Raw genomic sequence first — 111744 nt, forward strand, 5'->3', positions numbered from 1 at the left:
TATTACAAACTGATAGTTACTATAGTATTGAAAAAACGAACATGGAATATTGAACGAAAAGGAGAACAGTTAAAAACAAAAGAATAACTACAAATCTATCTAAATTATAGTTAAGGTCCTAAAAGTATTTAAAAACATTAATTTAAAATGTTTTGAAAAAAATTAAAATATTAAGTAGAGAATACTAATCAACTACAATAATGCTAACTAACTACAATTGTGTCGATATAAATTTAACATCATTTTTAATCTTCCACACGTGTATTTATGTACTTATTGCTTATTTATTTGTTTTAGAGGTTATTTAAGTGTAGTCTGAAGAAGGCCTAAAATCGAGACGTGTCTGTAAAATACAATGTTAAAAAATAGTTTATGGTATTAATTACATATTTAAATTATATCTCAACTATAACCAGTTTAATACATCTTTATTAAAGTGCAGAATTTAGCTCCAGATCACCTTCCCTTTATTGCAGCGTCTGGTATATGACACTGTTTCAGATTTGACTCGTGGAAGAAGTTCAAAACGATCCTTTACATCGTTTCGACATCAGAAACACCTGCTAGATACAACTATTTAGTGTAATCTAGTTGAAGTGGAATTCTGATTGTCTCATCAGGTGCACAATTGAGTGCACTACGATATTTCTGACACGATCTCCATGCACGGCGGAGCAACCAAGTTTTCTACGTATAACGTAGATATAGTAGGAATGTTTGATCCGATTTGATGTTTCGGATGCATAATTTTAACATGAGGCATCTGGTGCACTTGCTGATAAAACTTTCGTTAAATTCTATCAGGTCCTTCGATACTCTGTTGTATCGGTATACAGTATTTAGGACAACTACAGATGTTTCGTATGTCCCAAGTTATCATTTTAAATAATTTTACACGTTTTTTTTAATCTATTAAAACACAAGTACACATTTTTAGTAAAATCAAAATATGATAATGAGTCTGTGTGAATGTAAGAAAAATCATTGACAGTTTAGTTTATTAAAAAAAGTTTTAATCGTTTGTTTTATTAATTTCGTAATTTCTGCATTTTGAGTGTCGTGTTTAGTAATTGTTTTACATAGTATCATGAGTATTATATTTGAGTATTATATTATACAAACTTACTATTTTATAAACAATTGTCTAAATAACACTTATTTCACTGAAAATTAACACAAAGTTGTTACTTTATAAGTAGTTATAAGTAGTTATAAGTAGACCAAACTAGTTTTATAACAGATATATTTACTTCTATATTGCAATAAATTACAGATTCAATAGTGTGAACCTTATCGTTACATGTCCTTGTGAATTTTCTTCAAACAAGTAATTACAATCTGCGAACCGAGTATACTTGCATCAGCGATACCAAGCAACTGAGTAGCAACTAACCACTGAAATTGTTGGCAGAAAAAGTTTCCTGTATTTTAAGGGTGTAAACCTAGAAACATTGCACTCGGATGAGTGCGTGTGTTTTATACATAGAAATAATGTTATATTATTTCATTTATATCCAGTTCTGAACTATATATAGAATAGAATATGATTTATTTTTGAAAATATTACAATAACACATTATATACAATGGTATACACAATGTAATAAATCAATAAAGTAACCTAAACAACCAAATGTATACACAATGTACAAACCTAATGAGCAAACTTAAATAAAAATTTAACATTCTTGTAAATAAAATTAAAACAAAAACACTCGTAAATTTAAATGAAATATTTTCAAAAATAACTAGGGCCTCTAGAGGCAAGTGCCTGTGGAGAGGTTCCTTTTATAACAAAAATCTTTTTCAGCTCAAAGAAAATTTCAACAAAACTTTGATTTTTTTATAAGCTCCTAAAAAAATGATTAAAAGTGTGCTGCTGCAGTTACAAAGCAAATGAAAATCCACTTAAATAAATTCAAACTAAAATTTACTGTTACCTTCTTTAATTAACTAGAAATCTATGCAGAGAAGAAAATCTAATTTATCAAAACCCAATAACCACTTCTTTAATGTTTTTGAAAATAACTTTATATTCTCACAACTAATAATTGAAGAAATTATACTAAACATTTTAGGTCCCAAAAAACAATAACTATTTGAAAAAATGTTAAGTTAGGCTTTGGAACTGGTATTGGTTCCTGCTTTCTTAATTTGTTTTTGTACCTATTTTTTAATTCTGGTAAATTGCCACTTGTGACTTAAATATTTTTAAAACTTTGTAAACAAACATATATTTAAGGGGAGGAATATTTAAATTAACAGAAAGAGGAAAAGATTTCTCCATTATTCGTTTATGTTTAATCAACCTTATGAATTTCTTTTGTTGAGTTAGAAGTAGCTTTAGATTTGTTTCATAGGCTATTTAATGAAATGGCTACTAGATCTTAACTGAGTCAGCTTAAAATTTATTTGAACCATTAATTTAACATTTCTTGTCTACCTATCAAGTACAATATACTTGAAAGGGAAACAAGAATTAAGTTGAAAATATTTAACTTTAGAGTTAGACCTCAGTGGGATACATGTTTCGATCATACAATTTTTTATAATCAATTTAGAAAGATATCTCGATAACGAATAGACGTAGACTTGAACTGCGCAAGAAACTTGAGCAAAACCTGTTATGAACACGTGGGGGTACAGATTCTGCGGTTCACATCTGTTAAATGGATTAATGTACGCAAGTAATCCAGTCCCGATAAAGTAGTGGAGGGCCTCTGTTCATGGCTTGTAGCCTAATGAAGACAACATTGTAGGTTAAGTTAAAAATGATCACCAAACTATAAAACGAAGTACCTTCATCACAAGTGTTTAGAGACTTCGTGATTTACTGATAAATTTCATTATCAACCAACCTTTCCAGAATGATCTGATTCTCAGTTTTCCTCTTTGCCAACACGGTTACCCATGAGACGAATGTAACAATTTTAGAATTTTTTATTCTTACTATGGTAAAGAATAATTATTATCATATGATAATAATAATAATGATGATGGTAATAATAATAATCATCATTATTATTATCATTGCGTTGTCATGTAATTCGAAGCTGTGTTAAACTTCGCTTATCTTAAACTGTTCGCAATGATGGTTTAAAATAGATTTCATAATTTGTATATAACTATTTATAAAGCGAACTAATAAAATAGTTTTAGTTAATAATAATAAAAACGATCTATTCCGTCTGCGTGGAATGAACGGTAGTGGACTATTGCATTGTAAATAAACTACATAAATATACATTGAAATTATATCTGCTTCGCAATAGTTTGTTTCGACAACCATTGAATTTGTCGTATTTTCTCTACAACATTTAAGGTCTTAAAGGTCAGTATTTTTACACCATTTCTCGTATCGTGACTGGAGGAAAGCAATGGCAGTAGTCAAGGTGGAGAATGGTAACTGTTATCAATGATGTTGACTAGGTAGATAATATCAGTCAATACTGGCACACAGTGCCACTATGTGCAACATCGCCATGTAAGTACCTCATCCCAAGTATTCATTAACTCATTAATTCTTTGCACTATTCATTATACAAGGTTACCATGAGTGGTGTTGGATAAAAGTAACATATTATTTACTATTTTTTACTAATTACTGTTTCAAGGCTGTCACAAACATTATTTTAACTACCAAAGTGTGCTCAAGGTAATCAGAATATATACACGAATTTATCGTGTATATTCTGACAAGCTGCTTTATTTAATTTTGAGATGAAAACCGTGTTTGAAATGAAAGGTAATGCCAAATGTTTGATCATTGCCGCAATAAGAGAATTACATGTTTGTGCCACACGTGTCACCTAAAATCAAGCTTTCACCTGTAAGCTTGATTTTAGGTGACACGTGTGGCCTAAGTGAAGGTCCCCTGAGGCCTAGGCCTCCTTTATTGGCTCTCTCAGGGGACTTGAACATTTTCTCTTCTGTGCGCCTCTCTCTGCACAATATCTCGATATCGAATAGAAAATTTGCATAAAAATACATACAGAGTTCGATGATGCTGCATGTTAGTCCATGGGATTTGGATGAATGCTACGAAGCCCAACTGCCTACTTCGAGAACGAATATCCCTTAGAACTGTTTGTATAGAAGAATAGAATAGAAATAAAACGAATTAAACGATAATATATAGACGAGCTTTGCATAACACTTAATTTTCACATAGTAAAGAGAGTTCGATGATGGTGCTTGTTACTCCATGGAATAGAATAGAAATAGAATAGAAATAAAACGAATTAAACGATAATATATAGACTTGAGCTTTGCATAACACTTAATTTTCACATAGTAAAGAGAGTTCGATGATGGTGCTTGTTACTCCATGGAATAGAAATAGAATAGAAATAAAACGAATTAAACGATAATATATAGACTTGAGCTTTGCATAACACTTAATTTTCACATAGTAAAGAGAGTTCGATGATGGTGCTTGTTACTCCATGGAATAGAAATAGAATAGAAATAAAACGAATTAAACGATAATATATAGACTTGAGCTTTGCATAACACTTAATTTTCACATAGTAAAGAGAGTTCGATGATGGTGCTTGTTACTCCATGGAATAGAAATAGAATAGAAATAAAACTAATTAAACGATAATATATAGACTTGAGCTTTGCATAACACTTAATTTTCACATAGTAAAGAGAGTTCGATGATGATGCCTGTTACTCCATGGAATAGAAATAGAATAGAAATAAAACGAATTAAACGATAATATATAGACTTGAGCTTTCCATAACACTTAATATTCACATAGTAAAGAGAGTTCGATGATGGTGCTTGTTACTCCATGGAATAGAAATAGAATAGAAATAAAACGAATTAAACGATAATATATAGACTTGAGCTTTGCATAACACTTAATTTTCACATTAATTACCATTTAAAGAGAGTTTACCATAAAGACTAAAGAGAGTTCGATGATGATGCCTGTTACTCCATCGATGCCTGTTACTTCGCTAAGCGTCAGCAAAGCTTAATTTTCGAAAATATATATCGAAACGAATAGACGTGCAGACTTGAAACTGCACAAGAAACTTCTGGAGAACCTGTTATGCACCACTTACACCCACGTGGGGTTGCAGATTCTATGGTTCAAATCTGTGAAAACGCCAGATTCTACACATTGCACTAAGAGGAAGGTGAACTGGAGCTAAACTTGGTTTGATCATTGCCTCAATTACAGAATAACATTTGCCACAAACAAGTGTCACCTAAAACGAAGCTCTTGTTAGACCTCCTTTGTTGGCTGAGCGTTAGCGAAGCCCATCACTTCAGGGGAAAAATCTCTTCTGTCTGTCTCTCTCTCCGCAAAATATCTCGATATCGAAGATATCCTTTCCATACCTTTCCATAATCTACAAGAGCTATTGTAGTGTATTGGTTATTTGTTAACCAACAAGATATTGCCAAAGCAACAAAAAATTGTTGAAACCTGAAATTTGTTTTCGTTTATTCAAAATAATATCTGAGACGCAATATTTATTTTAACGTTAATCATTTTAATTATGTGGTTATAAATAATAAAATTGGAATCCTGTAAAATTTTCTGTAATTGTACTATTTTCAATAATCTTAATTGTTCTTTTTGTGAATGTAATCACAAATAAATGTGGTAAATAATTTTCTGCTGAAGAAAGTCTATTACAAAAATTAACTATATAAAGGGAATTAGGAAATAAACATGTTTACTATTTGTATTTAATTATTTTGGTGTATGTTTTTATATTTGATTCTTAAATACTATTTGCTTTTCTTATATTAAACAAATATTATTTATTTCCTTAAAGATTTGCAAAGGATAACGAATATTTTATTGGTTGCCTGTCTATTTTTCCTTCCTAGGAGTTTTGCTGTTGTGATAAGACATTATCTGTGACAATAGCCCCAGGTATTTGAACAATTAGATAACTACCACATTAGTATGATACGTACTTAATGATTGTTTAATTAAGAATCACAATCAGCATTAATTTCTTTTCTTCTATCCATAATTTAACGGATAAATATCATTACTCCATTCAAAATGTGTTGAAAATACAGGTATGTACGCACGTATATTAGGTATTATGGAAAGTGAAAAACATGCTATAACAGCGTGCTTGTCTAGTTCTTAGATGCTATCTTCAAAGTATAAGTTTAAGTTAAGCAATGGTTAAAAAGCCTGCCTTTAACACCTTTGGTGAGTTTCGCAAGGTTTTCCAACGACTTCGTTTGAAATTTTAAATAAGCAATTAGTTTGTAATAAAATTGTTATAATTATGTTCAGTCTTTATTGAATTTATTGTTAGTTAGTCCATTGCTGACTTAAATTGTTTTGAAAAACAGTAAATATACTGAAAAAAACTTTTTTAAATTTATAATATCCAAGTATTCATTTTTGAAGGTCTTTATCGTTCTTTTCCTATAGAGAGACACAAGAACTTAGATAAACCAGCGAAGATCATAAAAATAGGCAATTTAGTTTAAATAAATCTTGAATCTTAAATGCATTAAATTCATCGTGGTTCTCGGTCCCTTGGTTCTCGTAATTGTTCTGCAGATGTTAAATGCGTATATGGCTGACAATGTTTTCACAGAATTTACGACCTGATAATGGTAGGCATTGATTTTATCTATTTGAAAATGACGATTGTAAAAGTCAACAATTTGTACAACAGTCTACCAATTGTATTCATTGTTCAGAATGAATACAATTAATTGGTAGACGAATAAATCTGTCTAATAAAATGGCCAACATTAACAAATTAATGTTTATCGACTCTCCTTAAAATACGATGTTCCAGAATGTTTTTTAGTGAAGAATATCAAACCTAACTGGATATCGTGTGCAGATGTACGCACGTATGTTGCCATTTACTAATTACAGCCAACTAATTAGGAAATGCCAAGTTACATCAAACACCATGTCTCTATAAGAACACAGCTTGAACAAAAGAATACATAGTTGCATTTTAAAACATGCAACAATGTATTCTTACAACACATTTGAAGAATACATTGTTGTAAATCAATTCCTGATACGCCTGGATATATTTCGAATATTCGAGATATCGCTGTACAATCTTCACTATACTTCTTAAAAACGCTTTTTTTAAATTTCCCCTCCCTTTCAAAAGGGTAGAAGGGGGTAACTTTAAATTTTAAAATTGTAACCATTTTCTAGAGTCATTTAATTTTAAAGGTCTATTAAGCAGAAAAACAATGCCATAAATAAAACATCTCTATGACGTTCCTAGCAAAAGTTATGGACAAATAACCCCTTACATTGAAATGCCACCTATAAAAAGACACCTCTTACCAAAACTATGTACACCACAAAAATTATATACTACGTAAAGGTATAAGCTGGGCAGCTTAAAGTCTTACTGAAAGATATCACGCGTACATTGCGTTGGTCTGCGCAAGACATTGGAAATGTTCTTACGGATTATTATTTTTTTGCATTGTTTTCCCATAACTTTTGCTAGAGACGTTTTCTTAGTATCATTGTCTTTCTTTTTAATTTACATTTAAAAGGACATGTCACAACGTAATTGCAATTTGAAAATTTATATTTACCTCGTTCTACCCCCCTTTGAAAAGGGGAACATGTTTTTTACTCTCCACAAAGATCCACAAAAGTATTTTAATAAGAATGGTGAAGGTTTTACATCAATATATCAATCCGTTTAGAATACATCCAGACGTGTCATGAATTAATTTACACCGTAAAATGTAAGGGATTATTTCCCTATAACTTTAGCTAAGAACGTTGTAGCAAGGTTTTACTTATGCCATTGTGTTTCTATTAAATATACCTTTAAAATGACATGTCACAACACAGGGTTTGCGATAGAAAAACCCTACTACCTTCTAACCCCCTTTTAAAAAAGGGGGGCTTTATCCACCAAACAATCCAAAATGGTCTCAGAGTGTTTAGAAGAACAAGAAGAAGAAGAAGAAAAAGTAATTTATTTAAAATAAAACAGTGACAATCAGGTACCAGACATAAACAAACACTTAACAGCGAGACCGTCTGCTGGATTGGCTAAAAAACCTTAGACTAATCAGTCACGAGAAAAATACGTGAATTTTGTTTTTAGTAACCAGACATTAACTTGCGTGTCTTTTTGCAGGTCTTCGATATTCATACTGTTCATGTGTTTAGCGGCGAGTTCCGCCTTCCACGCAAAAATGAGAGATCCTACTGTAAGTTTGCTTAATATTTAAAACATGTCAAATTAATATTTTATTATTTTTGGTCAAGATATAAGTAGTAAAAGTTTTGGTAAGCTGTAAAATACATAATACTGTACCGTTGTAATGTGTAGATATATTTCCTGTTATCAAATCCGTACTCTTTTTTACAAATTTGAATACAGTGGCGTATATATAAAAATAATCCGGGAGGGCTGACACATTGAGTCGTTTAAAAAGTATAAAATAACCTCCAAAATTAGGGGCTGAAGAATATTCTCTCAAGAGATTGTCGAACTTTATTTATTGACGTTGAACTTACCCCATGCCCCATTTGTTTCTTGTAATTCAAAATTTACAAAAATACAGGAAATAACGTTTTATGAAAAATTAAAATTAATAAGAGAACATTTTTTTAAGTACGATAAAAGTAAGATAGGATTTTTATGTAGAAAACTTAAAATGTATTTATATACATTAGGTTCGATTAATTAGGTTCGGCATTAGGAAAGCAAATGTGGGATGTGTATAATATAATATAACTAAAAAATATCAAACGATCAGAGCGTTAATCTAATGTGGAGCGAAAATATACTAGAAAAAGTGAAAAATCGCTTAAAATCTATTTTACATTTGTAGGTATTCTCTAAACGATTAAAGATATGAATAAAAAACACGATTAAAAAAATAAACCGATTTCTTATCCGGCAATAAAACATTGATTATACTTACTAGATCTTTCAACCAAGGTTTCTTTATGGCGGAGTTTATCTTTAACACTTACTAGTTTATTTCCATCTCTAAAATAGTATGTAAAACACATCTAAATTTGTTATTAATGTTTAACAAAAAAATGTATACAGGTTTAATTAAAAGAAAAATTTTTGGATTATCGAAAACGTAAAACCCCCAAGTTTTGAGTCGTAGTGAAGAGAAAGATACATTTTGGATTATTCAGTAGGTATTCATTGCAACCAACTAAAATATATTCCTGTTGAGATAAAAAGGGTTATCCTTTATTACTCTTAGATATTAGATAGTTGTATATATTATAAACAACAGGATTAACCTTTTTGAGAGTTGGGGCCGGTTCCCGATGTTTCAGGCGGTGAAGCTGTCTATCTATTACGAAGCTGAGTGTCCCCAGTCAAGGGATTTCTTTAACAAAACTCTGGCCGCACTGGGCGGTTCTGGAGTAAGGTGTCAAGCTTGAACTTGTTCCCGATGTTTCAGGCGGTGAAGCTGTCCATCTATTACGAAGCTGAGTGTCCCCAGTCAAGGGATTTCTTTAACAAAACTCAAGGCCGCACTGGGCGGTTCTGGAGTAAGGTGTCAAGCTTGAACTTGTTCCCGATGTTTCAGGCGGTGAAGCTGTCTATCTACTACGAAGCTGAGTGTCCCCAGTCAAGGGATTTCTTTAACAAAACTCTGGTAGCACTGGGCGGTTCTGGAGTAAGGTGTCAAGCTTGAACTTGTTCCCGATGTTTCAGGCGGTGAAGCTGTCCATCTATTACGAAGCTGAATGTCACCAGTCAAGGGATTTCTTTAACAAAACTCAAGGCCGCACTGGGCGGTTCTGGAGTAAGGTGTCAAGCTTGAACTTGTTCCCGATGTTTCAGGCGGTGAAGCTGTCTATCTACTACGAAGCTGAGTGTCCCCAGTCAAGGGATTTCTTTAAAAAACTCTGGTCGCACTGGGCGGTTCTGGAGTAAGGTGTCAAAGCTTGAACTTGTTCCCGATGTTTCAGGCGGTGAAGCTGTCCATCTATTACGAAGCTGAGTGTCCCCAGTCAAGGGATTTCTTTAACAAAACTCAAGGCCGCACTGGGCGGTTCTGGAGTAAGGTGTCAAGCTTGAACTTGTTCCCGATGTTTCAGGCGGTGAAGCTGCCCATCTATTACGAAGCTGAGTGTCACCAGTCAAGGGATTTCTTTAACAAAACTCTGGCCCCACTGGGCGGTTCTGGAGTAAGGTGTCAAGCTTGAACTTGTTCCCGATGTTTCAGGCGGTGAAGCTGCCCATCTATTACGAAGCTGAGTGTCACCAGTCAAGGGATTTCTTTAACAAAACTCTGGCCGCACTGGGCGGTTCTGGAGTAAGGTGTCAAGCTTGAACTTGTTCCCGATGTTTCAGGCGGTGAAGCTGCCCATCTATTACGAAGCTGAGTGTCACCAGTCAAGGGATTTCTTTAACAAACAACTCTGGCCGCACTGGGCGGTTCTGGAGTAAGGTGTCAAGCTTGAACTTGTTCCCGATGTTTCAGGCGGTGAAGCTGCCCATCTATTACGAAGCTGAGTGTCACCAGTCAAGGGATTTCTTTAACAACAACTCTGGCCGCACTGGGCGGTTCTGGAGTAAGGTGTCAAGCTTGAACTTGTTCCCGATGTTTCAGGCGGTGAAGCTGCCCATCTATTACGAAGCTGAGTGTCACCAGTCAAGGGATTTCTTTAACAAAACTCTGGCCGCACTGGGCGGTTCTGGAGTAAGGTGTCAAGCTTGAACTTGTTCCCGATGTTTCAGGCGGTGAAGCTGCCCATCTATTACGAAGCTGAGTGTCACCAGTCAAGGGATTTCTTTAACAAAACTCTGGCCCCACTGGGCGGTTCTGGAGTAAGGTGTCAAGCTTGAACTTGTTCCCGATGTTTCAGGCGGTGAAGCTGCCCATCTATTACGAAGCTGAGTGTCACCAGTCAAGGGATTTCTTTAACAAACAACTCTGGCCGCACTGGGCGGTTCTGGAGTAAGGTGTCAGGCTTGAACTTGTTCCCGATGTTTCAGGCGGTGAAGCTGTCCATCTATTACGAAGCTGAGTGTCCCCAGTCAAGGGATTTCTTTAACAAAACTCAAGGCCGCACTGGGCGGTTCTGGAGTAAGGTGTCAAGCTTGAACTTGTTCCCGATGTTTCAGGCGGTGAAGCTGTCCATCTATTACGAAGCTGAGTGTCACCAGTCAAGGGATTTCTTTAACAAAACTCAAGGCCGCACTGGGCGGTTCTGGAGTAAGGTGTCAAGCTTGAACTTGTTCCCGATGTTTCAGGCGGTGAAGCTGCTATTACGAAGCTGTCCCCAGTCAAGGATTTCTTTAACAAAACTCAAGGCCGCACTGGGCGGTTCTGGAGTAAGGTGTCAAGCTTGAACTTGTTCCCGATGTTTCAGGCGGTGAAGCTGTCCATCTATTACGAAGCTGAGTGTCACCAGTCAAGGGATTTCTTTAACAAACAACTCTGGCCGCACTGGGCGGATCTGGAGTAAGGTGTCAAGCTTGAACTTGTTCCCGATGTTTCAGGCGGTGAAGCTGTCCATCTATTACGAAGCTGAGTGTCACCAGTCAAGGGATTTCTTTAACAAACAACTCTGGCCGCACTGGGCGGATCTGGAAGAAGGTGTCAAGCTTGAACTGGTTCCTTACGGAAAGGCAAATGTAAGTATGGTTATCATAGTGGCTCCTACTATAGATGAGACAATTTTATTATAGAATTTCCCACTTGGAGATGATTAATTTTTTATCTAAATATATAGTATATGTTATTGCGTTTTAACAAAAAACAATAGGTATAAAGGTTATGACTTTTATTTTAAAATAAACCAAAATTAAAAGGCTTACACTTTTTGATTTAATATCTTACAAGTTTTAAATTAGCCACGATTAAAATTTGTTCTTTTTAAACCGCAAAATAGTTTAGAAACAGTTGCTAACACGGTCGAACTTGGAAATATTACACTGATTGTTATATGGTTGTGATATGGTTTACAAAAAGGTAAAAATAAAAAATGTACATTTTAAGCTTAAAGTCTCATATGGTAAATGTGTGAAACGTTTTCCTACACACACTTTATATACGAGTATGTGTGTTACTGCGTATCTATTCTACCTTAAAAAAGTGCACTTTTAGATCCCAAATGTAACACAATTTTTTTCCCTTAAACGAAATTAAATTAACATGTTTATTAGTTTCACGAAAAACTGAGTACTTTATTAGACCTCTTAGACCAGTCTATATATATATTCCTGTCTGTATGTATTCAAGTCTGTATGTAACGCCTCTCTAAAAATTTCTTAAAGTTATCGAAGAAAATATATATATATATATATATATATATATATATATATATATATATATATATATATATTCGATAACAGTCTTAAATTGGAATTCAAAATGTCATACAACGTTTATTGAATAATGCCTAAACTGAATACTACACAAAATACACTGTAGCAGCACTGCACACAAGGTGCACGCCCTTTACAGTCATTAAGAACCCACCGCAACACAAGGTGTTCTGTGATTGCAGCACACTGAATACGACGGGCAGTGGCTGTTCCAGTGTGACCATGGCGAGTCAGAGTGTCTGGCCAACAAGCTGCACGCCCTTTACAGTCATTAAGAACCCACCGCAACACAAGGTGTTCTGTGATTGCAGCACACTGAATACGACGGGCAGTGGCTGTTCCAGTGTGACCATGGTGAGTCAGAGTGTCTGGCCAACAAGCTGCACGCCCTTTACAGTCATTAAGAACCCACCGCAACACAAGGTGTTCTGTGATTGCAGCACACTGAATACGACGGGCAGTGGCTGTTCCAGTGTGACCATGGCGAGTCAGAGTGTCTGGCCAACAAGCTGCACGCCCTTTACAGTCATTAAGAACCCACCGCAACACAAGGTGTTCTGTGATTGCAGCACACTGAATACGACGGGCAGTGGCTGTTCCAGTGTGACCATGGCGAGTCAGAGTGTCTGGCCAACAAGCTGCACGCCCTTTACAGTCATTAAGAACCCACCGCAACACAAGGTGTTCTGTGATTGCAGCACACTGAATACGACGGGCAGTGGCTGTTCCAGTGTGACCATGGCGAGTCAGAGTGTCTGGCCAACAAGCTGCACGCCCTTTACAGTCATTAAGAACCCACCGCAACACAAGGTGTTCTGTGATTGCAGCACACTGAATACGACGGGCAGTGGCTGTTCCAGTGTGACCATGGCGAGTCAGAGTGTCTGGCCAACAAGCTGCACGCCCTTTACAGTCATTAAGAACCCACCGCAACACAAGGTGTTCTGTGATTGCAGCACACTGAATACGACGGGCAGTGGCTGTTCCAGTGTGACCATGGCGAGTCAGAGTGTCTGGCCAACAAGCTGCACGCCCTTTACAGTCATTAAGAACCCACCGCAACACAAGGTGTTCTGTGATTGCAGCACACTGAATACGACGGGCAGTGGCTGTTCCAGTGTGACCATGGCGAGTCAGAGTGTCTGGCCAACAAGCTGCACGCCCTTTACAGTCATTAAGAACCCACCGCAACACAAGGTGTTCTGTGATTGCAGCACACTGAATACGACGGGCAGTGGCTGTTCCAGTGTGACCATGGCGAGTCAGAGTGTCTGGCCAACAAGCTGCACGCCCTTTACAGTCATTAAGAACCCACCGCAACACAAGGTGTTCTGTGATTGCAGCACACTGAATACGACGGGCAGTGGCTGTTCCAGTGTGACCATGGCGAGTCAGAGTGTCTGGCCAACAAGGTGCACGCCCTTTACAGTCATTAAGAACCCACCGCAACACAAGGTGTTCTGTGATTGCAGCACACTGAATACGACGGGCAGTGGCTGTTCCAGTGTGACCATGGCGAGTCAGAGTGTCTGGCCAACAAGCTGCACGCCTGCGTCATCAAGAAACTGCAAACTCACCCGACCAAAATGATAAAGTGTATCAAATGTTTGATGACTAAGAAAGACCAGCTCAGCAGCCTCTCTGATGTAAGTTGTAGCAACTTTCTAGGTTACAACAGTTTCCACAGGTTTGTAATCACAAACACTGGTCATATACAACTTCACAAGATAGAAGTTACTTCCAGTGTTACAAAGACATAAAGTAAATACGATAAATCTATTCTTTCATTTGGTAACTAACATTCTAAATGTATTCACCTGATCAGATATAACCAAACCATTTCAATTTTGGCACTTGATCAACAAGTCTGATTAAGGTTAGTACTTTTTATAGGACTTTGAATGATATTGAATAAACTTTGGCTATTATCTATATTGGTGATCAGGTTTTGTTAGGTTTGATACATTTAATCAAGTGTGATATTTGTATGTAACGCCTCTCTAAAAATTTCTTAAAGTTATCGAAGAAAATAAAAAACCCAACCGAAATACTGGAAAATGTTTGGCCACATATATTTACAATTATTTTTGTTATTAAAAATTATATACTGTACTATTATATACCGTACTGTACTATGTTATACCGTACTGTACTATGTTATACCGTACTGTACTATGTTATACCGTACTGTACTATGTTATACCGCACTGTACTATGTTATACCGTACTGTACTATGTTATACCGTACTGTACTTTATAACTAAGTTGCATTAAGTCGCACCAATATGTCTTCTTCATCTTGACCGATCTTCTGTATCTTTCTCTGTAGCTCCAGTTACACCCAAATCAGATTTTACTTGGTCCCACCATCTCTGCCTTGGCCTTCCTCCAGGGTTTCTTTTACTAAGCTGTTTTAGTCGACATTTCTCTTCTATTCTGAGTACGTTTCCAGCCCACTTGAGTCATCTGCACTTTATCTTGCTCACTACGTCACTACTCTGGTATAGAAAACCCTGATTTTCCTTTCTCTTCCTTTCACTTTGTTCACACGTTGGTCCATATACTTCCGCGTACTTTATTCTCAAAGACTATTCATTTTGTTCCTCTTTCTTGTGTACTTTCCAACTTTAACACCCAAAAAGGAAAACTTGGTATATAATTGGTTTATGCAGTCTTATTTTGTTTTTCTTGACAGGATGTTAAACATTATCTTGTTACAGGCGTATTTACATCTACTAGCAATATTTACCCGGTTTTGTATTTCTGGTCCATTTGTATTGTTAATTAATATTACTATCCACAATTATTTAAAACTATTTGCTTTTATAAACTCGTGTCTATATATCTCTAATTCAATTTGGATTTCTCGTAAAGTACTGTATACTGTTTTTCAACATTCATTCATCATTCAATGCAATTTTTTCTGTATATCCTCCATGTATAAACACAAAGAATATTTGTATAGCTTTACTTTACTATGTTTACTTTGTTTTAGTGCTTAAATGAGATATTTCTAAAAGCAGAAACTGATAAGTACTGGGAGTGCTTATTGTCGCCTGAAACAGACGAGCTACTTGTAAAGCATGGAGATCGCACGCATAAAATGTTTACACACTTGGACAGTACGCCGAAAATCGTATTTAACGACGTAAGTATTTTATCTTTATTTTCTATGATTGAAATTAAAGATACATTTTTAATTGGCAATTTATCGAGTTAATTTCTCTGCTGCTTTTTTTTAAAGAAGCTAAGTATAAATAACATTTCAAAAATTACTCTCCCCATAAATTCCAACTGCTACATTTGGTACATACAAAATACAGTGTCTGCAACAACCCGTTCTAATCGTGACAATAATGAATTACTTAAAAGATAATCAGAAAAGGTAACAGTAGTTTGCAGACGATTGTTTTTAACATTTTTTCTTACTGACTCAGTTAAATAATTGTTAACGCTAGGTCTGTGTTTAGAAACATTTGATAAATGTTTGTAAAACATTTGTAAAAACACAAAGGCACTAATGTTCCTTTGTTACACAATGCTCATTTTATTGCTGATAATTATTTAAAACCACCAGTTTGATGGATAACGAATAATCGATACTCTGATTCTTTCCAAATTTAAATGGTTTCGTTATTGTCTAATGTTCTGCTGTCGAATCATTAATTAGTGCATACATTCAAATTAACAAAAGTTTTGAAAATTGAAAACAGCACATAGTAGACATATACGTGTTTGTTAGAGAAGTGCATGAATATGTGTGTACATATTTACTATTTTCCCTACTGATTACACCAAAGAACTGTTAAAACTCACTTTTTTCATCTTGTATTGTTGTTAATATTTTACTAACTAATTACTGTTGTGTTTAAATACTAAGTACAACGATCTCATGAAAATGCAATACATTACAATGTTTTTGTTCACATGGGTTATTAATCACATAGGTACCATACATTTATATTTTATAACCAGGCATCCTATATATTCCACGTATATATATATTGCACTTTTATAATCACTATAAATCTAGTCAATAGAAAATAAGCAATCTAAATGTATGGCAATTTACATAGAAAGTATACGACAAATGTAATGACAATAATCACACATGAAATTTATAACAATCTAAATGTGTGCCAATGAACATACAACGTATACGACAAATGTAATGACAATAATCACACATGAAATTTATAACAATCTAAATGTGTGCCAATGAACATACAACGTATACGACCAAATGTAATGACAATAATCACACATGAAATTTATAACAATCTAAATGTGTGCCAATGAACATACAACGTATACGACAAATGTAATGACAATAATCACACATGAAATTTATAACAATCTAAATGTGTGCCAATGAACATACAACGTATACGACAAATGTAATGACAATAATCACACATGAAATTTATAACAATCTAAATGTATGCCAATGTACATACAACGTATACGACAAATGTAATGACAATAATCACACATGAAATTTATAACAATATAAATGTATGCCAATGAACATACAACGTATACGATAAATGTAATGACAATAATCACACATGTAATTTATAACAATATAAATGTATGCCAATGAACATACAACGTATACGACAAAAATGTAATGACAATAATCACACATGAAATTTATAACAATATAAATGTATGCCAATGAACATACAACATATACGACAAATGTAATGACAATAATCACACATGAAATTTATAACAATCTAAATGTATGCCAATGAACATACAACGTATACGACAAATGTAATGACAATAATCACACATGAAATTTATAACAATCTAAATGTGTGCCAATGAACATACAACGTATACGACAAATGTAATGACAATAATCACACATGAAATTTATAACAATCTACATGTGTGCCAATGAACATACAACGTATACGACAAATGTAATGACAATAATCACACATGAAATTTATAACAATCTAAATGTATGCCAATGAACATACAACGTATACGACAAATGTAATGACAATAATCACACATGAAATTTATAACAATCTAAATGTGTGCCAATGAACATACAACGTATACGACAAATGTAATGACAATAATCACACATGAAATTTATAACAATCTAAATGTATGCCAATGAACATACAACGTATACGACAAATGTAATGACAATAATCACACATGAAATTTATAACAATCTAAATGTGTGCCAATGAACATACAACGTATACGACAAATGTAATGGCAATAATCACACATGAAATTTATAACAATATAAATGTGTGCCAATGAACATACAACGTATACAACAAATGTAATGACAATATTCACACATGTAATTTATAACAATCTAAATGTATGCCAATGAACATACAACGTATACGACAAATGTAATGACAATAATCACACATGAAATTTATAACAATCTAAATGTATGTCAATGAACATACGACGTATACGACAAATGTAATGGCAATAATCACACATGAAATTTATAACAATCTAAATGTATGCCAATGAACATAAAACGTATACGACAAATGTAATGGCAATAATCACACATGAAATTTATAACAATATAAATGTCTGCCAATGAACATACAACGTATACGACCAAATGTAATGGCAATAATCACACATGAAATTTATAACAATCTAAATGTGTGCCAATGAACATACAACGTATACGACAAATGTAATGACAATAATCACACATGAAATTTATAACAATCTACATGTGTGCCAATGAACATACAACGTATACGACAAATGTAATGACAATAATCACACATGAAATTTATAACAATCTAAATGTATGGCAATGAACATACAACGTATACGACAAATGTAATGACAATAATCACACATGAAATTTATAACAATATAAATGTATGCCAATGAACATACAACGTATACGACAAATGTAATGACAATAATCACACATGAAATTTATAACAATCTAAATGTATGCCAATGAACATACAACGTATACGACAAAAATGTAATGACAATAATCACACATGAAATTTATAACAATATAAATGTATGCCAATGAACATACAACATATACGACAAATGTAATGACAATAATCACACATGAAATTTATAACAATATAAATGTATGCCAATGAACATACAACATATACGATAAATGTAATGACAATAATCACACATGTAATTTATAAGAATATAAATGTATGACAATGTAAACTCATTGTATATGACAATCATCATATGTATGTGCATACATGTATAAGCATACATGTGTAATTTACAACAATCTAAATGCACATACAATCTGGAGTTCTGAAAAACTTCTTTTAAAAAGAAAGATGTAAAGCATTTTTGAAATCCCTGACCCATATAGACTAGTAATTTTTATATCATACTATATACTGAATAATTTTAAATTTATAAAGTAATGGGCTTAAAGTTCTTGCAAAAATATTCTTTCTATTTCAGAAATTTAGACCTCGGGAAAGCTACGAAGCTCAGAAGGACTTCACTAAGCCCATCTGTCAATATATGAAAGAAATATGCAAGAAAAAGTAATTACCATTAGGCTTACATCTATTCGATAAGACCATCACGAAGTTCTTGCCAAAGGATATTGTATAATCTAACTTTACTTTTAAGCCAACCAAGTGTCATTTTACCAGACAGAACACATTTAACTTAGTTTTGCTTTAGGTACAGTACATTTAAAACAAAGTTACTTGATCAATGCATATATCAGAGCACTCCAGAACCTATTAAATGTAAATGATACTGCAGTTTAAAGTTTCAATCGGTAAAATATTTATTTTGTAATTATGAAATTGTGTTATACATACATTTCTCTTATACGACTAACACAAGATTCCAGAAACCCCATTCATACGTTACCTCAATAAAAATAGTTCTTTTGAGCTGTAATACCACAAAACGTTGGGTGGCTGTGAACGTTTTATATGTGCTTAGAGGTTGGAACAGAGGTTAAAAGTCCAAATTTTCGACTTCCGTGAATGATTACTTGTTTTACTCATATCCTATTTTACTCATCTCCAAGTCACGGAAAGTTCAGGATAACGTTCTTTTACATTGCAAAATAAGCTCCAAGTGTTCGTTTACTACGAGAAACCAATTTATTGGCTTGGATCGAGATGTTACGACCAAACTAACAAAAAGCTCCGTGCTCTAAGACTAGCAAATCTTCTTCCAGGTGATTGTGTATGACGAGGATACAAAATGTTGGCTTGGATCGAGATGTTAGGCCCAAACTAACCGAAAATTCCGTGCTCTGAGACAATCAAATGTCCTTCTAAGTGATTGTGCATGACGAGGATAAAATATATTGGCTTGGATCGAGATGTTACGACCAAACTAACAAAAAGCTCCGTGCTCTGAGACAACCAAATCTCCTTCCAAGTGATTATGCATGACGAGAATACATACAATATATTAGCTTGGATCGAGATGTTAGGCCCAAACTAACAAAAAACCGTGCTCTGAGACAATCAAATGTCCTTCTAAGTGATTGTGCATGACAAGGATAAAATATATTGGCTTGAATCGAGATGTTAGGCCCAAACTAACTAAAAACTCCGTGCTCTGAGACTAGCAAATCTCCTTCCAAGTGATTGTGCATTACGAGCATACAATTTATTGGCTTGGATTGAGAAGTAAGGGCGAACCAATAACCAATAACTTTGTTAAAAGTGTTATTGATGATATATAGTTTAAAAGGTTAATAGAATTTTGGAAATTTGCCATTTGTATGTGTTACAAAAATTATAATACTACTTTAGAGGATTGAAATCAACTTTCATTCTTTAAACTTAGAAACTCCTTATATATACATTGTGTTCTGAGACAATCTAATATCAATCCAATCATCGTACACGACGAGGAAATACTATAATTGGCCTAGACATATTACTTCTGAGATAGAGTCAACCTCATTGACATTATCGTTATACTTAACAATTTCTGTAACACACAAAACTCTGAACCAAAGAGATTTCACTTATTACCTAAGAGTTGACCTCAAATCTCACCATTACTCCGAATAGGCCACAGTTTTTTTTATTTTCCCAAAATATATAGTTTTGGTATTCTAACCGAAAGAAAATAATACAAAATTATACTTTATTTTTGCTGTCCCTTCTTAGGTTGAAAACTTAAATGTTTTGTCTCTGTTCCAACCTTATACCACAAATAACAAATTCATAACAGCACAACATTTTGCAAGGTAGATTACTGTTTCCTGTAAGATTGGCCGTCCTACATAACTCAATGTGTCTTAACTATGATAAAAATAAATCTTCATAGACGATCTGATAATGCATTTGTCAGTCTTTGGTTGGTAAGAATACTTCTATTTCTGTATGTACTTATAAATACTGGCTTGAGCACTCCAAACTATTCTTCTGTATTGATTGTATTTCAGACATTTAGAAAGAGAGATCAAGACGCAGCTTTAAAGGAATTCAGAAAGCCTATTTGTCAATATATCCCAGACGTGTGCGAAGCCAAGTAATTATTAGTAATAACCTCAAGACGTTAGAATTATGTTTTAATAGCATTTAATAAACGTCTAGGTGTAATTTTATTATAATGATATTAAGGAGTGCTTTGTATGTGAGTACTATACAAATGCAGGTAATTTATGTAGGGATTTAAATACAATTTTCCAAGCACTGGAATTTAATTTTATGTGACCTCTTGAAAATATATTAGAAACATTTAAGTGCACAGCTTAATTTAACTTTGGCATGAGCGAACATTGAAGTAATTCCAAAATAAGTAATCACATAATTTAACTTCAATAAGCACGACAAAATAAAGTAAGGCATAAAGGAAAATAACTTTTTTTATTAAATGGTTCAACAGAATTATTTTCAAAAAGTTTATAAACAACAACAAAAATGAATGATTATACTGGCCAAAGTCTGATCAGCTGACCAGTTGACCAATGTATTGGGTGTACATCATCCCGTTTTCATTGTTTATGGAGACGCTTGGTTCAGCCTGTACAGTAAATAATCATAAAATCGTCTGGGAAGAGTAACTTCTCTCCGGGTCGCTCTGATCTGATGTCTTCATCTTCATGTACTGCCGAAGAAACTTGGCTAGAACAGGACTTGTCCACTTGATTCAGCAGTCTGTGGTACTAAGTCATTGTCATCTAATCTGGCTGGCTTCATTTGGCATAGCTGGTTCTGGAACACAAGGTATCATGAATCTCATTCCTGACATACACAGCTTCATGTTCACCATCCTCCATTCCATATGAACGATTTCCTCGACTATTGACCACTTCACCCCTTTTTCATGAGTCATCTTCAAGCTTCTTCCTGTCAAAAAAACCTCTTCACCAACAGCTAAATCTCTTCTTTGAACCACATTCTTGTAGTATATTTCTGCTGATCGGGTCCTGTTTTTTAGGTAAACTTGTTCGGTTTCTTTCTTTGCAGCAGTAACATGTTGTAGAAGTCCGTTTTTTCTTCTATTGTCTTATTTATCGTGTCCTTTGTTAGTCTGACAGAAATCTCAGCCTTTCCGTTGCTCCACGGATAGTGAGGACTACTTGTAGTATGTTCAAAGTCACAGTCTTGAGCAAATTGTTTGAACTACCGTGCTGAAAAGTTGGTTGCGCTATTTGTGTGCACTGTCACAGAGATTCCATGGCGGCTGGAGTTTGTATGCCAAAATGGTTGATTTAGTTTTATTCTGGAATGGTTGAAATGGTGTCAATTCACCAATTTCAAACAAATCCGAGTAGTGGCTGACTGTTATCAGAAAGCGGCGAAGTCTGTCATAGATCTTGATCTCAAAAAAATCCATGCTGATTCTTTCAAAAGGGTGAGTAGGCAGCTCATGACATCTCATTTCTATAGATAGTTGATTGATAGCAAACAGCACAAACTTTGCAACTTCTTACCACACTTCAATTCCAGATAACATGTTTGGCCAAAACACTGCTTCTTTAGCAAGCATATATGACCGCTATGAATTTTCCTCACCAACTCTTTTCTTAACATTTTGGAAATCAAAATTTGGTTGCCTTTCAGAACCACTTTTTCTTCAAGTGCTGTAATTCCAAGAACACGATAAACTTGGTGGAACCTTCTTCTTATCCTGGGGTCAGCTATCTCAGATCTGTTTGATATACGTTCTTTCCTTGCTTGTGCTTTACCATGATGTAAATTTCGGTTTATTAAAAATGCTGACCAATGGACTGTGGTCGATTTCCAAAATTATCCCGAATCTAATACTGAATGAATATTTCTCCAAACAAAAGGTTCATTTTGATGAGCGAGCTTCCTAAACGGTTGGTTCCCTCAAAGTAGAGAAGTAGAGAAGTGTACCTGGAAAGATAGGTAACAATACCCAAGAAACACAATACATCCTCTCTGGTATCTGGTCGAGGCATGTGTTGAATTACAGATATCTTTGAAAGATCCGGTTTCACCCCCCCCCCTGCAGTTAGCATGTGACCGAAGAACTTGACTTTAGATTTTAACAGGTTGGTTATTTCTTTGTTAAACCCCACATTTCCTTGATCAAGCCTTTTCATTAAATTTGCCATACGGTCTACTTGCGTTTCTTCAACAGATTCGCTAGAACTCACTAGGAGGATGTTGTCTACCAGAACATGAACTCCTCGGAGACCATTGGTAATTTAAAGCATCTTTTTCTGAAAAATCTCCATAGATTTTTTTTATGCCAAAATCAAGTCTTAAATACCTACACTTATCACATGGACTTTCAAAAGGTGTCAGCTTGCTGCTCTCTTCAGACAGATGTAACATCCAAAAACCCTTCTTGGACCATAGTTGAAAACACGTTTATCTTGGTAAATTCTGGTAAGATTTCATCTAATGTTGGTAACTGTTGTTTTGTGTCTTTCAGTGTCTTGTTAATTATACTATTGGATGGGACTAGGCATATGAGTATGCCAATCTTGTCATTCTTATGTATTATTGATATGTTGCTTGTCCACTCGATGTACCTTGGTTCTTCGACAATGATTCCTTGTTGTACAATGCTATCGAATTCTTCTTTCAGAGCATTTTTGAGAGACACACAAACTCTCCTAGGGGCTTGTACTTGTACTAGAAACATTTGCTTGTACTAGTTTATTATTGGAGCTGTTGGAGATGGACTTTTCTGTTGAACATTAACATTGTTGTAATATCTGATGAGGTTCAACCGCTCGTATGCTTCTGCTGATAACAAAGGACAGTGGTTATGTTCCACCACTTCGAACACCAAATCATGAATCTTGTTGCGTTGTGTGTGAATCCTGAGAGTGTAATCATTGAACTCTTATTTCAGATCCACCAAATTCTCTAAGTACTTCTCTGAACTCACTAAGATTTAAAGATTTGACAATTTCAACAATTCTCTGCAGAGTTTTGAGACCGGCAACAATACCCATGCTCCTGTGTCTAGCTGAAAACGGACGTCCATCACTCTACTATCTCTTCGCTTGACTTTCAGAGTGGCAAATACTCCTTCTCCTTGACGGTTTTCTATCTTCAGAACAGCTTTTTCCATCTTTCTCAACTTCCACTTACTTGATTTTTTGGACTTTTATAAACGACTTCAAAATGTCCTTTTTTACCACAATTTCTGAAAATTTGTTCTCGAGCAGTACAATCTTTCAATGAATCGTGCCATGCTCCTCCACAAAAGTAACAAACACGTCTTGTGAGAATTATTAGTTGAAACCCTGTTTTTTGTTTGTTTTCATATGTGATCACTTGTGGTTTTGTGATCTCTTTTCAATCTTGAACTCTTGTTGATTTTATTGTTCAGATCTTGAATCTTGCTCATTTGCCGTTTCATATCCTCGCTACTTTTGCACATTTGAACAGCGTCGACCAAAGTGACGTTTTTTTTTCAGTCACCTATTTGCTGTAATAATTTATATCTATCCATTTTCGTTTCTTGAAACTGGACATTATTAATTCTTCTGTTTTACTCGTATAATGTATTCATTCTTACTTCAACTACCGATTTCGATTCCTATTCTGAAAAACGTTACTAGTCAGCGGATGATTACATCCGATTACATTACATCCGATACGTTACATCTGATTCTTCTATAAGTTACAGCTAGTGGTTGGGGGTTGTATTTTTATCCTCATTAACTGTTTACTAGTGAATAAAATTGGTTATTGCGTTAATCTAGGACGACACAAGTGTTCTATTTCCTACACAGGTAAAATTAGAAATATTTGACCGATGAACAACAAAAAATAGTTACCGATAACACAATTACAAAAATAGTTTTGTTAAAAAAACAAAGAGTTTCTTATTTCCAGAATTAAATTATTTTCAAAATCAAAATAAACGTAACGGGGATTTGTTATGAAAATTGTATATGTAACTTGCACCCACTTATGAGCGTATAGTGTTCACTCTAGTCATACCATTAGGGTTAGAGGTAGAGAAATCGCTAAGCTTGAACATTAAGATCGTCAATATTTTGAGGAAACAGGTGTAGTTTTCACACACCTAAATTTGTGTGAATGTTGAACTTAGCTATAGTTCACCTTCCTCTTAATGCAGCGTCTGAAAAATCTGACCGTATCAAAGACTTGACTCCTGGAATATGGAGTCACGTTCGTCTGAAGAGATCCAATAAAAATCGACGACGAAGAAGCTGAAAGTGAATTCTTTACATAGTTTTGACATCAGAGACAATTAGAAAACCTCTTCTCTTAGATTACACTATATTTTTCAGTCTAGGTCTCTCTGACGTCAAAACGATGAAAGAGTTCATTTTGAGCTTCTTCGCCAGATTCCAGACGCTGCACTAAGAGGAAGGTGAACTGGAGCTAAAATCAACATTCACATTGAACCAACCCTTCCCACCGTTAATTACGTACCTAAATTGTTATTAGTGTAAGTATTTGTTTTACAAGTTTCTGTACTAGAAGTGTAAAACAAGTTAAGTGTAAAACAGGGAAGGAGTTGTTCACATTTACGAGTGTACGATTTTGTATACTAATTAGTTTATTATTGTACACTTTAACTTATTATAAGACATTAAGCTTGTGTACGTAGATTAGTTATCTCTGTAAATTTCTAGCGCCATAGCGTTAGTATAAATATTTTTCAAATTACTAGGACATATATTACTAGCTACTTGTTATACTAGATTAATGTTGTATACCAACTAGATTTACTTGAGTATATAAGCTATACTAGATATGATTGCACTGACAGGATTTCATTAAAAATAAAAACACAATCTTAAACATGTATATAATTGTATTATAAAATAATTACTACAAATTACATTAGGTAGTATTATTATGAGTATTACTTAAAATTTAAATACAAAGTCTTATGCAATATATCTCAATAACAGAAATCAAATCATAAAATATTCTTTCATACAGTTCAGTTAGTTTTTAACTCCAACAGACCAATTTTTTACACTTATTTTACTATTGAATAGTTGGGTTTGTGGGAGATTTAATAGTTATACTGATGTATCTAAATTATCACTAGACATAGTATAATCTGTACTATTATAAACATTTTTTGAACCATGCCAAGTTGAGAAATTGCTAATATAATTCAATCTTGACATATTTCGATCTCAACTAGAGTAAAGCCAATCAGCGTTCAGTTATTACAGGCTGTCAGATTTTCGATAGTCTAACTTAATTTTTTCTTTGGGGGGGAGGGAGCAACTTCAGTCAACTAGAGTTACACAATAATGGCAGGACCAATAATGAACATCCACAGGTAAGTGAACGGGGACGTTACATTGTTGTGATTAGATGAACCGTAGCCAACGTCAGTCAACTAGAGTTACACAATAATGGCAGGACCAAAAATGAACATCCGCAGGTAAGTGAACGGGGACGTTATATTGTTGTGGTTAGATGAACCGTAGCCAACGTCAGTCAACTAGAGTTACACAATAATGACAGGGCCACTAATGAACATCCGCAGGTGAGTCAAGTGGACGTAACTTTATCTTGATTGGCTGAACTTTAGCCAACTTCATTCAACTAGAGTTACACAATAATGGCAGGGTCACTAATGAACATCCGCAGTGAACTGAAGGAAACGTAACTTTATTGTGATTGGCTGAACCTTAGCCCAAACTTCAGTCAACTAGAGTTACACAATAATGGCAGGGCCACTAATGAACATCCACAGGTGAGTGAAGTGGACGTAACTTTATTGTGATTGGCTGAACTTTAGTCAACTTCATTCAACTAGAGTTACACAATAATGGCAGGGCCACTAATGAACATCCGCAGGTGAGTGAAGTGGACGTAACTTTATCTTGATTGGCTGAACCTTAGCCAAACTTCAGTCAACTAGAGTTACACAATAATGGCAGGGCCACTAATGAACATCGCAGGTGAGTGAAGTGGACGTAACTTTGACGTGATTGGCTGAACCTTAACTGACGTCAGTCAACTATCGTGTACAATGGCAAGTACTTAGAAATTCCTTCAGTAACTGCCTAAAAATACATGATATTGAGGTTGTCAATTGTACAGATGATCCGGTTAATGCAAGTGTTGCTCTGCTACTAGATACATCTGAACTGAAGGAAACGTAACTTTATTGTGATTGGGTGAACCTTAGCCAAACTTCAGCCAACTAGAGTTACACAATAATGGCAGGACCAATAATGAACATTCACAGGTGAGTGAAGTTAAACTTTGTCGTGACTGGCCGAACCTTAACCGACGTCAGTCAACTATTGTGTACAATGGCAAGTACTGCCTAAAAATACATGATATTGAGGTTTTTAATTGTACAGATGATCTGGGAATGCAAGTGTTGTGCTCTGCTACTAAATACATCACGTTGGCCAACTGGGTAGTAACTAAGAGATACAAGACATTTTCTTTCGTATTCGGTTTCATTACAAATTTGTATTACAGCGTTATTTTGTAAAATCTATCAGGATTCAATTTAACTTTGTTTCTCTATATTTTGTGTTTTTTGTGTTGTGTTCTCTAGAAAATTACTAATTATTTATATACTAATAATTTACTCAGAAATTGTAATTTTTTTCGACTAGGTCAAATCTTTTAACTGACAAATTACATAACATTAATACTATAACAGTTTTGAGGATATTAATACTAGGTCGAAAAATATCAAACACATTTTATAAAATCCTACGGAATATCTACATATTCAATCAAACATAAAATAGTGAACAGTTTTACAAATTTATTTTATTCACACGTAATTGTGAATCACTATTTAAACATGCAGCCTTATTACAATTTATCTGTTCTCACCGTTAAAGAGTGTACAAGTTTATAATTCTTTGTTCTTCAAGGATTTTGAATCGTGGTAATGCAATTGAATCAAAGAGCTGAACAGCCCTTTCTGATGTTAAAATGTTTGTATTAAGTTTATTTTTTTTTTAAAGAGTCTGTACAGTTTTGTTTCAACATTTTGTCATTTTATTCCAGAAATATAAGGCAAGGACTCAGTCTACAGCTCTGAGAGAGTTCAACAAAGTGATCTGCCTCCACATTCCGCGGCTGTGCAAGGATACTACAGATATTTTGTTATAATACATACATACATATATATACTCAATTATTAAAAAATAATACATATCTCTTGTACTGATAATTTTTATCATAGAACATCTTAGTCAAAACATACCCTTTTGTTATTCTATATATACTAAATTCACAGTAAATAAATTTCCTTTCCTAAAATTTGCATTTTATTTTCCATCGAGAAGCATAACATGAGTATCTCAAAACACAATAAACATTTATAAGTTTTAATCCTTTAGAATAAAGTTTACTTTCATGATAAAGTTGGTTTATCAGCTTTGAAAATATCACAAAACCCTTGCTTATTTGGTTTGTAACATGTAACAAAACAAAGAACAAAATTCTATTATTAATATAATTTATATTTAAAAAATATAATACTTAATACATACTAATTGATTAATATAATTACTTCAATAAATATACTCCAATGGAGTATCAAAATAAATCTAATTGTGCCTGCATTTGTTTGATAACGCAAATTAAATGGTTATTACATCTAAAATGAAAAAATCTTAATATTTCGGACTTAATATCAGACTAAATCATCCTCATGTAAGTTATAAAATTAAATATGTTTGATTGCTGAGCCTTCTTGTCTTTTAAATGTAAAACATGTTCGCAATGTACTAAATGGCAGTAGTACGCCAAAATGTAAAATACATGTTAGTGACATACTTTGCTAGCTATATCGTATGTCGTAAATAAAAACTCTAAATTAGGATTGAAAAATGTTGTAACCACTCTCATGTTGAGAAGGAAAATAAAAATTTAGTTGGATATTTTAGCCTTCTCCTTTTTAGGAAGCTATGCAAGTTCTATTTGTTATTTAAAACAAAGTCTTTTAAAGGTAAAACATGTCCGCAATATACCAAATGGCAATAGTATGCCAACATTTTAAAAACATGTTAGTGACATACTTTGCTAGCTATAACCATGCAAAATTAAAGACGTTCTTTTTCTAATTCAAAATGCGACATTTATATTTGTAAATATTGTATGTTGTATGTCGTAAATAAAAACTATAAATTAGGATTGAAAAATGTTGTAACCACTCTCATGTTGAGAAGCAAAATAAAAATTAAGTTGGAAATTTTAACCTTCTCCTTTGTAGGGAACTTTGCAAGTTCTATTTGTTATTTATGAACAAATTATAGTTGGATTTTACCAAAAGCTGTTTCTATTGTTCCTTACATTAAGGGGACAACTTAAAAATTAGTTTTTATGTGATTTTGAAATAATTGAATATGTTTTTTTTTTTAAGATTAATGATTGTAAACATTCATTAAACTTCGTTCGACTTTTCTTTAAACTTTAGCGGAGCGCAAACAGGACTGGATCTTTGGTTTCGTGTGACAATGTAATAAAACTGCCCATATGTGTGTGTGGCGTCCACACTTCATAAATATTCACTGTAGGAGGCATGCGATAGTCAACGTTCAGTGTATGGCTACACCCAGCATGGTGAGTATTCATTGTCCAACAAAGCACCTGTAATAAAACAACCATTAGGCTATCGTGGTTGTTTTAGTTGCATATTTAATTATACAGCACACATAGAAATTTAAAAGCGCACATTTAAATCATAATAAAAACTGTAAGAATAGTATTGTAAAAAGTCAACGTTTGATTGAAAAGAAATAGTTATACAAAGGGCATTTATTTTAAAAGCCCTGCTATTAAGACATTCTTATCAGATATTTAAAATATATTAAAACAGCTTTATGTTGTAGTTTTAGATAAATTTATTTTAATATAAAAAGTGTTTCAAATTCAATACCTTTTCATACTTTTCAAATGTATGCGTGAATTAATAAATTTTGGTTTGTTGTCATACAGGTACGTACATACAAATATTTTCATTGAGAAAGTTATTTTGAAAATTCTCCTTAAAGACGAAAGCTTAAACTTCTTGTTTTGCTATTTGAATTGGATTACAATAATTTATGGTCTTGTCATATCTGCAATGTTACAAGAATAATTGTAAATGTGTAACAATTGTTACTGTTAATTTTACAATACATAATTTTTTTAATAGGTTAATAAAATATAAGTAAATACTTCTATAAATATTATTTAATTTGGAAAATCCAATTTTTGTGTTTTTGTCAAGTTTACCATTGTTTTATTACATTTCTAACACCACGTCTCATTGGATTTATTTTTCCAAATACGAGTACTTTCAATTTTAAATACACATTAAATGGCATTAATACAAAGTAAACTTCAGATGTTTATTTCCCCATGGTGTGTTATATTAATGGACACAATAAATTACACCACTTAAATGTTTTACTCAATTTAAATGCCCTTAATCTTACAATTTTGCTGTTTTCAAAGTTTCTACGTTTATAATGTACTTATTAATTTATATATATATATATATATATATATATATATATATATATATATATATATATATATAAAAGTGGAATTTTCAGACATTTCACTGAAATTCCAATTCAATGACGAATACTGCCATTAATGGATACATTGTGTAAATAAACAAATCTTTAATACAGCTAAAGGTTCGTCTAAAGTAACTAAAATAGATTTTGAGATTCATATATAAATATGACGTGGATATATTTAGTGTGGATACGAGCAAACCAATGTTGTTCTTCATGTAGTAAACTTTACCCAAAATGTGTTTAATAATGTGATAATATTTATAAAAGAGGATTTTCAGATAAAGAAGACACTTTGAAAAATATCAATCAATAGATTCTGTTGAATTTAACAGTTTTTAGCTTTTGTTTTCATTCAGAGTTATCTCAAAGTTCATATAGGAATCTTGACGATTTTCAATTTTTAATTTTTATTTCTTGTGATAAAATATCACCTTGTATATACAGTACATCTAAACCTGTTAGTTTTTAAAATAACTATGTGTTCGTTTATGAAATATATTAAATATATTTAAATAAATTCTAAATAATAACAAAGGTAGAGCATTATTGAGGTCTATTTAAGGCGGTGATATACACAGTGTACATATTCTCAATATTTTTCATTCAGGAGAAGGTGGAATTACGTGGATTCTCTTTATTTATCCTACATTCGCTGGGTAAATCCGACTTCTATATTTTATTTCTTTCTACACCATTTCAACAGAATCATAGACCTCGTGGTCTCTGATCAGTGCTTTTGAAGAGGCAGCTTATGTTCCTAAATGTTGTATGTAAATTAAGATCGTAGGGAAAAGTCCCTATATAAAGGGCGGGCGTTCACAAAAGAGTGTCACAAACTTCTGTGGCTAATACTAGTACTCATTATTCCAGACTAAAAATTTCCTGTAAACATAGTAGTCCAGTCAACGACGGAAAAAGTGTAATTTGTGTATTTATCCCATACAGTAACTATTTTCATAAATATTTGGACTTAGGTTCTACTTGTCCTCTACGTCAAAGTCCACCCTGTGTTGATTACCTGTGTTGAAGTCTACCCCCTTCTCAATTTTTCATTGAAAATAATTGCTGAAATCGATGAATTGGTTAAATCTAAGCAACTTTTGTTCTATGAAGTTTTTCTGGAAGTCAACATAAATAAAGTAAATTGTAAAAACAACGATTTTTTCAAATGGGTGAGGTTTTTATTACTTTTTCTAACGAAAGAATAGTAACTGACATTACTCTCTACATAACTCGCTTAGTTTTAATGCTAGGAACTTTTATAAAAAATAACATTAAAGGTTTTTAAAGGACAAACATTTTTTTTAGTTTTCCTCGAGAATTGTAATCGGTTAATGTACGTAAAAACTTTCCATTTTGGCGTTTGAAAATACCAACCAACTTTCAACAAGCAATAATTCCGTTTGTATTGGATCTGTATTGTACCATACACGATTTTTGTATAAATACACGTTTGTACTATACATGTTTTCGATTAAATGCATAACTTTACAGTTATTCGTGAAAACCGTCTGAAAACGTGGTCTTTGTTTACCTGAAAACCGACAATTGCACTCGCGAATAAGTCGAAAATTATTGACTTTCAGAGAAAACTTCATAGAACAAACGTTGCTTAGAATTAGTCAAGTTATGGACTTCTGCACTTATTTTCATTTTTGAAAAATTGCTCAACCACGTGGAAGGGGTGGCAACCAACGAAGAAGCAACCAAATTGGTGCTGTATGGAATAAGTGCACGGGAAATGGTCATTGACCGGACTATAGGTTGAAAAATGGGTCGTTTATCCCTTAGCCACATTTTTAATTAATAAATTAATATCACTACAGTTAGTGAAACTATAAATATCAAACTTTGTACATATATAGTAATAAACAAGAAGGAATTTTTAAAATATAATTTTGTGATTTAAAGAAAATTAACAAAATGGCGCCTGTTGAAACTTTTTAAAGTCAAATAACAAGAAAAACCAGTAAAACAAATGTACAAAATACCAACTATTTAGAATTTTAATACAAATTCCAACGGTACTTTTCTCAACGAAATCTGTCAACGCATTAATAATAATAAATTGAGCACGTTGATTTTAGTGGTATGCTTGTATAAACCGGAAGAAGCAAACGTCATAGCTGAGAACTATTAGATATTTGTTGATCTCGTATTGTGCAAGCGTACCTACCTTTAAAGTGGTTTGTGAACACCCTGTATGTACCTCGTCCAAAAGGTCCATCCCTCTAAAGTACACTTCGCATAGTACTAGTAGTTTCGTAGATTACTAGATTATAGTAGAGAAATTTACGGATTCAGAATTGTAATATTCAATCAAATCGAAATTCAGATGGGACAATGAAGTTTGTTTTTGATTGAGTTATTCATTCACCCTTTTTACTTCTAATTAATTACATTTAAAATACTACAACTTACTTTATCTACGCTTATATATAGCTTATTGCAACTTCTCCTGAATTTATAAAAACGTAAAATTACTTCTACGTTAGGTTCGTCTAAAATTCAGATTTTGTAATAGCGCTCTATGTTCCCGTCACACCCTGGCTCTGTCCTTGCTGTCTCCCTTTTGTTTACCAAACCTTAAAATTTTTTCATACAAGCTAGGCCCATTCTTATATTGAAAATGTATGTGGGAGTTAGTTATCTTGTATGGAAAAGCACATTAATCGATTTTGACAATCAAAATTACGCAAATCAGTTATTGACACACTCCGCTATATAAATACTGGAACTCAACAAGCTTTTTTTCTTTTTCTTTTTTGTATGGAAACTCTGCGTGTACTAAACATTTTCAAATTATTCAAATCAATTTTATAGTTTCGAAATGTTTAAAAACTGGAATCTCCAATTTTACGAATCCTCCCTCTCCTGACAAATATGTCATTATACACATTCACAGAGTATTAGTAGTTTTTATATAATACACGTATATTGTAACCTTCGTATAGATAAACGTGAATACATATTCTGAAACCTATAGCCTTAAACTGTTATTGAAACATACACAGTAATTTTTCTAACATGAAAATAATTTTTTTATTCCCTCAGCTAATTTAGAAACATAACAATTTTGCTTGCCTAGACAACCAATATTGCACAACCTAATCAGCAAAATAATTTTCTGGAAGTAATTGACTCTTGTAAATATCGGTGATCATGCTGGTTGATGGCTGTTGCCATTAGTTCATAGTGTGCAACAATTAGTGGGCAAACATTAATTCCCAGCCGACGGTCTTTGTTACTATAATATCAGGTGAAATGTAAATGTAATGAAGCTTCCTACACGAAACGTTGACCATTATCCATACATTTTGTCAGGAGAGATAAATAACTGTTTCAAATAGCAGGGAATTTCGGTCCCGAGGGACTACAGAGGTCGCTAACATGCGTGTCTGACCGCACACGCTCACATGCTTGGCTGAGTAATGGTTTTATTTCATAGTCGTAAACTTTATTTTAAGTTTTGAGTTACACATTATATCTATATGTAGAAGCTACGAATAACTAGCTCTCTCATTAATGTCCTGCTACCTTTGTATCCAGTATAGCCATAGGCGTATCTAGGATAACCTAATGGGGGGGGGTTACCACTACTGGAAAATCTAGGTATTCTCCATACTTCCAAGTCGGGCTGCGACCCGAGGGAAGTCCCCTGGACTATGTTTAAATGCTATAATAATACATTTGAAAATTTTAACACCCTTGTGAGTGTACATTATTGTCATTTTGTGCCCCAAAAGCTGGTGACGATTAAATACAAAATTGTTGGAAACCACCACCCGACAACACATAAGAATAAAAACTACTTATTTTAAAAGGATTTAGAGAGGCTCTAGAAAATGCTGCATCTTTAGAACTACAAATCACGTCCTCTATTTTTTACCTTTAATTTATATATTAAAAAATTGGCTTTCTGAATACATGTATTTTACTTGAGAATGAGAGTGTATGTTTACTATTTAAATAATACGTTTTACATTTAAATATTTATATTTCAAACCATGTTATACATGATAAAAATAAATTGTTGACAAATTGGTATTGGCATTTAAACCAATATATATTATAGACTATACAGAGTGTCCCACGATTAACCCGACAAACTTGTCAGGTGGGTCCTCTCATTAAAATAATGAGAAAGTTTCATATAAACATATGTCCGGAAACGTTTTGTTAGCAAGCTACGGCTAGCTAAAAATTTCGCCGCCCGATTTTCTAGGAAAGGTGGGAAATAAAGCGAAACTTATATTTTATGGCGTAAAGATAGTTGTTAAATGTATTGGATTTTATGTCAAATTGACTGAAAAATTGAATAAAATACGTTCCAGACCTGTGCGACCACCTATTCCTGAGTTATCAGGCAAAATATGCAAAATTCGTCTCTCGAAACAGGTTTTGTTTAGATTTGAAGTACATTAACTTCATTAAATGGGTAATGAACACGCAACATTTTAACCAACACTTTTAGAGAATTTAATTTCGAAGAGAATAATGTAAAATAAACTAATCATAAACAAACAGAAAGTTTAAAAATTCATATTTAATGAAACTATCACATGAGAAAAATAATACAGAATATGCCATATCTGTTTTATTAAATGAACGTTCTTGGCAAACACAAAACATTTTAGTTACTGATCTTTGCTAATCTTTTATTCCAACTTTTTTCATTATTTTGATGAGAACCATTTCGTGTTTTTGTGCCGAGCGGTTAACATCCACGCACAGACGCGTCGGACGCGCGGCGCGGCGATGAACAAACGTAGCCATAGAAAATACGAACTTCTAGTTAAATATTTTACAATGCACGACATTTAAAAAAACCCCGATATGATTAATTACGGGTTTTCATACAGAAAGTACGGCACAAACATATGTTAACAATCGGCAAATAAATTTCGTAATATTGAATGAACGCAGAACTTTCCAGTCTCGCTTGCCTGATTACGACCACTTTTTATTTAGCAGTTTCTCAGTAGCAAGTATGCTGAATCTAAGAAAATACGAGTCAAATTTTTAATCGAGAAAACCAAATAAAACTTTGGGATTAATATTGCAAATTTGAATAGTGTTCACAATAAAACAGATATTGAAAAACATTTCAACAGAACGTTGCCTTTAATTCACAAAATAATATGTTTTAACAAGCAAAAACTTGTTATAACATAAAATTAGAAATGACAGTTAAGACATTAAATATTATTATATTTTACATACTGGCGGCTAACCAGAACTCAAGAATATAAATTAAAGAAACTTTGAACATAACAACGTATTGGTAGAGTAAAATCCGACCATGCGAAAATCCGTTGTTACTAATCGCAGCCTGATTGCTAACTACTTTTTTGAATTAAATTATAAATCCTCATCGTCGAGTAAACAGGTCACCTTGCTCAATATAAGTATCCAACATTTCCCCTTACTAATTAATTAATTGAAATCAATTTCCGTTTACAAAATTATTATCTTTGAGTCTCCGGATGCATTCACTTTTCTTAAAAAGAGAATTAAAACTGACAATTAATTGTCTTCTTTATTTGTCAAAGAATATGATATCAGCTATGATTACTTTCTTGTTCAATTCCTCTATAACTCAGGGTGTTCTCGCAACAAATTTTAAAACAATTAACGCTATCCCTTCTCTAAACATTAAATTTTAATCTTAAAATATTTAGACTAACATCGATTACATAATTTGTTTATAAAATATTTAAGGATATTTTATATTTACACATACGGTAACGTACAGTCTAATGTGCATTATTGTATTGCCGTACTCTAATTTAATTCATTACTCTACTGTACTTCCTTCTTTCTTGAAACCAATAATATAATATGATTATCTCAATATGGTTTTCATCATAATCTCTCCACAATGTCCTCTGTTTCTTTATTCCTCCGAAAAGCTGGGGTTTTATATAAGTCAATATGAGCACAATTTAACTCCCTTTTAGGGACAATTAAGGCTTTCGACTTGTTGACCACAGACTGTCAGGGTTTATTAAGATGTTATACTTGAATGGAGTCAAAATTGATCTATGATATAGTTGTCTGGGGATTGTTTTGTTCTGAATTTCAAAAGAATTTTTGATCCACATAGTCTCAGGCCGCGAGAAAGATGTATAGGATAGTTTTCGGTCAGTGTTAACACTCACAGTTTTGTTTTTAACAACGGCAATTAAAAAAAATTTCAGATCATAGTTAGAACAATATAAACTAAAATTTAAACATTTATATAAATTCAAATCTCTACTTAGGTCCTAAATAATTTACCTTTGTTTCTTGAAATGAAAACAGTTTTAAGTTTACTAATTATGGTTCAACTATGAATATTTCAGTTAAACACAAGTTCAAATATACTTCAAATATATATGTCAATGTCTAGGATACAACCCCTTAAACTCCTCCCTTGGAAACGCCTATGAGTATAGCAATATGTATAACCTAAATACTTTTGTACTTAATAAAAACTGTAATTTACGGTGTTACTGTATTTAATTTATGTATAATTTTAAACACTTTACTAGTAATTTTTAAAAACTGGCCCAAGCCAGTGTTTATACCTTAGTCCAAACTAAGGTATAAACTTGTGGGCCTGGACCAACAAAATTGAAAGCTAAGAAATATAATTTACTGGTAGTTATCCTCGTGCTTATTACTACTTATTACCGCTTCAATGCTAGTACTATGGTACGTGCTTCTCACCAGGAGGATGATAGATCCCGTCGTGCAGCTAAACGTCAACACGGAGCTTACCGATACCAAACGCTGCGTCAAGTATCTAGGAGTGAGAATGGATTCCCGTATGACATTCTGGGACCAGATCGCCTGTGCGGCCGAGAAAGCTGAAAGGATTGTGGCCAATCTGAGTAGGCTCATGACCAACGTCGGTGGACCCGCAGAGGCTAAGCGCCGGGTCCTCATGTCCGTGACGAACTCGGTTATCCTCTACGATTGCCAGATATGGGCGGATGCCTTGCGGCCGAAGCGCAACAGGAAGAAGGTCGTGGTGGTGCAGAGGAGAGGAGCTCTCCGGATTTCATCTGCCTACCGTACCGTTTCGGAGCCGGCCGTCCTGATTGCAGGGGTAATTCCCATCGATCTTCTTGGTCTTGAGCGGAAGCGTGTCTATGATGGGAATGGCACTGTCAGCCGTGCTGCTGCCCGTTCGCACACAATGGATGAGTGGCAAACTCATGGGAGACGGAGAGTCGAGGACGTAGGTCTTTTAGGCTCATAGGTGATCTGAGGGGATGGACCGAAAGAGAGCATGGAGAGGTAGACTTCTACCTTACCCAGCTTCTCACTGGGCACGGTTGTTTCGGCTTCTACCTTAACAGAATGGGGAAGATCCCGAGTCCGGAATGCCAGTACGGGGATTCGGATGCGGACGATGCCCTGCACACCTTCTTCAAATGTAGAAGGTGGGAAACGGAGAGAAGGGAGCTTGAGGCAGCTATCAGGCGTGTTTCGCCGGAGACTCTTATAGAAGAGATGTTTCCAGTCCCGAATCGTGGAGCGCTGTCGCTGCGTTCTGCAAGAGGGTGCTAAGGCAAAAAAGAAGAGAGCAGCTATAAAGCACCAGAATAGCTCATGCCGGTGGATTTTAGAATGAAGTAATGCCCATTGGGCGAACGATGGCACCCTCTTGAAGTAGTTGCAGAGATGCGTTCCCGAGAGGGTTTCCAATGCCTGGACCGTTGGGGTTTTAGTGGGTGAGAGTCCCACACACCAGGGCGAACATCTGTCCCTGACGGTGCATAATGCATTTTCCTATCGTAAAAAAAAAAAATATATAACATTCTCCCAATGGAGACGGTGGAGCTGATTTTCGAATTTTATAAAAGAGTTTTTTCCGGAGACGTCTTTGGCGTTTCGAAGTAAGGAGAGATGGCTGGAGACAAAGTTTATTACAATGAAACAAGACGAGTCACAGAGATGGAGAAAACTAAATGCTCCTCAGTGTTATACTTTCCGTCAATTCGGCGTTAAGTTTTAAAGACATCCTTGTTCGGCGTGAGGAGCACAATGTCTCGTGCCACAGTCATAACTAGTGATGGTAGAACAGAATACTTAAAATAATTGAATACTTCATCTCTGCTGAGTATTTCTAATAGAAAAGTCTAGACTATATGTCTTATTTCCTTCCCGAAATCTATTGTTTTTTCAATTATCCATGCCAAAAAGGTGGGAAAATTCTTTGCCTTTTTTGCATCCTACAAACATGTCATACTCATTATTTAGAACTTCAGTAACAATATCTTTGTTTATCTGCTACTTCAGTTCCGTCTGAAAGACTATTCTACTGCAGATCTTGTCGCCAATAATTGTAGAAATATATTGAAGCCAAAAATAAACCTTAATCATATTTTGTTTTTACACGACAACATAAATTAAGCATTAATGTTTTATTGTTTACAGATGTATTCAGTAATTGAATAGTTGTACAATTATTCACTTTATCAAGTTTGAAGATTTGTAATTATTTATTCTAAATTAAGAATCTCCACTTAATTATTATTTTCAGAGTCTAGATATATATTCATTTAAAACCCTCCAATGAATACTGGAGGGTTCATTGAGGGTTCACTTTATCAAGTTTGAAGATTTGTAATTATTTATTCTAAATTAGGAATCTCCACTTAATTATTATTTTCAGAGCCTAGATATATATTCATTTAAAACCCTCCAATGAATGGGATACAGCTCTTGAATATTTTATTTCAATACTATTAGTCGAAAGAAAGAATACTGCAGGTTTGAATTAATTCTTCCAGAGAAACTGTATTCATTTCAAAAGTATTCGAATTCATTTTGAGGTATTCGAATATGTGAATACCCGGCTGTATTCGAATACTATTCGATTATCTCATTACTAGCCACGAGTGGTCAATAATGGTAAGCTTTATAACCACTCTTTGAACATTCAACATTTTGAAGATAGCCTTACTTAAAGGACACTCGGAACCGGATGTCCATTAAGCTATAGTGTCCACTTATATACTGTAGCTCGCACATTAGCTGTAATACATAAACTAGTAGTAACTGCACATAAATACAAACAATAGGGATATCGTAATATCGTTTAAAACTGTTGTGTTCATTTTTTGTTGCTAGAAAGAAACACCCCCCTTTCATGTAGCTCCCGAAAGTTTACTGCAGGAAATCGAATACTGCGCTCGAGACGTTCCTTTAGCCTGGTGGGAACATCTTCCAGGAGGCCCAAAAATTAAAGAGTACTTCGACTACACTTCTCTTCATGGGCTGAAATACTTTTCTGAACCTGGACGCTCATTAAGTGAGAGGTCAGTGCAAGTTTCATGTGTGTTAGTTATTTCATGCTTAATTTAATAAGTTTTTATGTATTATGTCTCAATTTTACACATAATAATAATCTATAGATTTATATATATATATATATATATATATATATATATATATATATATATATATATAAAGAATGTTCGTCTGTATGTCCCTTATAGATTCAGAAACTATTTGACCGATCATTATGAACATTTATATGAATATGTATTTTTTCCACGTAGAAGGTTTATATGTTATGTTCATTGATGTAACTCACCATCAGGCGGCAGTGAAAAATATAAAAGTTATTAAAGCGCCTGCACATTTTAAACTGCAATTACTAGACAGTTACATATATTAAATAGCCAAACACTATTTGAAGGCTGAATTTCTGGTTGAACTTAAAGCTTGAGTGTTAGACCACTTTATAATAAAGTACATGAACGTGTACAATGGCTATAAATATACACTCTTGACAAATTTTCTTGATCGTGGCAACAAGGTAAACATTCCATCAGCGTTGGAAATGTAATTCACTTCAACCAGAAGTCCTCATACACGGGGAAAAGCTTACGAAAAGCGTGAGAAACCGCGGGAAACAGCTGGAAATTTAGTAATAAAGATAGCTAGTAATCAAAATAGAACTCTTTGAATTTACAGAAATATTATTCTAACTTAAAACGCGAGATTAGCCAGTTAATATGGTAGAGTTGACCCCAAGCGTTATTATTTGTGTGTACAAGCCGTCGGAATGTACAGTCATAGTTCCACTCAGAACTATACTAACTCACATATTTATAAATACACAAAACACAAATCCACAACTAATTTATTCCACATGAACACCACTGTTTGTTTCCAGACTCCTCACGGTCAAAATTTTAATTTTAATGTTTTAAATCAATGGAAAGTACTAGAGGAGGTGTTATATTGTCACATACGTGATGAAAATAATGGATGAATTGCCTTCAATAACAGTGGAATTAAAACAATTATCTTGTTTATTTTTATTTATCTTGAAAACGAATACAAAATTGCTGCATGCATTGTTAAGTTAATGATTATTAACTTGAAGAACTTGTAATTGAAGAATTTATATTTATACTTCTAAACCGTTGCAGGAAAACTTTGGACAATTATGAAGTTTGTACGTAATAGAATGTTTAAACCGAGTAAAGGGGATACAGCTAGGCATCCGTTCACGGAATTAAAAGGGAATTAAATTAATCCTAGGCCGAGAAAATAACTAGCTAAAGGGAATATAAATTTACATGCAGGCATAAAATACCACTTCGGCCAGGAATTCGGAGTGGGGCAGTGAAGAGGGCAGTAGTGTCCCCTAGTTTTATAATTTTTATGTTGTTTACAGTAGATAACTAGTGTAATTTAATAATTTCAATAAACATATCATTATCTAATTATAAATTAATTATACAATTTTCTGAACATTAGTTGTAGATTAAAATTCGATGGATTTAAAAGATGTTGGAGCTTTTACAGTGTAAAATTAAGACACTAATAGCCCCATATGTGTATTGCACGCCTCGCCAATTTCTCTAACTTAAAATAACTTAGAGCAGCTGTCGTTGTTATGTACATGCTTGGTGTCCACTTACCACAACTCAGGGACAAACTAAGAGCCAAGTTTAATTTCAACAACAATTCTGAAAACGAATTATTTAAAGCAGAACAAGTACACCACCACAAATTTCTGTTTTATGTACTTCTTGCCTATAAGTTGTATCTTCGTTAGTAGAACCTTCCCAAATTACATTACCTAATTCCAATCATTGATCAGTCCTTATGATAGCGGTATGTGATTTAGATTTATAGTTAATATAAAATGTCAAAAAATATTTTTTACTTTGTAAGGTATTTCTTATTTGTAAGAACTAGACCAAAAATTGTCACATCACCATAAATCACCTTCCTGATTTGGCAATGGAGAGCAATTCCATTATAATATTATTCATAAGTGTTACAAACAAATTCAACAATATACATACATGTTACATGTTGTAATGTACTATATACATGTTAGTTTTAATATATACATGGATGAGTATATCATGGTTACAAAAGTATTGCATTATTTATCTTTTATAAATAAAAATGAATCACTAATTGTGTTGCGTAACGCTAATTTCGAGAAAGACTAGAGCCGTTCGGTTAATTCTTTTTGTAAAATATTAATTGAAATCCGAGGAAGGTTTATACAAAAAAATAGGTTGGAAAACTTACCGGGAATATTTTGGTATTCGGTAAAAATTGTAATTAATATATATATACAACAATATATATATATATATATATATATATATATATATAGTTGTTGTTGTTGGTTTTGTGCCACACCTTCAACAGTCTACCAAGAGATCGGCTCTATCGGGATTACATCTACTCGTCGTCAGTATATTGTGGATATATATATGCATATATACGAGTATACCAATACAAAGTATAAATTATAGCTTTTTGTGTTGGTCTGTTTGTGCATATTTTTTAAACTACCCAACGAATTTTGATACTGTTTCCACTGTCGGCTTTGTTATGAACTAGGTTTCTTGGTATTAATAATTTAATCGTAGAAAGTTGTTAAAAGTTTTTATAATGCGAAAATTGATATTTATTTTATAATTGATTTTATAGAGCGCTTTCATTGGTAATACTGACTAAACTTTACGGCTTATAACAAAATATTGCAATACGAAATTGTACAATTCCAAAAGGCCTACAAAAGTCCACGGAACTATACATTAATCTTATGGCCCACAGTAAATATTTTTCTCTTTTAAACTTTACATTTTTATTAGCATTTCCTAATCTATTTTCTTGATCGCGGTAAACATCGATAGTATTTATAGCACCAAAAACATCGCATACCACAAATACACGTTTTTAAATCTAAGTTAGATCTCAAAAACCCACATATGTGTTTATTTTCGTGGTCAGTAAAACAACATAAACTCGATTGTGGAACCGTAAATAAATTCGAGCAGAAGTGAACTTAATCTGCTGTATCTGACTCTTTTGGATCGTAGTAACGTTTCGGTCGTTCTTAAGTTATATATTTTCTTTATCTGGATATTTTCTTTATAACTACTCCAATAATTATATAGAAGTTATATTTTCTGTATATACAGACAACCGATTAATGCAGGGTTCGACTACATCACAAATTGTATTAACAATACTTGCTTGGATAGAAATTAGAACAACACTTACAATACTATATTAATACTGAGTTTAGCTGCAGTTCACCTGTCACAGACTTAACTCCTGAAATCTGGAGTCATGTTCGTCAAAAGAGATACAAAAAAAGTCGGCGGTGAAGAAGCTCAAAATAAACTCTACAACGGTTCGACATCAGAGACATCTAGACTAAAGACTATAGTGTAATCTAGGTCAAGAGGTATTCTTATCATCTCGTCAACAATTGAATGCACTACGATGTTTTAGACACGATCTCTAAGCACTGTGAAGCAACCAAGTTTTCTACACATAACATAAAACGTTAGACTCCAAACGCTGCACTAAGAGGAAGGAGAACTGGAGCTACTCTCATCATTCCCACAGAATCAATCCTTCCCACCATAGCTACTTATATTACAGTTGTAAAAAAATGCTTGTTAATTATTCTTCGTAATAATTCATGCTACTCCAAAGATACGCTCTTTGCTCAGTAATTTGACAGCCTTGGATGTGTACTTGTATCTTGTACGTACATCTTCTAGGTACCATGTTAAACAGGTATTACTGGATCATAGCGCTAGTGGTGGTGTACGTGAGCGTTATCGGTGCGCTGTACGATCAGAGTATGCTGTTTTTCCACACCCCTGTGTTAATGTCAATGGACAGCACTGCCACGCCTATCTGGGACATTCCCTTCCCAGCCGTCACTATCTGCAGCGAGAACCAGGTCAGGCCCTCCTCCTTCAACTACTCTTCCTACAAAACCAGAACGAATTTGACGGAGAGAGAGTGAGTAATTTTAAACTTTTGTATTGTATTTTCCTATAGTAAATCGATAAAGAACTGTTAATGATTGCAGCGTTTTGGAGGGTAAATTTTCAAATTTAAGCTTTTTTTGTTTCAGACAAGAAACCCTTGAATATCTCACTCTGACTTGCGAATACAACTCAACGGAGACTAAGTTAGATTACTTCTCTTCTGATGTGCTGGACTACATCCACAACGTAAGATAATGGGAATTCTATTAAAAACCAAACCTTTCTATTGGTGATTTCTATATTATTAATTTTGTTCCTCACTATTAGTTAAAGTTTATATAAAGCCGTAACTATAGAATAGAACCCTATGTGATAAGCCCTCCCCCAAGAACGCTAATAATTTAAAAAAATCGTATAACAGCAGTCCAACTTGTTTGGAATACAGCAGTTAACCGTCTTACTTAGAATTAAACATTTTATTCAAATTTAGATTTTTTCCATACCCCCTGTTGTGGTATCTATCAATAAAATTTACCCACCCCCCATGCGAAGTCCTAGTTACGTCATTGTATGGCTGAAAGAAAGGGTTTAACTACATGATTGACATCCAAGCGACTGAGAAAAGACTTCCAAGAGTGCCTCTATTCCAGCAGTAATTAGAATACTTACAATTTTTTTATCGCAAAACAGTTCCAATATTTACAGCACTAATACTATTCGAACGTTATATTTCACTATACGTTTTAGAAGAGAGGCAATAACTTTGAAAATATATTAAATCTAAAGCAAATCAAACAAAAAAACATAAGCATATAAATGTACCTCAACACATAGCATATTCTGCACAAATCAATAAATTTTTGATCATTCTATAATTTTATTCTTATAGTCCAGCAGTCCATTTGCATTACATAAGTAAACAACTTGGAATTTCATGAAATCGACACAGGACTTTCCCCTGTATATGGTTAGCTGAAGCTAATTTAACATTTATTTATTTATCTGATGGTTGGGTTAAAGTATGTAAAGCTAAGAAAATAGTATAAATTTAAATATATCATTTCATATTGTAGGCCCTTTTATAACCTCATAATTTCAACCTCCACCAAAACTAGCCCGGCTGGCAAGCGATATCTTCCAGTATCGATTTCAAGAAAACCCAAGTAAAAGCTTATACAGTACAAATTGGCTCTTGGCTCCTAGATTATTATATTTTACAATAATAACTCTATTTTAAACCCTAAGACTCATTTCACTCAAATAACGAGTCAAAAGAGTCGATCGGTTTCAGGGCATCTGGGAACGTTGTAACGAGACGATCTGGAACTTATCGTGGATGACCGAGGATGTGGAAGACCCCTGCGACATCATCCAGCCAGTGCTGACTCCAGCAGGGGCCTGCCACACCTTCAACAGTCTACCAGGAGACCGGCTCTACCGGGATTACATCTACTCGTCGTCAGTATATTTTAGATGTATCGAGTCTTGTTGGGTATAGATATCTCTTCGTAAAAACTAGGTTTAAGGGCTTCTGGTAGCTTTGTAATCAGACGATCTGGAACCTTTCTTGGATTACCGAGGATGACCTGCCACATCCTTCAACAGTCTACCAGGAGACCGGCTCTACCGGGATTACATCTACTCGTCGTCAGTATATTGTAGATGTATCGAGTCTTGTTGGGTATAGATATTTCTTCGTAAAAAACTAGGTTTAAGGGCTTCTGGTAACTTTGTAATCAGACGATCTGGAACCTATCTTGGATTACCGAGGATGACCTGCCACACCTTCAACAGTCTACCAGGAGATATCGGCTCTACCGGGATTACATCTACTCGTCGTCAGTATATTGTAGATGTATCGGGTGCCTTGTTTTTTTTGTCCCAGCGGAGCAAGTACTTTTTGTGATTCGATGTTTATTGAAAATATATATTCCAAAATATATTGAACTAGTAAAGGAAGTAGCCAAACACGGAGTCCAGTCTCTCCCATAACCCCTACCGACAGCGTCATCTTGAAAGGGTCACTACATTACCGTAACTGTTATGTATTCAAGTTGTGTGCTTTTTGAATATTTTTGAACTAAATTTAATGGCTATTGCATTAATTCCAACTTAAATTTCTAGTGTCGGTTGGAATCGAACACGTTTACTTATTTATACAGGTATATCTTTATTTAAAACGTGCTTCAATTTGCGAACTACCAAAATGTTTCAAAAGCCCAACACTCTTTATTATGCATTATCAGTGGTTTTGTTGTATATTCTATTGTATATTGTAATGTTTGTCCGAACAGACTGTATTTTGTCTAATGTTACTGTACAAGACCTAAAGACAATATTTGGGCTACGTTTTATATAAACCAAACCATTTGATTGTTATGTTTACATTGTAATTACATATTTCTTAATTAATTTAGTATTGTATTTAAAATGGGGAAATATAATACAGGAAACCTAACACGTTTAGTGAATTTTTTACATTTATTAGAAAACTATTACAAAACTCCACTTTACATTCACTTTTTTCAAAAAAACAAAGGTATATTAAAAAACAATATTTAAATCAAATCACTGTTTACGGTTTTCAGAAATGTTAAACATAAATCAGCTCATTTTTGTATACGTTTATTTTCCAATATATTTTTGTTTACCGTTTGTAGTATTGTCGTTTATATATAAAATAAATTTGGGGCGCTACTATTGGATACAATTATCTTCTTATTTGGAAACTTTGAGATTTAATTGATATTTTTAGTCTTTAACAGTTGGTACAGGTAAGCTATATTGAATTATATTAGCAATATATTAAAAGTTTTTATAAACATTCTGTTGTGTAACATTTTCTTTGTTGATATTTTAGTAACTTTTGCGTGACTATGATTTCAGCCTACATGATCACGCCCATCAGTTAAAGTCTAGTAACGATGATATAATCTGGAGCCCCGATCGAGGCTTCAGGAACAAGGAAGCGACCAATGGCCCACCTTGGCGGACACCAGGGGGAGGCTACGGCCAGGATGCGATATTTCTACTTAATCTCAACTCTCAAGATTTCGACGAGGCGTGTTTTTTTGGAGGTCATGGTTTTTTGGTAAACAATGTTTCATATCCAATTACTTAAATTTTTACACTTGAGTTGGCATAAGTACAAACATTATATCGTGATATATTGTTGTAAATTTGTGATTATGATTATAGTTAAGAAAACTCTTTACGCCACAGTTTTGTTTTACCCTAATACAATAAACAAATGCCAATTTTTCTTATTTTCAATGCTTAGTAGAATTGTTTTTAATGCACTAATACTGTATTTGTTTCTTGAATGTTGGGCCTATAAATGTAATATTAAATTGAATATGGTGCATTAATAATCTCGTTGTCACTAATATAGGATAGTTGTTATCTGCATTATTATTATAACCTTTATATATATATATATATATATATATATATATATATATATATCATATTATTTTTACATAAAAATAGAAGCGTTTGTTTTTTACAAGAATGATTTTAATCTATGATTTAATATACGAGTATATCATGATATTTTAAACATGAGACGAATTTCCTAGCATTTTTATGAACAATAAAATAGCTGAAATACTTTGTGAGTATCGTATTATCGAATCCGTGATCTCAGAAAAACATATAAATCGTAGTTACTTTTCGCAAGTTAGCCTTGTTTACATCGTGCAATTATGCAAAGTATTGTTATATCCGGTTAACTAGTTTGGCAATAAATATAGAACTTACGGACGAAAAGCGTTAGATGGATATACATACATCTAAAACATGGGTCGGATTGTTGATCGGTAGACACATGGTAATGGAGACACGTAGATTTTACATTTAAGTTGGTGCACACTCTTGGCCGTATGAGGACCTTATGGCGTCTTTCCAAGGAACGGGAGTTCTGAAATACTGGCAGACTGTAAATTCCAAAAGACATATTAGGTTCCAGCGACTGGCTTCTCTCAGTTGCAAATACCTAACAGAAGTTAGTTACCGGGATCTCCAACAATCCTGGAACTTCTAGAGGTTGAAGTCTTTTAGATGTCAGGAGATTCCATAAGTCAGAGGCTCCACAGGCCAGAAAATCCCGAAAGGTAATGAACAAAAGTACTTAGAGACCCGAATATTCAAGTGTGAGAGCTTCTGGAGATTTGGAGCTCATAAAATTATGGTTAACACAAACCAAAAGTTTCTGGAATGCAGACGCTCTAAGAAGCCGGCAGATTTGAAGGATGAAAACCTATCATGTGTCGAAAGACTCCAGGAAATGGAAGCTTCCAAAAGTTAAGTTTCTTCTAAAGAAGGAAGCATCCAGAAGCCTAACGCTTCAAAAGACCGTCCAAGAAGCGTAAGTTCAGCCTTAGGAGGTTACCTCTCAGATTCCTGAAGCTCCCAAAGACTAGAACTCCTAGATCTAACGCTGGATGGCGTTTGCTCCGAGAGAAAGCGTATAGTCTTGCCCAGCATTCTCAGAGATCTAGAATCTACCGGGGTTATCAGAACATAAGTAGACAAAGATTGCAGGTTTTATAGTGTCGAACCTCCAATGCAATGTTGTTCCATATGTACACGCTATGTGCTCTATGTTATTAGTTTACAAATGGTTGATTCAAAGCTCAAACATTTCGAAACTGCTTATTTAATACTAAAGTGTAATGCGTATTAAACCAGATGTATTGGTACAATATCTGTATAATTGATCTGTTTTGGTGTATAGCTGTAATTATAGACAACATAATTGGAGACATCTTGTTTAATTTTTTATCATAAAAGTCTGTTTTGTAAATTGTAAAAAACATTTCAGCAAAATATTCTAATTAAAAGCTAAAACAAATACTTGAATTAGTGTTCTTTTGATGTACAATTTTGGAGTGCAGAAATTTACACCTTTTTCTAACGGTATTGCGTAAAATGAATACTCTACTTTATTACGTTCTCATGATTGTGACGACTTATACTAAATGACAACCTTTTATTAAACACATTCCATTTCTAGTGACACTAAAAAAGATTTTCAGGGTGAGATAATTATTTTTGTACCATTAATTTATTCGTCAACTTGATCTTCCACAGGTGATCCTCCACAGCCCTGCAGAGTTGCCCACCCTGTCACACCCCTCTACATACGTGCACGCCGACCACTTGTCTCAGATCAAGGTCATTCCTGAGATAAAGACTACTGATGAAGAATTAAGAAGATGGGATCCGAAACTAAGAGGCTGTTTCTTTGAAGATGAAAGACCGCTTAAGTACTTTCAGTTTTACACAGAGAAAAATTGCGACCTGGAATGTGAAAGCAACGCATCGCTGTCACTGTGCGGCTGTGTCCCTTTCTTCCATCCACGTACGTTTTTCCTTACAAAGCATATTTCAGCTATCTTAGAATATCTTTATACATAGTTCTTTATATCATAAATATATAGTGGCTTTATTAGCATAACTAGCAGTTACCCGCGGCTTCACACGCAATTCTCAAAATCGAAAGGCTTAGCCTTCTTATTGAAGGCGTTTATGTAATATGATGGTATTTTCAGAGTAGGCATCAGGTAAATATTATTTCAGTGTCCCATGGTTAGTAAACTCAAAAGTTAAATACAGTTTTAACGGAAACCCGTATATTTGTATGTATAAAATATTGCAGGCTTTGTTGTATGAAAAAATATACATACAGACCTCGGAAACACATTTGGTCATAAAGCATCAACTTCCATGAAAGTACTTGAGAGTATGGAGCATACTCCTAGTGCATGGTCTGGAACAGGATGTTGGTTCGGTTATGGGGTATAAATTATATAACTTATAAATAACTGTTTAATTTTACCGTTTAGTATTCTATTTCTGGTTGTATTGTATTGTTATATTTTATTTCCTTGTTATTTAATATTATGTAACTTTACAAGCAAAAATGTTCTATAGCTCGTTGTTGGGGTGTGTTTGATGTTGTGTGTTGAAATGTGTATGATTGTGTGTTTATTTATGATTGTTATATAAGGTGATATTTGCATTTTTGTTGTGTTTTTGAGTTTTGGCATATTTGTAAAATTTAAAATTTCTAGTAGTAAATCTAAATACGATAAAAATAGCTAGCTGCCACGAAGATTAAATAGTATATGGTATTTGTATATTCATACTGCCCTAACCCTCGGGTGTAGGAAACATTGTAAGCTTTGTAAATTTGTTGAATAAAAGAATTTTGACTTTGACTTTGACTTTGACATAGCACCAGACCTTGGTTTTATCTTAGCCCAATGACGAAACACTTGAACCAATGTCTGCCACAGCAAAATTATTTATTTAAGCCTGAAAGCATAACAATAAGCATCATCTTGTTTGAAAATATTTCATGATAATTTTTAATCTATTGTGGTTTTACCTTCTATCTAATCTTGTTGGTGGTTAATGTGTTTAACCAATGTAGCGACACAAGAAAAAGAAAAAACTGTCACAACATGCACAAACTGTTACTACTGCTACTACAACTGCTACTATAACATGGTTTTAATTTACTTAAAGCGATTTGTACTATTTTGATTTGTATGTATTAACAAATTAAGAGACAGATGAGTAAAAATGTTGCATTCAGCCAAATTATTACGTGACATCATGACGACAAGCATGAAATTTTACTTATTTTCAAATCTCTTTTGATAATTTGCAATATTTTGAATGTTTGTGTTTATAACCAATGTAGAGACACAAAAAATACACAAATGACCTAGCAAAACACTAAACTATACCTTGGTTTAATTTTACTGAATGTGGTTTGAATTTTTTTGATTATTGCTAATTAACCAACGAGCAAACAAATGAACCAAAATGTCTGTCACAAAATAATTTTTGTCTAAGCTTGAACCATTTCACAGATGCATAAATTATTGATGCTATCAAGACAAATCACCCCAAGTTAAAATCGTCAAATCAAAGTTTGACTTGAACTCTCGTTCATTTTCTTTTCTTCCCCTTTACGGGGACATATCGATTGCATGGTTTGGACTCGGCTTTGGCAAGACACCCCGTAAATAAATTTGTTCTTTTATAAGTTTAAGATTTTAATATGGTTGTAGGAATCTTAATCTTTGCATATACACTTATTTATTTTTCTTTTGTATAGGTACAAGAGATACTCCTGTATGTGGACCTGAAAAATTTTACTGCTATGTCAGAGGCATAGGTAAGTAGGGAACTATTTTGTAATACTCTGACTATATAATACAATATAATTAATATTATGTATAAAACAGTATCATAAGTATTTATGTATATTGTCTTATTTAAAATTTATAAAAAGTATGCCAGACCTAAAAATGTGTTCATAATGCATGTCATCCTGGAGAGCAACATTTAATTACGCTTACTAGAGTCTACTGATCTCTACAATATTCGGGATGCAGGATAGACGGAGCTTTTTAAAACTAGAGCCAAAATTCTATTACTATGTATGTTTTCCTAAACGTAGCAAATTTGAATATCAATTATACGATTGTTGAATCACATAGAAATATTGTCTGTAATTGAATGTACAAGTAATGAACTTATTGGTGACTAACAGTTACCTGCGGCTTTGTACACGATTTCCTGTTGAATAAAAGGTACGTTCTAGGCACAATCGTTTTAAATGGCATAATAAACACTCCTGAAAATAAATTATAGTAGCTGAAAAATGTTCCAATCCAATTTATTCCAGAATACTTAGACTTTAAGTTAGAGCAATGCCTTGAGCCCTGAAGTCGGAGAGTGAAGCAGTTTTTATGAGCTGAAATCTATCTGCAACTATCCATAATATTTTAATAGCCAACAATTTTAGTAATATATGATTATTTTAAGCCAGGATGATGATTAATATGATGAGCTCTATGTAAGTTTTAACTCGGAATTAGCGATAAAAAAAACTAAATGGACGTAGAAAAGTAAAACTAATGTTTGTCAAAAGCATCTTTGGTATAAAATATTTTCGATCAATGACATTTCGATCATACATCGATATGAAAAGCCTGCTTGAGTAAAAAATATATATTTCCGGCACTTGTAATATAATTTCAATAAGGTATTTGTGTTAAAACGTTGTTGATTCGATTAAGAAAATATATACATAATTATGTATAAAAAGTCTTCTTCGTTTAAAAAGTATCCATCTTTATTAACTTCAGGTTTGAGGTATTTCCGAGGACACGTAGCGTTTGCCTTATTGTCCCGATCAAGTAGCCTACACGCGTTGGTCTGATATGTCTGCTTCGGTCAAAAACTACTTCCGGCCTAAGGTATTTGGTGCTGGTAGACTATTGAGACATAATAAACGTATGTCAAATGTCACCTTACTAGGATTCCGGCAAATTGTAAAAATAAATATATAGTTCTTCTAGGGGCTGTACCCCATAAGAACTCTTGTGAGTGCTTGATATGTATAAAGTTACTTTAGTTTTTCTACTTAAGTTATGAGGCATATCTGTGCCAAATTTCAACTTTCTAGGATATCAGGAAGTTGAAAATTAATGATGATAACGTACATATATAGTAAGGGCTTTCCTTTTTATGTGCAGAGATTATAATTACATTATAACAACTCATTTACATAATAGTATTTCAAACTAACCAGAGCATAGAAAATGCGTTCATTTAATTTGCTGCTGTTAAAATTAGTCATTTTATTAATTAATTATAAGAAAATATTTTATAAGTACTGTTGCAAGTTTTTTTTTTAACTGTTATTTTGTTTGAACATCTGAGCAGTATATGCATCTGTTATGAAAACACTGAGGTTTGTACCCGAATGAACTACAAACAATTAAATTGTTAAATTTAATATATTTGTTTTACTTTTATAATAACAATCATTAATTCAACCGATTTTAAATGTAATAACACACATGTGTTTAATGTAATGTTGAACATTGTTTAGCCTATAACAAATTCATCCACAATACATTTGAATTACCTGTAACCACTAAAAATCACAGAAATAGTAACTTTTATACTTTTATTTTTTCAAAACATTTAATTTGTTAGAAATTAAATTATTTTAAGGTTACTGCAAATTTTTTGTTTTAAGTTATAATTATACCTTCATGATATAATAATACGCAACAATTCTCAATCCATAATTATGCTACATGTATATGTACGTAGGCTATACCTGTTTCATTGATTATACATTGTTGTTACGTTATAATTTTGGAAAAAAAGTTACAAAATGATCTCACACGGTGTTTATAGCAGTAATTGTAGACTTTTATGAGAATTGTTATTTTCAGGAAAGTCCGTTGATCCAGAAACGACCGAGTCTCACCATTGTAATTGCTTGCCGTCTTGCTTCGAGATCGAATACAGAATTAGCGTGGCAAATTTTCGACGAAACTTTTCAACAGCTTCGGGAAAAGGATTTTACAAAGATCGCTATCCTGGAATCATCCCCGAGTAAGTATATTATCCCAAAAACTGTAATCACAGTGTAGAGATTAGAGAATAATGTACATGTAATGTTATATCACAGAACAGAGAATTCAGATTGACTGACATTTGTAACTGAACATTGCACAAACTCGTGTAGGTTATTCTAGATGTTAAGCAATTCTAGTTACGTTAGTTACTTTTAATATTAGCGATTCAGATTGACTGACATTTGTAACTGAACATTGCACAAACTCGTGTAGGTTATTCTAGATGTTAAGCAATTCTAGTTACGTTAGTTACTTTTAATATTAGCGATTCAGATTGACTGACATTTGTAACTGAACATTGCACAAACTCGTGTAGGTTATTCTAGATGTTAAGCAATTCTAGTTACGTTAGTTACTTTTAATATTAGCGATTCAGATTGGCTAACATTTGTAACTAAACATTGCACAAACTCGTGGAGGTTATTCTAGATGTTAAGCAATTCTAGTTACGTTAGTTACTTTTAATATTAGCGATTCAGATTGACTGACATTTGTAACTGAACATTGCACAAACTCGTGTAGGTTATTTCTACATGTTATACTATTCTAGTTACGGTAGTTACTCTTAATATTAGAGATTCAGATTGACTGACATTTGTAACTGAACATTGCACAAACTCGTGTAGGTTATTCTAGATGTTAAGCAATTCTAGTTACGTTAGTTACTTTTAATATTAGCGATTCAAATTGACTGACATTTGTAACTGAACATTGCACAAACTCGTGTAGGTTATTCTAGATGTTAAGCAATTCTAGTTACGTTAGTTACTTTTAATATTAACGATTCAGGATTTCATAAAGTTTAAATTTTTTGTATACTGCACACAATATAAGATACTATCTTATAAAGAGTAAAAGAATTATTATTAAAAGAATAAAAGAGAATCATCTAACCCAATATTTTATAACCAAAAGAATTTAGTAGCCTGTACATGTTTATTTGCAAGGTCCTGACAAAATTTTATGTGGGTAGAAAACATGTATTGGAAAATAGTTCGAATAGACAAAAACTTAGAAAGCAAGAATCATTACCTGTTCTAATACCACACTTAACATTTTACACACATTTTTTTTGTTTTTAGATTAAAAAATAATGATGATCTTACTTCCAAGTAAGAGTACTGATTCTAAGAATATGACATTAATTATGCAAAGAATAAAAATTTGGCTAACAAGGTTGGACAGTATTAATTTCTTCCTTGGTGTACAAAGATAATAAATAAAATCTCTTCAAAGCAATCTATGAACTTTTCTTTTTTGTTAAGAATTGTATAATTCCATAAAAAGTTAGGTTTTCGTATACAGTTAAAAATGTATATAGTTTTTCTGAATTTATTTTCTAGTGGGAAAAAATGATTATATTAATTTTTGAGCTTAAAAGCCCTGTAATAAAAAAAATAATAGATGGAACCTTTTGTACAGGCAATTACCTTCAGAGGCCATATTTTATTTCCTTAAATGATTAATCGAGTAACTTTTTATTTTTTATTGTAATATTTTTATTTTTATTATGTGTAGATATTATTTTCTTTGATTAGTTAGTGTATTTGTAAATGCTAAGTTATACTAATTTGTTTTTTTGTTAAAAATATTTTTTTTCTGCTACTTCTAAGTTACATATTTAAAAACATATTATTAATGTACATGTCTTAAAGGAAATAAAAAAGTTATTCTTCTTCTTATATTTAAGTGCCCAAATTCTAGTTAAAACTTCATACAAATTTATATGGATTTCAATGGAATCTATACATCTCATGTTCTAAAGTTCAAAAGTTTTAAAATTGTATCACACGTAAACAACCAAAATGATAAAAAAATGACAATGTATTTCTAATTTTAAGAACATTTATGTATGGTGAGTATTTAGTATTTATAGCTAAATTCAAGTTTGAATATTCCATTCTATCATACTACCTTGATATTGTCTAAACCTTCGTTTTATTTCAGATTATTTTCTATATGTCACCACACACATTTATATCGAACTCCGCTATTTAAAAAAAATCTGACAGACATAAAAATAAAAATAGTAAAATACTTTTACAAGTTAAATAAGGTAATATAGCATAGTCATTGTAAGATGCTAACATATTAAAAGTAATCCTTACGATTTATACTACTCTTATCAAAACTGTTTCATTGCAGCCTAATAATATTCAAAATCTGTATTGTCTCTGCTACATACGTCTATATTTTCAAATCATATTGATCTGTGTCTATGCGCGATGTACTTTGTTCAATTACTGTCCATTACGTAATCCTAAATGAAACAAAATAAAACTTTAAGATACTCTAAATCTAGATTAAAACTTTAATTAGTTAATCTAGACTTGCTAAAGGTACAAACTACCGTTAACGTCAATGAAGAAGGCTGAAACAGCATCAGTGATTGAAGATTCAGCTTTGGAAAGATATTAAAAAATAAACAAATAAAAAAATTAAAAATATTATTTTTAATTTTTTCCAAAGCGAGAATGCAAGCTGTAGTTTTGCGTAGGACATACGTCGTCATCATTGTCAACATCTTTATCATCATCATCAACCACCCCACACGCGCTTTATCGCGCATAAACAAGCCACCATTACGCTCTGTCTTATGAACATGCCTAAAAAATACGTTGAGCCGTTTATGTGTCCACAAAAACATCAAATATACTCTTGCACACTTGAATGAACACTCTAATTGTTAGTTTGTGATTCAAAAATATTAATTACATATACATATTGCTCGGATAAAGTCCGTTTTCCTTGCCAAAAAAGCAAATTATGTAATATAATATTCAAATAGTTTCCTAGATATACGAAATGTGTTGGTTTTTTCTTTTTACTTGAAGATAATTTACACCATACCATAGTTTAATTTATTTTAAACTAGTTAATTCATTATAAATATTATTCTGTCTCTATATTAAATGCCTAGATGTTTCATGAAAATTGCCAACGGACCTATAGATTTACAAACATTTGCTATGTTGTCTTTTATCATAAACATAACAATATTATATTATTCATACAATTTTTATATTAGCAAACTTGAAACATAATACTGTTACAGCATTCTGTATTCTGAGTGATTCTGATAAGTAAAATACTAACACCAGAGGATTCAGTATATAAAGACAAATATTTCAGTTCTCCCAGCGTGTACAGAAATTACTGAAATCTCCTTCAACTGCAAGCAGTCGTCCAGAAATAGCGTGGACAAGCTTATGCAAATATTTACATATCCAAAAGCAGAGTCAGCCCACAAATAAATTACTCCATCTCATGAAGCCAGCTGATTATTAGTGAACAACTTGGTGTCTACGACAAATACAACGTCAGAGATACATTGACTCATTATGATCTTCAGACATTCATAATGAGGCTACTGGTTATCACATATTTCCAATTTTTATCTCTCCTCGTATATCATGAACAGGCTACTAGATTCCAAAAACTGTGTTCACAGTATGTAGGTGTAATAGGGAATACATGGACGAGACAAAAAGAAACCATTGGGATAAAAGAACACAAAGAAAACAAGAGAAAAGGGCTAACAGAAAAGTAAAGAATTGCACACCATTAGTTTGAAGACCACAGAATGAATCTGGATTAAATAAGCATAATACGTCGGGAATCTCATTTCTTTAAAAGGAAATTAATCGAGGCTTCAAAAATTACATTAAGAGACCAACTGGTCAGTTGAAATTAGGCCAATTTGGTTGTCTATTCTGAACAAATGAACTAACAGGGAAATCTAAATTATCAAACAGATTAGGGATTTATAATAAACCAATAATGAGTTACAGACAATATGGTTTTGAGAAGTTCTTATAGAAGGAACCAATAATAAAAAAAAAAACAGCCAAATCCGTTTCCTGTTGTACCGCCAACTTGTTTCTCCCGTGATGATCACCATTTACTATTGGCCTCCGGTCAATTCTTAGTGGTTGGTCGTTCAGTGCAGAACAATTTCGACCTGTATTCTTTAGCTCGGTTTTAATAATTAGTGTGTTATTTTTATTTATTATTATCTTTGTTGATTGTTTGTTAACTAACTTGTATTTCTTACTTGTTCATTGTTTTCTTGATTATTTATTTTTAAAACTGTGTGTTATTTAATTATATAAGTAAATATTATTATGGTATTATTAATGGTTTATACTTTATTTAACTTATTTAATTGTACTACTGGTGTACTTCCGTTGGAAGAATAAATAAATACAAGTTTAAGAGATTGCAATTATGGTATCAACCTGAGGAAGAGATCAAATTGCAGATCTCGTATCGTAGAGTTACTGATTTCTTGTATCACTAAACAATGGAAAATATCCAGAATATCCTATTTCCTTCCCAATGCTTACTTTGTCAAAAACAGACTTTAAACAAAGAATGTACGGTGTGCCACAAAAGTAAAGGATAATATTTCAAAGGATGTTGGATCAACTAATTACATATAACAAAACTGGTTTTTTATTTAGTCCAAATAACATAACACAAGCTTAATAAAGGTTGCTTAGTTTCCTAGATGTGAGTTATTATTAGTTTTCTATAATTCTATAAACTATTATTAATTATATTATTACTTATAATAATATTAATTATAAACCATTATAATTATTAGTTTCCTTATTTGAAAATGGTAAAACTACTACTCTAAATTAATTTTCTCATACTACTGCTACACAACTAGGACATTTTTCTTTGAATGTTGCGGCGAGTGCCTCTATAGATTTGAAATTGGCGCGCGTAATCTATCAGTAGCCGCGAACACGTTAGGCCTGGGACACACACTCCCGGTTACCGGGATGCCGACCACCGGGTTGCCGGTAAACGGTTTGTTGTGTGCTGGCCACACAGTCCCGGCGATAAACATCAAATTGTCTCTCAGTTCCTTTGAGTGTTGTTCGGAACGAATCATGCTATCCAAAGTGAAGTTAGTTTGTTGTTTAGAGGCTCTAAATGAATTACCAAAACAACGAAATAGGGTACATTGGGTTCATCCATTCAATGTAGATGCTAAAGCTGAAAAAAGATTTAGAAAATTTTACGAGAGTATTCGGACTTATGAAACAAAGTTTTTCGGCTTCTACAGGATGTCAATAAAATCTTTTGACGAACTGTTAGTGTTATTGAGGTGACACATAGCAAGAAAAAATACAAACAAAAGATTATCAGTAAGTGCAGAAGAAACGACACCACTGACACACAGACTTGACTGGAATCGGGACCCGGCGGCCGGCACTGTGTGAGCACGCACGACAGATCTCAAGTGTTTTATATTGCCAACCCGGTTTTCACCGGCTGCAGGGCTCCCGGTCACCGGTAGCATGCTTGCCGGTCTGGACCGGCACGCTTTTTTGCCGCACAGCACCGGCATTGTGTGTGCGCTCTTCAACAAACTATATGTTCTCATCAATCCCGGCCGGGATGCCGATCACCGGCATCCCGGTAACCGGGACTGTGTGTCCCTAGCCTAAGGCCAGCTGCGCCGACCTCTAGGTTATAGCTTAAACAATAGAAGCCTCCTACCATCCGGAATTCTTCTGGACAGGTTCTGGTAGGATGATTCCTGCTGGGTTAGCATGCGGAGACCGGAGGTTTGATGGGAAGTCGTTGTGCAGCGATCGGATAGAGTGGACGGGTAGAAGTGAGTGTACGTGGTCTAGGATTTAGTATAATTGTTAGGGAACCTTTCGGAAACCATATCTAAATTATTAGTTTATCTTTAGTCATCAAAGCTGGTTAGGTTTTGGATAGGGGGAATCTAGTGGCGGATCCACGGTTAAATATGGTTCCTCTGGAAGGTGCCCTCTTCTGGTTGCGACGACATGAGGTCGCAATGTGCCTTTCCAATGATAGGAAATCTGGTGCAATTAAAAACCAGGTGAAAGTCACCACTGTTTTTCGTTAAAGTTTATTCAGTTTTTATTCAAAATCCATATTTTAAACAGAAATCAAATGTGAATGTTGAATTATGCTCCAGTTCACCTTTCTCTAAGTGCATCGTCTGGAATCTGGCGTTGTTACAGTGTTGACTCCTAAAGTCTGGAGTCATGTTCGTTTGAAGAAATCCCAAAAAAAGCCGGCGACGAAAAAGTTCAAAATGAACTCGTTACATCGTTTCGACATCAGTGACACCTAGACCATAAGATACAACGTAATATAGATGAAGAAGTATTCTCATTGTCTCGTCAGGTACACAATTAAGAATACCTCTGATGAGACAATGAGAATTGGAGCTTAACTAAACATTCACATGGAATTAACCCTTCCAACCATAGCTACTTTATGTGTAGAAATCTAACTGTAGAATATTTTGAATATGATTATTTTTTATATGTTAAGATATGGAATTATATTTAGTATCAGAGTTAAAATATATGGTTCAAATTACATATCAATAACGAAAGTTCTTATGTATTTACAGGGATTCCTTTGCAATCGTCACAACCCAGTATCAGACACAGAAAGTCACCGCGCTGATGAGAGTCGCTGTCTTCAGTTTAAGTGATTTTATTGGTAAGAGGTTATTAAATTATTATACTAGAGGCATATTTATTCATTATAATTATTTACTGCTTATATTATATTATATCTTATAGTACCGATTACAACTAATTATCAGTTATATATCATTATATATCAGATTTAAAATTGGTATTCCTCTGTAATTCCCAATGTTATTATTTTGCTAACGTTTATATTTTTCAAAAAGAGTTATAATGTATTGTAAATAAAACTACAACTAGTTTTACTATGTTAAATTTAACTATCGATGATATATTAAAGTGTTAATTTTTATTCATACTACTGAAAAAAAACAAAAAACCAAAAAACATTACAACCGGCGAATAAAAAGGTATTAAGACACGACATAGTCTGTGGGGAAATTGAGCTTTTTGACTCTAGTTTATAAACTACAAAATCCCACCGTGGTTTGTAAAACTTTGCAAATATTTTTATTTTGTGGTATTGTTTTTATTCAGGTTGGAGAGAAATGTAAATGTTCGATCATGCTAAACTTAAGCTCGATTTGCAGCATTTACTAAAAATAAAATTCCTTTTATTTTGGTTATCGGCTACAACAGAATCTTTCCCTTCTACAAAGGAAATTACAATTGATCATAACGTTATTCTCAGAATAAGGAATCATTTTTTGGATTTACTCAAGTAAATTAAACTACCCACTTAGTTGTAAACATATTTATCCTTTTGCCTAAAACTGATAACAGCGTTTGACAAGTACCATGTGGTACTGGCACATAAAATAAAAGTTCATGACTAGAGTTCCTATTTGGTTTTTATACATAGAGGACGAAAATATTTACTCTATTAAATACTTCTGGTAATCTTTCACTTTTATAACTTGAGATGGGAGTTTGTTGTTACGTACTCATAAATCAATCTTTATTCTTCTCAACTCCGTGTACCCCACTCCAAATTTTCTTCCGCTAAATCTATTCTCCACTGACAAAAATAAAACAGTTTAAAAGCTTTCGTTACTTATACAGAGAATTAGCAACGCTCACTTTTTATAGTACTATATGTCTCTACGATTATATGTATGATAAAGCAATATGCATAACTTATTCACGAATGATCCAACTACAATTGTAATGTATCAATGGTTTAATTACAACGAACAGCGCACATAATGTCGTTACTACAAAGACTACATTATCAAATTAAATGGAAATATATATGATTTCTATAATGCTACTCGTATCTGTTATTGGTAGCTTGAAATTTGCAATAGTCGTTAAAATAAAACGAAGTTATATAATATAAATAACTATTCTTCGCATTTCACTGGCTTGTGGCAGAGTATAATGTGATGGGATAGTGGTATATTTTCAACAATGTTAATTAAAAACAAAACGTTGTTTTCCAGCCAACATCGGTGGTTTGTTGGGGCTCTTCTTGGGGTTCAGCTTCCTCAGCTTGTTCGAGATTGTGTACTTTTGTGTTCTGAGATTTAACAAGAAAAAACCCAAAAGAGTAAGCCCTTCTGAGAACAGAAAAAAACTAATATCATAATTTTGTACTGTTAACTGTACACATTCTGAAATAAATATGAATTATACATTTTTGTCATGTGCTTGATTTATTTCTTGTGCTTTTCAACGAACGACATTATTATGAAATTAGGGGAGGACAACAAACTACCTCAAAATGGAAAAATCCTTAACTAAATAGGGACAGAGGTAACATAATAAATAAACCAATACAACGGATGAACGAAGTACCCAATCTTTGACATTTTAACTTTGTTGTCCCTAAACTCTTTAACCTCAAAATCAGTGCAGTTCTTCCTTTTAAGAAATATCTATAGACGTATCAAGACAACTATATTAGTCATAACAATTCCACTTTATTCTACCACTTCATTTATTAACACGGAAAACACATCTAATCATAATAATATTTTCAATAAGTGCATTTGTAACATTGTAGTATCATTTCTAATCTAACATTGAGATGCATCTTCTGTCAAAGTCGATGATATTTAAAACGTTAATTTTTGTACCAAGTTTGATTTTGTTTCAGCATTCTTATCACCAGTTCTTGGAGTTAGAAAAGTTGTTATGGGATTTAAATGTAATCAAGATTTCTAAACCCGTTGGAGATACGAAAAATTGTTGATTATATACTTACTCTTACTCTTACTCCCTCGGCGCTACAACCCTCCATGGGTCTTGGCCTGGTGAATCAGTAGTCTCCATTGGGGTCTGTCCTCGACGACCTCTCTCCAATTTCTTGCTCCAATCTTTCTTAGGTCAGCAACCACATCGTCTCTCCATCTCATCCGAGGTCTTCCCTTGGGCCTTGTATTAGCAGGAGTCCACTCAGCAACCTTCTTTACAACTCTGTTGTCGTTCATTCTCGTCAGATGTCCGAGCCACCTAATTCTTTGGGCCTTAATGAAGCGTACAATATCCTCACCGCTCAAAAAAATCAAGCAGGTCCTGATTTTTTTCGCCTCCTCCATGTTCCTTGTCTTAATTCAGGACCGTAAATTCTTCTTAAAATCTTTCTTTCAAATATTCTCAATCTATTTATGTCCTGTTTGGCGAGTGACCACGCTTCGCAACCATAAACTACAACAGGCCTGATTACAGTTTTATAAATTCTCAGTTTGGCCTCTTTATGAAGAATGTTGGAGCTGAAAAGTTTCTTAAATGCAAAGTAACATCGGCCTCCCGCGGCTATCCTTGTGTTAATTTCTTCAGTCACGCTGTTGTTTGCAGTTAGAGTTGATCCAAGGTATTTAAAACTTACTACGTTTTCTACCTCATTGCCATTTACCTCCAGATCCACTCCTCTTTGTCCCATTCTTGTCATTTTCAGGTACTTAGTTTTTTCCCAGTTAATAGTCAATCCAACTTTGCTCACCGCTCTTTCAATATCTTCCAGCTTCTCAAACATAGCGCTCTGACTTCTTGCAGCTACAACAATATCATCAGCATATGCTGATAACTGACTCATTCTATATGTGATATCACCTACACAATCCACCTTTATCAATGCCGCTTCCAGAACCAGAATGAAGATTAATGCTGATAAGGAATCGCCCTGCCTGACACCTGTTTTTTACGTCAAATGGTTCCGTCAACTCATTATTGACTCTAACCATGGCTATGGATCCTTCCAGTGTTAGCATTACGAGCTTTATGATTTTCTGTGGTACTCCTAAGTGTTTAAGACAAACTTCCATCCTCTGTCTATTCACCTTGTCAAAAGCTTGCCTGAAGTCCACAAAAACACAATGCAGGTCCGTTCCAAATTCAGCACATTTTTCAAACAATTGTCTTACCATAAAAATGTTGTCCATTGTTAATCGTCCACCCCTGAAACCACATTGGTAATCTCTTATACAATGTTCTCCATAATCTACTAGCCTGCTATGTATAAGTATGGAAAATACTTTATATGTAACATTGAGAAGCGTAACTTGATTATATAACTGTTAGTAAATCTTATAGGAATTCCAGAACACTTTTTAATTTTACTCTGTGTTTATAAACAACACAAGATAAAAGTGATAAAGTGGTCTAAGTGATATTATACACAACAAATATTTTTAGAATATTATTCGCTTATGGAATCGAGTGCGTGCTTCTTAAATGCAGGTTTCCAAAGCTATTTTTTTACTATCTACATGAGAACATCACTTATAATCGTTTGTGATAATTTCGAAAAGAATTTTAAAGGGTTGATTACAGTTAAATTAAGAAAAAATGTAAGAAAGAGTGAGTTTAAATGTGACAAATATTTTACCGTAATGTTAACAAGTGATAATCAGAAACTAACTATTGTCCATTCATCGAGAATTGAGAGTGTGGCACCGCCCACCATTGCCATGACAACATGACGCGCAGGTTCACATGAGATCTACAGCAGCGCCACCTCGGTAAATAACAACTCGCGAGTGGCCTCTGTGGTTACAACAGATTCTCACCGCACTGTGGGCAGCGTGTTACTATCAACATTTGGTGAATAAACTATATAAACAATTATTGGTCTTTGATCCAAATCCATGACATTCCAAAAATAAATACTGTATAAAATTATTTTCTTTTTAATCAACACCCTCCATGTCATGCTAACTTTAGAAATTGACACGTAACCAAATATAATATTCTATACAGGTACATTTGTACGTGTAATTATAATATAGTAAAAAAACAATCGTTAGTCAATTAGTTACCTTTGCATTACAATTCCGTAATGCTGATTCATTTAAAATTAAAAACCACGAATCTTCCTGTGAATGAAAAAATGACCAGATGCTATAGGAAATTAAATGTTCAATTAGAATCAGCATTATTTTATTGTAATTTTAAAGCTAAGACGAATGCGACTCTTACCCATCACAATTTTCCTGTGAGAACACGCTTTTTCTCCCTTTAGCAAATAGAATGTTATATAAAAATATCAACCATTAAAAAGTACAGAATCGTTTTTCAAATTTTAATTAAAATCACAATGCAACATAGTTGCAATGCAACCCTCCGCCACCTCTTAATCTTGTGTTATAAGACTAAGACGACTCAACTACATACAATTTGAAGGGCCCAGCCGAAAAGAAAATGTAATGATGTCAAGGCGTAATGTGCGGTAGCTATTCACTCTGCTTGGCCTCATTAGTCAAATGTATGAAATTCGGGAACGGAGAATTTCGACCCGGCCGGTATCCATTCTGCTTGGTCTCATCAATCAAATGTAGGAAATTCGGGAACGGAGAATTTCGACCCGGCCGGTTTCCACGCTGCTTGGCCTCATCAGTCAAATGTAGGCAATTCGTGAACGGAGAATTTCGACCCGGCCGGTGTCCACTCTGCTTGGCCTCATCAGTCAAATGTATGAAATTCGGGAACGGAGAATTTCGACCCGGCCGGTATCCACTCTGCTTGGCCTCATCAGTCAAATGTATGAAATTCGGGAACGGAGAATTTCGACCAGGCCGATATCCACTCTGCTTGGCCTCATCAGTCAAATGTAGGAAATTCGGGAACGGAGAATTTCGACCCGGCCGGTGTCCAATCGAATTAAATTCGACCTAAACTTTATAGCATGTTGACGATTCAATTTTGAATTTGGAATGAGCAATTAATTTTGATTACCATGGAAATAATGAAAAATGTTTCTGATTGTTCGATTTTGTTTACAAATATTAATTTTTTTAACCAGCTAGCGATTAATCATTACTTTGAACATCTCTATTAATGTTGTCGGTAGTTGTGTATTAGTAACTTTTGTGCTGACATAAGTGCTGACAGTGTTAGTAGTAACGAAACAAATAAAAGCACACCTTTTGGTTTGTCGATTGTGATGTTTTAAATCTTTTATTTCATTCGCTGTTACTGTTACACTTTTTGACAAATTTCTACCAAAATTATCTAACTATGGTAAACAATTATACAACAAAACTTAAGATTGAGACATATCCAAAATTTGATATTTATCAAAAAGTGTTTTTTTATAGTTGACCTATCTATAGAAATAAAATTACTACTAATTATGCTAAAGTTATGCAATGATGTGTTTAATGAATTTTAATACGTATATTAATAATCAAATGTTCGCAAAAACTGTATGTACTACTAAAATAAGGAAATATCGTGGTCTCATAATTTCTGACTTGAGATTCGTATTCTTTTAACTTTTTTATTTAAACAAGAGAACATTGTTTTTGTAATATAAATAAATAGTAATAATCGAAAACGCTTTAATAGCAAGTAACTGTTAAGCTCATATGCAAACAATCTCGACGATTTCAAGCAAACAGTGAATATCACAACGTTTAAATTTGGCCATTAATAACAGTAAACTTGAAGCGGTTGTATTTAAATTACTGAAGAAACACATTTAAATTATTTAAGACCAAAATAAAGAATTTGATTATTATAAATGTTTAGATTTAAGTTTCTATTGTTCTATGACCTGGTATTGTAAACACATTGTCGCTATTAAAACCAAAACTAAAACAATTATACGTACTTTCTGATTAAACGGATGCCAATATATTAAAAATAAACGAGGTTTAGCAATTTCGGGTGGGTAGTTACACAATAAATACTGTGAAACAAATTTGTTTATCATCTGTACACAATTATCACGTTGTAGGAATTTTTATCTGCTCGGACAGTCAAATCAGTGAAAGTATGTCAAGTCGAAGGTCAATAACCGGTGCAACTGCAGTGCTCTTATCAGACTGTACTTAATTCCTGTCTAGGTTTATCATACATAACCTAACTCTGTAGCTCAATGTTATGTTTGTTTTCGTAGTGAACACTTGTTGTAGTGATTTGTAGATAGTGCAATGAATGATGTTAATTAGATTTGGGATTTGCCAAAGAGCGAGGAAGAAGCTGTATCGTTTTTACAGAGTAAAGAAAGTTTGCAGTCGCTGAAACAATGTGTGAATGGTCGTAACATGAATTGTATTTTACTGCTAATAATCCATTTTGGCAATGTAACACTAGACCGTAGGGGATGGTTAAGACACTATGTGGTCAAAACAACTCTATAACTCTTTCGGGGCCCGAGACTCCAGACTATACGGAAAACCATGCGCAACAAAAATTCTTTTAAAATTCCATAGAAAGAATCCCCAGCAAACTATTCATATCTTAGTCTTGACTCAATTACACTATCTTAAGCTAAAAACTCATCTTCCAGTTTTCTCTTGGCTACTAATTCCTTCTGTCTAGCTTCATTTTTTAATGCCTTCAGTAGCTTTTTCGCTTTTCGTACTTGCACTTTGGTAGGTTAGCTCTGTGAAGCCAGGATTGATTCTTTTTGGCTGGAAGAACTTGGTTTGGTAGGACTAACTATAACCACGAGTTCCCTTTTACCAACATTTTTCTTCTTTTTAAAATCCCCTTTCGGTTTTGTCATTGTCACAACGTATAAGTGTATAGGTGCACAAGAATGTTCAATAATGTTTGTAAACGAACACTGAATAGATGTACAAATACTCTAAACTCTAAACATAAAGAAGAAAACAAATCTTCTGACCAATCATCTGTCTTGACTGTCAAAGCCTCAAAGCAAGCTGCCAACTTGTGCAAACAAAAAAAACATTACAAAGTATATTGTGCACTACAACGAATTTCCTCACACTAGCCCAGAACCAACATCGTCCTTTTTTCATGGCATGTTATCTTTGAAAAAAACATTTAAAATACTTTCCGATGACATTTGAACATAAACTGTATATCAAATTAATTAACCGTATGTCAACGAAAGAAAAACATCCCTCGAGATAGTACCTAACAGTAAAATATCAAATTCTAGAGGGGCTGATCAGAAATATAAATTGAATTGTAATGGAAAGGCAATTATGAACCGTGTAAAAAACTTAATTAAATAATCATGTGATGCCGCGCGGCCTGCCGTAATCGGGATTCTCGAGAAAGATAAGATAACAGCGACAACAATATCGACCGCAATACCTGGAAATGCTTGTTGATTGATGGAATGTTAGTTCTGTTACTCAACTACATCGTTTTATAACGTTCTAAGTTCATTGAAAAAAGTTTAAGCGTTGGGGGCATAACGGAATGTGACCATTCATTTACAATAATCTAACAAATATTTTGGAAGTCCTTCTTGAGAATATTTAACAACCCATCGTGCTAAGCGTTCAAATCCTACAAGTAAAACGCACGAGAAAACACAGAAGTCACAACTTGTCATAGCACAATCTGACGGGAAGGTTCGGTACTACAATTCACGATACCTCGAGCACACTAGCGAATTCTGATGGGTGACATCTAACAATTAACCTGAGTGAGATGTCTAGTGTGGATTGTCTTTGGTGGCAGGGATCTGTAGTTGGCTACTTTCTTTAAGTAAACTTTCCAGGTACAAGTATTCTTATAGAGTCATCACAAATACTTTCGTACCAACTTTTTCGTATTTACAAAATATGCAAAACAATACCTGCATCAAACTTTTACAAACAATAATGTTGCGAGGAACACATGCATCCTCCATTTAATAAAATGTCAATGATTCTGACAATTATTGAACAAATTTTCACCTGTATTATTAGTATAAAGCTATTCCTTGGTTTCTTTTTTAATTTAATAGCTGATAATACAAGCGTGTTATCATTAGATGGGTAAATATGGCTCCCTGCTCATTTACTGAAAATATTTATTCAGCCGTTTTAATCGTGTTAATGGATAACAGAAAAATATTTTTACTGCTTTTTAACTATGTTATAAATGCATTGTTTATAAAGAAACCTCCGTAATAGTGTTAACAACTTAAATCAAGTAGACACACATGTATTTTTGCAAATATTTGTTTTGATAGAACATACCAGTTATGCATTCCTATACCTGGAGGCAGCGTGTGAGTTTTTGGATGCAGCTAAATACGTAGACGGAATATAACTAAAAATTCAAAACGTATAAAGATGTTAACACTTCAAGAATTTTAGGTTAGAAAATCGCCTGATATTTTTATACATCAATCAATATTTTGATTCTGACTGGTTGTAATCAAACCTGTTTTACTTTATAAAGAACTTTTTTTGCGATGGTTTTACAATAATGTTCCTTTGTACTGTATAAATTGGCTACAGCAAAGCTCGTGTTATTGGTTCCAGAAATGCTCTAAAGCCTATTGACGTCGCGTGGCTGTCATCATAATTAGCTCAATTGCCTCTATTGGACTGGCGATAGGTCACGTGACCTTCATCCTGATCAGGATTCAGGTAAAGTGAGCGAGTTTGATTTGACCGTCCGGAAGCTATTTTTACCCTCTACATAAATTGATTCTTCATACAGTTAAGGTATAAGAACGTAATAAGAACTCAGTTCTTGTAAAATCTATCTTTGCTAGAAATACCTGTTTACAAGCCACGCCAATTGGCTTGACAGAAGTTTTCTAGTAGCTATTCTTAGCTCTCAGGATTACGCGGCCAGTGGCATAACCAACGGTATCGTTTCGGTTTAACATGTGTCGACTAAAATAGCTTCCACAACGAATTCTAAATATTTCAAAAATTGAATTGTGTAAGCAATATTTCGAAGCTGTATGAACCCGACTCGTAATTCTGAGAACTGATTCTTCTTTTTGGATTTCTAAGCAGTGACCATGCTCGATAATGAGATGCCCCCAAACATCTTTGATCAAATTTTGAAGGATATTGAGATAATTCACATGGAGAGATTATGTCCTTTGACTGAAGATTAGCAGTCTGTAAGTCCAAGAGCAAATAATTGTGTTTATGTCCAAAATATGCCATATATGTGGTTTATTGTAGATTTTAGCATAGTATATACAGTCATGGTAATAGACACTGAATCCTTTCGCTGAACAATATTGTTGTAGTATGAAATTTATTATTTCATAAAATTTCGTCTACTTAAGATTATTTTATGAACGACTTGTGCTGTATGACGCCTTTTAATGCACGACTTGTACAGGTCAGTCATTATACTGCTTGGTAAATTGAATTATACTGTCACAAATAACCACTTTTGTCACAAAATCAGACCATGACATTTTCAAAAATAATTAGATTTTCGTATTTAAATATGTTGTTATCTATTATACCTCTGAATGGAACCGGAGCTTAGCCAAGAAAGGAACTTGAATTAGTGCTTTACTCTGATGTAATTGATTGCAGTGCTGATATAACTGTGTGGTCGGGCCAGAACAACTCGTTATGTGGATTGGTTCCAAGTTCTGCCAGTACTATGAAACATTAGGGTGTCCATTTGAAACCTTTGTGAGAATTGAAGATGATTAGGGGCGTAAGACTGGTAGTTTGTGCACTCTGGTGAGAATCTAAGAAGATACATCTGGTTTTATACTTTCACCGCCGTCAGTATCATAATTTATATATCTAAGTTTTTAGGTTCATATAACCCCGAAGCAGTTCTCACGCAATGTAGTTCTCATTGTAGATAGCCATTTTCATTTTTTGTTGGATATCCACAGTGTGGGAAACTTTCCAACAATGAAATAGTGTGAACAATGTTTCTACGTGGCGTGAACAAGAAAATGTAGATGTTTGTTATGGCATAGCTAATGAAGATGCGGTAAACATAAGGGAGATATTTAGATGGAGTTTTGCCATGACATTGCTGAGTGTGTGCTGTGAAACAAAATAATAAAAACACATCAACTTTATTCACTAACCAAGTATTAGTTAACTAGAATTATTATAAATTATCAATTAAAAATAAATGTTCAAACTCTGGTTTGAAAGAAGGTTGCCATGTATTTATTACAAACTTTTGTTTAAAATTGAAGATTACAAGTATTTCAATAGATTTTTAATTTAATGAATCTTCTTTGAGCGCCTCTATATGTTTCTGGATAAGAGAAATCTTAGTTTATGGGTTATTATATATAACCACGAATAAATTTATTAAAATCAAGAAATAAATGTTGATACTTTATTTCTGTAGGAAGTGATGAATTAGTTCCGAAGTCAATTTATCACAAGTGAATATTTTTTTTTATTTTCTTGTTGCAATTTCAGATAATGACAAGGTTTATGACTCATCGCAACAGTTGAAGTAAACCGAATATAGAGTATATTTATTACCCTACAGCGCCCTTCTTCTATTTTCGTGTGCATATTTCTCGAAGCGAGAAGCATTTCTGAGGTAATTTTTCAGTAATTTAGAACAAATGGTGTTTCAGAAATTAAGTTAAATTATTTGGAGACTTACTTTAATCTTGTTTGTACAGGGAAAGAAACATTTTTGTAAGAGCTTGGATGGATTTTTCTTCATTGGTTTTAAAATAATATCGCTCGCACAGCCGTCAGTCAATTACCCTCTTTATTGATTTTAAATATAATTAATCGCTACAATACTTCTTTAACTGTATTTTTGGTTGGGTAAAAGTAAATGTAAAAACGGAAAGGCAGTCGCTGGACTGACCGACAGAAGTGATTACTTCTTATAACGGGCTGTGAATATACGAGTACCGTATATCTTGAAAACGTGCGTTAGCTAATAATTATTAAATGGTCATGTTTATATTTTAAATTAATATGAGACAATCAATTGTTTGACATAAAAAGTTGTATATTTTTTATAAATTGTATGCATATTTTGTACATGTTTTACATTTCATATATAAAAATGATCACTGACTTCTAAATATTAAAGTAATAAATGTGTATACATATTCATGATTATTGTTTGTATTAATTTCTTCAATTTGGTCAGTATCATGTTCACTACAATCTTGTATTTTAGATAATTACTTCATTCTCATTGTCATTATATTCTAAAAATGAAAGCATGAGTTTATAATAACTTAAATAAAAAATAAAAATTCTGGAACAAAATACTATTAAATATCTTGTAAACACAGCATCCTTTGTTGTTCCACATCTCGTTGTACTTATGTTTTTATCGATTGATATTGTTAAATTTAATTTATCTTTTAAAAGTAAATTAACGCCCTGACATCAAAATTGCCGCGATAGTCACGCCCCATTTAGCAGCTACAGAGCGAACAAGCGTGACGAGAACGAAAGTTGTTTCCCCGTGCAAAATATAAATCCATAGCCCTCCAATATAAGTAGTCACTTCTAAAATATACATACTATTGATAGCTTTATATTTTGAATTTTATAATACAATTAAAATAGTAGACAGATTTTATATAACCTATATACAATTTGAATTAGGTACTATTAGCGTTGTGAATGTATCCTATATATTTATTGGCTGAACGTTTATCGAAAACTCTTCTGCCAATAGCTGATGACGAAATCCGATGTTCGCCTAGCTGTACGGACTATAACTCTCGAATGGGGTCAACTACAGGACTGAAATTTGATATGAAATTTTATCTGCAGTACCTTTACATTAATGTAGAACAATGTAAACGTCAGTACATTGGGGTTACATTGATCGTGTGGATATGCTGGCAACAAGAAGTACAAATAATAAACAATTTAATAAAAACAACCAAAGCATATACCTATTGTGAAAGTTAATAATTATCCTTTCTCAATAACTTACCACTATACAAAAAATTTACTTTCTTGAGGAGGTTTGTTTCATGCTTAGACATTTTAGTTTAACCTGCAATGTTATTTTCATAACAAGCTATTCATTTAAGGAGTTTTTCAATGCGTTTTGTTAACTTGTATTACTGATTCAAAACGTTCTGTTTACACATTTTCTTGTCTGCCTGTTAAGTACAAATTATGAAGTCTACTTTAAACTAACTCTGAAGAGAGCTATTCTTGAAATTTGGAACATAACTCGGAACTGGACAACATTGCTTTAATATGCAATTTAGTTATGGAAAATTAAAACCCCTGCAATATTCGCATTTGACCTTGATGAAGGAAACAGGATTTTTCCGGACATTTACCATCGTTCAGTGAAACAAGAATCAGTAACTCTACGTTTCGAGATCTGCTATCTGATCTCTTCTTCAGGTAAAGAACTAACCTAATACATAATTACAACAATTACAATCTTAAGTTAACAAATCAAATGACCTTGGTGATACTAATAATCAGTAGATCGAAGCAATAAGTATATTTAACTAACTGGTTCATTAACATCGTACTCGTAATATACGAGTTAATGAAAATCATAACTTGAACGATAAGGATTTAACATGGGAAGTGATTCACAGTGACAATATTTCTATTTACGGATGTGACGCAGTACCTTGGTCCAGCTCAAGATTTATGTTTAGAACTAATATCGTACTCAAACGAACAATATACTAATGGAAATGGGTAAATAAAATTGTTACCATTTTTTTTATTTTCATATGACATAATTTAATTTACTAATTTCCGAAACAATTAATTTATTTTGCTGTGAAATTTTTAGTTATAACTTGACAAATTTTCTGTTTAGAATTTGTTGTATAAACACATTTTTACTTTTGAAAAAACGTTAATTTTTTCTTAGTAACTAAATATTAAGAAACATATATTTTTCCCCCATGTAGCCTAATCTGTATGCAGCTTTCTGCACAAAAATAGTAAATTTATTGTATAGAACATCATAAATATTGGTTTCATTTTTTTTAAACGAAAGTGTTCCAAATTAGAAATTTAGCAGGAATTACTAAATATTTGCAAAAACATTAGCAAGCGCCTCATTAGTCAACATCTTTACAGAAAAAAATTCCAGTACCTTATTTTATATTATGAAGATTTATGCAAGACATGCATCTTATTTAGAAATGTTAACAAAAAAATACATTTATTTTCATATCTACATTTTTGTGCAAAATCATAACGTAGCCTATGACAGCTTTTTATTAAAATATGTAGAGTCTACCTAAAAGAAGCTTACGGTACTGTGTTTATTGAAAAAGATTTCATAAATCTCTGTAAGGTCAAAATTTGCTTACCGCTTCAGAAAACAGTTACTAACTGCTTACGATGTAACCTCCCCCCCCCCCTCTAATATATGAATACTCACAATAAAAACCACCAATCCTTACGTAAAAAATAAATAGAACTACAAGTTATTCAGTTAATTCAAAATTTAACAACGCCGATAGCTTTGAAGCCAAATCAAATAAATAATCATTGAAAACTATAATTCCAACCTCAATATATTTGAACTCGAATTTTAATTATTATGTATGGATAAATTTTACAGCAAATAGATTTGAAAATACATAATATTATTGGTACATTTATTTATTATTCAAGTATTTTCTCAAAATTACTGCCCACTATTCATACTCTTGACACATTCAATTAAATTTATATTCAAATATACCGCCTTCTAATGGATGTATTTTAAACTTCCGGTTTAAGCCTTCTTTATTTTAGAGCATCAGCCCTCCGATATCTAAAGTGTGTAGTATTATTTACTTTATGGTATTTAGGCAGTAGATACTGCAGCAATTAATTACTTTTGTAATGTTTACAAATAAGACAATTTGTATGTTTTCTTAGATTTTTAATTTGTAATGAGAGGTGGACAATGTAAACTGGTCTGATCGCCTTTCTTTGTTTCTAAAAGTAACGTGTGTTTCTTCTATTTAACATTATGATGTTTTCTTCGTAAAACAATACAGCGCAAGCTGTTTGAAGTCCAGTACTGTGTGTGACAAACTAATAGAACAGCCTTTAAGTGACACTGGGAAGCGACACGGGTTTCCCTGTATATAAATATCACATTGGCGACCATGCTATCGACAGTGCCAAGTAGAAGGCTACGCCCTTTACGTTTTCACAACCTTTGCAATACCCAAGATGGTGAGTAGTCGTTAACAACCCCACTAAAACAGGTCAAATTGATTGAACCTCTTACTTGTAATAATAATATCAAGGAATAACAAAAAATAAAGCTTTTCAAAGTATGAAAGTATATTATTAACCATGCAGCTTTATAATTGACACAATTCCGGATTCTTGTTAGATATGATATTGTTTTGATGTAGTTTGATTTCTTTTAGGTTATGTCACAAGACGGGTGCAAATTGCACGTATCGATCATGTGATTATAATTTTAATTCTTAGTTGCAGTTGAGAAAATTTAATGAGAATAGATTTTTTTTTATTGGGGGCTGCATTGAAATGTCATATTTCAATAAGAATACACACTTTGAGTTTGTAAAATTCCCTCGTATTAAAATATACTTACGTTGAGATTAGTTCAACGTAAAAATGTATTTATTATGATTTTGCAAATGATACGTCTAAAACTGAAATTGAATATAACGGAATTTAAAATTTCTAACAAAATGATTACTTTTTTAAAGAAATTGACTGACGGACAGTCAAAGGTAGAGTGCAGCACTGCATTTTCTGTTGTTAACTTGCTCTATTACAGATAAAGCGAAACCATCAAACCAATCTCTTTTATTGTTGTCTTTCCACCAGTTTCTTTCTATCAGTCATCCATCTTGTCATCAAGTGTCACGACAGTTTTAATGTATATGTAAGTTCGGTTATATTCTGAGATATGCATATTGCAGAATAAGAAAATTTAAAATTAATACAAAATATATCTTTTGCATTAAAACCGCTGTGAAATATTTGCTATAAAATCTCTCCTATTGTAATGAACTGAAACTAAAAGAAATGGACAGTTACTAAAACTTAGGTTAGCCTATTTTTATTTGTTGGAATTGTAATTTAATAAATAAATTTCTTCTGGAAAGTCGAAAAATTTGCTCTCAGTGGTAATAAAATATATTATTTAAACCTTACTTACATTAACAATTATGTTCTTCTATAGCATTTTTATAAAGAATTAGGCCTAATAACAAAACACAGATTAGACCTATTATCATGTCAATTAATTCATAGTTTCTTTTTTGAAAAAATTATATAAGTATTTAAAACATATTAATAGATAAATATATATTTATTTATTTAAGTATTCATCCATATTAAATTAATGGCTATGTTACTTTTGCAGTATTATTATATTTAAAATCTAGGTATTTATTTACAATACCGTGACCATGAAAAATGGACTTTTTTTTCATGGATTGGGCATTTATAGCCAAGTATTATTATCACAGGTGCATATAAACTGGGGGGAAAGTATATCATTGTATTATATTGATGCCTTTCGGGCATTATTGCATTAAGGATGGAAAATAACCGACAAAATTTTGTCGAACAACACTTGGAGGGTTAAGGATCAGGGGCATCACGTGATCTGGGATTCGACTTTTGCAAGCTCGAGTTAATTTTTTTTCTAAAAGAGCAAGCAGTGCGCAGCACTGCGCAGCGGGCAGGCATCGTTGACAGGATTAACGTCATCATTTCAGTAAAATTGCCAGAGGTACTGTCAAAAACAGAGTTTTCAGAGGATTTCAAAAAATCGTAACTCCTTTGATTTTCGTTGCGGACGAATTTTTTCTTCACTATTGTTTTCAGGAAAAATTTAGTTTTCAGGAAAAATTGTAGTTTTCAGGAAAAAAAAATGAACATACCTTTCCATGGTCACGATATTGTAAATTGATACCAAAATCTATTTCATAAAAATATACTTTAAATAGACTAAGAACTGATTTTATTGTGCGTGAAGGGTAGGGTACGATAAGCGGACCCGGTGTTTTATATCGAAGAATGTAACCATCGATACCTAATATTCGCATCTCATATCCTAGACTATAAATCGATATAAAAGTATCTATAATCCACAATAACAATCATATGTTTTAAATTAAAATATGAATTTTATTAAATTAGATTAAGCGGGCCCCACGTACGATAAGAGGACCTGGTTTTTTATATCAAAATTGCAAACGATATTACTTAATCATAACAATCGATATAATCAATCGCTACTGATTAATTATTTTGAACTATTAACTTAAATAATCTATATCAATAGCTGTAAACACTCTAAAATATTACACGAAGGATAATATTTCAATTTTACATAAGTAATTCTGATTATTAAAAATGGCAGTCAATTCTAGAAAAATACACGACGTTGCTTTTTCGTGGCTTCAACATGTTGAACTCGTACTGAAAAACCCATTATGTGAAATTTGTGGGAAAGAAACAACTGTAACTGTGAGAGGAGTAAATATGGTCATCTTCAGTTTTCCTAATTTTGGTTATAATAATTTGTATGATAACTGTATATATTAAATTCATATTTTAATTTAAAACATATGATTTTTATTGAGGACTATAGGTACTTCTATATCGATTGATAGTCTAGGATTTGAGATGCGAATATTAGGTATCGATAACTATATTCTTCGATATAAAAAACCGGGTCCGCTTATCGTACCCTACCCAATTATGACTCATAAACAAACTACATACATACCTATTTATATCAATTAAAAAGTCTGAGTATTTTGGTATTATCTGAAGGCCACTACTTTTTAATCAGTTTCTTTGGGACATAAAAAAAACTATACATAACTAGAAGTAATGCACATTATTTGAACTGCTGTGAAAACTGCAGGTCGTTATTATGATCGGTTCTTGTTTTCTGCCTCCCTAAAGGAAGTAATTTAGGCCACTCTGTCCCTATCTACTTCTTGTTATTACTCCATATAAGTAGATTTAGATTAGGTTATCATAACTATGTTACTATTGGTATAAAAATTAAAGATAACCTTTACAAGTGCTCATGTGATCTAATGTTGAATTTGGGTTCTAGCTTGAGGGATGTTTTTCTTTTTTCTGTCAGAAGTATGTTATGATAGCTTGCACTGATGGACAGGGGCATTTCCGATAGGTACTTTCCCGAGTTTTTTAGGTTCCCAATAAGAAAAATTGTTAAAACACTAGTGGCCTCTGGGTAATACTAAAATACAAAGTCTTTTATGCAGAAATGTAATATTTAACTTAGGCATGTAAGAAAGTAGTGTATTGCAACAATAGACTCTATTTTGCTTTGTGGCGATTTATTATAGGCATCCGTGTAAGCAGAACCTGGCCCTTCTTTCACTTCTTACCAATGTCTTTATAAATTGACATTTTTCAGGCATAAACCTGTAAAAACGATTGTTGGCACTGAAAGGATTAATAAAACACTAAGTTAACTATATCCTCTTGCTATAATGGTTAACTGATTCTATGGTTGGTGGCAGAGTTGTGGGTAACACCTATTAAAATCCCTCAAAACTCCTGTCAATGTAACATTTACTCTTTCTAATGTAGAAGCCAAGTCAGCAGTAGGCTTAACATTCCTTTAGTCTAAACACGCTTTAGTACCAGTCTTGCATTAAAACACACTAAAAAACTGGTTTTAACCCTTTGATATGTTAAGAATAAGCATAAATTGCTGTCATATTCTTTCTTGTATATTTTTTTTAATTTTATCTTTCATTGAATTATAAATTTGAATATAATAAAGTGACAAGCAGTAGTTTTAAAAATATTTAAAAGAGAATAAGGCATTTCAGTATTATCCAGTGGCCACTACTTTTGAAAGATGTTTCTTACTGGAGACCTACAAAAACTACATTATAAGAAATTTGTACTAACTAACCGAAAAAATACATGTTATTATGACGATTGGATATTGTTTTCTACCTCTCAAAAGGAAGTGATGTCAGCCAGGAGACTACTCTGTCCCTATCATTTATTTAAGTAGGTTTAGAATAGATTATAAATATGTTACTATTAGTACCAAAGATGACCTTTGCAGGTGCTCACGTAATTTGAGCTAGAATTTGGCTACTATCTCTAGGGATGCTTTTTTTTCGTCTAACTTTCCGATGTCAGTACACATTGCAAATGATCAGAGGTAGGGAGAGTACCGATCGAAAATGCCCCTGACCATCAGTGCGGGCTTTAGTGGCCCTCGCACTTCTGGCGAAAAAAAGAAAAACTTCCCTCTAGATAGCACTTCCATTCAAGCTCAGAGCGTGTTTAACTTTTTATATTTATAACATGTACGTATGTATTTACCTACTTATATACTAATAACAAACAAGTTGATAGGGCCAGGATGGCCTCTTTCTCGCTGACATCGCTTTCTTTTGTGAGGCAGAAAATAATAACCGATTGTCATAATGGCATGTCATTTTCTCAGTCAAATAAAGTGTACTCTCTCAAATAATGTCTTTTTTTTAGGTCCCCAGTAAGAAAACTTTTCCAAACCTCCGGATAATATCAAAGTATCAAAAAATATTTCCATTCTACTAAAAATTTGCTTGCCACAATGAGCAGTGTTTAACACCGCCAATTGAAGAACTAAAATATATACATAACAGTATTTTTTCATTTTGGTAAATAATGAATTCTAAAATAATAAGAATAATATAATTGCCAGCACTGAAACCTTTTCCTTTAATTGACCACCATTACTTTGAGTCTGTAATATTTTTAGCTCCTAAGCAGTAGTGATCAGCCTTTTGGAATTTTATGGTTTAATGATCAGTACTATCTAAAGGGATATTTGTTACTTTGGTGTTATCCGGAGGCTACTGTTTTTGGAAAAGTTTTTCTTACTAGAGACCTAAAAAAACTTTGTTAGTAGAATGAACAGGCTTATTTGACTTAGTGTGAAAACTACATGCCATTATGAGAGTTCTTTGAGAGCGAAAGTCCTCACCTAGATAAAATTTAAGTATTGGAATGTGTAATATTTAAATTGCGAAGTATTTTTTATCACTATAATATGTAACTGATCATGCCCCATCCGTTTACAAATATTTGCAACAATACTGTGAGGGTAAATGTATAGCCTATATTCATTAGATTAGGCTATTTACAACTATCTTTTCAAACTACAACTCCTTCACACCTAACTGGATAATCAAGCAAGTAATTAAAAATTTGACTTTGAGATTAAATTAAATAATGATCTAAAAAAATTAGAATCAATTGGCATCACAGGGGTTCATTTAAATTGGTTTGATTCATACCTTTAAAATATATTTCAATATGCAGAAATTCCATTTCTTTAAAACAATAAAATTAGTAAAGTCAAATCAAGAAAACTAGGTGGTGCAAGGAGTTTTGCAATGTTTAATTCTTGGACCTTTGTTATTTCTCTGTTATCTTCAGAGTATTTTGGCTGATATTACAGGGACTAAGAGTCAATTCATACTTTTTTCCAATGATTTCAACTTGATCGATTCAATAAAAAACCAAAAAGAAATTGCCCAGATTCAACTCTCAAACATTCAAGAATACTTCTTAAGCAATAATTTATTTTTAAATGTAAACAACACTAGTTGTATTAGTTTTGAAACAAAACAGAATAGAAATACAATCACTAAACATTTTGAGTGAATAGGATGTGAGCCAAATTTTCAGTACAACATTTTTGGAATTACAAGTTAATAATAATTTAAGTTGGGACATACAACATTTATCAAAGAAAATTCGTTATGATAATATTAAAAAGAATGTCATACTTATGTAGCATGTCTGTATTAAAAATCATCTATCATGCTCATATACACTCATATTGGTTTTGTTTGTGAGTATATGGCAGAACCTGTGACTATAATTTGGATAAGATTTTAATCCGTCGAAAATTACGTCAGAACAATGTTGAAACTAAAACACGATGATCATGTAAGAGAATATTTTTAAAGTTTAGAAATAGTGTGCGCGCTGTGAAATACATACCTATAATACAAGATATAGAAATGATTGTAACCCAAAAAAAAACTGCTTTCTTTTTTCAGTAAAAACACAACACATATGGGAACAAAGTTTTGGAAAATACTACCTATTAAAATTGAACCGGATTGGAATAAATTTAAAAAGGCCTTGAAGTATTTTCTGTTAAACAACACATTTTAACAAAATGGTAACTGGAATGAAGCAACTGATTTTTACAAACAGGAACACAGATGATTTTGATAAAATTTCTTCATAAATTCCATGTTCCATGTTGTGGAAGTTGAAAATAAAATCCTAATATATTGAACACAAGTTTTTTTTTATAAATAATAGTAAAATAATTGAGAATAACATTATTGTATCTTTATAAAAGACCTGGTCACGTATAGATGGATTAGGTCGATGTTATCCAGCTGTTGAGTAATGGTTAGATTCAGTGATGAATCCATTACTGTAAATGCAGTTACAAATTGACCTCAAGGAGGAATCCTATTATCTCTTCTGTGTTGCCTGGTTTTTACAGACTAGACACAGTAATGAAGGTTTTGAATTACAGGGCTATGCAGATGACTTTGTAATTGTTGTAAGAATAAAGTTGTACTATTCAAGCTTATACAGGAAGCCTTTAATCTCGTTTGGAAGTGGTGTGTGGAGAAGGAAAGGAGTGTTAACCCCTCCAAAACCATTATAGTTCCTTTCACCTGACGGAAAAAAATTAATTTACAGCTCTGCCCAGTTTTATAATTAATTGGTTATAGGGCATCATACAAATAATAATAGTTTTGGGTGTGGTGCTCGATATAAAGTTGACATGGAACCAACATTTGAAGTCACTACTCCGTCTCACAGTAGTCGCTTTCTATACTCCAGGTTCCTTAGTAGAACCTGGAGTATACAGCTAAAGATGACAGTCTGCTCAATAAGAACATCGTTAGGTCAATGATTGCCTATAGCTGTCTTTTTTGGTAGAAGAAAAACAGTAATGACTGGACTTCATGGTGTTCAGTGCCTAACTTATCTATGTCTTAGTGGAGCCATGTGCTCTAGACACATGGCAGCTCTGGAAGCCTTGGGCTACTGTAACTTTACGTGAAGGGCAAGGCGACCCTTAGTAATGTAACACTGCTTCAAGGAACAAATCCAAGGAAGGACCAAATTTCTGCTCTTCTAACGCTCTGGGTTCCTTCCGTGTTTTGGAATCCACATCTATCAAGTGGAAATGCTTGAAATACACCCTTCTGGCTGCTATAAACATCATTTGTGATGTGACGCAATTGCCCTGACTAGTTGGAGACACCTGTACAGAGCATTTCTAAAACCTACTGAGGTGGGACTTTAAGATCCCTGGGACATCTTGAGGTTTATCAAGAGCCTCGAGATGACCTGGGTTGTCAACATTTCAGGATTAAGTTACACCAGATCCTCAAGGTCAAAGTGGTGAGGGTATTCTCTTGACCTTTCGACTCCATTATATTGTAATCTATCTTAAGTGATGTATACATATACAACATTTAAAATTGTTGACACTAGTTTTTTTATAGTTTGTAAACTGCATTATAAAATATATATAATGTACTGAAAAATTGTTATAATATAGTGCCTTTGATATAGATAGAAAAGTGTCTACCAGTCTGTAACACATATCTTACCAGGCAGTAGTCCACTTAGTACAGGATATCACCACTATAAAGCTTTGGGTACCCTTTAGACTGTGGTAAAGATAATCAATAACCAGCAGAAACAACATGAAAGTAGTGCTGTATGTACTAAGCATGGAAACATATGTAGTTTTATACGTATAACTTTTGTATATACATATACAAAAGTAGCTCAGAGAGTATGAGGCAAGCTCCAGTAGTGGGAAAGGTTATTAACATGAAAACACTATTGATGAGAATATTCATATTTATTTGAAAATTATTAATCTTACTTTGCTTATACGGATAACAATATATGCTACTTCAGTGTATCGTTCATTCAGTAAGTGTTTTGTTAAAGGCTTATTTATATACATTCGCTTAGACTTATAACAAAGGAGACTAACTGGTTAGTGGGAACTGCAAACAAAATTCTATGAGCTAAAAATAACTAAACCTAAGTCAAACTTAGTAAGGTGCTCTATACGTGTTTAGCTCAACTTTGTGTTTAGCTCAACTTTATCTCGTGCCTGTCTTTTATCTTCTAACTTGGCAGATTATCTCTTGCTGTCTCAACTTATGCAACTGTTTTCTTCTTTTTATCTCTACATTTATTTATTTGGAGTTTCATTAAATTATTCCCTGTATGGCTTATAATTTTTATGATTTTATAATTTGTATGTGTCTTCTAATTATTCCAATTGCTTTCATTGGGGCAGCCTATACATTCAACAAACTTATTCCAAGCTTAATTATAACATACACAATGATATTCATATCAATGGTAAACAACATATGAAAATAAAATGTCATGGTAATCTAAATTTATTGAACTTTGGTACTAGTTGTATTGTATGTAATTTTGTGATTGGGTTCCAAGGTAAAATTGTTTGATATTTTCTAATGGTATTGAATTACCGTATTTTAAATTATAGGGAACATAACAATCTACTAGATCACGTTAAGATAATGTTAAGATTTATAATATTAAGTACTATATATTTGTAAGTAATTGACCTCTTGGAGGCTAGCTTTTGAAGTGTCATTTTAAAATTGTATTTTTTTATTGCTTACGACTAAACAGACATTTAAAAAATTTACTTTTAATTGAAGATTACATTATTAGCTGGTAGTCGAGACACAAAAACTAAATCAGCAAATTACAATGGTTTAACCACAACCAATTACAATTCAAAAAATTAAAATGTCCTTCCTGCTAAATAATGGTAACGAGCATCTAATATTAGTTTTTACTTGAAAAAATATGAACCTAAAATTTAGTCTCTTTCAATATCTTCCACACCCATTATTAGGATTTATTTAGAAGAGAACTTTAGATGTATTATGCCTGCCTCTGTTGTATTTATCTCTTATCAATAAACTTATTTCCTATTAATAGTAGGTGGTGGTAGTAAAGCTCAGTTGCAATTAATTAGGTACTGGGTTTTAAAAAAGCATATAATTTTTACCCAGAAATGAGAAGTCATCAACTTCCAAGCAGGAAGAAAACCTATTCAAGAAGTCTTGAACCATACAGTCCTGAAGCAGATCCAGCTGTCCTGCTAAAAACTGATTGGTCCAAATCATTTTTTAGATTCAAGATTGATATCACTTTACGTACAAAAAATTTTCATGAGCATAAGTGAACGTCAAATTATGTTTGTGGGATTATTTAATTATGTTTCATTTTCAGTACACCACAGAAGTACATTATTCAAATCAGCCTGGAGATCCTTTCAACTATTTTCACAATTTGCCTTTTTTTTTAAGTTTAAGCATAATCTGCAAAAGATGACGAAGAAAAGATGATTTTTTCAAATATAGAGAATGTTATAAAATCCAAGAGAGCCAAATAGCACTACAGACATTGCAGGAAAGGTCTACACGTATCCACTTTATCTGATAACCATATAATAATCATTCACAAAGATTTGGAATCATTGCAGTAGTGATCCAGCAACATCCAAAATATGTCTTAAATCCTAAATTAGTCCAAATATGTTAATTGCGTATTCCATGAAAAGACTTCAACAGTTTAATATAAATTAACTGTTCATCTGGCGATTCATTTTGTCTGAAAAAATGTCATCCACTTGATAAACTACCAAGTTAGTTATAGCGATCTGCCTTTTTTAATTCCATGTAGGGAGGTAGTTTCTAGGCTCTTGATGGAAAAGGAATTGCGTAAAGACAAAAGATCCAAACACTTAAAAGATAGCTAAAATTTTTTATATCAGAAAACTTTACTTTTAAATTCAAGTGTGAAGTATGCTTTTAGCCGGTAGGAAGATACCCAAAGATAGAATTACGTTGCTGTAAATAGTTATGTATAGGGGAAGAATACAGCTATATAATATATCAACACTCTTTAAGGACATCATTAGGTTCAGCTCCATTGTTAATGTTCAGACCAGGCAGAAGCTTTTTAATTTCCTTTACAAAAAGGCAGAAAATGTTATAAAGAACACATACAGGGTGATTCATGAAGTTCTCCCCCACTTCTACAGCACATTGTACTAGTAAAAATAATGAAAAAAATGTTATATAAACATAGGTCCGAAAACGCTTCGTTAGCGAGTTACAGCTAGCGAAAGATTTCGCCTGAATTCCTGGGTAAAGAGTAAAATAAAGCCATACTACTGAACTTTTGGAAAGGTTAATTAAGTAAGAAATATCGTGGATTCTTATGTATTTTTACCTGATAAAGCTAATAAAATAGGTTTCAGAACTGTACCTGTAGTAGTTTTTTGAGGGATTCAGGGTTAAATGCAAAAAATTGGGGCACGAAACAATGTTTTTTTTAAGTTTGATGTAAAATAACTTTGTTAAATTGGTAATAAATACATAAAATCAACAAACATTAATTGTAGAGAATTTAATTCTGAGAAAATTGATATAATCAAAGTCTAAAATAAAACAGAAATATAAGTACCAAAAAAATCGATTTTTATTCAGTACAATACATTTACTAGTTTTAAGCAAAATTAATCAGGTTGGGCCAACCGTACGCACCTTTTTTATAATAGATGTTCGAAAGTGAGGCCATCATTATCAATACATTTTGCAGCACGTTTGTGTATTGCTTTTGTTGCGTTTCTTAATTTTTCAGGACTTCCCTGTATCTGCACAGCCGAATCCATAATACGGGCAATTAATTCATCATGAGAATTCACTTTTGTCTTGTATACAATGTCTTTCATCCATCCCCAGATGCAATAATCCAATGGAGATAGATCTGGTGATCTTGGTGGCCAAGGGTGAGGCCCTCCACGACCAATCCAGTGTCCAGGAAATTGATGATTTAAGTAACCAGAAACGGCACGTGAAAAGTGGGGAGGTGCTCCGTCATGCTGGAAGTACAAATTTTTGTCTGAGATTTAAAGGAACATTCTCCAACAGCTGCGGCAACTCTTCTTGAAGGAAATGCAAATAGAACTCAGCATTTAGGCGTCCAGGTAATATGAAAGGTCCAATCAGGCGATTGTGCAAAAGGCCACACCAGACATTGACGCTAAATCGGTGTTGAAAGTTCTGTTCCACTACCTCATGTGGATTTTCTTCTGCCCATGAGTGTTCATTGTGCAAGTTATTGACACCATCCCGAGTGAATTGTGCCTCATCCGTTAAACAACATAAACAAAATACGCTTGTAGAGTTGATTATTAATATTCAAAAAGTTGCAAAACTCCAAGCGAAGCGGACCATACCCTAGCTGTAGATGTAGAACCTTTTGTTTATGAAACAGATAAAATTTGTTTCGATTAAGTGACCTCCACACCGTTGACTGCGTAACTCCTAATCCCGCCTAGAAAATTACGTCGTGTACTTACACCTGGGACTGCGATGAACAGCATTAATAACAATATCATCATCAAGTTGGACAGCTCGTTCATAATTGGTTCTAGTGCTTGGTTAGTGATCCTGTTTCCCGAAGAGTACGAAAAGTTCCTGAAATTTGTTTTGGTATTTTGGAATTCCTCCTATTAGGGTAAATGTAGTTCATATTCTTCTACAGCAGCTCTAGCATTACCATTACAGTAACCCAAAATAAAAACCATATCGGCGTATTCCTCTGATGTAAATAAGTAAGGCATTTTTTCGCTGAATAAACAATCGAATTATAACTCACAGAAAGATTGCATTTTAATAACACGATTCACAGAACCCGATCTCCTGCTGTAGCTTGCAAAACACCACTAATTACACAGTTCTAACATAACAGTACAGAATACCATTGTTGAATCAGCTGTTATTCGTGCGTTACCAACTTAGAAATTAATAAAAACAAAAAACTGCATTTCGATGATTAGTAAACAATAATGGGAAATGTTTGCTTCATTTATTTTCGAACATTTGATGTAAATTTTCATTAAAAAAAAAATACAATGTAATAAAACATGATATTTTTATTTACAAACAAATTTATTTTACAGTTAATCTTGTTTGCTCAATTTATCTCATCATTAAGGAACAAACATTTTTGTTTTTATTTTATTTTAACTAAATACCGTACGGTATTTCTTTACAGCTAGTAATGTATTATACTGAATAAAATCGATTTTTTGGTACTTATTTCTGTTTTATTTTAGACTTTGATTATATCAATTTTCTCAGAATTAAATTCTCTACAATTAATGTTTGCTGATTTTATGTATTTTATTACCAATTGAACAAAGTTATTGTACATCAAACTTAAAAAAACATTGTTTCGTGCCCCAATTTTTTGCATTTAACCCTGAATCCCTCAAAAACTACTACAGGTACAGTTCTGAAAACCTATTTTTATTAGCTTTATCAGGTAAAAATACATAAGAATCCACGATATTTCTTACTTAATTAACCTTTCCAAAAGTTCAGTATGGCTTTATTTTACTCTTTACCCAGGAATTCAGGCGAAATCTTTCGCTAGCTGTAACTCGCTAACGAAGCGTTTTTCGGACCTATGTTTATATAACATTTTTTCATTATTTTTACTAGTACAATGTGCTGTAGAAGTGGGGGGGAGAACTTCATGAATCACCCTGTATCTCTTTGCTCTGTAAGAGTTGAGATCTTTTGTGAAGGACTAACTGATCAGCTAAGAGATTAAAAATGGATTGCGAGTTATCAATATTCTTCCCATTTAAGTGCATTGGAATAGTATTGTTTGTATTCCTCCTGGTATGATTAATATAACACCATAAGGTGGTAAAACATCGATCAATATAACATATAATCTAACATAAACCTAATCTTTGTACACATAAAATCTACATGTTTGCATTTCTTGTTCCAGTTGTTACTTGCTCTTGTTGAAAATCTTGTTCCAGTTTTCAATTAATGATACTGATTTCTTTTCATTGCTGGGCCTCAGCATTTGGTAGTGGCTATAACTGAAGTAAGCTGAAGTTGCTGAAGCTACACAGGCTTTACAAGACATAAGTACGAGTCTGCCAGCAACCATGTGTACTATTTCAATGCACATCCTAGAGAGCTGGAAGACAGGGTTTGGATGGGGAACTCAAACACACATCACATGACATGAGTATGGTACATACCATAGTATACGTGTTACTTTGATAATACCATAGCTGTAAAACTGCTGATGAGCTATATAATATTGATGATGCATGTATTGAATGCATGAAACCTTTATTAATTCTCTTCTCTTTTATTGATGAGCCTCTTCGTTCGTAATAATAGGCCATCATTTCTACATGGATTTTACAAGATATGACTGGTAGGAGTCTCCCAGGAACTATTAGAGATGTCAGAAAAGATTTAATCCTTAACAGAATTTATATACAAAATAGGCAATTTACATACCTTCCTATGAGCAATGATGTTTTTCAACTACTATTTTCCAACTATTTCAACTGTGTTTTGTGCAAGTTAGTGCTGTTGCATGTATGACTGTCTGCTGAATAAAGCATGTATCATTCTATTGTTGATGTTTGATAAGTTGATGATTAATTGATACTATAATTCTAAGTATTTAGTTTGTAAGCCTTACAGTTTAATCTGCTTTTCATACATGGAAGAGGTGCTTGATTTTTAAGATTTACCTGTATCTGCTGTCATTAATTGTGTTAGCTTAAGTACTTAACAATTAATTAATTTGTAATTTGCATGTGAGGCATTCTTCTAAACCCCCTTCTTTTTGCTACACTCTTCTAATTCGCTTACTTGTAATTTTGTATTTTTGCTCATTTATTTCTGGGAGTATTTTTGTTGTGTGTAGTCACCAGCTGTCTCACCATATTAAAACACTAATATTTGTCTGTGTCAACGATCCCAAGAACAGAAAATACAAAAAGTGCAATGGCTCATAAATTTGTGATTCTTAAAGAAACAAAATGATGCCAAAATTGGAGTAACATGTAATACTCCTTGAGTACTGTGAGTTTGTATAGAAATAAAAAACACTTTTGGTATGAACTTTGATTTTATTTGCACTATTGATGATGATAATGCAAATGTATAAAGAATGGACTTTATTGTTTGAATTAGTACCAAAAGGATGTCATACAGAAAGAAGTCTTATCACCTCTTTTCTAAAACTATGTGAAATGTAGATAGTTGGTGCTCTCTACCAAGGCGCACAAAAAACTAGAGCGATTTGAGGATAGTGGCTTTGGATCCTTGTCCTGGTGTAAGAGACAAGAGGCATGTCCTTTCATTCATACCTCAAAGCGACTCTGCCATAAATAGAGAGGTGACATCCGTACAATTATGGCTCTAATCTTCCTCCTGTCTTGTTTGGAGGTGAAAGTGTTGTTCTTCCCCAGTCCTTCACACCTCAAGGCGACTCTGCCATAGATAGAGATGTGACATCCCTACAATTATGGCTCTAATCTTCCTCTTCTCTTGTTTTGAGGTGAAAGTATTATTCTTCCCCAGACCGTCACACCTCAAGATGACTATGCCATAAATAGAGAGGTGACATCCCTACTATTATGGCTCTGATCTTCCTCCTCTCTTGTTTTGAGGTGAAAGTATTGTTCTTCCCCAACCCTTCACACCTCATGGCAACTGCCATAGATAGGGGAATGACATCCCTACAGTTTCGCTCTGGCCTTCTTCCTGTCTTGTTTGGAGGTAAAAGTATTGTTCTTCCCAAGCCCTATACACCTCAAGGCAACTGCCATAGATAGGGGATGACATCCCTATAGTTATCACTCAGCTTTCCTCCTGTTTTGTTTGGAGGTAAAATGATAGTGGGATGACATCCCTACAGTTATTAATCTGGCCTTCTTCCTGTCTTGTTTGGAGGTAAACGTATTGTCCTTCCCCAGCCCTTCACACCTCAAGGTGACTCTGTCACAAATAGGGGCGTGAAATCTCTACAATTGTGCTCTGACCTTCCTGTCTTGTTTGGAGATGAAAGCTCTGTCGCTTTTCGCTGTGTGAGAACTAGCACTCTAGGTGACACTGTCATGAATATTAGATGTCACCCTTAAAACTCATTGAGGTAGACATACACACTGCTCGGCCGGGACCGAATGCAAAGTCATGTGCTGGCTACGTGGTCTACATATGAGATCAAACTGTTCACTTAGTTTAACTAGATATCATTGGGATATCATTAAATGTATTGATACAACTATTTAGGTAAACCATGTAAAGAAGTAATATATACTTCTTTGTTATGAGTGTGGCTAATGTTTTGTTAATTTTTATTGTCTGTTACACTTATCAGCTGGCAGCTAAGTTGTCTTAAGTTTTTTTACACTATATACAATAATGGATCATGAAAACTTGCATGATTCTGAGGTTGATAAAGTTTTTTTAGAATGAATATGATTTAAATGATAGTAACGGATATGTAATCAAGGACAAGTGCTACTGCATCTTTGCTTTATGTCCACAATAAATAGTTTCAAGGCTATTTATATGTTGGTAAATTAGTAAGGAATGTATAGTGAACCTTGTAAATACAACAATATATACTAGTATGTACTATGAAAAGAGTTGGATAACTGTTTTTAAATTCAGTGTTCTGAACTATGAATCTTGCCTTAGAACAACATATAGAGACTTTTAATGGCATAATGTAAAAATCAGTGATGTGAATATAGTGTTTTTGTTTGTTCTGAGTTATATTTTTTATATACATACTTATGCATGTTTCTCTGTATAAAATAATGATTGAAAAACATACTGAATATGTAATTAAAAACTTTGTACTTAACAAGTGTCTTGTTTTTATTTTAATTTTTTTTTTGTAAAAGATTTTTTGTATGCATAATAAATTTTGTTAACTTAAATTGTATTTAATATAAAACTTATAGAAGAATATTTATTTAAACAATGTATCTAATTTAATTAATTGCTCTTTCATAATCCAAACTAATTTATTACAGTAAAAACAAACTCTTACAATTTCCACCAAAATTTATTAAATGCTGCCACTACGCGTGCAGAGGCTTATATAACTACTACCTCAATGGATTTGTACTTAAGGCTGCACCAACTATCCTTTAAAGACTCATAATACAAAAATGAAAAAATGTAATCCTTCCTAGACTCTTGGTTCTCAGATTTTATCCTCCGTAGATGGCGAGGAATACTACCAATATGAGAACTAGACGTATTAATCTCTTCCCTATCAAGTTCATGTTAAGCAACATTTTAAAATGAAAACTTTTAAAAGTTGGTATATGCAGCCAGGGTTTTTGGATTGGTTTGCAAATTATTTAAATAACAGACGTAAAAAAAAGGTAAAGAATTTCTTATTTTACCAGGCGAAGTTAGGGCTAAGAAGCCCTCTCTAACACTTAACCTGGAGACCAACGGCTTAAAGGTGACTTCCGAACCACCACCAATGGCCGGGCAGGCGGGCCGCTTGCAAGGACAGGATCGCTCAGCGGTCACCGATCCAAACAGCGGCCACGCTTGACGATGCTTGATCTGGTTATCTTGAGATAACCGCCGTACCCGCTACACTGCGACATTGGCATTGGCATTGGCTGTTTGGTGTAGACGTCAGTTTGTACAGATAAATCATACAACCAAAACAAACCTACCTCAAGAGTTTTATTCTGATGTAGTGAGGTAGTTCCTCAGGGTTCCATTCTGGGCCCTCTCTTGTTCCTTGATTTGTTAACGACTTTACTAAACATGCCCACAGAGAAAAATTAATTTTTTATGCTGATGACATAGCTATAATAAATATTAATAGATCTCTTCTACTGTTATAAATAGATACATATGTCTTGGTCAGTCATATGTTTATTTCCAAAAAATATTAACATAATAGCAAATCTTTCATGTTCAAATTTATTAATTTTAAGTTAAAAATCCATCAATACTCTAACTCTCCATTTTTAGTGATGCTCAGATACAATCCAGCTCTTCCCAACTACCCAAACAAATCAATATTTATAATCTTGAATGTATTGATTACCAAAATAAGCATTAGGATTTTTAGAAAGTTAATTTAAATTACCAACACTATTTGGTTAAAATATTTTCTCGTATTACAATTTTTATAAGGCCAATTTTTTATTGGTCATTTAATTTAAAATTCTGAAGAAATTTATATATTTGGCTATATTATATTGTTTTTTTTATAAGTTTAATTTTTATCAGTTATTAATTATGTATAATAGTATTTTAATAGTAATTTATTACATTTAGCGAGTAGTATAAATAATTGAATGACCATGTATGAATTCAACATTTTAAAAGTAACATAACCTACAGTTTTTAACTGCTGCATGTTACAAGCAATTTTCAAATTGTAAAACAGAATCAGTTATGGCATGTTTTTTGGTTTTTATAATTAAGACGTTTTTATATTGTGTACATTGTTGTTTTATAGAAAGGCGAAAATTCTCTACAATTAGAAACACCGGAAAGTTTGCTGAATGATGGTCAACATCACGGACGGAATGTTCCACTGCCCTGGTGGGAACATGTTCCAGGAGGGACAAAGATCAAGGATTATTTTGCTTCCACTTCCCTCCATGGTCTTAAATACTTTTCTGAACCGAGTCGTTTGGTTGAGAGGTCAGTATAAGAATATAACTGATATCTGTAAGTTTGATTTATATAACTGATTACTTTGTTGGTAACTTTTACTTTAAAATGAATAAATATATGAATTGACAGATTTATAATTCTTTGACACTCTAGTTTTAACACAAATTTTTAGTTTTTTTATGTTTCGTGTTCATTTTGGTTTAAATGATTTTCAACTTTTATAAAACCTCTTACAATGGTCATGATTTAATAATAAATGTCTTGCAAAGCATAAAATAACAAAAATTAAGAAATCAAAAACAAGAATTCAGTTCTAGGCTATAACAGAATCAATTTTCAGATCATGAAAAGTTATAGATGAAATACATATACTCATATCATCACAGTACTTAACCATTCGTCCATTTTTTATTGACGATTTTAAATTGTTTACATATATCAAAAACAAAACTGGCCCAACGATTGATCCCTGAGGGATACCATAAGGCATATCAACCTTTTCTGATATGACATTCCCAATCTGAACGCTCTGATCCCTGTCTTTCAGATAAGACGAGAGCCATGCAAGCGGCAGACCACGAATGCCATGCGATTCTAACTGGAGCAACAGTGTCTCATGATGCACACAGTCAAAAGATTTTGACAGGTCAAGAACTATGCTTAGCACAACCGATTTTTCAAGATATGTAGATGTATGATGGATATAATTTTTTTTTTTTTTATGATTCTGAATTGTTTGAACTCTCAACTGTGTAAATCTCATTCCATTCTACACTTGGACAAAGTGAGTGCGTTAAACGTTCACAAGTGTTCCTGTGTTCTTTATTTTCTTATGTAGGAGCAGTTTTTTTTTTTTTAATTAAAACACATAATTTTCTAATTTTACAATCAGTGCTCTGTTGTACAATACAGGTTCTACTGGATTATAGCAATGGTGGTGGTGTACGTGGGCTTGATTAGTTCATTGTACGACCAGAGTAAGCTGTTTCTGAACAGTCCTGTATTAATGTCTTTGGACAGTAGTACCACACCTGTCTGGGACATCCCCTTCCCTGCTGTTACTATCTGCAGCGAGAACCAGGTCAGACCTTCATTCTTCAACTATTCCGATTACAAGACCAGAACCAACATGACAAAGAGAGAGTAAGTAATTTTAATGGACTATACAATAACTAGTTCATTGTGTTGTAGTATTTTTATAAACTGCTTTTATACAAAATGCATGGATTTTTTGTGCTTGAGATTGTTTTAGAACTAAGCGAGAAATTCTTGGTTTTTCAGGCTAGAAGTTTTTGAATACCTGACAATGGTATGTGATTATAACGCAACCGAATCTGGATTAAACTTCTTCTCTACGAAGGCACTGGATGAAGTTCATTATGTAAGTTCATATAAAATATATGTTGGTTAAAAATGTAAATATATCCAAGGTTTTTTCTGTTATCAATATGCTTTTCTAAACATTGGTATACATGGTTTATCTAACTATAGTACTGCAATAAGAACTATTTAATCTAGCATATCAAATAATTCATGAGAAATAAAAATAAATAACAAGTTTAATATATAAAGATTGCAGTTATTTGAAACTGTAAAGGTTTTCCGGCCATTTGCTATCGCTCAGTGATATGAAAAATCTGTAACACATGTTTTGAGATCTGCAATATCACCTCTTTCTAAGATGGATAACTAATCTAATACATAACTTAAATATAAGTTAAAATAAACATCATACTAAAGCAATACAACCAAACCCAAGAAGAAGTGTTGTCTTTCTGTTGTTTTTGACACGCATAAGTCACGAATCACAACAAACATTATTTATGTGCCATTATGGTTGTGTCAGTTATAATTTTTACTATGTCTAAAACATACACGTAATAAAACTAATAATAATTATTATTATAAAGTGAACTAAAGGTCAGGTATGACCACAATAACAAATCACTAAAAACTGAAAAGTGACCATCGTAAATGGTAATTGTTTGTGGTAATATAAAAATGTATTCATCTTTGTAAACCTTCCATTATCTTAAACAAACTTTAAACAATGTATTTAAAAAATTGTATCTTTAAAGTAGCTGTGGCTAGCGATAATAATCTGTATTTTTAATAACAATTTGGCTTATAAGGATTTAGATAGTGAGAGTAAATAAAATATGACAGTAAGTATGTAAATTTTACATCAAAGTAATTTAGTGTATAAATATTGTAAGTTAAAGCATGGCATAAAGTAATTATCATCACCCTTTATTGTTCAACACGTTTGCTGTGGTCTACTGTCCGTACAGTTGTCATACTAATACTGCAGCACTCTGTTAATTCACTTGTCATGTGCTGCAATCTTTCCAGAGATCTCTGAAACTTTTTACATTTTTTCTATATGGAGTGTACTTTCCGTTTCCTCAGTTCGGCCTCTGAGACTACTATCCGGACAACGTCAGTAAAAAACATTCACATACAGACCTTTACAATGTCCTTTGTACATAAACACGTTATTTTTCATATTAAAATAATTAAAACAATTTTTCTGTGTGTTTTTGTGTGGATTAAATTAAAAAGTCACACATATGTGTTGTGCTGTTATATGCACTGTCCAGGCAATTACATTGCTTAGAGACAGAACCATGTGAAAATCAAGGTCACCTGGAGTGTGTCTGGTCCTTTTGGATATAATGAACCAAAATAGCACAACTGAACAAAAATTGTGTGTTTGAATTTTACTGTGTATCATGTACATAATGGGGATTTTTGCCACAGTGAACGTATTAAGAACGTTAATTATTAGTTTGCGTTATTAATCAAATGTTTGTTTTCCTGGTTTTATCATTAGCCTGGCAGTAGTACAAGTTGACACATGTGTATATACTCATTTTAAAATTCACTTTAATTTTAACACAAGTATATATGATAATATTGTGTTTGAGTTAATGACTCAAACAAAAATTATATCACATTTCTAAAAATATATTTTATTTTTATGTCATAAATTATTTTAGTAAGGTTGTGGAGGAGAAACTGCATTTTTAATGCAAGACTTCGAATTAACGACAGGCTTAAAACGTTCTTCCTATTGTTCATAGGTATTTATTGGTCTATTGTTTGTCATCTGCGCTATTATTATTATATCATTCTTCGTGATAAAATCAATTTATGTACCAAACAATAAAAATATTAAAGAATGAAGATTAGTAAGATCAAAATTAGAAGCATGTTAAGAGCCTCCTCAATATTAGAAGCATGTTAACAGCCTCCTGTAGTGAAACGATCTTGAGTTTTATTCCTTAAGAACAATGTTAACCCTCATACACTTTTATTTTTTATTTTTGGTATTAACATTATACGTAGGACATGTTATTGAAAATCTATAAATCATCTCATTTAAAGATATGATTAATACAAATCCGAATGTTATTTAGTTTTTCTTGTATAGTGTATACTTTATTTTTTATTAATTTAGACAATAAAATTTTAAAAAATTATATTTTTCTGTATGATTTTGATTAGTTTCAACTATATTGTATTTATATATACAAAATAATAAACTTGAGTAATAAATAACTTGTTTCAGAAAATTTAAACAAATAAGTATAGAAGTCAAATATTTAAGTGTACAATTATTAAGCACCTGGTTGGGTTAATGGTGGACCAAGAGTATGATCAACAGCGTCATGAGTATGATCAACAGCGTCATGAGTATGATCAACAGTGTCATGAGTATGATAAACAGCGTCATTAGTAAGATCAGAGGAACCTTCTTAGCAATCTTGGCTCCCAGTGCTAGGCAACATAGTCCCTCCTATATATATATATATATATATATAAAAATATATATTTTATATATATTTATTTAAAAAAATTTATTTCCTTGCTACTGTAAAAATAAGAGCATTTAAAATTGTTTGAGGTTTAACAATGTTGTTAGGGAGCAAAAATCAAGATGGCCGCTAGTTCAGCCAGGTCTTGATCATCGCGAAACTAAAAGTAATAAATTTTGTTAAATAATTTAGGTTCAGTAATGTGATGAGTCAGGAGATGAACGCACTGGACATTTCGGCCAGATGACAATGGGTGAGTCATACATTTTACACAACATTTTATAACAGTGCCTCATTTCTAATACTGAATGACTTATATATGTTTTTATAATTCAAATTAAACCAAAATTATAACTTCCATTCCAAATATTCTACTAGCCCTTTGAGTAGTACTCCTAATCGTTACGTGAGAGCGCGGTTTGTGTCACCAGCACTAATGCAGATTGCTATGCAGGATCTGCCATGTCGCTAAACAATTTTTACATCCTCCCAGCAGACTGAATTGTGTCAGTGATAGGCTTCAATGATGCTGAGCCAATTCCATAGTTGAACATGCACAATCATAGAACTCATTCTTGTCTATGTAGAAATGAAGTTTCTGGGAAAATTTATGTTATACAGATAATCTTACTCGAGGTATCTTGTCACATGATACATTCACATTTTTGTTCATCAAGTTATGTTTCATAGCGGTATCTAAATAATAAAAGTTTTGGTCCTACTATTTCTTTCATGTCACATTAGATAAGTAATGTAAGTGCATTACTTTATTCAGTTAGGCGAAATACTCTTAATTTGTTTCTCTTCCACAATCCAAAAATATCGTGTATATCAGTTTCTGTTCTCATTAAATATGCAACAATTTACCAACAACAATGATCTTTTCTTAACTTTTTTTCTGTTTGCTTCACTAAAACAGCTGAAAAGTTAACTATTCTCTTAATCAAAGAGACCTCAAGTTGTTTCCTTTTTTACATAAATATGTGTTTGGTTCATGATTTAAATGAATTGATATATTGTTTAAAAGTATTAGTTGTTTTTGGAGGCTTTTTCATTGTTTAATATTTTATCTTAGCAATATTTTTGTAATTAATATGTGTGCATGTATAAGTGTGTCTGTAAGTGTTACTTATATATAAACTTTATTAAATTATGGATTTGTATGTTTAGTCTAAGTGAGCGACAAACTTTTATGGTTGAAAGGTATCACTGTTTTGCATCAATTATGAAAAATTAACAAGATGCTAACTATTTTGAAATGTTTATAACAATCCTAATGGTACTTTTTTAACAAAAATCATTAACACAAAACAAGCACAACCACTTCAGAGTTACGCATGCACAAGCCGGGAACAACAAATATATGTCACAGTTGAGAGGCATCAGCTGTTTTGACATGTTTCAACATAGCGACCATTCAGTTTTGAAAAGGAATGGGTATTATGCATTATAGTGCGAAAGAAAAAGTGTTTTAGAATTCTCAGATCATTTACAATAATGTTTGCCCCAATGTTTTTTTTTTGATATCAGGTATGGTTTCCAGATAGTGGGCATTCAAATTTTAACTAGTATTGCAGGAATAATTTTGAACACAATAACTACCATATTTCTTAATAGATTCATACCAAACTTGGAAAGTAGAGACAGTATTTCTAAACCGATAATTTTTTTATACCTTTAAGGTTTCAAGATGGCAGCCATTCAAATTTCGGAAAAGGAATGGAGATGAGGTATGCCAGGAAGTTAAAAGTAGACCGTAATCTTTACTTATTTTCTTGATTTAAACAAAGTTTTGACGTTGAGGGTTTTTTATGTCTTAACCCTTGGGGATATGACAAAAAGTGACTGGACCTTTTTTGTAGTAAAATTGTCTTAGACAATTTTGCCATGAAATTTAAGCTATGATCTCTGATTATGCTGGTACACAGCTTGGAATAAAAGACTGCAGCGATCACCCAATGTGAATTTTTCAGAGTAATTTAAGTGAAATTGCTAGCTTTCAAGTGTTTATTAGTGATTACATGCTAAACATTTGCTAGTGTACCAGGAAGTGGACTTGACTTTTATTCCCTGAAAAATACTAACTAAATACAGTAATCTTTATCTGCTAAATAAGTCGATCAGGGTGTCTTATTTTACACAAAAGATATTCCCAGGAAGAATAAGGTTATCAGGGTCAAAAGCAGCAGTTTCTTTTCTTGAAGTAGTTAAGTCAATTATGAGAATAAGTAGACCAGGCGGATTAGTTCGAGTTAAGAACTAGAGGAATTAATCAGCCAGGTGTACAATTATGTCAAAAGTCGACCAAATATTTTAATTGGATGTGAGCTAATTAAAAAGGAAACTTTGCGGATCAATATGCTCGACCCTTAGCTAACAATGCTTCATCCATCACTTTTTGACCACATGGTTAAGTTTATAAAACCACGTGTTCATTTAATCTGCTGTAACATTAACTGCTCCCTCCGTAACTTCATGGTATGGTCTGATAATCTGCTGTGTAAATTCAACCCCCTCCCCCTATTTTATCCTCCTTGTGGTCCTCTTGGATCCAGATTATATCCTGATTGAATTAAACCCCCTGATCAGCTTATTCAGCAGATCAAAATTACTAACTTAGATTAAGTAATATTCAGTACAGTATATAGAGTCTATTCCACTTCTTGGTATGTTGAAAAATTGAAATTCTATACAATTGTACTTTACACTGTGTAAATGCCAAAAAAAGCCTGACAGCAAATAATGTTATAATTTTAAACTGCTCTAAGCAATTCATAATCACTGAACCGTAGTCTTTTCTCCCAAGCCCTGCATAGGGCAAACCAGCTAGCTCTTGGCTGAAAACCGACCTTAAAATTTGTTAGATCGTGCAGACATTTTGTAAATGACTGATAGCGACCAAACATGAAGTTATATCTCAAATCTGAGGCCAGAATTGAATAAAGTTATACATTTTCTACAAAAAAGGTCCAGTCACTTTTCAACGTGTCTCCAAACAAGCCACAAAATGCCTTTAAAGTCAAAATTTTGTTTAAATCCAGAGAACATGGTCTACTTAAAACTCCCTGGTACATCTCATCTCCAAAATCATCTCCTAATTCCTCTTACACACAGATATTCAAATACCCAAATAGATGCCTGGGGGCGTAGCCACAATATTTCCTTTCTTTGGTTATCCTTGCATAGTTTTCGTGAACATTTGATAAAAATATGTAGTAGAATAATTTTAAATCAATATATAATATATCAGAAGTTTGCTAGCGAATGTTGAAACTGGTTAAATCCTAAAAAACTTTCATAAAACTCACAATAAAATTTCTTTGAAAAATAGAATCAACCAAAACTATTTATGTATAAACATAACATATATATATATATATATATATATATATACATTCACAAAATTATCAATAATAATAGATCTTTATTGTCACAAACGTTTCATAATAACATAGCATAGCTATGAAACAGATGACATTGTCAGATATAACCTACACTGTTCTTGTTTGAATAAATCCAAACAACCAAACACATAGTACAATAAAACACACAAAACAGTAATAAAACAGGGTATTAATTAACTTATCATAGGAAAGCAATTATGTCGACTTGTAGACCTACTCAAAAATATAAAAATCAACGTTAACAAACAGTAATAGTCTACAGTGCTTAAAATTTAAAAAGCTTCATTTAAAAACTCACATTATAATATGTTTTTTTAAGTAACAACTCTTTAATGTTATCTCGGAATGCGCCTGAATACATTAATTCCTTTAAACTTAAAGGTAATTTATTGAAAAATCTTTTCCCCATGTAGTATGGTGTCTTTTCCACCACTTTCAGATGATTCCATGGATATTGAAAATTAGTTTTATACCTAGTATTATGATTGTGTTTATGGTTTTCATTAAAAAGGTTGTCGTAATTAGACTGCACTGTTAATAGAGTTTTGAAAATTATTAGGCTTGGTACAGTTAAAATTTTATGTTCATTAAAGATAGGCTTACAAGAAGCTTTCCAAGGTGAAAATGTCATTATTCTTACAAATTTCTTCTGAATTTTAAAACTTTGGTCTATATCTGTTGAAAACCCCCCAGAACTTAATCCCCTACTGAAGGATTGAATAAAAATAAACACAATATATGATTAAACGTGTTTTTAAATCATTTTCTCAAAATGAGCATTTGAAAACATGCTGAGTTTAACTTTCTTAAAATAGTTTCAATGCATTTAGTCCAATTTAAATGCAAATCCAGTTCTAGCCCCAAAAATGTGGTGTTTTTCCTAATAGAAAATCTCCATTCTACATCAATAAAAAAATGATTTTTTGATTGAGGAGTACAAAATTTTAGCAATTTAGTTTTTTTTAGTTTAGTTTGAGTCCATTTGCTTCAAACTATTCCTATATTTCAACTTATGTTATATTCAACCTATATTTCTCCTTATTTTAACTTTCAATTTTTCGTCATTCTTAGATTGAACAGGTGCAGTTGATCATCTGCATAAAGTGTTAGATCGTTTGACATAAATATACTGTGCATTCAACCCATCAAATTATCAATCAGTCAATGAATCGTCAATAGAAATAAACATCATATAAGAGTCTGTGATATCAATTACACTTATTTTCAGGACATTTGGGATAGATGCAGTGACACACTCGCTTTAGTGTGGCTGAATAACTATGTGCCAGATGTCTGCAGCATGATCCAGCCCGTGTTGACACCCTCAGGAGCATGCCACACCTTCAACAGCCTCCCGGGAAATCGACTCTTCCGGGAATCCATTTTCTCCTCGTCAGTATACTATAGGATGCATTATCTTTTATCAGTGTTGTTAATTCTCAAATAAATGTATTTTAATAAATTTTGTTGAACCAGATTGCGAACTACTTTAAGGAAATATTGGTGTTTAAGGCAATACAAATAACTGTATAAAACTTTGTTAACTATATATTTAAGACACAAGATAAATATTGGTTACTTTTTACATATAAATACAATGAAAAATCAATTAAATTCATACATAGTTGTATATTGTCTGTTAATAGTGCTCCAGACACAAGCTGAGACTGGGCTTAAGTATTATAAGTAATTTAGTGATCAAGGGTGACATGATAGACATTAGGAACTAGAATAATAAATAAATAAGTAATGTTCAAGGTAAAATAATTGTACTAAAACATGCTACAAATAACTAAAAATAAATGAACAATCAACAGTTGAGTAACACGCAAGTATAACTAAATAAGAAACTATATAAAAACAATTAACATTAAATCACAATTAAAGTTCCTTATGACTAAGTATTCAAAAAAGTATTTAACTGTGACTATGACATGCTAAAGTATTTGTCCATATAGTAAAAAGAATTCATGCAAAGAAACATATATATTTACTTAAATTAAGATCACCAGTGTGTTTTTTTTTTTTTGATTTTTTTTTTTTTTTTTTAAAGTCTTAATTATGTAGCCTGATCATGACTTTTATCTTACTTTCTGTAGGTTTATTTTGCCCTTATTCCTAGTATTAAAACCATGCACATTGCTTCTATGGATATAATTATTCACATTCTTAAAAGTAAATGCTAGCAATTGAAAGATATATACGTTAACAGTAAATATTTATAATTATACAAAAATCGGCCTAAAGTGAGTTAACCTATCTGCTTTGGTGGACTATTTTCTTCTATATTAATAGTACTTCACTAAATTTAGAAGAACAACCTCAGTAAATCAGACCATGGTTACAAAAGACTGAAAGAGTGCAAAATAAGCGGACCTAACATTAAAGGCACAAAGCGGGTTAGCCTAGATAAAAGAAAGATGGTTCTAGATAGTCTGTGTTCTAAATAGTGGTGAGGTGGTCAATTTGCGGAGCCCATGTCAACTTTGGATCTTATAAAACCCCCTAAAACTTAACATAAACTTGAGATGGAAATCTATCAATAACATGCCAAGGCTAAACATAACATTCTTAATTTTTTTTAAGATTTAACAGAAAACGGTTACCTGCAAACCAATCTGAGACAGCTCTTATAGTGTCCTTTACTTGTAAATTTAATGTATTAAGATCTAGGCCACGCATTAAAAAAGTTGAGTCATGAGCATATAAATGAGAATCAGTTTGAATGCTATAAGGCAAGTCATTTATGGAAATTAAAAAAAAGGACCAAAAACAGTGCCTTGAGGAACTTCGCATACCACCTCTCAAATGAACCGTTCACCTTTACCAAAAACTACCTGCCTTCTTTAGACAAGTAAGATTTGAACGGTTAATATTAGTTAGTAGTAACTATATTTATATCATGTTGTTAATCATTAGAAGTTTCCAGTATTTGCTCAAAAGTTTTTATAAACATAATTTTGATAACTAGATATAACATATAATAAAATTTCAGTTTACATAACTATGGTCGTCAAGTGGAATCCATTGATGATGACATAATCTGGAGCCCTGACCGAGGCTACAGGGGCAAGAAAGTGTTCAATAGTACACCATGGAGGATCCGGGGAGGAGGCTCTGGACAGGATGCAACGTTCATGCTCAATCTTAATGTTATAGACTTTGACGATACATGCTTTTTTGGAAGTCATGGCTTTGAGGTAGGTCAAAATGAAAATTTAACAAAAATAATTTTAATATCAATATAAAATTTAATTTGATAGTAAAATAATAGTGAGTAATGAAGCAATTAATCATCGCCAAATTTCTATTTAAAATGTTATAATAAATATTTAAAACTGAAGTAACTAACCAGCGTGAACAGTGGCTAGCGTATGCGCATAAGCAACCGTTTCCATCCATTCTACACTAAAGCACTTGGTACAGTCAGTGCCAAATAAACGTAGTGCGATGTAAATTGTTTCATCACATGTGTTGAGTTATTCTATTACTTACTTTACTTGTTGACTTGCTCAGACTTTGACTCATAGTTTTATTCACTTCCTTTGACCAAAATAATAGCATGGCTACCTCTCCAGGTTTGGTTTCATAGTCAGGTGGCAAAGTTTATAACAGCCAGTTGTGAGAAATGATTTCCAAAGTTATGGATTTATGAATGCTGAAGCTGTAAGGTTTTTAGATATTAAGAAGGTGCGTGAACGAGGTCAAGCTCCAATTGGGGCATCAAAAAGTGTGCATAAAAGGATAATATTACAAGGTGGCGTTCCTTTATCATCCGATACTCTAAACAAAAAAAGAAAACAACCAGATTGTGTAACTAGTGTGGATGATTTTGATATCAGTGAGGCATATTGTAAACAATTTTTATTTGGTAGAAACATTTCTTTAATGAATCACAATATGTACGTTAAATGGTTAACAGAAAAGTTAATATAAATGTACAGAAAAAAGTGTAGTGGTGTAGACATCGTTTCGTTTTGTATCGTAATATTCAAATGGATAAAAGCCCTACCTGTAATAGCAATAAAGCTGATATGCAAGCCTGGTTGTTGTCAAAAAAATATCCCACTTACAGAAGACATGCTTAAATTTGGATTTTTCGAGCTTATTAAACTTCACAAGCCTGCATATAAAAATATATATAGTAGACTAAATTTTAAACAAACATGGACACATGACATTTTAAGACTGTCTCCTTATCGTCCAGAACTTAATGCTATTGAGCTAATCTGTGGGGGTGGCTAAACTGAGATGCTGCAAACAATGTAACTTTTAAAACTGCTTATGTTGAAAATCTAGGTAAACACAAATTTTACATTTCTGTCAAAGATTGGAAAAGTAAAAATGTGAAAATGTAAAGAAACATGAACGTTTATGTGAAGTCAAAGTACATGAAGAATTAAAATCCCATAAGATAACGATTACGAGTAACTACCAAGTGTTGTTCTCGGTAAGTGATAAGGTAGTTCCACTTACAGGAGTTCCAGACATCAATAAAATATAAGAGTGGAGTTTAAAACGTTTCTGGAATTTTATAATAAAAGAAACATCCAGTGCCCAATAATTTTTAATTTGTTGTGAGAGGCCTTTCAACACCAAAAATTTCATCATCATGTGTAAATTAAAAAATTTTAAATGTTTTACAATTTCATAACAATTATCAGCTGAATAAAATAAATTACTAAAATATTATACAAATAAGGTAAGGAATTACAGAGACTGAACATGTTAACTTAGAGGTTTGACATTGGAATAGCAATTCCAACTCTACTAAATCGATATTGAAATTGGTAAACATCTGTTCATAGGGAGCGACTGCATGCCACACACGTAAAGCCTTCCAAGCTGACGTGAAATTTGGCATGAGTTTAGACCTGTATTTATATGAATAATAAATCATCTGCAACAGTGGTGCTAGAAGACTAACATTGATCTCAGTAATAGTAAAATAATGCCACTTCTCTTAACATAAGTAAGCTAAATAATGCTAAAAGATGTGAGTAGTACTTATTTAAAGGTGTATTATCTCAGTAAATTTTGCATAAACATGTCTGTCTACAGGTGATCCTGCACAGTCCAGCAGAGCTGCCTACCCCATCACACCCCTCAACTTATGTGCACGCTGATCGCGCGACCACCATCAAAATTGTCCCAGAGATCAAAACAACTAAAGAGGAGTTAAGAAGATGGGACCCGAAGCTGAGAGGCTGCTTCTTTGATGATGAACGGCCGCTTCAGTATTTTCAGTACTACACAGAGAAAAACTGTGACCTGGAATGTGAAAGTAACGCATCGCTATCACGCTGCGGCTGTGTGCCTTTCTATCATCCACGTAAAGTTTTCCTTACTAAGGATATTTTTAATTATCTTAAATTGATATTTGGTGAATGTTATGTTGTTATAAAGTTTGTATGTAATATTGTGAATCTTCTTAGAAATGTATTAAATGTAGACTTAAAGCTACATCTATTCTTTTATAAAAAAAAAACTTTCATAATTTTTAACAATTTATACGGGGGTCTAGTTTTTAGTCATGGAAACTAATAATTCATATTGAAAATGAATTGGGGGGGAAAATACAGTAATTGCTATATTTCAAAGAGTCAGAAAGTATTTTCACTACCTACATTTTTCCAATCCACAAAATTTTTTCTAATATTTGTACCCTTTAAGATAACAGACTTACCATTAAAATTTTTAATAAAAATTAGGTCTCAGAAAGATTTTATCATACATTTCAAAGAAGTTTGTCATATAATATACAGGGTGACAATTAAGTCTGGAACCTCTTTTTTAATTTTTGAACCACAATAGAAAGAAATACCAAAGTTCACACGTGCTTACTGGTGATAGTAACGCACACATCTGCCCAATTACCGACCGGATAATCCCTTTGGGGGACAGTCCACAAGAAGTCAGACAAAATTCTTAAATAGCAGCATAGGTCAAGTTTGGTATCAAATTAAAGGTCTTACTTAGCAGAGTACAATGCCATAAACCGGACTTCAAAAGGTGGATTCATTCAGTAGTTATAGCTATTTGAATTTTAAAACAATTGAACAATGTAAATTATTAAGTATTACAAGTAAACACCAATTTTTAAGTACCTGTGATCAAAGTGAGTGTTCAAAATGTTCCCCTCCCATCGTCTGGCAATGTCCTAGGTGGTTGTAAAAGCCATCCACTGCATTTTGAAGGTAGTCACGAGGAATATCTTGAGCTTCTTGGACTATGAGATTTCTTAGGTGCGCCAAGTCTCAAGGCTTAGTACAATAAACTTTATCTTTGAAGTATCCCCAATGTATGCAAGGTATGCAAGAGTTCATTTAAACATAAATAATAGTTACAACAATTTTTTATAGGTAAAATCAAAATAACGCCAAGTAGATCAAAATAATTCTTAAAGTGACTAAATTTGTTTAACCCCTTATTGACTGCATGGTGATAAATGTTAAATATGTCAAATTTGGAAGACATTTTAATTTTCAAACATTGGAGTTGTAACATTTTAAATGTCAGACTAATTATTGAATTAAAATAATACTGGTAAGTTTCTTGTTTGGATAGTACAAGTGTTATGTTTGGATTGTACTATCCATGTACAATATACAGGGTGTCTCGTGAGAGGTAACACAACTTCAGGATGTGATAGTAGACACAAAAACTAGCAAAAATTCATATGAACATATGTTCTATCTCACTTCATTCAGTGTCTGTCTGTCCATATGTGTTGTGTTTTAAATTGTATCTCAAAACCCGTTGGATCAAATAATATGATTTTTTATTATTTTCTAGAAAACAGCTCTTAATGATGTGAAGACCAATAAATAACAAATAATTAGGACTTGTACTTAAAAATATATATTTCATGTGTAAGAAAGCATTAATACTTATCAATTAAAACTGATGTAATTTTTTTATTTCCCAACCAATTTGAACTTTTGTTAGCTTTGTAATTAAATTTGCAAAAAATAATTATTCTTATGTGGAATTAACAGTTTGTGGGATAGATATGTAGTTTTTTTATTGTCCCTTCAATTAGTTTAACGTAACTGCTAAGTTTCATGTTATTTGCTGGAACGGATTTTGAGATACGATTTTTTAAATAAGAAACACATATGAACCGATACTAAATGAACCGATATAGAACACATGATTATATGAATGTTTTTGTGTTACTATCATATCCTAAACTCGTGACAACCTCTCGTGAAACACCCTGTATATATGTATATGTTGATTATATATTTTCTTTTCTTAATGTTGTATAATTTCACTAAATATTTATTTATTGTAAAAATAACTTAACTAATTTTATAAATATTTGAACAAAAGAAATAAGTTACAAAGCCCTTACATTTTATATTTAACATCTAAATGAATATGGCTGGATTTTTCTTGTCAGTTTTGATTAACTAGAAAACAAAAATCATATACATCAATATAAGGAATAAATTAATCACGCCCTCCTAAAATTAAAAACCTAAATTTGTTTTATTTTATATTGTAGTTTATTAAAAGACAATTTTATCCTGTACTAGGTACAAGAGATACTCCTGTGTGTGGCCCTGAAAAGTACGACTGCTGTTTCGAAAGTATAGGTAAGAATAATTGTATTGCTATTAAATCAACACAATTTCAATAGTATTATTATTACTATTTATTAACAAATTGAATTGTACTCTGAATTGTTCTAAAAACATTTTACTCCAAAAAAAAATACCTATTGCTATTTAATCCCACATATCTATCTGATTTAAATGTATCCCCACCTTTAAATTACAGTATAGTTACTCATTTCATTTTTCATATACGAGGTCTGTCCAAAAAGCATCTGACCACCGACCAGTAGGCGGCCGCGGCGTAAACAACCGGCTCAAACCGGTTATTGGAGGGGAGCGGCGAGCCTACTCCTTCCCATATTAGGCATTGAATACGATCCGGTCACTCAGTGAGTCACAGCGCTCTGTACCGTACAGTACTGTCGTGTGTGTGCGTCGCATTTCAATATGACTCAACGTGTTGAGCAGCGCATTTGCATTAAATTTTGCCAAAAACTTGGCCATTCAGCATCAGAGACGATTACTATGATACAGAAAGTTTATGGTGACGTGTCTATGGGCGATACACAAATAAAAGAGTGGTTTAGGTGGTTTAAAAATGGCCGCATATTAGTGGAGAGTGATGACCGATGTGGCAGGCCTTCAACGGCCAGAAACGCTGAAAATGTTGAACGTTTTCGTGCAGCAATTAATGAAAACCGTCGATTGACTGTCCGAGAGCTGGAAGAAGATTTAGGAATACCAAAATCGTCAGTTTGTAAGATTTTACACGAAGAATTAAAAATTAACCGTGTTTCGGCAAAATTTGTTCCTCGGCTGCTGACAAAAGAACTGTCGACTTGAAATCGCACAGGACAATCGGGATTTGATAAAAAGTTACCTAGGGCTATTTAAAAAAGTTATTACTGGTGATGAGTCATAGGTTTATGGCTTCAACCCTGAAACAAAGCTCAATCTTCACAGTGAAAAACTTACAAAGAGCAACGGCCGAAAAAAGCAAGACAAAGTCGAAGCAATGTCAAGACAATGCGGACATTTTTTTTTAGCAGGATGGCGTTGTTCATCACGAATATGCTCCAAGAGGCCAGACAGTGAATAAGGAGTATTATCTTGAGGTCCTAAGGCGGCTACGAGATGCAGTGCGAAGGAAACAACCTGAACTGTCGACAAGCCGTGACTGGATCCTGCACCACAACAACGCGCCAGCTCTATCCTCAAACTACGACTCCCTCCCTACAGTCCTGACATAGCTCCTTGTGACTTCTGGCTATTTCCGAAATTAAAAATTCCTTTGAAAGGAAAAAGATTTGACGATGTTGAACAAATAGAACAAAATGAGACGAAGGACCTGTTAGCCATTCCGCAAAATGAATTTAAGGAGTGTTTCCGGAAGTAGGAAGAGCGTTGGAATAAGGTAGTGGCTTGTGGAGGGGAGTATTTTGAAGGGGACCAGATTGCCGTTGCTGCCGAGTAACGTCAGTTCATGCCAGATGTCAAGGTTGGATACTTTTTGGACACACCTCGTATCAAATGGCCCTTTCTACATACAGAACAATTTCTTATATGAAACAGAACTTATCAGTTCACAATGAATGTAGACTAACATCAGTGCCATCAATCATCAGTGGGAAGAATAAGCTAAGCACAGCTAAACTAATCATTCGTGATGAACGTTGTTAATGTGATATGCCTTTTTCAGCCGAATCCATTGATCCAGATTCACCCTCATTTCAAAACTGCAACTGCTTACCTGCTTGCTTTGAAATTGAATACAGGATAAGTGTAGCGAATTTCCAGCGGAATTTTTCAACAGCTACAGCGAAAGGATTCCAAAGCGGTATTTTCTCTGGGAATTTTCCTGAGTGAGTATTTACTTTTTCAGTTTAAATTAACATTTTGGAACTCTTCATTCCAATTTCATATCTTTGAGAATAAATTTTGCACTTTGTGTCGAAAGATTTGTCAGAGCGAAGTTATTTTCTTTTTACGCAAATGTAAAACTCAAGTTGTAAATTGTCATTTGTGGACTGTGAACTATAAAAGCTTGCACCTCTGAATTCATGACCTTAGTTTCCATGAATTTTGACAGTTTTTCTTTTGATTCGTAGACATACTTCATACTGAAACAGACTGCAGTTTATCGTTACATTATGTTCTCAGGCTTATCCTGAGCTGCCAGTAAAGTTTTTTAGGATCTTTGAGTGCAACAGGTTGACTTCATTATGCCTTGTCCGATCATTGTATTTTTTCAAGTATTTAAAGCCTTACAAAAATAATTAATTAATTTCATCTTTTTTTTAGTATATGCAAATGATAATAATAAAAACCATACCTGTTTCTTTCCCTAAAGATTCAAAAGTTTCTTATAAAGGACGTTTGATCAATTATTTATTCTTTGTAAATCACAACCTTTTCCATACTTATTATTATTATTACCAAAAAAAAAAAACAAAATGTCAAATTGATCCAAGTGTTGTTATATTTAATTTGTTATAAAGTATGTTTGATTGGTTCAAAATATTAGTAAATTAGTTTTCTACAAGAAAAAAATCCACTTCAAACCAATTAATTAAGTAATAAGTGAGTGAGATATGGAGCATGAGATTTATGCAAAATCAAGCAAGCAGCTTACGATCTACACAATCAAACGCCCTTTTGGGTCAGAGAAAATACCAGCAGTATACCATGATTGAACCAAGGCTTCTGCCATGCTGCCAACAAAAGAAATGAGTTCTGACTCTGTATTTTTTTTTTAATTATTTTTTTCCATGAAGTTAACTTTCCTTATTTTGAGTGGTATTTAAAATATATTAGTAGAAAGGCATCAAATTTTTAAATATGTTAAATAAACTTTTATACATGTAAAACAAACCACATGCTTAGAAATAACCTAAATATTCATAGAGGTAAATTTCCCTCTTATAGTTTAATTTCATTCCTGTTGATGCAAGTTTGATTTATTTTTAGTTTTTGATCATGCTTGTTAAATTACGGTGTGTGCTGACTTTGGAACTTCTTTGTTTGTTACTTACATAAAACAATGTGTTTTATATCAAATTTAAGTGGGACTTTGGTACACTTAAGATCACTAGGAATTAGTAGATATCATTTTTGTTGGAATTAAAATTCTATTTGATCATTTATTATATATTAGAGGTGAAGATAACACACCGATTCATCTTGAGTCAGTGAGCTGAAGGATAGTTTAATAGCCTAGTAATAAGACCAGTTGTCAGTTTTTAACACTTTGTGTCAGAGTTTTTATAACAAAAGAATATTAATGTCTATAACAAACTTTCCATTATTTTATTGTTTTGATCAGTTCAAAAATTTTTCTGTACATGGTTTTTTAAATATTTCTGCAGTTTAATATGAAGTCACAAGATAAAATGTGTTTCACTAACATTGTTTTTTACAAAATACATTTTTTTATTATAAAAATATGAATAGTCTAATATTGAAATGCTTCATTAGAATCAACGATTTAGTTTACATTAAAAACACTTTATTTTTACAGGAACAACTTTGCCTTGGTCACAGTTCAGTACCAGACACAGAAAGTGATTGCACAGATGAGAGTCGCGGTTTTCAGTTTTACTGATTTTATTGGTAAGATCTTCGTGATAGTCAATTACAATGATAATTAAAATTGCTGAGCTGATAGTGATAGTGTTGTTGGAAAACCAATGTGATAAAGTGTAGTTAGTGCTAACTTTGCAACTATATTTTAGGTTGCTTATACCAAGCAGTGAGGTTTATTGGATATGTCATCACCCATATGATTGTACGATTGGAAACAAAAACATACTATGTTCTTGGGTTATAACTTGATGGTTAATTAAGTTGGAGAAACTAGTTCATTATAAGTGCAAGTATACCGTACTAATGTTAAATCCGTTGCCAGTGGCTTCTAAAAACTTGGTGGATGGGGATTGATCAATAATATTTCCAACACTCTGTAACAAAAACTCTATTTAATCTAAAAAAAATTCAAGATCTGCTTAAGTTATGTTTGTGGTAAATTGTTATTTGCTTGAAAACAATTGTAGATTTGCAGAGTTCCAAAGAAATATTTTTAGTTGTTTCTAGCCTCCCACTTAGGGAGCTCCTTCTTGTTCCTCTAATTTGTTTGAAATAAATTGAAAGTATCTAGAATGTTTTATTCTAATACCTTCTAGTACAGGCTGTGCAAGCTGGAACTTTCTTTTCTTGGTTAAGGTTATTATACTTGTTTTTGATGGGTTAATCCGTAGACCTTCCCCATGACAACAGTTGCTTATAAAGTGTAGGGCTTCTTGAGTGAGCCGTTCTGGCGTGCCTTCATTTTTGTCCTTGACCATGAGGACTAGGTCATCAACGTAGCATTGTAGACTTATTCCTCTTCCTTGTGCTTTTATTAAAAGGTCATCAACCACCATCGCTCACAAAAAGTGGGACAGAACCCCTCCCTGGGGGCATCGTTTCCGGATCGTGATTGTGGTTGATTCATTCCCAAACTTTGCTGTTATTTGTCAGCTTTTTAGGAGGGCTACTATCCACTTGACAGTGTCTGGAGGATCATCAAACCGTTCCAGTCCTGCTTCCATGGATTTATATGCTACTCGGTCAAAAGCTCATTCAATATCCATAAAGACGCTGACTAGGACTTCCTTTTCTTTGAATGTGTACTCCTCTCACTATGCTGTGGAGAGTGGTGGTAGTTGACTTTCCTTCAACATATGCGTATTGATATAGACTGAGTGAGTGTACCACTAAGGTTTTGTCCCTCACATGTCTATATTTATTATTTTTTTCTGTAGGATTTTTATATTTCACCATGAAGGAGGTTAGGCTAATTGGTCTGTACGTATTACATTGAGACGAATCCATATCCTTTTTCTGCACGAACACCACAAGTGCTATCCTCCAGTTCTTTGGAATAAATCCTAGGGCTTAGCACTTCTAAACAAGATATTTACGAGAATTTCCAGCCTCCCTTGTTGAAGGACCAAAAATACAGTACTCCATCTGCCCCAGGAGATTTAAAAAGGGCTTGAAGGATGTTATTGCACGTTAAATCCTTTCTGATGTAAAGGTTATCTTCGATTTTCATTTGTGTCACTATGTAACATACTTATTATAAAATATCAATATCCGAATAAAATATGTTATAGTCTATTTTTGTGTTTACAAAAACTTCTTTGGACCCCCTCTTCCCAATTAATTTATTTAAATATTGTTACATGACCAAAATAATCAATTATTTTTTTATTATCTAAGGTAATTTAATATAACCAGAAATTTTGATTATAAAATTGAATTGATTATTTTATCACTAGTACACAGTGGCACCAAAATGTTAGAGCGTTAACTATCAATCATTTTTCTACCGATAATATACTTAAAATCATATGCCATGTATTAAGTTACAGAATCTTAGAAAAAACAGTTTTATTATATATATCCTGTCATGCAATTATGTTGATTTATTATATTTTCAGCCAACATTGGTGGTTTGTTGGGGCTCTTCCTGGGATTCAGCTTCCTCAGCTTGTTTGAGATTATTTACTTTTTTGTACTAAAATATTACAAGAAGAGATCAAACAAAAGAACTGATACTGATAATTAAAAATTTAAACTGTGTAACATGTATGTGTGGTGAAATAAATATGGGTGCTGTTGTTTTCTTAAAAACTATGTTATTCTTTAATTTTCCTATCAAAATATGTTTTTATTAAGGATTAAATTTATTTTTTTTATCTAAATATATGATGTATATATTTGATCTAGGCATTAGAAATGCAAATACTTCAAGAGATAGCCATTTCACTCATATTTAAAATTATGTGATTGTCCCTCTCAGCTTGTGGAGCTACTATGATTGGCCACTCTGTGTC

General features: G+C 33.0%; 3 protein-coding genes across 6 annotated transcripts; all 3 read left to right on the forward strand.

Annotated features, from left to right (window-relative positions):
• Positions 1-11462: 11462 nt before the first annotated feature.
• LOC124354178 (GILT-like protein 1) lies at positions 11463-27987 on the forward strand. The gene is made up of 5 exons (XM_046804484.1): positions 11463-11606; positions 13772-13945; positions 15295-15447; positions 18759-18844; positions 27746-27987. The coding sequence occupies exons 1-5, from the start codon at positions 11463-11465 to the stop codon at positions 27777-27779; spliced, it is 591 nt and encodes a 196-aa protein (XP_046660440.1). The 3' UTR covers positions 27780-27987.
• Positions 27988-39224: 11237 nt separating this feature from the next.
• Positions 39225-61034, forward strand: LOC124363846 (pickpocket protein 28-like). Its single transcript, XM_046819411.1, has 10 exons — positions 39225-39563; positions 43315-43545; positions 43661-43760; positions 44806-44972; positions 46401-46605; positions 48606-48876; positions 50644-50703; positions 52781-52943; positions 59379-59470; positions 60843-61034. Exons 2-10 carry the CDS (start codon positions 43382-43384, stop codon positions 60986-60988), a joined length of 1368 nt encoding a protein of 455 aa, XP_046675367.1. The 5' UTR covers positions 39225-39563; positions 43315-43381; the 3' UTR covers positions 60989-61034.
• A 12492-nt stretch (positions 61035-73526) lies between these two features.
• Positions 73527-111541, forward strand: LOC124357684 (pickpocket protein 28-like). 4 transcript variants are annotated; one of them, XM_046809684.1, is made up of 11 exons: positions 73527-73679; positions 90924-91111; positions 91997-92227; positions 92366-92465; positions 99535-99698; positions 101302-101506; positions 103368-103638; positions 105848-105907; positions 107568-107730; positions 109386-109477; positions 111349-111541. In XM_046809684.1, exons 1-11 carry the CDS (start codon positions 73677-73679, stop codon positions 111474-111476), a joined length of 1605 nt encoding a protein of 534 aa, XP_046665640.1. In that variant the 5' UTR covers positions 73527-73676; the 3' UTR covers positions 111477-111541. The 4 variants fall into 4 exon arrangements, with proteins under 4 accessions (XP_046665640.1, XP_046665657.1, XP_046665648.1 ...); XM_046809701.1 differs by lacking the exon at positions 73527-73679 and adding an exon at positions 74250-74364; XM_046809692.1 differs by lacking the exon at positions 73527-73679 and adding an exon at positions 74392-74529.
• The last annotated feature ends 203 nt before the right edge of the window (positions 111542-111744 follow it).

Source organism: Homalodisca vitripennis, chromosome 1 (assembly GCF_021130785.1).
Source record: "Homalodisca vitripennis isolate AUS2020 chromosome 1, UT_GWSS_2.1, whole genome shotgun sequence".
Lineage (NCBI taxonomy): Eukaryota > Metazoa > Arthropoda > Insecta > Hemiptera > Cicadellidae > Homalodisca > Homalodisca vitripennis.

What these genes read in the sequence shown, in the direction of transcription:
- LOC124354178 (XM_046804484.1), top strand. Translation starts at nt 11,463, where the DNA reads ATGTTTCAGGCGGTGAAGCTGTCCATCTATTACGAAGCTGAGTGTCAC. An exon ending in TTCCTTACGGAAAGGCAAAT is followed by an intron (nt 11,607 to 13,771) that starts GTAAGTATGGTT and finishes CTGTGATTGCAG; the next exon opens with CACACTGAATACGACGGGCA. An exon ending in CGAAAATCGTATTTAACGAC is followed by an intron (nt 15,448 to 18,758) that starts GTAAGTATTTTA and finishes TTTCTATTTCAG; the next exon opens with AAATTTAGACCTCGGGAAAG.
- LOC124363846 (XM_046819411.1), top strand. Translation starts at nt 43,382, where the DNA reads ATGCTGTTTTTCCACACCCCTGTGTTAATGTCAATGGACAGCACTGCC. An exon ending in CGGGATTACATCTACTCGTC is followed by an intron (nt 44,973 to 46,400) that starts GTCAGTATATTT and finishes CTATGATTTCAG; the next exon opens with CCTACATGATCACGCCCATC. An exon ending in CTGCTATGTCAGAGGCATAG is followed by an intron (nt 50,704 to 52,780) that starts GTAAGTAGGGAA and finishes TGTTATTTTCAG; the next exon opens with GAAAGTCCGTTGATCCAGAA.
- LOC124357684 (XM_046809675.1), top strand. An exon ending in TGTGCCTTTCTATCATCCAC is followed by an intron (nt 103,639 to 105,847) that starts GTAAAGTTTTCC and finishes ATCCTGTACTAG; the next exon opens with GTACAAGAGATACTCCTGTG. An exon ending in TTCTCTGGGAATTTTCCTGA is followed by an intron (nt 107,731 to 109,385) that starts GTGAGTATTTAC and finishes TTATTTTTACAG; the next exon opens with GAACAACTTTGCCTTGGTCA.